Source organism: Hyperolius riggenbachi, chromosome 9 (assembly GCF_040937935.1).
Source record: "Hyperolius riggenbachi isolate aHypRig1 chromosome 9, aHypRig1.pri, whole genome shotgun sequence".
Classification (NCBI taxonomy): Eukaryota; Metazoa; Chordata; class Amphibia; order Anura; family Hyperoliidae; genus Hyperolius; species Hyperolius riggenbachi.
This window is the reverse complement of record NC_090654.1, coordinates 265,759,277-265,881,847: the sequence shown is the minus strand read 5'-3', so window position 1 is coordinate 265,881,847 and position 122,571 is coordinate 265,759,277. Positions and strand designations below refer to the sequence as shown.

At 47.5% G+C, this 122,571-nt stretch overlaps 5 protein-coding genes and 1 pseudogene across 12 annotated transcripts; 2 read left to right on the top strand and 4 right to left on the bottom strand.

Moving 5' to 3' along the window:
• The first annotated feature begins 17,644 nt into the window (after window positions 1-17,644).
• On the top strand, window positions 17,645-31,257 carry EIF2B2 (eukaryotic translation initiation factor 2B subunit beta). Of its 2 annotated transcripts, none has more exons than XM_068254521.1 (8): window positions 17,645-17,885; window positions 24,078-24,198; window positions 26,040-26,188; window positions 26,346-26,509; window positions 26,581-26,676; window positions 27,260-27,324; window positions 29,637-29,774; window positions 29,848-29,914. In XM_068254521.1, exons 1-7 carry the CDS (start codon window positions 17,723-17,725, stop codon window positions 29,737-29,739), a joined length of 861 nt encoding a protein of 286 aa, XP_068110622.1. In that variant the 5' UTR covers window positions 17,645-17,722; the 3' UTR covers window positions 29,740-29,774; window positions 29,848-29,914. The 2 variants fall into 2 exon arrangements, with proteins under 2 accessions (XP_068110622.1, XP_068110621.1); XM_068254520.1 differs by lacking the exon at window positions 27,260-27,324 and adding an exon at window positions 31,036-31,257 and having other exon boundaries at window positions 17,649-17,885.
• MLH3 (mutL homolog 3) lies at window positions 31,228-55,546 on the bottom strand. 5 transcript variants are annotated; one of them, XM_068254512.1, is made up of 13 exons: window positions 55,149-55,546; window positions 47,702-50,884; window positions 46,028-46,120; window positions 45,075-45,139; window positions 43,630-43,734; window positions 43,256-43,349; window positions 40,789-40,860; window positions 40,603-40,708; window positions 40,217-40,376; window positions 36,762-36,785; window positions 33,286-33,364; window positions 31,430-31,581; window positions 31,228-31,361 (listed from the first exon to the last, which is right to left on the bottom strand). In XM_068254512.1, exons 2-13 carry the CDS (start codon window positions 50,814-50,816, stop codon window positions 31,245-31,247), a joined length of 4,182 nt encoding a protein of 1,393 aa, XP_068110613.1. In that variant the 5' UTR covers window positions 50,817-50,884; window positions 55,149-55,546; the 3' UTR covers window positions 31,228-31,244. The 5 variants fall into 5 exon arrangements, with proteins under 5 accessions (XP_068110613.1, XP_068110614.1, XP_068110612.1 ...); XM_068254513.1 differs by lacking the exon at window positions 55,149-55,546 and adding an exon at window positions 55,065-55,112; XM_068254511.1 differs by lacking the exon at window positions 55,149-55,546 and adding an exon at window positions 54,933-55,054.
• Window positions 55,547-56,702: 1,156 nt separating this feature from the next.
• On the bottom strand, window positions 56,703-58,971 carry ACYP1 (acylphosphatase 1). The gene is made up of 3 exons (XM_068254522.1): window positions 58,887-58,971; window positions 57,959-58,046; window positions 56,703-57,879 (listed from the first exon to the last, which is right to left on the bottom strand). The coding sequence occupies exons 2-3, from the start codon at window positions 58,040-58,042 to the stop codon at window positions 57,664-57,666; spliced, it is 300 nt and encodes a 99-aa protein (XP_068110623.1). The 5' UTR covers window positions 58,043-58,046; window positions 58,887-58,971; the 3' UTR covers window positions 56,703-57,663.
• ZC2HC1C (zinc finger C2HC-type containing 1C) lies at window positions 58,938-87,306 on the top strand. 2 transcript variants are annotated; one of them, XM_068254518.1, is made up of 4 exons: window positions 58,938-59,018; window positions 63,228-64,605; window positions 68,511-68,770; window positions 85,041-87,305. In XM_068254518.1, exons 2-3 carry the CDS (start codon window positions 63,238-63,240, stop codon window positions 68,763-68,765), a joined length of 1,623 nt encoding a protein of 540 aa, XP_068110619.1. In that variant the 5' UTR covers window positions 58,938-59,018; window positions 63,228-63,237; the 3' UTR covers window positions 68,766-68,770; window positions 85,041-87,305. The 2 variants fall into 2 exon arrangements, with proteins under 2 accessions (XP_068110619.1, XP_068110620.1); XM_068254519.1 differs by having other exon boundaries at window positions 58,950-59,043; window positions 85,041-87,306.
• LOC137533706 (U1 spliceosomal RNA) lies at window positions 67,117-67,241 on the bottom strand (annotated as a pseudogene).
• On the bottom strand, window positions 84,796-112,768 carry NEK9 (NIMA related kinase 9). 2 transcript variants are annotated; one of them, XM_068254516.1, is made up of 23 exons: window positions 112,530-112,768; window positions 108,022-108,199; window positions 105,846-105,901; window positions 105,692-105,762; window positions 105,072-105,177; window positions 102,665-102,796; window positions 102,470-102,580; window positions 97,484-97,542; window positions 97,353-97,403; window positions 96,359-96,551; window positions 96,125-96,269; window positions 94,895-95,095; window positions 94,766-94,812; window positions 92,803-92,958; window positions 92,615-92,726; window positions 92,366-92,527; window positions 92,124-92,294; window positions 91,881-91,940; window positions 88,210-88,388; window positions 87,995-88,132; window positions 87,751-87,918; window positions 85,950-86,003; window positions 84,796-85,177 (listed from the first exon to the last, which is right to left on the bottom strand). In XM_068254516.1, exons 1-23 carry the CDS (start codon window positions 112,695-112,697, stop codon window positions 85,046-85,048), a joined length of 2,850 nt encoding a protein of 949 aa, XP_068110617.1. In that variant the 5' UTR covers window positions 112,698-112,768; the 3' UTR covers window positions 84,796-85,045. The 2 variants fall into 2 exon arrangements, with proteins under 2 accessions (XP_068110617.1, XP_068110618.1); XM_068254517.1 differs by having other exon boundaries at window positions 92,615-92,723; window positions 112,530-112,767.
• Between the last annotated feature and the right edge of the window lie 9,803 nt (window positions 112,769-122,571).

Here is a 122,571-nt window from a genome sequence, read left to right as displayed (position 1 = left end):
TATGCTACTGTAAGAAATCTGTTGGATTGACTCTAAACTTCTAGTCCCATAAGTTAAATTGATCTATTTCTTATATTTACTGGGTACTTACATATTATACTGTCTGAAGAGTTTGGCAGTTCCTTGTTTAAGTTTTGTTTGCTCCACTACCAAGATTCAACCCTTTTTGAAAAGCTGAAAGTCATGGCTTTCCATTACACAAAGTCCCGTGTCAGTATAATGCTCCATTGCCAAGTTAAAGGGTTTTGAAGGAGGGGTGGGGGGAGGTCGTCTTCTGTCGCAGGGGTCTCATTACAGAAGACAAAGGAGCAGACAAGCTATACACCCTCCTGACCTCTCTCATTGTGTGTTACTGGCCGAGGCTTGAGACTCTATTAAGACGAAGGAGCAGCCCAGCTACACACCTTCTTCACCTCTCAAGATGCAGGGGACACCCCTCCTTCAAACCCCTTTAACTTGGCAATGGAGCATTACACTGACACAGGACCTGGTGTAATGGAAAGCCAGGACCTTTAGCTTTTCAAAAAGGTACCAAATCTTGGTAGTGGAAACAGAACTTATGCAAGGAACTGCCAAACTCTTCAGACGGTATAATACGGAAGTACCATTTACTGTTATAATGATGATAGACAGGACCAGTGTGGTCTGAATGATAAAAGTACATATGTTGCTTCTGAATTCTTTGTAAAGCGAGAAGTGCTGGTCTGTGATTGGTCAGCGTTCTGCTTTGCTGAGCGTAGTGTTTCTATGCTGACAAGAAGGGACGATCAGAAATGCCCATTTCCGATGCTGCGGAAATTCCGATTGCTGTCAATGTCAATTTCCATTTTTTCGATTTCAGAAGTATTTTTTCAGTCGTTTTTTGCATCAGAGAAATCGGGGGGGGAAAAAAGGAAATCAGAAAAAACGAAAATCGGAAAAATGTGAAATCAGTTTTTTGGCAATTGGTCTAAAATTACCAGCGGTGATTCCATTTTTGTAGAAAAATTCTACATTCTCTGATTGGTCCAATGCTTCCGAGTTCTGTCATTGGGCTAAAATTACCGGTAAATCGGATCTCAGCAGAATTCCGATTTCTGGATTTAGAAATGCCAATTGCCGATTGGAAATTTCAATTCCGCAGAATCCGAAGGAGCATTCCTACTGACAGGGGAACACACGTGAGGGCTGTCACACTTGGGCCTGAGACCCACTAACAGTACGTTACTGAGCCATTTCTAAGCACTTGTGATGTGAAAAGCTCTTGCTAAAGTAATGCTATGGGAGTGCTATGGGAGTGATCCCACTTGAGCCATTTGATTTTATAAAAATCCCCCATAGCATTGCATTAGCAAGAGCTTTTCAAATCACTAACGCTTAGAAAACACTGCTAGTGGGTTTGAGCCCTTAAATTCCGTGGTGCTGTAGTGTGGAATAATTGGTGGTGGAAACGTTATGACGGCACGCTACGCGCTTGTTATTGCCTATCCCCTTGCGTAAAAACTGGGCGTAAGGAGAAAAAGGGAGGAATTGAGTTGTCAAGTGGACACCATAAAAACTTAAGCTTTACTGGTCTGTGATCCTGGCAGTCAGATGTGAGCTTTGGTGAGTGCAATCCGTTACTATTGCATGCCAGGCGGAATTCTGGGTTTTGCGACTTTAATGTCGCAGGCCACTGCACCTGCGTGGCCCTGGCTGCATGCATCCTGGCTCCCACTCACATCGCCAGATGTGGGGGACCGATAGAATCCCCAGGTTTTTTTGGGGGGGCTTACAATTCTCTTTTAATGAAAACAATGTTATAAATCAAAGCTTTAAAGGATAGCTTAGCAGTAATTATTTTTCAAAAAGGATGCCTAATATGTGTATGGGGATCTGTGCAGATGCTTACCGCACCTCCTGTGCCCCAGTGTCTGAAGCAGGTTATTTCGGCATGTGGAGCTGAGCGCTGAAGCTGGGCACCATCATAGTAGCAATGCTATGATTGCCCACCCCAGGTAGCGGTAATTTTGGGCTCCAGCGGCTGACCCCGAATTACATCTCCCTCTGAGTTGCGACAATAGGGAGGTAATAGTATTTAACGCCACCCCAGAGTTTAGCGGCAGCAGGGAGAGCTGTCATTCGGCTCGCCCTGCGCCAAACTGCCTAGCACCAAGACGCAATGTGTCTACCTTTGTTCTCCGGTACTGATCTGCAGTCTCTCCTTCCTGGTTGGTGTTGTCAGTGTTCCAATCTGGACATACTATGCTAAGCATGCGCAGTATGTCCGCTCGGGTGCCTTGCGACCCCCCCATAGGCAAACGCAGGGGGGATTACAGCTGCCCAGAATCCCCCCGACCAGAGCCCGTGCAGTGTCTAGGGACAGGCACAAGTTGAGACACCAGAATATCCGCAGGTATCCTGCAGCTCACAGCACTGCCCCCTTTCTTTCCCTGCTACAGCTGACTTTGGATGGAGCAGCAGAGCAGCGAGTGTACAGAGCATGGAGCAGCTCTGGAGAACTTAACAGAGCCAGGTATGAGCACAGCCCTGTGCCCTGCTGTGTAAATGCTTCACTTTCCCCTTCATTACCAATGTTGGCTGTCCTCATTATTATCTGTATCCAATCTGCTCCTGACTGATCCCGTTGTCAGCCGGACGGGAAATTGCATTGTGTGTACCTCACATGATGTCCTACAATATTATTACACTGTATTGTGCGTGGTTGAGGGAGACGTTTCCAGGATTTTGACTGTGGCCATCTTGTGGCCAAAACGTAAACTACAACCACATACATTTTTTAATAAATAAATACACTGTATTATATTTAAAAACTAGCCTTTTACTTCCCACACCAAAAATTACCCAAATAACATTTTTAATAAAAAAAAAACAAAAACATAAGTTACCTAAGGGTCTGAACTTTTGAAATATGCATGTCAAGAGAATATGTTAATATAATTTTTAAAATTATAGGCTTGTAAATAGTGATGGACGGAAATTGAAAAAATGCACCTTTATTGCCAAATAAAATATCGGCGCCATACATTGTAATAGGGACATAATTTAAATGGTGTAATAAGCGGAACAAATGGGCAAATAAAATACATGGGTTTTTAATTACGGTAGCATGTATTAATGTCAAACTATAATGGCCAAAAACTGAGAAATTATTTTTTTCCATTTCTTTCTTAATATTCCTGTTAAAAGTTATTTAGGATAAAATAATTTTTAGCAAAAAGTACAACCGAAAGAAAGCCTAAATGGTGGCAGAAAAAACAAGATAAAGATCATTTTAGTGTGATAAGTAGTGATAAAGTAATTGACAAATGAATGGGAAGTGAAAGTTGCTCAGATGCAAAAAATAACAACCCTGCGGGCTTAAGTGGTTAAAGTGTACCAGAGATGAAAATAAGTAAAGATTTGATACTTACATGGGGCTTCCTCCATCCCCATAAGCTTGTCCCACACCGTCCTCCCGCAGTCTGCCGTTCAGCCGTGATCAGCCCAGGTAACAGCTCAGTCGTGTCCAGTCTGGGTCTTCTGCGCAAACCAAGGTGCAACTGACTCCAATGCAATCATGAGCCAAGCGGTACCACTTGGCAACGCACTGCAGAGTCTTTGTCGCCTCCGCATCATCCCAAGCACTTCCGTTGTGTCGCACCGCGGGTACTACCGCCAGTCTCAGTCTCTTGCCACTGCAGCGAGGAAGAGCGAAGTAATGCTCCAATGTCAAGGGGCCCAAGAGACCCTATTCCTGTGCTTGGTTGTTTATCAGTGACATTTCAGTCAACAAAGGTGCAAGCTGAATTCTACAATGTAAAGAAAGGTTCAGCTATAATGAGCAGAGATCTATTTGCTGCATTAAATCTACAATTGGTGGATGGTCCTATCACAACAGCTTCATGTTCTCATACAGGGAGTGCAGAATTATTAGGCAATGTAACAATTGGTGTCAGCACGCAGAGAGAATCTGATCATTGGTGATCTGCAGTATCACCAAGAATGCAGATATATACCCGATTATTGATGATCTGCAGAATCACCGATAATACAGATCTATTGCTAACCTCTGGACACCTATAGGTATGTGTTTGGTGTAACAGTAGTACTTTGAGTAATGCACCTGCTGAGCAGGTGATCATAGACAGTAAGGGAATACTGCTCTTGAGAGCACAGGAACCTTCCAGCAGCCTGAGACTCTCCAAGGGGCGGAGTCCCAGGCTGAATAGCAAGAAGACCCAGTGGCTAGTGACCCCTGGAAGATGGGCGTCACAAGCAGGTCTGGAGACTAACACAAATGATAATACAGTTCCCTAGTCTTGAGTGCGAGGTCCGTGGTCTCAGCACCCTGGAACTAGTCTGGAGTATAACACAAATAATACAGTTCCCTAGTCTTGGGTGCGAGGTCCGTGGTCTCAGCACCCTGGAACTAGTCTGGAGTATAACACAAATGATAATACAGTTCCCTAGTCTTGGGTGCGAGGTCCGTGGTCTCAGCACCCTGGAACTAGTCTGGAGTATAACACATGATAACACAGTTCCCTAGTCTTGGGTGTGAGGTCCTTGGTCTCTACACCCTGGAACTAGTCTGAATAATAATACAATGATAAACAAAAGTAATCTGGCTCAGTGTGAATTCCCAGGTCCACCTGGTTCAAACACACTGTAGGATCTGACTATGGTCTGAATGCTTCCACGTAAGTGTTTGCAATGGCAGACAACCAGCAACTGGCAAGCAAGCTGTATATATAGTTGCAGGACTCTGCCGCCCCACCCGAGCCACTCAGCCAATCAGGAGTCCAGCAGGAATCAGCTGATCGTCCTGATCAGCTGATCCATCTCCAACTGGCATAAAGGTCCTGACTTCTGGCGGGCGCACGCGTAGCTCTCCATCCAGGTGCACTAACAGAGCCAGCCACACCAGACACACACTGCTGCGTGCAAACCGCCGTGTTCGACGCGGAAACAGCCGCCTTGCTGCCAGTACATGCGGCGGCTTTTCCGCGATCTATCATAGTGTCAGACGCATTTTGCGGCGCACAAACCGCCGCGCTGGACGCGGAGCCAGCCCAGCCGCCTTGCTCTCAGTACACGCGGCGGCTTTTCCGCATTTTCTCACAGGCAAGTTGTATTTTTGAGGAATAATTTTATTATTGAACAACAACCATGTTCTCAATGAACCCAAACAACTCATTAATATCAAAGCTGAATATTTTTGAAAGTAGTTTTTAGTTTGTTTTTAGTTGTAGCTATTTTAGGGGGATATCTGTGTGTGTAGGTGACTATTACTGTGCATAATTATTAGGCAACTTAACAAAAAACAAACATATACCCATTTCAATTATTTATTTTTACCAGTGAAACCAATATAACATCTCAACATTCACAAATATACATTTCTGACATTCAAAAACAAATCAGTGACCAATATAGTCACCTTTCGTTGCAAGGACACTCAAAAGCCTGCCATCCATGGATTCTTTCAGTGTTTTCATCTGTTCACCATCAACATTGCGTGCAGCAGCAACCACAGCCTCCCAGACACTGTTCAGAGAGGTGTACTGTTTTCCCTCCTTGTAAATCTCACATTTTATGATGGACCACAGGTTCTCAATGGGGTTCAGATCTGGTGAACAAGGAGGCCATGTCATTAGTTTTTCTTCTTTTATACCCTTTCTTGCCAGCCACGCTGTGGAGTACTTGGACGCGTGTGATAGAGTACTTTCCTGCATGAAAATCATGTTTTTCTTGAAGGATGCAGACTTCTTCCTGTACCACTGCTTGAAGAAGGTGTCTTCCAGAAACTGGCAGTAGGACTGGGAGTTGAGCTTGACTCCATCCTCAACCCGAAAAGGCCCCACAAGCTCATCTTTGATGATACCAGCCTAAACCAGTACTCCACCTCCACCTTGCTGGCGTCTGAGTCGGACTGGAGCTCTCTGCCCTTTACCAATCCAGCCACGGGCCCATCCATCTGGCCCATCAAGACTCACTCTCATTTAATCAGTCCGTAAAACCTTAGAAAAATCAGTCTTGAGATATTTCTTGGCCTAGTCTTGACGTTTCAGCTTGTGTGTCTTGTTCAGTGGTGGTCGTCTTTCAGCCTTTCTTACCTTGGCCATGTCTCTGAGTATTGCACACCTTGTGCTTTTGGGCACTCCAGTGATGTTGCAGCTCTGAAATATGGCCAAACTGGTGGCAAGTGGCATCTTGGCAGCTGCACGCTTGACTTTTCTCAGTTCATGGGCAGTTATTTTGCGCTTTGGTTTTTCCACACGCTTCTTGCGACCCTGTTGACTATTTTAAATGAAACGCTTGATTGTTCGATGATCACGCTTCAGAAGCTTTGCAATTTTAAGAGTGCTGCATCCCTCTGCAAGATATCTCACTATTTTTGACTTTTCTGAGCCTGTCAAGTCCTTCTTTTGACCCATTTTGCCAAAGGAAAGGAAGTTGCCTAATAATTATGCACACCTGATATAGGGTGTTGATGTCATTAGACCACACCCCTTCTCATTACAGAGATGCACATCACCTAATATGCTTAATTGGTAGTAGGCTTTCGAGCCTATACAGCTTGGAGTAAGACAACATGCATAAAGAGGATGATTTGGTCAAAATACTCATTTGCCTAATAATTCTGCACTCCCTGTATACAACCAGTGTCTCATCACATATGGATAATGCATTGGGCTGTGCAAGGAACTGTACACAACATTAAAGTGCGCCAGATGTCCAACCAGTGTGTCATAAGTTAAAGGATACCTGAGGTGAGAGGTATATGGAGGCTGACATATTTATTTCCTTTTAAACAATACCAGTTGCCTGGCAGTCCTCCTGACCCTGTGTCTCTAATACTTTTAGCCATAGACCCTGAACAGGCATGCAGCAGATCGGGTACTCTGACTCAGCTGACTCTGGTTTTACTGGATTAGCCATATGCTTGTTCCAGGGTTTTGACTCATACGCTACTTATGCCAAAAGGTCAACAGGGCTGCCAGGCAACTGTCATTGTTTACAAGGAAATAAATATGGCAGCCTCCATATCCCTCTCACCTCGGGTTCCTTTGAAGACGGTTACCTTTCCTGATACCTCCACGTCGCCATACTTCCTAGGTTAGCTCCTCCCACTGACCCCGATAGGACCCGTACAAATCTATAAATAAAGGTAATGACCCTGCACACCCCATTCTCTTTTGTCCTCAGACACTATATGATCCGCGGGTAGTGGTAGATAGCTTTAAATTGTCTATTCTCTTAATCTTAAAGCGGAATATAACCCTGCATTTCAACTTTGCTCTAAAACATTATTTACAGCATATTATATGCAAAAAGCATTTTTTTTTAAATAGACCAGCATTGGAAGGGTTAAACACAGAGGTTTAAAGTTCCGTGGAGAGATATGCAGAAGTTCAGATTGTTACATTCTATTTAGTTATATGTATCTATTGAGAAATGTTACACACTCTTTGGCTGTCCTCAAACTCCTTTTCAGTCAGAGAGATGAGTCATTCAACACTTAGATACATTTATGTAAACAAAATGTATCTATTTCAGCTTCAGATGCGTCTGCAGAAATCTCCAGGAATTTTAAAGCACTGTGTAACCCTTCCAATGCTGGTCTAGTAAAAAAAAAAATGCTGGTTGCATATAATATACTGTAAATAATGTTTTAGAGCAAAGTTGAAATGCAGGGTTATATTCCGCTTTGAGCTTTATCCTTGTCTTTATGTTTGGCTCATTGAGCACCTTACCCTATGCCAGGTTTTTTAGTATAATATTTTTCATGAGCGTTTAGAGTGTCCTATGGCTACTAAATGTGCCCATATAGGCCTCTTTTAGATCATGATGGCATTATATCGGGCTAAGTGCCTGAGAGGATTCCTGTGTGCCCATTTCAGGGCGCGCTTTAGCCATATTGATTATAGGTAGGCGTGGCCACTTCTGCGTCAGCATGCGATGGACGCAGGGGATGGGGGGGGGGTGCGCGGCTTATTTAAGCAGACCATGCCGCTCATCATGGGCAGAGGAGTGGACAGCTGCTGCTGCCGATCCTGCTGCCAATACTTTCTGTGGAGGCAAGAGAGTGATATTCTTGCTTTTGAAGTTTGTAATCAGTAAGTATGGTTGGACTGGAGTATTTAATTATGTATATTTATATAATTTGTCATTTTATTAATTTCCTTTTATTTGGTATTCCCCACAGTGAATCCTGCTGATAATAATGATCTTGGTCCATCTGGGTATGGTTCTTTCTTAATGGTGACTTTAAAAAAAATTATTTCTACAAGTTTCATTGAAGCAATTAAGTTATTGCTTATGTCTTGAAGAGTGCATAATGTGGTGCAGGGGAATCGAGGTCTAGTAGACCACGTTCCAGATCGAGATGAAGACCATAAAAGCATAAGTCAAAGAAGCTTCATTGCAGGTCTTCTCGATCAAGATCGCGCTCCGCAAGAAGGAGGCATTCTTCCAAATCAAGCCATCGGCGTCATGAATATAGAAGCAGATCACCTTCTCCTGCCCATAGACATTTACCTGATAAGGATCAAAGTTGGGCATGCCCAAGGCTGGCAATGCCGGAGAAAAACAGTGTGCGAGTCATGCTTCAGTCAGCTTGCAAAAGCGCAAGAAAATAAAGCTGGCCATACACTGGCCCGATTTGCCGCCGTTTCGACAGCAGATTCGATCACTGGGATCGAATCTGCTGCCAATCGTTCGCGCTAAACGCACCAGCCGATCCGATTTCCTCCCGAAATCGGATCGGTCCGTCGATCGCGCCGTGCGGGAAATTACTGTCGATCGCCCGCGGGTAGGGAGCGCGTCGCTAGCGGAGGCCGATCCGATCAGGTATACATTACCTGACACAATTAAATTAGAGATAAGCAGCGTCTCTTCCTTGGAACTAATATCCCACCATGGAGAGGAGGCTAACCAATACAGTAAGCTTATATCAAATAGATTTTTAAATGGTCACACAGCCTCGCAAAGTATACCAAGTTGCCATTTATTATATCAAAAATTTCATAAGAGACACCAGGCCTCACATAGATGTAAATACCACATAGTAATTCATCACAGTAGAAAAAACACACATTTAAAAACAATGATCGGATTGCATATTGACGCAGGCAGCGTTATCAAACTATGACCTACCATAAGGGTTTGATTCAGTTGATGTAAAGGCAGATTTTATCTGGCCAGATAGTAAAAAACTGCCACACTCAACTTCCGTCCGCGCACTCACTCATCACACATACAGATGCCATGTGTTTAATGGTGGGGGGCCCCCTTTAAAAGAATCAATATCTCCAGCAGTTCAGTCCGTGACTCACGTGTGTGAATGAGTGCTGCAGGACACGCAGCTGCGTCAGCTCCGCCCACCGACGCGTTTCACGTCCGCATTGGACGTTTCATCAGGGTGTGGTTTTGCAACATAGACGTCACCTCTTATATGGAACTGAGACTCCGCCTTTAGCATCACATTGCCATGACAGCCATTCAGATTTTAAACACGGCATGGTACATGCAACGCGGACTTTTTTAGTTACATTTCGCATTATGGCAGTGTGAATGTGGGTTAAGGGTGAGCACTACCCGTCCATTAGCGCCCATATCAGCATCATTCAGGACCGTCCATTGTCACATTTGATTCATACTGATTGCAGTCCAACCGTGCTATTCATGATCGCATATATAAGTAGAAGTTCATTTTCATGATGTTACCATTTGATCACCATTATTCCTATCCCATCAGAGCGAGCAGTATTGTTTCGTCATATGTACAGAGCACCAGTCCCATCAGGCTTATTCTTATCATTTTACATATATATCCATGCATATTCATATGCATAGACACGGGGGCATCAACAGCAGGCACATAATGTCTCTGATGGCATCATGATCACTCACTGCGGGTCCATTCAGACGCCATGCTTTACCCATCCATATGGATCACTCAAGATAGAGGAGGAAATATATTTATTATGAAAGGATAAATCCTTCCACAAAAATACGTGCAGCCGTATAGGTGCTACCCTGCATGGAGTGCTGTATCATTGATGAAAGGGGGTCCTTTTAGCTAATACCTCGATTCATCAACTATATTTATTAGCTCTCAGAAAGGGGGAAAGATCCAATTCAGCATTTAGCCCACTGGGCACCACAGTGTTAAGTTTAAAGATCCACATTGCTTCTTTACAATAAAGTATTTCGTCAAAGTCACCCCGTCTGTTAGATATTTTTAGTTTATAGATCCCCTTGACCGTGGTGCCACTTAGACTATTTTGATGGTGCTCCTTATAATGATCATAAATAACCCCAATTGATTTACCTTTGGTTATCTTTGCAAAATGTTCGAGTACCCGCTCCTTCAGGGCCCTTTTGGTCTTACCGATGTATTTGAGCCCGCAGGGACATTGTATCATGTATACCACCTTTGTGGTGTCACAATTGATAAAAGAATTGATAGAGTACTCCTTATCTCCACTGCTAGTCTCAAATACATCAGCTCGATCCACATGTGGGCACAATTTACACTTGGAGCATTTAAACATCCCCGTTGGTTTCCTACTTTCAAGCCATGTTGAGGGACCTTTCATTAGCTCACTATGTACTAGTCTGTCTTTCAGGTTAGGTGCTTGTCTAGCTGTTAATAAAGGTCTGGGTCCAACTATCTTGGCCACCTCTTTGTCTGAGGTAAGTATTGGCCAAAATTTATACAATAATTCACGTAAATTGTTCCAGTGGGCTCCGAAGCCGGTCACAAGGCTCATATGTCCCCCCTCCCCTTCATCCCTAGGCGGCATCCCTCCTGGCATTAGCAACTGTTTTCTGTCCAATTCCCACGCTCGCCGCAGGGCATTTCGAAGCAATGAATGCGTGTAACCGCGTTCGCGGAAGCGTTGGTACATACTGCGGGCCTCCTTTCTGAAGTCCTCATCTCTACAACAATTCCTCCGAAGACGGAGGAACTGTCCATATGGGATTCCTTTCTTCAAGGACGACGGATGGTGGCTGGTTGCATGTAGGACAGTGTTGCCAGCCGTGGGTTTACGAAATGTCGTTGTGACAATTGTCTCGCCCTCAATTTTCAGCAAGAGATCCAAAAAGGAAATCTCTATGCCGGATGAGAAGGTTAAACGAATGTTTTTAGTATTATTGTTCAATTTGTGCATAAATTGTGCCAATTCAGCAGCAGTGCCCGTCCACACCACCATCACGTCGTCAATGAATCTTATCCAGAGGGCGACGTGTGCACCGTACTCAGGGCTGGGATATACCTGTTCCCGTTCCCAGAGTCCTAAATGTAAACAAGCATAGGCCGGTGCACACGACGCCCCCATTGAAGTTCCTCGTAGCTGTTGATAAAACTGCCCTTCAAAAATGAAGCAATTTCGGGTAAGGATTAGCTTCATGGCCTCCACTATAAAAGCATTATGGGCCATAGAGGAGGGATGCCGCTCACGGAGGAAGAAGGACATAGCCCGGAGCCCCTCCTCATGGGGAATCGACGTGTAGAGTGATTCCACGTCGATCCCGACAAGGATGGACCCCGGGGGTACCCTGAAGCCGGCCAGGACACCCAGGACATCACGTGTGTCTTGTATATAGGACGGTAAAGCCTGGACTAGCGGGCAAACTTTTTTGTCCACATACTGTCCCAAACGCTGGGTTGGACTACCAATCGCCGAGACGATTGGTCGTCCTGGCGGATTGACCGTAGACTTGTGTATCTTAGGAATCACATATATTGTTGGTACATTATAAGTAGCCACAGACAAGTACTCAAATTCTTTCTTAGTCAGGACTTTTTCAAATAGACCCTCATCAAGAAGGCAGTTGACCTGTTCCTTAATTACCGGGAATGGGTTCTCACGGAGTTTTTGATATGTACTAGTATCCAGCAATTGTCGCTGGATCTCCTGTACATATTTTTCCTCATCCATAAGTACAACGTTTCCCCCTTTATCACTAGGTTTAATTACCAGGTTAGGGGCTTTTTGCAACTCATCCAGGGCTAGTTGTTCTTGTACTGTTAGATTTTTTTCACTTTTTAATGGGAATAATCTCAAGTTCCACAGTTCCTGTTCAATTGTATTTAGGAACACTTGGACATTTTTGTTTTTGGATAAAGGTGGCATAAATGTAGATTTTAATCTTAGGTTCGTTGCAGGGGGTGGGGTCAGGGGAATGGGTGGTTCAGCTGGTGTAATTTCGGGGGAGACGTTGTCCTGGTCGTTGGGAAAAATGTAAATTGTGCCCACACGTGGATCGAGCTGATGTATTTGAGACTAGCAGTGGAGATAAGGAGTACTCTATCAATTCTTTTATCAATTGTGACACCACAAAGGTGGTATACATGATACAATGTCCCTGCGGGCTCAAATACATCGGTAAGACCAAAAGGGCCCTGAAGGAGCGGGTACTCGAACATTTTGCAAAGATAACCAAAGGTAAATCAATTGGGGTTATTTATGATCATTATAAGGAGCACCATCAAAATAGTCTAAGTGGCACCACGGTCAAGGGAATCTATAAACTAAAAATATCTAACAGACGGGGTGACTTTGACGAAATACTTTATTGTAAAGAAGCAATGTGGATCTTTAAACTTAACACTGTGGTGCCCAGTGGGCTAAATGCTGAATTGGATCTTTCCCCCTTTCTGAGAGCTAATAAATATAGTTGATGAATCGAGGTATTAGCTAAAAGGACCCCCTTTCATCAATGATACAGCACTCCATGCAGGGTAGCACCTATACGGCTGCACGTATTTTTGTGGAAGGATTTATCCTTTCATAATAAATATATTTCCTCCTCTATCTTGAGTGATCCATATGGATGGGTAAAGCATGGCGTCTGAATGGACCCGCAGTGAGTGATCATGATGCCATCAGAGACATTATGTGCCTGCTGTTGATGCCCCCGTGTCTATGCATATGAATATGCATGGATATATATGTAAAATGATAAGAATAAGCCTGATGGGACTGGTGCTCTGTACATATGACGAAACAATACTGCTCGCTCTGATGGGATAGGAATAATGGTGATCAAATGGTAACATCATGAAAATGAACTTCTACTTATATATGCGATCATGAATAGCACGGTTGGACTGCAATCAGTATGAATCATATGTGACAATGGACGGTCCTGAATGATGCTGATATGGGCGCTAATGGACGGGTAGTGCTCACCCTTAACCCACATTCACACTGCCATAATGCGAAATGTAACTAAAAAAGTCCGCGTTGCATGTACCATGCCGTGTTTAAAATCTGAATGGCTGTCATGGCAATGTGATGCTAAAGGCGGAGTCTCAGTTCCATATAAGAGGTGACGTCTATGTTGCAAAACCACACCCTGATGAAACGTCCAATGCGGACGTGAAACGCGTCGGTGGGCGGAGCTGACGCAGCTGCGTGTCCTGCAGCACTCATTCACACACGTGAGTCACGGAACTCCGGCTTGGCGTCCTCCGCGGTGGAGTGAGCGGGCAGTTGGAGCCGGTAGCACAACGTTTTAAGTCCTCCAAGCGGTCTGGACCACATTGCAGGTGGCAGCGGAGTTCCAGTAACTAGACATCTACGTGAGCAAGTTTTGGTGAGAGATAATCCCTCATGCTGTACAACTAACGGCAGACATTGCAAGTCCCTATGTCATTTCTTTGTGGACTGAACTGCTGGAGATATTGATTCTTTTAAAGGGGGCCCCCCACCATTAAACACATGGCATCTGTATGTGTGATGAGTGAGTGCGCGGACGGAAGTTGAGTGTGGCAGTTTTTTACTATCTGGCCAGATAAAATCTGCCTTTACATCAACTGAATCAAACCCTTATGGTAGGTCATAGTTTGATAACGCTGCCTGCGTCAATATGCAATCCGATCATTGTTTTTAAATGTGTGTTTTTTCTACTGTGATGAATTACTATGTGGTATTTACATCTATGTGAGGCCTGGTGTCTCTTATGAAATTTTTGATATAATAAATGGCAACTTGGTATACTTTGCGAGGCTGTGTGACCATTTAAAAATCTATTTGATATATACATTACCTGACGCTGGCTCCCGGGCATCTTTTCCGCACTGCACCGCTCTGTTCCTGCTTCCATCCCAGCGTACATTAACTTCCTGTGTCACTCAAGTGACCAGGAAGTTCAAATAGAGGGCGCTCTATTTGAACTTCCTGGTCACGGAGTGACACAGTGTACGCTGGGATGCAGTGCGGGATGCGGTGCAGCGCGGAGAAGAGGACCCGGAGCCAGCTTCAGGTAATGTTTAGGGGACAGGCGGCAGGAGCAGCTCAACAGATTGTGATCGGTTTCAGGCTGAAATCGATTCACAATCTGTTTGCAGTAAAGGCAGCCATACTATCCCTCTCTGATCAGTTTCGATCTGTCTATCTAATGGCAAATCGACCAGTGTATGGCTACCTTAAGTTGTTGGATATTTCGGACATTATTAGGAAGGTTGTCAGGGAGGAGGTCATGGCACATATAGACATCCCGGCAACCGGTAGGACAAGATCAAGATATTGTTGATACAGATAGGGGTGAAGAAGAAGATTCCCCCTGTTTATTTAATTTTAAACTCACAAGTCCTTTCATCATGGCTGTAAAGGAAGCTTTGGAATGGAAAGACCCTCCAGTTGAGAAAGAGCAGAATAAGGAATATTATTCTCATTTGACAAAAAAAAAATCAAATATGTTTCCAATTATGAGAAATAAAAAAAACATAATTCTGGAAGAATGGAAGAAAGTAGAAGTGGATAATGATCTGAAGAAGTCATATCTTATGGCTGGAGCCTCATGCAAACCGGCCATCGCCCTTACCTCAGTTGCAAAAGCTTTAAAAGTATGGACATCCAATATTGAGCAAGCGATAGTGGCGGACGCGGAAAAATCAGACATTTTGTCAGCTCTGGAAGACTTGAAAATCACGGCTGATTTTATAGGGGAAGCATCTATGGACATTTTAAGATCCTCATCTAGAATTATGTTTAATTCGGTAACTGCTAAACGTGCCATGCGGCTGAAACCATGGAGAGTGGATTTAGGCTCTAAGCAAAATTGGGTTAGGATACCACATAACGGTGTAATTCTCTTTGGAAGTGAAATGGACAAGGCGATTTCAAGAGTTACCGGCGGCAAATCAGGACTAATTCCTCAGGATAGACTACAAAAAAGAAGCTTTTCAGGTCCCAAGAAACAACAAACTAACCATTTTAAAGATGCAAGACCATATAAACCAGGAAAGCCATTCAGGGGTAACTGGAAAAGCTCACAAGCTTCTCTTGCAAGATCGCTTAAAGCAAATATTCAGAGTCCAGGACAAACAAAACCGTATTTTTGAAGATGCACCCACCCTGATGTCCACAGTGGGTTCAAGATTACCCTGGGTGCTATGGGTGCTCCAGGGTGACAGGGTGGGTTGGCGCTATAGATTTGGTATGCAGGGAGAAGTGCGGAAAGCCGCGCAGGAGGGACGACGGAGCGGCTCTAGCTATACTCTGTATAGCTAGAGATAAAAAGCATCTTTACATTTTGGCTCCCCATTGGTCTAATAACAGACCAATGGGTATCAGGGGGAACCCCATTGGTCTGTTAATAGACCAATGGGGCTCCTTGGAGCCAAATTCAAAGATGCTTTTTATCTCTAGCTATACTCAGTATAGCTAAAGCAGTGCGGGGGAGCGGCGGTGTGTGGCGTCCGGTGTGCGTCAGCGGAGATCTTCAACCAAGGTCGCAACATTAGAGGATACTGTCGTGGGATAATTTTCGAGGATATTGGCGTGGGAACATTTTTTTAAAGGTACAGATAAGTATTAACCCTCCTGGCAGTATAAAAAAATACGCCAGGAGGCAGCGCGGCAGTTTTTTTTTAATTTTTTTTTTCTATATCATGTAGCGAGCCCAGGGCTCGCTACATGATAGCCGCTGCTCAGCGGCATCCCCCCGCCCTCTTCGATCGCCTTCGGCGATCTCCGATCAGGAAATCCCGTTCAAAGAACGGGATTTCCTGGAGGGCTTCCCCCGTTGCCATGGCGACGGGGCAGAATGACGTCACCGACGTCACTGACGTCGGGTCGTCATTGGGAGTCCCGGGCCACCCCTCGGCGCTGCCTGGCACTGATTGGCCAGGCAGCGCACGGGGTCTGGGGGGGGGGGGGGGCCGCGCGCCGCACCGTATAGCGGCGATCGGGCGCGCGGCGGCGGCGGCGATCAGGGTGCTGGCGCAGCTAGCAAAGTGCTAGCTGCGTCCAGCAAAAAAAAAAATTAAACAAATCGGCCCAGCAGGGCCTGAGCGGCACCCTCCGGCGGCTTACCCCGAACTACGTTCGGGGTTACCGCCAAGAAGGTTAATAAAGAAAAATTCTTGTGGTTGTGTTTTTATTTCTTTTATCCCTCTGTGGAAATGGGTAAGGGGTACTTTGTACCCCTAATTTCTCCTGGGAGGGGGGTGGGCATCTGGGGGTCCCCTTCCTAAAGGGAGTCCCCTTCTTAAAGGGGACTCCCAGATGCCACCATGAACCCCCCCCCCCAGGGATACGTTGCCCCCCACCTCCACCTGGGGCAAGGGAGGCAGAGAAGAGCCCATTGTCCATGGATTGGACAAGGGCTCCGGGGAGGGGGAAGCTTGGCCGCCCCTCCCCCCCATACCACGGACCATGCAGGCTCAGGGTGCGAAGTCCAACTTGGCCGGGGCTCCGCATTCTGGCTATCCCAGCCTGCATGGGCGACGAGGGGTTAAAGAGGCTGTGGAGTGGGGACCCCGCTTAATTTTTTTTAAAATTCAAACAATAAGCAAAAAAAAAAAGAAAATTACATTTATATACATGTTAATACAGTACATACCCTAATTGTGCGCCTCTCTTGAGGGCTGGAACCCACTAGAGCAATTTTTTGAGCTTTTAGGGAGGTTTTCAAAACGCTAGTGATTTCCCTAAACGCTCAGCTAATGTTAATGGATGGGACAAATTCCACTGGAGCGATTGCAATTACCAAAATCGCAAACGCAGGACATGCAGCATTGCTGAGCATTTCTGCAATGTAAAGTATATAAACACTGGCACGATTTGCTAGCATTTTTAAATTACTGCACACTGTAAAAATGTTTTATTAATTGAAAGATCCAATCAGAATTAAAAATACTAATCGCACATCACTACAAATAGCTGGATGTCCTGTTTGTACAGAGTTTTGATCCCCTCATGTATCTATGTTCCCATGTATTTGTTTTGTTCTATTTACAGCGCTAGACAATGTTGGCGCAGTCTAAATAAAAAATAATAATAAAAACGTTTCTGTGCTTCCCCAGTCACTAGCTCCATGAATGTGATGCAGTACTACGGGCTGATACGTCACATGAAGATTAACATTCTCTGTATAAAGAAAGGAGAAATGCCACAAAATGAACGTAAAAAGCGCTTATTGATGCGATTGCGAACTGACAGAAGGAAAATGCTATCTCGGCAACACGTGACTGAAGAGATGCTGAGCTCTGTCACTACATAATGGGCGGAGACAACGTCGGCAGGGCACTGATCACGTGATTTCCTCCACAGCGTGACTAAACAGGTATCACCATGCACAGTGATTGGCTGCTGCGCGTCACATGGACCTCTCTGCGGCTCTCCGCTGAAAGGCCCCGCGCTGTGATTGGTCAGCATTGCGCTTGTCTATTTTGATTGGCCAGCCCATTGCTCCGCGCTGTGATTGGCTGTCCCGGGCACGTAGGTCTTGCTGCGGGGAGAGAATGCCGGGCGGCGCGGAGAAAGAGTCAGAGCTTTCGGAGCGGGTCGAGGCGTTTATCACCGCGCTGAAGAGAGGAGGAGGCGGGCCGAGCTCGGAGGAGACCGCACGGGATACCGTCTACCTGCTGCGCCGCATCATCGCCCAGGCCAGATGGAGCAACGCGGGTGAGGCCCCGCCCCTTGCACGAGCCCCATATACTGACAGTAGAGGCTCCACCTCCGGGCGTGGTCACTACTAGTCCTATACAAGCCCCGCCTCTTATAAGATGTAATAACTGGAGGACATGTGTGTGTGTATATATCAGTTTTCTGCAAAAAATAAACTGCGTGCAAGCTTCTAGAGGAGTGTTCTGCAAAAATTACTAAATTTCTGCATTTTGTGTTCCGCTTTTGGATTTTCATATTTTATTTTTGAATAAGTTGGCTAGTGATATTGGGCTCTATTCACAATCATTTTCCGCATGCGGAAATGCACTTGCGGTAAATTCCCGACTGAAATGGCTGAGTGGTGGGAAGGGACGCGGGCGGGGACCGGCGCTGTGGAGGAGGCGGGGGAGCGGCAGACTGACACTTCACATGTAAAGAGCCCGCTGGCGACACGCTGCCTGTCGCCAGCACGGCAAATTATTAATGAGGGACAGCAGAGCTCAGAGGGGGGCTGCGGAGAAACAGTATAGCAACAGAGGCTGGTCATTGTATGCAGAACCAGCCTCTGTATGCTAATTGGATTCTTAGAACCCACTTCGGGTTCTCTTTAACCCTCTTGGCAGGTAATTTTTTTTGCCATATAGGCAAAAATCCTTTTTTTTTTTTTTTTTTTTTTTATTATTTTTTTTTTGTTTCATGTAAAGCTACCAGAGTGGTAGCTACATGAAATGATGGCGCTCGGATTCCAGGCACATTCGGAAAATAGGCACCTCTATTGACCTGTCTGTGCTCCAAATAAACTTCAACTATACAAGTATACGTCTTGATCTGTATATTTCCCATAAGGGACACCTAGAAGGTAGGATCACACCATTCTGTTTCCTTAATGTTGTACCTACCATATAGAACCATATAGATCCGAATTATCCCACCGGGCGCCTCCTACCCTATCAAAAATAGCTACATGAAACACCACTAGACGGCGCATGTGTCCCTCTAGTGCGATCGTCGCCGGCATCAATAGCAAACGGGAACGCGTATATAACACGCTCCCCTGTTTGGCTTCTCCTGTCGCCATGGCGACGATCGGAATGACGTCAGCCGACGTCCTGACGTCAGACGCCTCCGATCCAGCCCATAGCGCTGCCCGGAACTCATTGGTCCGGGCAGTGTAGGGCTCTGGCGGAGGGGGGGTCCCTCTTGCGCCGCTGCGTGCAGGCGATCGCCGCAGAGCGGCGGCGATCAAGCTGTGCGCGCGGCTAGCAAAGTGCTAGCTGCGCACACAGCACTTTAAATGGAGCAAATCGCCCCACCAGGGGCTGAGATATCTTCCTGCGCGGCATAGCCCGAGCTCAGCTCGGGCTTACCGCCAGGAAGGTTAAATGTAGTCTGGAGCCTTGAGCGCTGTTTGCTGGACTTCAATATTATTTTTTATGCCACTTTTTTTACGAATGGTTTCCGCATGGTTACTATGTAATTACACGTTTCCCCAATTTTTTACACATTGTGCCCGCATGCGGAAAACATGCAGTAAAATTTTGTGAATGTGGAAAAAATGTGGAAATTATCACTAATCTAGCTGTCAAAAATCTCTAACAAAATAATAATTTGCTACACAAAAACACTCCAAAAAAATGCTAGGCATGGTTAGAAAATCTCTCTAAACATGCCTAGAATCGCTTTGAAAAACAGCTTCAAAAACCGCTAGTATTTGCATATCCGCTAACGATTTTTGGTGTGCATTGGCCCATACACTTTGGTATGAATTACAAATTCTAATTATTCCGCCTAGCTTAATCTCAGTAGGATTCCTAACATAGGAGCTAACTACAGTAATTTATTGGATGCTACAAAATGCATACATTAATATTTATAAATATCTAAGTAGGTAAGCTTGTTAAACATTTAATTGGCTCATAGATATTTGCTGCTGGACAATGGATCAGTGTAACTCAAGGTTATAGCTTGTGGCATACACTGCATTGTCTCTTATCTGCAAGATAGCAACCTGACATCCCATAGCTGCACATTCCTATGTCATAAGACTGTGTGAAACTGCGAACAAGAGAACTTGTTATTTCTAAGGATAAATGTATACTATAAGGCTGGTTTCACAGTGGGACGTTAAAGTCCCACATTACAGCAGCCAGTAACGCAGCCTAACTCACAGCACTGTAAAATCAATGTGCTGGTTCACAGTGCACACGTTGGGTTTCATAGTAACGCAGCACGTTTAAACAAAGTGCTGCATGCTGTACGTTATACTGGGCTAAGCCACGTTAGACTGTTTGCACATGATCAGTAATGTTGGAGGAGGAGGTCTCCCCTCCTCCTCCTCCTCCGCAGCCAGCCACATGGCTAATTAGTATTCACTGCACTGTGGTGACTTGTGGTGGAACTGTAGTGTTGTCCGGATCATTCATTCGATCCGGATCTTTTTTGTGAGTCGAATCATCCGGATCATTACAGTGAAAGATTCGGTTTACAGTGGATGTCTGTCTGGAAGAAACAGGAACATACAGAATGTACAGTGCAGGGAAAGTCATTTCACCCAGTCTGCTTCCCTAGTAAAATGATTCAAATGATTTGGTTCAAAGATCCGGATCTTTTCAATTATCCGATTCAAATGATCCGAATCCTTAAAAAGATCCGGACTTCCTGTCACTAACCTGGAGCGGCTGCTTTGAGAGCTGCATAACGCGGCTCAATCTGACGTCCAACTTCAACACCACCATGCGTTGCGTTAGGGGCACGTTATGTGACCATAACGTCCCTTAAAGAGGAGCTGTTAGGTATAAGGTCTCAGAGAAAATAAACACATATATCAGTAGCTAAAGATTGGCTGTACTTACATTACATATGCATTTCACTGTCCACGTTTGTACTTCACAGAATTTGTATATAGTATATGCAGAGATTGATGCTCCTGACAGCTCATGGCAGGTTCCATGTTTGTCTGTCTCCTATGAAGCCAAATATGTCGTCATGTCCTGCCTGCTTCCTGATCACAGAAAAGCTCCTACTGAATAACACTAGTGTGCAGTGAATATTAATTAGCCATGTGGCTAGGAACAATAGCGGACTCCTGCAGTGTACTCTGCCCGGAGATTTTTCAGTGCTGTGCGCTGGACTGAGTTACAAGCTGCTGAAACTTGATACTGTAACTTCTCATTAGCAGCCGAGGGGAGGGCCCCAGAATGCTTTGCAGTATGGTATGCGGCTTGCGTCCTCTTAAGAGCTTGGGTCTAACAGCTTTGCTGATAAGCACACATCAAATGTAAGAGAGATTTTTTACTACAGTATTGCCTTTTTGGCTTCCTTCTAAACTGTTTAACACAGGAGAATAGGGGTTTAAATTAGCTTCTGCAGCCTGACAGTTACTCTTTAAAACGCAACGTCTTGGTGTGAAAGTAGCCTAAAGGAAGTGTGCATATGGCTTACAGGTGGCCATTTTGTTATAAACTATCAATTTTACTTCCATATGCAAATAAGTGGATGCAGAATTATGGAAACGTTGATGAATATCTATGCAGCTTGAAATGGACCGACCCCATGTTTCCAGGATTGGATTAGCCCATTTACAAGCTCTATAGATTTTCATAATTATCACAATTTTGTATCAAATCTCAATTTTTTGCCTTCATACACAATTCCTACTGACATATGTGGACTATGGAATATGTAGAGCTTGTCAAAACATTCAGTCACCAGTATGCCAAAATAGCTGGCGCAGGGAAGTAGATTTAAAAAAAAATAATAATAAAAATGTAAGGGTTAATTGATGTGTGTTGTTATGTTATTGGTACAGCAAATCAGGGCTGTGGAGTCGGTACAAAATTCCACCGACTCTGACTCCTCAGGTTAGGATTACACCGACTCCTCTAATTTGCATATTACAATTTTGTTAATTGAAAGTATGTAACATGAAATGCATCTCTTAACTGCCAATGCTTCGGAATTTTAAAATACAACTGAAGTGAGAGGGATATGGAGGCTGCCATATTTATTCCCTTTTGAACAATACCAGGCTAGCCGGCTGATCTTTTGCCTCTACTTTTAGTCATAGACTAAAACTAGTCCTAGGTAAGATTACTTGTAGAAGACAGGAACAAAGAACATCTATCAGGCCCTAGGCAATGTAAGTGTGGGTACATGTAAGAGTGATGTGCAGGTACTCTGCAGGAGAATGAGGGGGTTCTTCCTCTATTACACATTCTTCATGTACAATCTGAACCAGGTTTATGGGTGATATACAACACCTCTGTGTTCAATGTGCACAACATTCTCAGTGGATTCCCTGCAGCTTTGTGGGGAGTGCATATGTAGAGTATAGTACTACCGTGTAACAAAGTAAACCTGAAACAGATGAAATTAAAGTTTTATACATACATGGGGCTTCCTCCAGCCCCCTTCAGGCTAATCAGTCCCTCGCTGTCCTCCTCCACCACCTGGATCCTCTGCTATGAGTCCCAGGTACTTGAGCCAGTCTGGCGTAGTGCACACTCCGTCTCCGGGAGCGTACTACACCTGCGCAGCACTATTGCGCAGGTGCAGAATGTTCCTGGCTGTGGGAGTGGCACGTGGCTGGACTGCGCTGACTGGCTGAATTACCAGGACTCATAGCAGAAGATCCAGGTGGCGGAGGAGGACAGCGAGGGACTGATTGGCCTGAAGGGGGCTGGAGGAAGCCCCAGGTATGTATAAAACTTTTCTTTTCATCCGTCTCCGGTACCCTTTAATTCGTAGTCACCAAACCAAATTTTAACATATCAAATTATTTGATTTCATGAGCAACGGGAGTGCATACATTTTATGCATCAACCCAAAATTATTTCCATCTCATTGACCATCTCTATTAGTGACACAGCTACATATCAGGCTTTATTCTTAAGGCTCATACACACATCAGACCATAGTCTTTTGAAAATGAAAGATCACAGACCAATTTTACCCCCTTCCATGTAGTATGAGAGCCACACCTACACAGTCTATTCTATGGAGCTGAGCTCCCCATCAGACAGAAATCTTTGCAAGATGCTGCACACAAAGATGCTGTAGACATTCAAAAGATCAGTATCTGCAGAAGATCTGTTCCTGCAAAAGATCCGTTCCTGCAAAATGCATTCATAGTCTATGAGATCTGCAGATCATAATACACACATTGTTTAACTGACATTCATCTGCAGATCAGATCCACCAGGATGGATTTTCAGATCTGCAGATGATTGTCTGATCTGCAGATGAATGTCAGTTAAACAAGGTGTGTATGAGGATCTGCAGATCTCATAGACTATGAATGCAATTTGCAGGAATGGATCTTTGGCAGGAACAGATCTTTTGCAGATACTGATCTTTTGTGTCTGTACAGCATCTGTGTGTACAGCATCTTGCAAAGATTTTTTTATCTGATTGGGAGTTCAGCTCCATAGAATAGACTGTGAAGGTGTGGCTCTCATACTACATGAAGGGTGGTAAGATTGGTCTGTGATCTTTCATTTTCAAAAGACTATGGTTTGATGTGTGTGTGTGCGCGCGCGCGCGCGCGCGCGCGCGCGCACACACACACACACACACACACACACACACACACACACACACACACACACACACACACACACACACACACACACACACACACACACACACACACACACACACACACACACACACACACACACACACACACACACACACACACACACACACACACACACACCCCAGTCCTATGTACACTGCCCTATACACACTGCCGCGTACATTATCTCTTCTCCCTACTGCTATCCCACACACTGTACACTGCACCACAATATGTGTGTGTGTATATATATATATATATATATATATATATATATATATATTTTATTCATGATGACTATTATCTGAGAAATAGAAGATTTTATCTTATTTTCTATTTTAATTACAGTTTAAATTCATTAGGGGTCGGTGCATTTTCTCCCGACTCCAGCTAGCCAAAAATTGCCGACTCCAACTCCACAGCCCTGCAGCAAGTCTATACTTTGATACAATGTAGTCAGTGTACAGCTTGTATAAAAGTGTCTTCTCTTCAGAGTTGTCCCATGAAAAGGTATAATTAAATATTTACAATGTGAGAAGTTCACTCCCTTTGTGAGATACAGTATATAGAAGAGGTCATAGATCCGCTCCTGTCAGGTGTCACATGACCTGTGTAACGGACCTGTCTTTTTGCAGGAGAACTGATGGAGATTATCCGGAGGGAAGGGCGAAGAATGGAGGCAGCACAACCCTCAGAGACCACCGTGGGCAATCTGGTGCGACGTGTCCTCAAACTCATCCGTGAGGAATACGGCAGGTGAGCCGCCACCAACCTTGGCCCCCTCCCACATGTGTGGTGAATATGTGGGGTCGCTTATCATTGGCTGTGTGGTGAGGGAGGAGGATTACTGCAGTGGGGGGGGGGGGCCTCTGTCTCACTGCTGTTGGGCATAGGCTCTTCAGAAATGGCTCGGTGGAGATGTGTGAGGAGAGAGGTTTATATCAGGGCTGTGAAGTCAGAATTGAGGAGTTGGAGCAATTATTGGGTAACTGGAGTTGGATTTGGTGGTTTCATGAACCGAGAAGCCGGAGTTGGGTGATTTTTGTACTGATCCTGTTTTCCAGGTTCTTCAGTCCAGTTCCCTCTTCCTCCTGTTCTTCTTTTGGTGATGGAGGAGTGTTTTTCGCTTGACTGGCGTTTCCTCCTGTCATAGCCAGGAAACTCAGCAACTTTGTACATCCATACACCTGCTGGGTTTCCCACAGTGACATCATTAGCCATTTATGGTCACACTGATTAATGACGTCACTGAGGGAATGAGCACAGCCTTTAAGAGTCCAGTCGGAGGCTTCAATAAAGCAGTGGAAACTCCCTAAAGTGTACCTGAGATATAACGATATAAAAGTTCTGTGCATACTTGGGGCTTCCTCCAGCCCCCTCCGGATCAATCGCTTCTACGCTGTCTTCCTCCGCCTTCTTGTTTGGCCGGTTGAAGCTCTGTCAGCTGGGCCAGTTCACCCTCGCGCATCCCCGTCTCTCTCCCAGGGCTGGGAGCGTTCTGCGTCTGAGCAGTACACCCCAACTGGCCAAGCTAACAGGGCTTTTACTAGGCTAACGTGGAGGCGGAGGAAGACGGCGTGCGAAAGATCAATCTGGAGGGGACTAGAGGAAGTCCCAAGTATGCATAAAACTTTTATATTGTTATATCTCAGGTTTCCTTTAAAGACAGGGACATGCTAGAAATCGCTAGCACTTTGTGTAAGCATTTTGTGCTGCATTTTCCAGCGATTTAGGCAACTTGTAAACGCTTGCAAAATGCTGCATATATCCTGCGTTTATCTCCAAAATCACAAGCTTTGTAGTGGGCTCAGCCCTAACAGTGCAAGATCAAAAATGGGAGCCGGGGATGAATACTGTTTTTTGTAGCAGAAAGAGCATCTGAATCTTTCCCCCAAGCTGATCTTTTTGGCGGCAGTAGTGTCTGAATCGCACACCTAAAACAAGCATGCAGCTAATCCGGTCAGAAACCTCTGATCTGCATGCTTGTTCAGGGTCTATGGCTAAAAGTTTTAGAGATCGAAGCTCAGCAGGACAGCCAGGCTACTTGCATTGTTTAAAAGGAAATAAATATGTCAGCCTCCATATCATATCCCTCTCACTTTTTTTAGGTGTGCTTTTAAGTAAAAAAAAATCCTCAACATCATCCCAAATTACATAACTTGGAGGTTCTCTGCTGTCTGAATTCGGCTTATCTAATAAGTATTGTAGCTACACAGGAGTTTGATAACTCTCTGGAGAATATATATCTTTCCTGGTATGGGTAAGATAATCCAGCTCCTGAGAAGAAACCTGCACATTCCCTTCATTCCGTATGTGGGGTATTTCATCACATGAACTGGGGCAGATTTATCCATATCTTTCCAAGGAAGCTGGAGCAGTACTGGTCCGACGTCTCCACATCACTGATCTGATTGGTCGCTGTGAGCCATTGTTCCTCTACTGCATTTATTTTTCCCTGGATGTGCATCAATTCTTCTTACACTGGTGTTGATAAATCTGCCCTGCTGTGTAACCATTCCACAGTGATTTGGCTGTAGTGAAATGAGATACAGTTACTATGGGCTACCGGCTATTGATTTTCCTCCCTGGTTGTGCAGGCTGCGAGGCTGCAGTGAGGAAAGTGACCAGCAGGAGTCTCTCCACAAGCTGGTGACGGCAGAGAAATTCAGTGATGACTTCAACACCTCGTTTCCACCACTGAAGGCCAACGTCATTGAAGCCGTGAATGAGCTCCTGATTGAACTAGGTAATCATTCTTTCACAGATCTCGAGTGATTTCCTATTGTCAGTATTGGTATCTATCTGGAGAGCATTCCACCCCCACCACCATTCTCCCATCCTATACTTGTATCTATGTCTCCTCATCCTCTGTACCTGTCTGACTGGAGACTTTCTGCCACCAGAGGGCACCACCGACAACATAGCCACACAGGCCAAGGAGCACATACACTTCAATGAGGTTATCATGACGATTGGACGCTCACGGACTGTGCAGCGCTTTCTGGAGGAAGCGCGGAAAAAGCGGACGTTCCACGTCATAGTGGCAGAGTGCGCCCCCTTCTGTCAGGTAAGTGGTCAGCAATGCATCGGCCGGGGGTCACATGTCTCACGTCTGCAGCTGACTCTTCCTGTTTACAGGGCCACGATATGGCGGTCAGTTTGTCTAAGGCGGGAATCGAGACGACGGTGATCACGGATGCCGCCATCTTTGCCGTGATGTCTCGAGTGAACAAGGCAAGTAACGGGGCTCTCCTGAGAATATCATAATTCACTGCTGTTACTAAACTCATCTGGGTCATATCAGATTATAGTGTGGGTTGCTGAAAGGTTAGTGTATTAAACAGAGACTGAAGCGAACAAAAATTGCTATTTCTACCTGCTAGTTCGCTTCAGTCCTCTCATTATATGTAAACCGCTGCAGCCTCGCCGCAAAACGAGCGCTTTAGACCCCCCCAAATCCCCGGGGGTCAATCCAGCCGATGCTTCCTGAAAGAGGCAGAGCTTTCAGCTGCAGCTCTGCCTCTGATGTGGATCGCCGCCTCTCCCCGCCCCTCACACTCTTCCTTCACAGAGAGGGTCGGGGGAGAGGCGGAGATCCGCATGGCGATTGACAGCAGGAGAGGCAGAGCTATAGCAGAAAACTCTGCCTCTCAGGGCAGCAGAATCCACTACCAAGTTGGTCGTGGATGTTTGCCCCAGGATTTGGGGGGGGGGGGGTCTAAAGCGCTCGTTTTGCGGCGGGCATGCGGCGGTTTACACCTAATGAGACTTCTGAAGCGAACTAGCACGTAAAAATAGCAATTTTTGTTCGTTTCAGAGTCTCTTTAAAGTGGACCCGAACTCTTGCACAGGACAGAAGGAAAACGTAGAGAAGTGCACCCTGTATGTATTGAGTGAGTTTAGCCTGTCTAATTCAGAGCAGTGCTTTTCAGTGCTGCTAGATTTGGGCTCAGCCGGCGCCACCATAGAGCATTATAGGAATCACATCCACAGCGGCGCTCAGTGAGCAACGTCGGCGCCGTCAGAAGACGGAGCCGAAGTTTAAAAAAACGCAATAATTCGGCCCCAGTCACCCAATGACTGACTGTAGCAAGTTTGAGGCCTCTGCCATTAACAGTGTAAGAATGGCAACAGTTTAAATATTCCCCTTGAAAATCAATAGGTGAATTTTGATTAGCTTTTTGTAGGCTCCACCCACATTTCTGAATATTAATCCCAGTCACCCAGTAGCCAACTGTGTCAAGTTTGAGAACCCTGCCAATAACCGTGTAAGAATGACTGCAGTTTACCGTTTCCCATCTAAAATGAATGAATGGATGAAATTTGAATGGCTGTTTTATGCACCGCCCACTTTTTCTGGGTTTGTAGCCTTGGTCACCAAGTGACCAACTGTGCCAAGAGTGGGGACTCTGGCAGCTTATTTTTTTTTTTTTCCATTGACCTGAATGGGTGAAATCTGATTTGCTGTTTGTAGCTCCTCCCAGGTGTGCCGGGGGGACCCCCAGAACATATCATCATCCCAGGTAGTAAGGGATCTGTATACCAAGTTTTGCTCAAAACGGTCAAGGCGTTTTATGCACGCACCCCCCCCCCCCCTCCCACTCCCACTTTGGGTTACTATGGGGGAGAGGAGGGTAAGGCGTCAATTCTAATGGTTTGTGTCTTTTTATTAAAATTAAATTAAATTTGTCTCATTTAAAAAAAATACATAAGTAGTTAGCTTAGGGACTGAACTTTTTCTTTTAATATGTATGTCATGTATTTCTATTATTTTAGCAATTATGGGATTGTAATTACTGATGGATGTAAAACAGAAAAAAAAAACATTATCTCTTTATATAAAACAATACAAGTTCCTCGCGTCTGTCCCTGTGTGGAAATCTATTAAACTAGTGACCTCAGCCTGTTTAAAAACAGGCTAGGTCTGTCACTACTCCGCCGTGCGCACGGCACACACACGCCCGCCCCTTCTGGCCTCGTCCTCCTCCGGCTCTCGGCAGTGTCACTGCATCTTGTCCCTGCACATGCGCAGTGCTAAAAAGCACTGACACACGGACCGACGCACTGACACTTGCCTATTATTATTATAGGATGCCAAGTAAAAAAGTCTGCCAACTAAAAAATGGGTGCTAGGCTGCCCTGCGCCCTGTCCGAACGGCTTTCAGTGCTTGACATGCACAGTAGCGCAAAGCACAGACACAGGGACACTTGTATTTTATATAGAGATGTTGTAATAACCAGGACAAATACGTGGGTTTTATCCACAGTAGAATGTTTTATTTTTAAAACTATAATGGCTGAAAATTGAGAAATAATGAATTTTTTTCCATTTTTTTTTTCTTCTTCTTCCCGTTTAAAATGCCTTTAGAATGAAATAATCCTTAGCAAAACGTACCACCCAAAGAAAGCCTAATTGGTGGCAAAAAAACAAGCTATAGATCATTTCTTTGTGATAAGTAGCTATAAAGTTATTGGCGAATAAATGGGAGGAGTGCTGACAGGTGAAAATTGCTCTGGTACAGAAGGGGAAAAAAACCTTACTAGGGAAGTGGTTAATGAAGCCAGCATCTGCTGCCATATGACATAATTGCACATATAGCAGGTAGCAAGTCACATAGAGACATTGTGCTTGATTCACTAAGACAAATAACATGCCTTATCAGAGTTGACATGCCTTATCAGAGTAGCATAGCGAGCGCTACGAACGTATGCCTGCTAATTGGCAATGACGAGAGCTCCACTCGCCCTGCCCTGAGCTCTTGCGGGTCCAATCAATTTAAAGGACATTATCCCCACACTTTGGCCCAATAGGCTGCCTGTCAAGTGATAGGTAGCCTATTGGGCCAATCAAAGTGCGAGGATAATGTTCTTTAAAGAGTGCAGCTCTCATCATTGCCAATTAGCAGGCATGTTTGTAGTGCTCGCTATACTACTCTGATAAGGCGTGTTAACTCTGATAAGGCATGCTATTTGAAGCAAGCCCATGGAGTCTGCCTGTATACTCTTGCACGTGACAGGCAGCCAGGCCCATCTTTCGTACGCCACCTTGTAGTAGTAACTTTTTGGCAATTTTTCATCATTGTCTAATATGACCCAGGCAGGTAGTAGAAATAAATGCAGGCCAGGTTTGCCAAATCCATTCTGTTCTCAGACCTGCTCCAGATGGGGTCTTCTCACAGCCTATCTCTTATCAGGTCATCATCGGCACAAAGACAATCCTGGCCAATGGTTCCTTGCGTGCCGTCTCTGGAACGCACGCTCTCGCCCTGGCCGCCAAACATCATTCCACTCCGCTGATCGTGTGTGCGCCCATGTTCAAACTGTCTCCACAGGTATGTCACGTGGTTGGGTGGGGGGCATGGTCCGTGGGGGACAAACGTGACTCCTTTTTTCCCTTCTCTACAGTTCCCCAATGAGGAGGACTCCTTTCACAAGTTTGTGTCACCACAAGAAGTACTTCCTTTCTCTGAAGGTAGGAGTAGTTTCTCTGAACCTTCCCCTGTATGCTGCTCCTCCCCTTGCCGCATTGGGGTCGGTTCACACTTGAGCGGATACAGAACGGAAGTGGTAAGCACATCTACGAGGCAAATGGGTCCCGTCCGTTCTGCACCCAAATGCAAAAATCAAACACAATGTGGCCGTCCCCTTCTGCGTAGATCACGTTCGCCTGTACGCAACGCCGCTCACCTGTCCTGCCGCCGTTCGGTCCCCTCTAAACAGCCCGGAGGCCAGCAGAAGCATTGGGCTCTCTATAGGCTGCAGCAAGCCAATGCTCCTTAGCACCAGGGAGTCCAACATGAACCATTGAGAATTCTCCGTTGCTGAGGATTCCCATTGGTCTTTTGCAGCCCAACGAAAATCCTGTGGCCACCGGGCTGTTTAGAAGGGACCGAGCGGCAGTGGGACACGTGAGTATCATGTCACGGTGGCGATTGAAACGGGTGACACGAATGCGGCATCTAGCCTAGTGAATACAGATAGTGTCTGTTCTCATAGGCTTTCATTGGACACATTTTTCTGTCCAGTTTGGGAAAATGTGCCAAGTTGGGACTCTGGGTTCTGTTTTGTAACAAGTGGAAGCAGATTCTATATTTAAGTAAGTGTGAACCGGCCTTTAATCTCTTCTGACTCCTCCCCGTACTCTGTGCGCTGCTCCCTTTTGACTCCTCCCCTGTACTCTATGCGCTGTGCCCTTCTGCCCTCTTCCTTGTGGACTGCTTCCCTCTGACTTCTCCCCTTTACTCTGTGAGCTGCTTCCTTCTGACTCTTCCCCTGTACTCTGCGCTGCAACCTTTTGACTCCTCCCCTGTACTCTGTGCGCTGCTCCCTTTTTACTTCTCCCCTGTACTCTCTGCGCTGCTCCCTTCTGACTCCTCCCCGTACTCTGTGCGCTGGCTCCCTTTTTACTTCTCCCCTGTACTCTCTACGCTGCTCCCTTCTGACTCCTCCCCTGTACTCTGCTTCCCTCTGACTCCTCCCCTGTACTCTGTGTGCTCTTCCTTTGACTCCTCCCCCGTTCGCTCTGCTCTCCTCTGACACCCCCCCCCCCCATATATACTGCACACACATGGCTATTACGTTTGCACTTTGCAGGTGAGATCCTGTCGAAAGTCAGTGCTCATTGTCCGATCTTTGACCATGTTCCGCCGGAGCTGATCACCCTGTTCATCACCAATATTGGAGGGAACGCGCCTTCATACATCTACCGACTGATGAGTGAACTCTACCACCCGGCTGACCACGAGCTGTGACCGTCTTCCTCCACCAATAACCACACAAAGACCATTCTGCCAATAAAAACTCTATTTACAGACAGGCTGTGCTTGTGATTGGGCTGTGATAGGCTGCTGCTGCTCCTCCTGGCGCCAGGCATCGTACCGCGGCCGCAGACGCTGCAGGTTCGGCTTTGGAGTAATCTGCTGATAAAGAAACACGTTACAGTCCTGGTAAATGTCACCCCGTGTGCTGCCCCCAGTCTATTGCTTACCTCTTCCTGGGGCAGCAGGTGGAGAAGGTCCACCAGGGGTAGTATGGAGGGTCTTCCATGCGCACACTGGAATGGCAGAGCGCACCGAGCCAAGGAACGCACTAGGTGGCAGCACTCCTCCACACTCAGAGGATCGCCGAACTTTACTGCCCCTGCAAATTACATGAGAGTCACATACATGATCTGATGCGAGTACTTCCCCCCCAATCACTGCCCCTGCCAATTACATGAGTCATATACATGATCTGATGCGAGTGCACCCCCACCATCACTGCCCCTGCCAATTACATGAGTCACATACAGGATCTGATGCGTGTACTATGACAATCGTTGCCCCTGCCAATTACATGACAGTCACATACATGATCTGTTGTGTGCTTCCCCCCCCATCACTGCCCCTGCCAATTACATGATAGTCACATACATGAATTGCTGCATGTCTCTCCCCCCCCCCCCATATCTCTGCCCCTCCAATTACACAGATGTCCCGTTCTCCCTCCTGATACATCCCCGCCCTCCCTCTTCAATTGTCCCACTCTCCATCCCTCAGGTGTTTTCATACTTCCTCCTAGGATGTTCCCACTCTCCCTTGGACATCCCTGCCCTTTCTACTCAAATGTCTTACTCTCTCTCCCTCCTCAGACACCATGTCTATTCCTCTCTCCTCAGAAGCCCCTGCCTGATACCTCCAGCCACTCCTCCTGCCCTCCCTCCTCAGAGGTCCCACCCATGGGACTCCTCCCGCCTTAAAGAGACACCTGAAGCGAAAAAAAAAATGATATAATTATTTGTATTGTAGTACAGCGCAGAAATAAAACAGGCGCAGAGACATGAGTCTAATATTGTTTCCAATACAGGAAGAGTTAATAAACTCCAGTTATCTATGCAATTAAGCCATTGAGCTCTACGACTTTTGAAACTTATCATCTCAACTGTCAGTCACTCTATGTTCTTTTTCTCTTCCAGAGGACATGTCAAAAGTTTGCTGGGCTGCTCTGTAAAATCATTTAGAATGTTGAGTACTGTATAAACTGCAAATATTAGAGAAAGATGCAAGGTTATAAAACACACTATATAACTGAAAATAAATATGAGAATATTTTCTTTGCTACAAATGTTCTAGTAATTAGCTGTACTACATAACCAATTCATTATATCATAATTTTTTTTTCACCTCAGTGCCTCAATCCTAACAAATGGAGCACCTTCCTCCCCTATAATTACAATATGCAAATGTATGACTGCTGTGCTGCCTCTATTTGGATTATATTTGAATACAGTATTTGGGGAGGTGGAGCTCTAGGAGGATTGTGCACCGGTGTTCAGGTTTAATACGTGTGACTGAGAGTTGGTAGCAGAGTTTTGTGAGCAACTCCCTCCACTGACAATTCCTGGGCTATACTGTTGCCAGAGATTCCTGGCCATGTACATGTAATTAAGGTGCCGGGAAATGTGGGTGCAGGGTGAAATCGAAATACGGGTCACCCTGTTCCTGCACAAGTCCTGGTAGCATTAATTACTATTCACCCTCTCTAGGCTGCTGTAGACGGTGAGGTTATTTTGCTGCCAGCTATTGCTGGTGACCGATTTACGCTATTTTTATCATAATTTGGGCACCGTCTCTCGACAGCACCCAATTTACTACCTGAGCGTAGCTATAGCCGTAATTTCTATTACAGACTATGGTGGCATCTGGTGCGCCCAAATTCCAAGTGCCATTTTGTGCCTGACTAGTCCTGGCCTGGTTCAGGGTAGGCCTAATCTATACTGCACTGAGGGGAGCCGACACACCTGAACTCTCACTTGTCTGCCTTCACTCTTTCCTCAATGCCAGCCATATTGTTCTATGTCATTACCATGGCATGCCTGTGATGCCAGAGCCTTCAGGACTGTTCCTGGAAGAATCCCGTGTGCCACTCCTGAAGACTGCAGCAACTGCGAGAGAGGGGAGAGATCAGCACTGCAATTACCACCAATTCTCTGTATCTTGTTGTGCCCCATACACACTGCCTACACTGTGCCCTACACACACACACACACACACACACACACTGCACCATACACTGTGCCCAGTCCTCTGTACACTGTGCCCTACACACACACTGCCCCATTCCCTGTGCTCAGTCCTCTACACTGCCCTACACACACACACACACACACACACACACACACACACACACACACACACACACACACACACACACACACACACACACACACACACACACACACACACACACACACACACACACACACACACACACACACACTCTGCACCATACACTGTGCTCTAGACACACACACTGCCCCATACACTGTGCCCAGTCCTCTGTACACTGTGCCCAGTCCTCTGTACACTGTGCCCTACACACACACTGCTCTGTACACTGTGCCCTACACACACACACACACACTGTCCAGTCCTCTGTACACTGTGCCCTACACACACACTGCACCATACACTGCTCTGTACACTGTGCCCTACACACACACACTGTCCAGTACTCTGTACACTGTGCCCTACACACACACTGCACCATACACTGTGCTCAGTCCTCTGTAAACTGTGCCTTACACACACACTGCCCCATACACTGCACTCAGTCCTCTGTACACTGTCCCATACACTGCCCTACACACACTCTGCACCATACACTGCTCTGTACACTGTCCTACACACACACACACACACACACACACACACACACACACACACACACACACACACACACACACACACACACACACACACTGCCCCCTACACTGTCCAGTCCTCTGTACACTGTGCCCTACACACACACTGCCCCATACACTGCTCTGTACACTGCCCTACACACACACTGCCCCCTACACTGTCCATTCCTCTGTACACTGTGCCATAACACACACACACACACACACACACACTGCACTATACACTGTGCTCAGTCCTCTGTACACTGCCCTACTCACACACTGCGTTCAGTCCTCTGTACACTGTCCCATACACTGCCCTACACACACACACACTGCACCATACACTGTGCTCAGTCCTCTGTACACTGTGCCCTACACACACACACTACCCCATACACTGCTCTGTACACTGTGCCCTACACACACACACATTGCCCCCTACACTGTCCAGTCCACTGTACACCGTGCCCTACACACACTGCCCCCTACACTGTCCAGTCCACTGTACACTGTGCCCTACACACACATACTGTGCTCAGTCCTCTGTACACTGTGCCCTACACACACACTGCCCCATACACTGTGCCCTACGCACACACTGCCCCATACACTGTGCCCTACACACACACACACACTGCCCCATACACTGCTCTGTACACCGTGCCCTACACACACACTGCCCCATACACTGTGCCCAGTCCTCTGTACACTGTGCCCTACACACACACACTGTGCCCTACACACACACTGCCCCATACACTGTGCCCTACACACACACACTGCCCCATACACTGTGCCCTACACACACACACACACACTGCCCCATACACTGTGCCCTACACACACACACACTGCCCCATACACTGTGCCCTACACACCCACACTGCACCATACATTGTGTTCAGTCCTCTGTACACTATGCCCTACACACACACACACACACTGCACCATACACTGTGTTCAGTCCTCTGTACACTATGCCCTACACACACACACACACACTGCCCTACACACACACACTGCTCCATGCACTGTGCCCAGTCCTCTGTACACTGTGCCCTACACACACACACTGCCCGATTCACTGTGCTCAGTCCTCTGTACACTGTGCCCTACACACACACACACACACACACACACACACACACACACACACACACACACACACACACACACACACACACACACACACACACACACACACACACACACACACACACACACACACACACACACACACACACACACACACACACACACTGCACCATACACTGTGCCCAGTCCTCTGTACACTGCCCTATACACACTGCCGCGTACATTATCTCTTCTCTCTACTGCTATCCCACACACTGTACACTGCACCACAATCGGTTACACAGTTTACTGTACACTATACCATTATCTGCTACACACACTTTATACTGCACCACCATCTGTAATGCTGGGCATACACGGCTCGATTTTGCAGCTCTAATCTCCCGCCTGATCGATTCCCCGCTCGATTCCGCAGGCGAGCGCGGAAACAATGGGGCTGAAGATCGGACATGTCGGAAATTATCTATCGAGCCATCTAAATGGCTCAGAATCGAGCCGTGTATTCCCAGCATTGTATACACAGTACTGTACACTGCACCACTATCTGCTACACACACTGTACTATACACTGCAGCGCTATCTGCTACACACACTGTACTATACACTGCAGCGCTATCTGCTACACACACACTGTACTATACACTGCAGCACTATCTGCTACACACACTGTACTATACACTGCACCACTATCTGCTACACACACTGTACTATACACTGCAGCGCTATCTGCTAGTACACAAACACTGAGCAATAGGGCCAGTATGCCCAATGAATCGAGCCGTGTATTCCCAGCATTGTATACACAGTACTGTACACTGCACCACTATCTGCTACACACACTGTACTATACACTGCAGCACTATCTGCTACACACACTGTACTATACACTGCAGCACTATCTGCTACACACACTGTACTATACACTGCAGCACTATCTGCTACACACACTGTACTATACACTGCAGCACTATCTGCTACACACACTGTACTATACACTGCACCACTATCTGCTACACACACTGTACTATACACTGCACCACTGTCTGCTACACATACTGTACTGTACATTGCACCACTATCTGCTACATACTGTTCTGTACATTGCACCACTTAAAGCTACACGCACTGCACCACTATCTGCTACACACACTGTACAGTACACAATGTTAAACACTAGTACACAAACACTGAGCTATAGGGCCAGTATGCCCAATGTTAATTAGTGTGTGATGATACTCTATTCACAAAAATAACACTTCCTAGTAAAACTACATGGGCTTGAATCACAAAGCCGAGCTAACTCATAGCACGGTTGTGCTTGCGTTTTTCGCTCGTCATAATGCGCGTAACAATTTTCACAAAAGTGCGCAAAATTTTGCGTTTGCGCATTAAATTTTACAATTGCTCGCAAAAATCGTTACGCACATTATAACGCGTAAAAAAGCTGGGGCAACTGTGCTATGAGTTAGCACGGCTTTGTGACTCAAACCCCATGAGTGTTAAACAGTGCAGGGCAATGCACACATGTTTAGAATATACCACCATCTCTTCTCTCACTTACCTGCATCTCTTCCTGCAGAAATTCCTGGAGAGGAGAGAGACAAGTTAGTGGCAGTCACATCAATGCTCCCCCCGCCCCCCCCCCCCCCCCTTCCCAAAGTGTTTATCACCGGGGTAGTACAAAAATGACCCTGATGGTGAACGGATGCTGGCTGGTTGACTGGGGAAAGTATTAGCAATTTGTAAGTTTCTTTATGAGAGAGGCTGATATTAATCCTCGTACACACACCAGTGTCGCGCTTTACAATCATTACTTGATTGGTCGGGTGATATTGGGGCGTAAGCACTGTACTGACACACAGTTACAGGCAAGCAGTGTGTGCTGTTCTATGGAGAGGGAAGGATAGCCACAGCTTTCCCACCTGCAAAATCACACCAGAATGTGCGCAGGAAAAGGACACGCGCAATTCCTGCATGCTGTACTTGGGAACCTTCCTTAAAGTGGAAATTAACTCAGAACTTCCTCTCTGCTCTAAAAGATAAGCAACAGCATAGTAACCTTTAAAGAAAAATATTTATTTGTTACAGCTGATACTAGTCCTGCAATAAATCTGCAGCCGAGGGATCAAATTACAACTTGTGGTTAGTCACAGATGATGGGGATTCGACAGGCTAAACTCTCTAAATACATACAGGGTGCATTTCTCTCGGTTTTCCTTCTGTCCTGTGCAAGAGTTCGGGTCCACTTTAAAGCCGAATACACATGGTAGCTAGCCTGTTGTCGGTGAGGTGTTGGTCTGGGCTGTGGTGTGTGTACAGGTGTCCCCCACCCACATACCGGGTCTCCAGCATAGAATTTGTAAATAATTCACATTGCAGTACGTTTTTGGACTAAAGGTACATTTGTATATGTCAGCAGTTTATCTTCACTTCAGGTGTGCTTTAATGCAAATAATATTATGCAGTTTGGCATTGGGCCAATCACAGTTGTCAGGAAGTGCATTTTATTGGCCCAATTCCAATCTGCATATAATTTGCATGAAAGCCGGAATTATTCGTATCAAATTCTATCTCTATTGAACACCTCTCAAGCACCTACCCGTCTCAATCATGCTCCTCTCCCCACTCCTAGCACCTCCCAGCCTCAATCTCCCCATCCACCCTCCTCGAAAAAAACTCCCAGCATCAAATCCCCCCTTCCCCTCCTAGCACCTCTCCACCTCCACTTCTACACTTTTCCAGTTCCAAGCCCCCCTTCCTCCCTCCAATCCTAGCACATCTAAGCCTGACACCCCCCCCCCCCCCCCCTGAATTCTATTTTCCCCCAGCAACTCCCAACCTCCACCCATTCTCCTTTCTTAGCACCTCTCAGCCTCAACCCCTTTCTCCCTCCACTCATTGTGGTAAAAGCAGATGTCTTTTTAGGCTTTCTATATTTTGCTGATCTATTTTCTGAAAATCATCATAACTTACCATTGCTGTATTGAAAATGAAGAAAAAAAGGTGGGGGGGGGGAGTGCTCTCTAGTGCATTAACTATTTTAATGTAGCTTCATACGCAAAATGAAATAAAACTCACAATGTAAATCATTAAAACATCGCATATCACACCAATAGTGTTTCATCACCGCTTCCTGCAGATTGAAAGTCCAGTCTGGTCGCCTCAATACTGTGGCCAGCAGTGGTTGGAATCCTCTAGCTGACGAAGATCTGACGAAGGCGTTGAACGCTGAAACGCGTAATGACGCAATAGGTGCAGGCAGCTGCTGAGATCTCGCCGTGTTCCTCCTTCCGCTGGCGCTACCGGAACTCCGGATTCCAACCACTGCTGGCCACAGTATTGAGGCGACCAGACTGGACTTTCAATCTGCAGGAAGCGGTGATGAAACACTATTGGTGTGATATGCGATGTTTTAATGATTTACAGTGTGAGTTTTATTTCATTTTGTGTATGAAGCTATGCGTATTAATGCACTAGAGAGCGCTCCTCCCCCCCCCCCCCCCTTTTTTTTCCTGCCTTTACCAGCCATTTGGTCCCAGAGTAACTTAGGAGCAGCACTCAAAAGTGGTTAACTACAGACCTTGTGGAAGTTCAAGTTGGAGCGCAGTGGAATTGTGTTTTGTTTTGTATTGAAAATGACCCCGGCATGGCTTTTCCCAGCAATACAGGAATATGAGGGTTAGTTCACAGTGCTCAGTTGTGTTACAGAATAATTCTGGATGTCACTTACTGCCCATACAATGCTATGGGCCTGTTCACAGTACTGCGTTGTAATGGATTGCATTTGTTTAACTCTTTGCATGCAGGCTTTGAATTAATGTCTATTTCCACTCTCCATTACAGTTCACAGACATTTTAAAGCATGCATTATACAACAGACCAGTGTGAATCCAGCCTAGACTGTACAGCTTAATTTAACAAAGTACCTAAACATCAAGTTCTCCTGAGTGAGGTCATCTTTTTGAGGTCTATCTCCCAGCAGCCACTCTCTCTCACACAGTCTTACTCGGACCCCACATCCCCCAAACATTATTCAACTTCCATTGCCTACCAGTGACCATTTTCCATCCCAACGCCACTGAGTTTCAGTACACATCCACAATTTTCCCAGTCTCCATCTGTTAAGACCCCCAACCTCTGCCCAACAGAGAACTTCCCATTAAAGTCAATGGGAACCCAGTGTTCTCCCCAGAATTTTTTTCAAGCCGGGTGGCATGAATTAGTAGCCGGGTGGGGCGAGATGAGAGAATGTAGGGCCAGTGCTTCTGTATGCAACTCTGCTTACAGAACTGGAGGAGGTGAGCTGATGACAGCTAGGTTGTCACCAAAACTAAAGCACCCGGCTAAAAGAGCCTGGGGAGAACACTGAACCTGGAAAAAAATAACCAGATACTTACCTAAGGAGAAGGGAGGCTCTGGGCCCTACAGAGCCTTCCCGCTCCACTCACGGTCCCCTCATTGCAGCATTGGCTCCCCCGTTTCAAGCCCCCACTGGAAGAGGCTTCGGGAGCTGAGTGGCTCTGTACTGCGCCTGGGTGAGTGCGTGAGAGAGGGCGCTCACACAGGTGCAGTACGGAGCCACCCCTCTTCGGGAGCAGTCAGGCTCCCGAAGATTTCTGAATACTCCTTCGGTGGCAGAGAGCAGTTGAATACTGCTTAGGGAGGTGGAACAAGGGATCCGTGAAAGGAGTAGCAAGGCACTGTAGAACTCGGTGCCATCCCTCTCCGTAGGTAAGTATCTGGTTGATTTTTTTTCCAGGTTCCCAATGACTTTAACACCTCACAAATAAATATCAATTTCCACTGATCCAATATACACTAGTCCTTCCCAACCTCCACCCTCCTAAACTGTTCAACTTTCAAACCCCTCTTTTACAAAGCATGCCCCAATCAACTCAACCCACTCTTAACATCTGCTTCCCAATATTGTCCTTTCACTAATCATCTGTTACCTTCTAACCTTCCATAGAGCGCAACTCCTCCCCACATCTCTGCATCATGTTTTGTCTCACTCACCTCCACCAGTTTCTTGGCAATAGTTGCTCTCCTGTGGTTTGATTCTTTGGGTCTTTTGTCCACAAAACAAATGGGTATCTCACTGACTAGAACCTGAGGGTTGCTGCCTTCAGAGAATGAGACCGACAGTCCATCCTTGTGTAGTGCAGCTACTCGTGTCCTGTACAGAACAAAACAGGGCAAGTCAGAAGAAAGCTGGAAGATGGACGAAAACTGAAGCATTGTAGATATACAGCAGACTTTGGTGTGGTGGCAGAAGCATGGTGAGAAGAGGAGGGCAGAATGGCATGGAGTGAAGAGTCAGGAGCATGGCAAGTGAACACAAGACTTGGGTGAGTTGGCAGAGTATGGGCAGAAGAGGACAGCAGAGATGATTCATAATTCACCTAAGGAGCCGATGCTGCTCCTGCGTAATATCCAGCTCTAGCGGTGGGTTCACAGTGGACACCTTCAGCTTTCTCCTGCCATCTAATGGCGACACCTCGTACGAATCTTAGTGATAAGATTAAGTATGACTTCAGGGCACCGGTTATTTATTACTACCAGCAAAAGAATTGCATAAGCCAGTTTACCTGCAATCAGCTGTTCCAGACGTACCCGCTCATGTGCCGCATGCTGGTCCACCAACACCACAAGATTTCCACCTGAAAAAGTCAGAGCTGTGAGTGTCCCTAAAGTGTGTGACGACTGCTGCCACCCCTCCAACCCACTGCCTAGGTGCAGGTCCCAATTCAATACCTGCCTCCACTCCAGCACACTCTGGACCCAAAGACGTCACCCCAGACACTCTGGACCTGAGTTGGCACCCCAGCACACTCAGGACCCACAGCCATCACCCTAGCACACTCTGAACCCAAGCCAAATCTGGACCCCGAGCCATCGCCCCAGCACACTCAGGACCCAGAGCCATCACCCCAGCACACTCTGGACGCCGAGCTGTCACCCCAGCACACTCAGGACCAAGAGCCATCACCCCGGCACACTCTGGACCCCGAGCTGTCACCCCAACACACTCTGGACCCACAGCCATCACCCCAGCACACTCTGAACCCAAGCCAAATCTGGACCCCGAGCCATCGCCCCAGCACACTCAGGACCCAGAGCCATCACCCCGGCACACTCTGGACCCCGAGCTGTCACCCCAGCACACTCAGGACCCAGAGCCATCACCCCGGCACACTCTGGACCCCGAGCTGTCACCCCAGCACACTCTGGACCCTGAGCCGCCACCCCAGCACACTCTGGACCCCAAGCCGCCACCCCAGCACACTCTGGACCCCGAGCCGCCACCCCAGCACACTCTGAACCCAAGCCAAATCTGGACCCCGAGCCATCGCCCCAGCACACTCAGGACCCAGAGCCATCACCCCAGCACACTCTGGACGCCGAGCTGTCACCCCAGCACACTCAGGACCCAGAGCCATCACCCCGGCACACTCTGGACCCGAGCTGTCACCCCAGCACACTCTGGACCCTGAGCCGCCACCCCAGCACACTCTGGACCCCGAGCCGCAACCCCAGAACACTCTGGACCCCGAGCCGCCACCCCAGCACACTCTGGACCCCGAGCCATCACCCCAGCACACTCTGGACCTGAGCCGCCACCCCAGCACACTCTGGACCTGAGCGATCACCCCAGCACACTCTGGACCTGAGCCGCCAACCCCAGAACACTCTGTACCCGGAGTTGTTACCCCAGCACACTCTGGAACCCGAGCTGTCACCCCAGCACACTCTGGACCTGAGCCACCACCCCAGCACACTCTGGATCTGAGCCGCCACCCCAGCACACTCTGGACCTGAGCCGCCACCCCAGCACACTCTGGACCTGAGCCGCCACCCCAGCACACTCTGGACCTGAGCCGCCACCCCAGCACACTCTGGACCTGAGCCGCCACCCCAGCACACTCTGGACCTGAGCCGCCACCCCAGCACACTCTGGACCTGAGTCGTCACCCCAGCACACTCTGGACCTGAGCCGCTACCCCAGCACACTCTGGACCTGAGCCACCACCCCAGCACACTCTGGACCTGAGCCGTCACCCCAGCACACTCTGGACCTGAGCCGCCACCCCAGCACACTCTGGACCTGAGCCACCACCCCAGCACACTCTGGACCTGAGCCACCACCCCAGCACACTCTGGACCTGAGCCGCCACCCCAGCACACTCTGGACCCGAGCCGCCACCCCAGCACACTCTGGACCCGAGCCGCCACCCCAGCACACTCTGGACCTGAGCCGCCACCCCAGCACACTCTGGACCTGAGCCGCCACCCCAGCACACTCTGGACCTGAGCCGTCTCCCTAGCACACTCTGGACCTGAGCCACCACCTCAGCACACTCTGGGCCCCGAGCCATCACCCCAGCACACTCTGGGCCCCGAGCCATCACCCCAGCACACTCTGGACCTGAGCCACCACCCCAGCACACTCTGGACCTGAGCCATCACCCCAGCACACTCTGGACCTGAGCCATCACCCCAGCACACTCTGGACCTGAGCCATCACCCCAGCACACTCTGGACCTGAGCCATCACCCCAGCACACTCTGGACCTAAGCCACCACCCCAGCACACTCTGGGCCCCGAGCCATCACCCCAGCACACTCTGGACCTGAGCCACCACCCCAGCACACTCTGGACCTGAGCCGTCACCCCAGCACACTCTGGACTTGAGCCATCACCCCAGCACACTCTGGACCTGAGCCGCCACCCCAGCACACTCTGGACCTGAGCCGCCACCCCAGCACACTCTGGACCTGAGCCCTCACCCCAGCACACTCTGGACCTGAGCCACCACCCCAGCACACTCTGGGCCCCGAGCCATCACCCCAGCACACTCTGGACCTGAGCCGCCAACCCCAGAACACTTTGTACCCCGAGCTGTCACCCCAGCACACTATGGACCCTGAGCTGTCACCCCAGCACACTCTGGACCTGAACCGCCACCCCAGCACACTCTGGACCCTGAGCTGTCATCCCTGCACTTTGTAAATTCCAAGCCACCACCCCAGCACACTCTGAACCCAGAGCTATTACCAGAAAACTCTGGGCGGTTATTTGACTCTGTCATCTGACCAGTCTTCGTGTCAATCATGCAGGCGATGAACTTATTGTCAATTTGTTGTAGAACCTGAAGAAGAGACACCTTTCCTGAGCAAATAATTGAAAATGTTATCATAAAAACATTATGAGTGTTCAAATAGCAGCACCACCTCCCCTACATGGTGTAGATCCTCCCCCTCCACTGGTTTGGATCAACTCTCTTCTGCATGGTTTGGGATTATCCCCTCCCCTGGTTTGGATCCCTCCCCTACATGGTTCAGATCCTTCCTCCTCCTCTGGCTTCGCTGCTCCCCGGCATAGTTTGGCTCCTCCCCCTCTCCTGGTTTGGCTTCACCCCTCCCCCTCACCTGCATAGTGTGGACCATCTCCTTGGTGAAGCGATATGGATACAGGACGTTGTGTATCTTCACTATGAGGGGGTCTGAGCATCCTGCACTTATATCCAGCCCCATCTGCCAGAAGAGACACACAACAATGCAATCAAACCACCTTCATGTGACAAGTACATGGATAATGGCCCCTTCATGGGGTCATATGGGGCACAACAGTGCATAAGAATCTACACTAGACATCTGTGCTTTGAGAATACAACAGAATATAATATAATATAATATAGAGGGAAGTAGTACTGTTACCTAATGTGATAGTTTGGTAATTGTTGGAGGCTGGAAGTCCCAGCAGAAGGATCAGGTCTGTGACGAGAAATATGGTGGACGTGGCAAAAGAAGGGTGGTCTGCAGAGTATGTTGGGGGGAGGATCTATAGGTATAGCAGTCTGTCCAGGAGGGGGGGGGGGGGGGTCTGTAAGGTGCAAAAGAGTAGAGAGGGATCTGTACCTGTAGAGTACAGGAGGTTGGAGAGGGGTCTGTAGGGTATGGGAGGGTGGAGAGGAGTCTGTAGGGTATGGAAGGGTGGAGAGGGGTCTGTAGGGTATGGGAGGGTGGAGAAGGGGTCTGTAGGGTATGGGAGGGTGGAGAGGGGTCTGTAGGGTACAGGAGGGTGGATGGGGTTCTGTAGGGTGTGGAGGAGGGCTGTATGGTATGGGAAGATGCAGACGACATGTAGGCTACAGGGGAGGAAAGGTCACTGAGTCTAGTGTGTTTGTGTGTGTGTGTGGGGGGGGGGGGGGGGGGGGCTTATCTGCTTCTATTTCCCCATCACTGACAGCTCAGTGTCCGTGCACTGTGCAGTCCAACACCCTCGTCAGTGAATTGTGAAAGGAATTTGATAACATTAAAGGCAGAGATAAGCAGTAAATCATATACAGCAGTACTTACACAAACTTTTCCCATTCCAGTTTAAAGTGGACCTGAACTCTTGCACAGGACAGAAGGAAAAAATAGAGAAATGCACCCTGCATGCATTTAGAGAGTTTAGCCTATCTAATTCCCCCCTCATTTGTGTCTAATCACAAGTCCTCTATATCACATGACTGCCTCTGGCAGAGATGGCAGATAAGCCCATTTGAAAGCACAGACTGTTAACAATACGTCTGCTTCCATGAATCAGGCAGTAGAAACTGTGCAGATTTATTTTAGGATTTGAATCAGCTGTAACAAACAAATATTTTATTGTTTAAAGGTTATTATGCTGTTGTGTATCTTTTAGCAGAGAGGACGTTCTGAGTTCAGGTCCGCTTTAAAAAAAACATGTTAATGGATAGTGTTCCTTTACAAACACAGGATCTGTGAGACAGTCAGTCTCTGTGCTCCGGCAAGCCTTATGTCTCTCTCACCTTAGCTGGCTTCATAACGCAGCTCAAATAGGAGCAACAGTTCTGCCGAGTACTCACCGAGGGATGCCGGGGAAACACCTCATTCCTCCAGCCCGAGTACAATCTCTCCAGAGAGCCATCACCTGTAAAGATCAACAAACCAGGATCAGCATGACAGCCCCTGGATCAGGATATGAGGGGTGACCAGGATCAGGATGACAGTCCCTATACAGAGGGGGATGAGGAGTGACCAGGATCAGCATGACAGCCCCTAGATCAGGATATGAGGGGTGACCGGGATCAGGATGACAGCCCCTGTATCACAATATGAGGTGTGACTAGGATCAGGATGACAGGATCCCTATACAGAGGGGGATGAGGAGTGACCAGGATCAGCATGACAGCCCCTGAATCAGGATATGAGGCGTGACCGGGATCAGGATTGCAGCCCCTGTATCACAATATGAGGGTGACGGGGATCAGGATGACAGTCTCTATACAGAAGGGGGACAAGGGAATGAGGGGTGACAAGGATCAGGATGAGAGTCTCTATATCAGGATATGAGGAGTCAGGATGATAGCTCCTGTATCACAATATGAGGGGTGACCGGGATCAAGATGACAGCCCCTGGATCAGGATATGAGGAGTGACCGGGATCAGGATGACATTCCCTATACAGAAGGGAGATAAGGGAATGAGGGGTGACAGGGATCAGGGTGGCAGTCCCTATACAGAGGGGGATGGGGCAATGAGGAGTGACAGGGATCAGGATGAGAGCCTCTATATCAGGATATGAAGGGTGACTGGGATCAGGATGACAGTCCCTATACATACAGAGGGGGATGAGCGAATGAGGGGTGACAGGGATCAGGATGACAGCCCCTGTATCACAATATGAGGGGTGACTGGGATCAGGATGATAGTCCCTATACAGAGGGGGATGAGGAGTGACCGGGATCAAGATGACAGCCCCTGAACGGGGGCGGGGGGAAGGGAGATAAGAGATGTTAATGAATGGTACAGTCTCTACCTGTCTGCAGGGTCGGGTTCCTCTCTGCACTGGACTTCGGTAGGAATGACATCAGGAGGTCACTCCGGAAGGGATGGCATTGGTACTGGAAACCTGCAGAAAGGAATGAAGACTACTGACTATAACAGGTTTAAGTACCCCAAGTCCAACTAAGGTATCCCCTAGGTTATGAGTACCATGTGTTGAGAGCCTAGATTGTTGGAGATATATAAGAATTTGATGTTAATGCAAGAACAAAGCTGTTATTTTACAGCTAGACTTTTGCCCCGTTCGGTCTGGTTTTCTTATCTCCCACTGAAACAGTCCTCACTAATGTTACTACCGTAATGACCCCCGGCTGCAAAATCCACGGGCTGCATCTCCAAACCCCTCAACCCTACCTCAGCCTCTGACATCGTCCATCATTTTCTGCATCTGCAGACTCTCGTCACTGGGGATCATCCCTGGATCCACTCTTACCACACCAGCTGCGTGTTGGTGTACCACAAGACTCTGTTCTTGGACCCTACCTCGGCCTCTGACACCGTCCATCATTTTTTTTCTTCTACAGACACTCCTAAGGTGGCTATACATCTAGCAACTTGGTGACCAATCGACCATCCGATTCAATAATTATTATCAAATCAGATGAAAATCGGTGCCGCCACAAGCATGCCTGTTTGGTGATTCAACTGATTTAGGGCCGGAATTGGTTAAATATATCGAACAGATATCTTGGGCCGACCTGGTTGATGAAGTGCACCATAGTAATAGCATGCAATAATCGTGAACAACTAACGTGATGGAAACCCCAGCCACTGTCCCTCCCTAATGTTTTATGTGCTCCCTGATGCCCGTGCATTGATATTTTACCTGTCCCGCCATTCCAGAGGGTCTGCACTGTATTTTCACATTTGGTCCCACGTGACTACCAGCATATAGCACAGGCACCAACATTTTGGGGGACGCGGCCACTTCAAATAACCAAACTGATTTCCCTTTACCCCCAAGCTCCTGGTTATAATTTTCTACAGAGGAATGGAGGCCTTTTAATAGGAAACATCGGCCCCGCTTCCATAACAGAGTTTTCAGACCTTATCAATAAACTGAATAATGGTCTTGAAAAATCGATAGAGATATCCATAACTTTTTTAAAGTGTACTCGAGGTGACATGTGCCATGATGAGATGAACATGTGTATGTACAGGGCAAAACATATTAACAGCCAGGCTGTTTTACTTGTATTTTGCAGCCTGAAAGAGTTATTTTTTTAGGCATGGAAGTGATAGTTTCTGTCTTGTTACCTTGTAGGGAATATAGTAAACCTCACTGATAAGCAGATTACAGCCATAAAAGTTTTCCTGGCACAATACAACTTCTGAGAACAGAATGAGATTTAAAAAAAAAAAAAAGGGTCAATAGTTCAGGTACAGTATTTTAACTCTGGCACACTTAATAGACTACCACTGAGCACAGGCAACAAAACATTCAGTCTACTTCATAAATGTTTAAATATAAAATAAAACCATGGGATATCTAAAAATAAATAAATCATTTTTAGGGGTAGCAGGATTAATACAATTGTTTATCTTATCAGTTTATTTTTACCTCCGGTTCACTTTAAGTGTGATCCAAAAGCAAATATTGTATGCAATGCCAATGCCCAACAAATGAATAGCTGTTGGAAGTACATACCATTACTACAGACCACGTTGACAGACATGGTGGACAGATCCGAGGTACAGGCCGCTGTCAGATCTTCTGCTGGCACAGAGTAAGCACTGAATCCAGTATGGGGATTTATGAATACGTTCCTCCCAAGAGTCTGCTCATAGTGCTTCAGCCAATCAATGCAGGAATTCTGTGTCTCCACATCTCCTGAGTGGCCCTCTTCATGTTTTACCTGTGACTCAAGTGCAGTTATCTCTGGCCCACAGTCTGACAGACTATTGTCCATATCTGTCTCAGAGACCATAGTCTTGTTATTATCTTCCAAAGAACCAGTAGAGGGCTGTGTGATCTGAAGGACTGAAACTGGCTCAGAAACTAAAAATCTTCCTATGGTAGTCTGATTTGCATCCTCCTGAGATCCAGTGGTGGGCTCTGTGATCTGTGGAGCTGTATCTGGTTCAGAAGCTGAGCAACTATTGTCCATAGCCTGGTTTTCATCTTCCTGAAGGCCATTAATTGGCTCCATGATCTGAGGAACTGCAGCTGGCCTAATAGTTGAGCATGAGCAACCATTGTCCATATTCTGTTGTTTGTCCTCCCGTGGTCCAGTTGTGGGCTCTGTGATCTGAGGAACTTCAGCTAGCTCAGAAAATGAGCAATCATTGTCCATAGTTTGGTTTTCATCCCCCCAAGGTACAGCGATGGAACCTGTGATCTGAGGAACTGCAGCTGGCTCAGAGGCTGAGCAACGATTGTCCATATGCTGGTTTTCATTTTCTAGCGTTCCAGTGAAGGGCTCAGTAAACTGAGGCACTGCAGCTGGTTCAGAAGATGAGCAACAATTGTCCATACTCTGATTTTTATCTTTCTGATTGACAGTGGAGGGCGCTGTTGTATTAAGGGCTAACGCTGGCTTAGATGCTGGAAGTGCAGTGTCTGTGTTCTTGCTCTTATCATAATAAGATCCAATGGGGGCCACTGTGATCTGACAGAGTTCAATCATTGAGCGGTCACTAACGACTTTCACCTGCAATTCCCCAGATTGTATCTCCACAGGACATGAGACCAGTTCCTTGTTCCTCCTCAACATACAGAGCTTGCTTGCCAGTGTGCTGTGACATTTCCTGGCTGGAGTTTCATTAGCTGTGCCATGGTCAGATTGTGTCATCCCACATGCCCTGTCCATCACAGTCTGATTGTGCATCCTAGTCTCTGACTGTACAATGAATGAAGTCTCAGATGTCTCCAATTCCGTTGCTTCCGGGGCTCGAACTTGCAGCAGGCCGACATGGTCTAAGGTCTTGTGCCTTCCATAAAGTCTTCTGAATCTATCCAAAGAACCCATTTTATATGGTAAGTGCAGCTTCAAAGGTCTGGTCTTCTCAGAGACCTCCGGCATCATATTGGCAAGATTAGATGTTGATGCTTTGGTAGAATAATGTACTGCACCATCTGGTTTGGTCTCCTGAGTCATTGTTTTTTCTATAGAATCTGTTGTAGTCAGAGAGCTGAAAATATTGGATTGATTGGTGGGACCGCTATAAGATCTGGGAATAATCCAAGCTGAAGTGCCTGCTGTAGCTTCTGATCCAACATTAAAACTTTTGCTTGAAAGACAGTTTAAATTGGCGGAATGGTAATTTTCCAGTGAGGTTGTTACAGGGACAAAGGGGACACCAGCTGGGCTATCATTCTGGAGATTATCTTTGTGGTCTGATATTTCCTTCCAGTTCTGGTGCTGACCTTCAGCTTCCTGGCAGGGTGTGACATTAGAACACACAGAAGGACAGTCTGATCTCTTTGTGCTGTCAGCCTGGGGTGAATATGATGGCATAATATCTCTGGTCACCCCAGAACTGTCTCTCTCTGCTTCTCCACAGGCCGCAGAATTCTGTGCTGATATGATGGTACTCCGAAACACTGACTTTGATCTAAGGCTAACTGGATCCGAATACTCTATTGATGACAAGTCAATATTCCGGGAGGCTACTTGTTCCAGCTTAACCCCGACTAGAAATTCATCGCATGATAAACTTAAATTATGCCTCTGGTTAAATTCATTTACATCTTCTTTAGATGGTTCTAAAAAGAGGTTCTCTTTCTTCAGGAAATTCCTAAGTGCCAGCTCCACACACCGAACCACAGCGTTCCAGTCCTGGAATTCAATCAATGTTTTATCAGGCTGAAGGCAAATGTCATACTCATGGAAAGGGCACTGGATGTCCAGCACAAAAATGCCATGGAGTTCCGAACCAGGTCGGTGTGTGCCTGGGCTGGAACTTGTTCGGCCCGCTTTCTGCCGGCATATCACACTCTCCTTCTTTAACATAAAGTCAATGAGTTTATGTAAGCGTGTTTTCAATACCAGACGACTGTTGACATAGAGGAACTGCATTGTCCTGTTGTAGTATCCTTCACAGCTGATGAAGCCAGTGATCGCAATCTGACCCTCTGCATGCTGAATTTCTCGAAGGCTCTGGGCTTTGCTGAGGCCATAGATCTGACAGAAGCGGGAACACACATCCCTTGTTTTTGGCAGCTGAAGAATCATGGAGTGAACAGTATCATTCTTGAGAGAAATGGAGATATGTGGCTTCATGAGGGAAACAGCTTCTATTTTGTGGCGGACTCTCTCCAGCTCCAGGACTGGGTCCATGCATTTCCTTCGCACAGGCAGGTTGTAGAACAGGTTATATAGAGAGACTGTGGTGCCAGGACTGGGACGGGTGACCTCTGCCTGCTGCGCTGGAAGGGTCTTTCCACCCTGGAAGAGTTTAGTGAAGGTCCTAGAAGCATCTCTGGGCCTGGAGGTGACCTCAACGATGCTGCACACATCAGCAATGCTTGCAATCGCCTCACCACGAAACCCGTAACATTTCAGATTTTCCAAATCCTTCATGGAATGGCATTTACTGGTGAAGTACCTTATCCCCACTCGCTCCATGTCATCTGGGCCCAAGCCGCAGCCATTATCCACCACCTGCACTTTCAAAATCTCCAGATCAATCCGAACGGCAATGCATGTTGCCAGGGCATCAATGCTGTTCAACAGAAGCTCCTCAACACACTGGCCAACTGAGGTGATGGCAATGCCAGATCGCAAGCGGCATCTAACATCTTCTGGCAAGGCCTGGATCATCCTATACGGCAGCACACAGGAAACCGCAAACTCCACCTTCCATCATGTTCTCGGCTTTTCACAGGAACCTGACAAAGAAGAACGAAATTTACTAGATGGTGATATAAAGTTTACATACTAGTTTTTCTTGCTATCAATGATAACCCATCAGATCCTGGACCTTCCCTCAGACTCCACCCATTCCTTCAAGCCCATCCTTATAACAAACCATCCCAAGACATGTCATAAATAGGGCCTGTTTCTCCATCCTTCCTGCTCCAATTACCAGTGTAACGCTCACTTCAATTCTAACCATAACGTTACCGATGTTAAAAACAGCTTCAATGCACAGCCTAGTCCTACCAATGCTGCCCCCCCCCCCCCCCCCCCCCCCTACTCACTGACATGCAATGCACTCAGCTCTTTATGTAGCAAACATTATATGTAAACCTTATTTCAATTTGGCTTTGTTTTTAGGTGTACATAAAGCATAAACATTCCATGGTGTTATTCAGAGAAACTGGCACATAGTGTCCAGGTTTCCTGACACTCAACAGAATAGTGCAGGTGTTAAAGTGAATGGGAACCGCATTTAAAAAAATGAGGCAGATACTTACTCAAGGAGAGGGAAGGCTCTGGGTCCTATAGAGCCTTCCGGCTCCTCTCCTGGTCCGGTCGTTCCAGTGCTGGCTCGCCCGGTAGCAGTATTTGACTAATTTAGTCAAATACTGCTTTACCCGGCCAAAGGAGGCTTCAGAAGATTTCAGGGAGCCCGAGTGCTCCTGAAGAAAGGCCGCCCTGTACTGCACCTGCGCAAGCACGCTCTCTTGCACGCTCACACCTGTGCAGTATGGAGCCGCACGTCTTTAGGAGGACACGGCTCCCGAAGACTTCCAAATACCCTTTCGGTGGGGGATTGAAACGGCGGGGGGGGGGAGCCAGCACAGGATAGAGAGCACCGAGAGTGGAGATGGAAGGCTCTATACGACCCAGAGCCTTCCCTCTCCTTAGGTAAGTATTTGCTTCATTTTTTTTTTTAAATGCGGTTCCATCGTTTACACCTTGTGTGTCACCCATAGACTTCCATTACCCCAAGGCAGTACAACACGATAAGCGCCTGCAGTAACACGCTGTTGCCCCTCTCTATAGACTTTCATTGTTTATTCTGCAAAATAGAGTGATTAAATGGAGAAATTAACGGTTAGTAAAAAGGGGGCCTGAAACAAGCATGCAGCAAATCCAGTCAGACTTCAGTCAGAGCACCTGATCTGCATGCTTGTTCAGGGTCTATGGCTGCAAGTATTAGAGGCAGAGTCTCAGAAGGACTGCCAGGCAACTGGTATTGTTTAAAAGGAAATAAATATGTCAGCCTCCATATCCCTTTTACTTCAAGTTCCCTTTAAATGGAAAGATAAAAAACCTTAGAGAAAGTGTTGTATTACAGTTTTATAAGAAAAGTGGAATTCCTGAGGCCATCCTACTACCTGCTTTGTATATCCCAGTCCCTCCCACCTCATTCCACATATCCCAATCCAGTATATAAAGGAGGGTGGTATATACAGAGGAAGCGGGGTATATGGGGCGCTAGTTAGGGGACCCGGCAGGAAACCTCATAGGGAAATTCAGCTAATGTACAGTGACCAGAATTTTGTAGGCTCAACCTGGGACAGGGTCGGGGGGGAGGGGGCGCCGAAAAATAGGGGGCTGCGGAAAAATGTGGTGACTGCCGCGCCAAAAAATGGGCGTGGTCATAACATGCTATGGGCGGAGCTAACGTAATGATGCAACAGCGAGGCATAAGAAAGTAGTGTTTACGTCGTGATGCGGTCAAACGAGGATTCGCATCATGGGTGTGCAGAAACTGTGTGATGCTATTTAATAGTATGCCATAACTCCAAAGCAGCAAACACAGCCAACTATGACCATTAAATAATAAATGCAGCAACAGTTACCCCAGACACCACAAAATAAACGCAATGGGCAACATGTCAGCACAAAATAAACGCATTGCGGGCAACATTTCAGCACAAAATAAACGCATTGCGGGCAACATTTCAGCACAAAATAAACGCAATGGGGGCAAACATGTCAGTACAAAATAAACACACTGCGGGCAAACATGTCAGTACAAAATAAACGCAATGGAGGCAAACATGTCAGTACAAAATAAACGCAATGGAGGCAAACATGTCAGTACAAAATAAACGCACTGCGGGCAAACATGTCAGTACAAAATAAACGTACTGCGGGCAAACATGTCAGTAAAAAATGAACGCAATTGGGGCAAACATGTCTGTACAAAATAAACGCACTGCGGGCAACATGTCAATACAAAATAAACGCAATGGGGGCAAACATGTCAGCACAAAATGTACGCAATGTGGGCAAACATTTCACCTGGAAAAAAAAAAGCATTTACTTACCTGACATGTCAGTCAGCCATCCGGCCGGCCTCTGGTGTGTGTGTGCAGCTCCCCGGGCTCACAGGCGCAGCAGGGCTACGGCAAGATGGCGTCCGGAGGCGGAGCCCTGTACTGGAGACATAAATAGTCTCAAGTACAGGGCCCCGCCTCCGGACGCCATTTTCCGGAGCCCTGCTCTGCCTGTGCCTGCCGGAGGAGGACAATGCAGGCTGCTGGAGCGGGGCTGCGGGGAATGAACTAGCGCAGCGTCTAGGAGACGCTGCGGCTAGTTCATTGTATGGTGGCCAGAGTCCCGATGCCGGGACGTCCCACTGCTAAAAGCGGGACGTTTCCCGGGACCTCATGCAGCCTGGGACAGCGCCCCCCCCCCGAAGGCGGGACGCGTCTCGGGTAAAGCGGGACGTATGGTCACCGTAGCTAGACAAGACAAGACAAATAACATTTATATTGCGCTTTTCTCCTTGCGGACTCAAAGCGCCAGAGCAGAGCAGCAGCCACTAGGGCGCGCTCTATTGGCAGTAGCAGTGTAAGGGAGACTTGCCAAAGGTCTCCTACTGAATTAGTGCTGGCTTACTGAACAGGCAGAGCCGAGATTCGAACCCTGGTCTCCTGTGTCAGAGGCAGAGCCCTTAACCATTACACCATCAGCCAACTGTGATTGGGTGAACAGCACTCTCTCGAACTGCTAGCTTTCCAATAGCATACTAGTGATGGGTCGATCGCGAATGAGCCGGCTCTGCTGCGAACGACAAGAGCCGGTTCTCAGTTCTGAAAGAGCCAATGCCTCAGCTGCCCCACACAGCTCTGATTTGCTGTGTAATAAAGGGTGCTGAGGCATGCTAGGAGATGTAGTCCTCTTGCAGCTTGTAGGAGTGTATGGGGCGGAGCAGAGCAGTAGCGATTGCCCCAGTCAGAGAAGCAGTCTGGAGTTGTCATGGAGACGGGGCGGGGCTTTTACTCCGATTCTGAGTGGTGCCTAGTGATATTTAATGAAGAGCCGATTCAGAGCCGTAAGAGCTGGCTCTTTAATGGGAGCCGATTCAGAAGAGCCGATTCTCCGAGAAGAGCCGGAATTCCCATCACTATTGGAACTTTATGCCCCTTCACGCACCCTCCGCTTTGCCAACAAGATGAAGCTGGTTATTCCCAGGATACACTTAACATTTGGTGCTCGGGCCTTTTCCTACGCAGCCCCTACTCTATGGAACTCACTTCCACAATCAGTACGAGAGGCTCCTTCTCTGGATAGCTTTAAAAAAAAGGCTAAAAACTCATCTCTTTTCCCGAGCCATTGAGACTGCATAATGCAGGGTCACAGCGCTTTGAGTCCCCAGGGAGAAAAGCGCTATATAAATATTATTGTTATTGTTGTTATAGCATACCTCCCAACTTTTTGAGATGAGAAAGAGGGATGCGTAAGCCACGCCTCTAGTCACGCATACCATAAAGATTTGATGAAAAAAATGTGTTAATTTATAACTCAAACCACACTGGTCCGTTCTATCCTGGTTCATTTTCCTTCATATTCACATTTGAAAATTAGTAATATATCAATTTAAAGGATGAGAATAAAGTTTAGAGTCAAACACATTTTTTAGTAGAGAAAAATATATATTTACATAGAAAGAGGGACAAAGTCCTGAAAGATGGACAAATGAGAAGGAAAGAGGGACAGTTGGGAGCTATGCAATAGGTTGTAGTAAACTACACCCACACTATTCAGCCAATCACAACGCTGTGCTGTAAGTGTAAGAGGATGTTGTGGAAAATGGTTTCATATGAGGTTTCCTGCTGGGTCCTATACAGTAGACTAGCGTGACGTCAGGGGTGATCTATTGGGGTATACATGAGATGCAGGGGCTGTAACCGGGTCAATCATAGATATATGGCCCGTAATCACATCCGGAAACACGGCAGGATGTTACGTTACCTTATATGACTTCTACCTCATACCAGCCAATGAGAGCCACTTCCTGAAGTGTGGCTCCTCCTGGCAGCGCAGGCAGGGGGTGGGACTTCTCCTCACAGCGCAGGCAGGGCGCTCTTCCTCACAGCGCAGCAGGGGGCGGGGCTCCTCCTTACAGTTCAGGCAGGGGGCGGGGCTTCTCCTCACAGCGAGCGCAGGCAGGGGGCGGGGCTGCTCCTCACAGCGCTGACAAGGGGTGGGCTCTTCATCAATCCACGCTGATACACCGGACACGACACAGAAGGCGGGTCTCCCCAAGGCGCACACAGCGGCGAGGCCTCTCCTCACAGCAGGCCTAAGGGGCGGGGCACCTCAATCAATACGGAGGCGGGGCTCCTCTCAGTCATCCTCATGCCTCACAACATGAAGGGGGCGGAGCTACTCTCGTCTCAGTGAGTGGTAGCTCTTTCATCCGGATGTTATCCAGATGCAGGGGCGGGACTTGTAGTCATGCAGCTTGCAGTGGGCTGGCTTTCTTTCCCTGCAGACAGTAGGCGGAGCTATACAGACCAGAGGCGTCCAGTCCAGAGAGCCTCGCCCCACCTATTCTCCTCCACATAGCTCAGCCCCCCCCCCTTCTTACTATCGTATCGTGCACAATCATCAAATACAAGCATACAGATAGATCGATCAATCAATCACAGTATTATAATAATTACAACATTTGTATTGCGTTTTTTTCCTGTCAGACTCAAGTGCTTGTGAGGCAGCCAACAGGGCTTGCTCAGTAGGCAGTAGCACTATACAGCAAATATAATGTGGTTTCAGAAATAAATGGCGTTAAGATGTCTGCCATGTGCCCCCAGGTAACAGAAATAAGTAGCCAGATGCCCTGAGATACCAGAATAAAGTAGCCAGGTGTCCCCAGATAACAGAAGTAGCCAGCGGTTCTGTAGATACCAGAATAAAGTAGCCAAGTGCCCCCAGGTATCCAAACTAAGGAGCCAGGTGCCCTGCAGATACCAGAATAAAGTAGCCATTTGCTCCAGGTAACATATGTAGCCAGGTGCCTTGCAGATACCAGAATAAAGTGATATGCCCCCAGGGAACAGAAGTAGCCAGGTGCCTTGCAGATTCAAGAATAAAGTAGCCATGTGCCCCCAGATACCAGGATAAAATAGCCACGTGCCTCCAGGTAACCAGGTGCCCTGCAGATACCAGCATAAAGTAGCCATGTGCCCCCCGGTAACAGAAGTTGCTAGGTGCCCTGCAGATACTAGATTAAACTAGCCATGTGCCCTCGTACCAAATGTAGCCTGGTGCCCTGCAGTTTCCAGATTAAAGTAGCCATGTGCCCTCGGGAAGCGGAAGTAGCCAGGTGCCCTGCAGATACTACAATAAAGTAGCCATGTGTTCCCAGGTAACTGAACTATGTAGCCAGGTGCCCTGCTGATACCAGAATAGAGTAGCCAATTGCCACCAGATAACTGAAGTAGCCAGGCCAGTGATGACTGACAAGGGGTACAGTGCTGCATACACTGCAGTATATGTTGGAGAAATAGACAGACCAGGCAAGTATTTTAATTGTATATTCCTTTATTTTTGCTCTTTGTTAAAGAATTTTCATATATACAGGTAGTTTGGGGTCTCCACATGTGATGTGGGGTTCTGAGGGTTTACACATGTGTGACGTGGGTTTCTGAGAGTCTGCACAGGTGTGACATGGGGTTCTGTTGGTCTCTACAGGGATGTGGGGTTCTGAGGGTCTTCACAGGTGTGACGTGGGGTTCTGTTGGTCTCTACAGGGATGTGGGGTTCTGAGGGTCTTCACAGGTGTGACGTGGGGTTCTGTTGGTCTCTACAGGTATGATGTGAGGTTCTATTGGTCTCCACGAGTGTGACTTGGGGTTCTGAGGGTCTGCATAGGTATGATGTGAGGTGTTGTTGTTCTCAGTTGTGACGTGGGATTTTGAGGGTTTGCACAGGTGAAATATGTGATTCTGAGGGTCTGCACAGGCGTGATGTGGGGTTCTAAAGGCTTGCACAGGTGTGATGTGGGGTTCTAAAGGTCTCCACAGCTGTGATGTAAGTGTTTGATGGACTCCACAGTTTCGGAAGGGTCTGCACAGGTGTGACATGAGGTTTTGAGGGCTCCACAGCTGTTATATGGGGTTCTAAGTGAATCCACAGGTGTGACATGGGGTTCTGAGGGTCTGCACAGGTGTGATGTGAGATTCTTAAGGGTCTGCACAGGTGTGACAAGGGGTTCTTTTGATCTTCACGGGTGTGATGTGGGGTTCTGAGGGGCTGCTCAGGTATGACATGAGGTTCAACTGGTCACCACAGGTGTGATGTGGGGTTCTGAGGGTCTCCACAAGTGTGATGTGGGGTTCAGTTGATATCCACAGGTATGATGTGGGGTTCATTTGGTCTCCACAGGTGTGACGTGGGGTTCTGAGACTCTGCACAGTTGTGACGTGGGGTATCGAGGGTTTGCAGAGTTGTGACATGGGGTTCTGTTGGTCTCCACAAGTGAGGGTCACTTTCTAATGGAGAATGCACTGTAGTCCAGCACCTGGATTTCTCTCTCATGTTGGAATAGTGACTTTGTGATTTTGCTCTTTGGACTTCCCTTCTTCTTTAGCCATTCCTGCATCTCTCTCACTCTGGTCACAGTCCCCTGGAGTTGGCCACATACAGTTCCAGTGTCAGTGTTCTGCACCCAACCCACCAGGCCTAGACGGGTCCCCTCTGCCTGCAATCAGGAAACAATAATGTCACTGTATGATGACAGATAACATGTCTTCTTACTCTCACTGTGTGTAACATAATACCTGCGTGTATTTCCGGAAAAAGACACCCTGCACCTTCCCAAACACCTCAAAATCCAGAGAGATGAGAGACTCGCCCTCTGCCATGTTCCTGAGGAGAAGAGAACACCGCCAGTAATACATACTATGCTGTTAAAGAGACAATAGACTTGCTCCCCACCATGTTCCTGAGAAGAAGAGAACACCGCCAGTAATACAACCATACTATGATGTTATACAGACAATAGACTTGCTCTCCACCATGTTCCTGAGGAGAGACACCACCAGTCATACCACTATATTATGATGTAATATGGGGGGGATAGGTGATAGAGGACAGGGATGATGGCGAAGGGGGGGGGGGGGGGGGTTGGAATCAGTGATGGGGGACAATGATGATGATGGGGAGGGGGATCAGTGATGATGGAGGGAGGTGGAATCAGTGATGGAGGACAGTGATGATGGGGGGGGGGGGGGGGGGAGGGGGATCAGTGATGGAGAACAAGGAAGGAGGGGGGATCAGTGATGGAGGACAGGGATGATGGGGGAGGGGGGGGGGTCAGTAATGGAGGACAGGGATGATGGGGAGGTGAATTAGGTGATGGAGGACAGTGATGATGGGGGAGGAGCAAACAATGATGGAGGACAGGGATGATGTATGGAGGGGGTTCAGTGATGGAGGACAGGGATGATGGCGGGAAGGGGATCAGTGATGGAGGACAGTGATAATGGGGGGAGGGGGTTCAGTGATGGAGGACAGGGATAATAGAGGAGGGTGATTCAGTGATGAAAGACGGTGATGATGAGGGGAGGAGGCTCAGTGATGGAAGAAAGGGATAATGGAGGAGGGTAATTCGGTGATGAAGGACAGTAATGATGGGGGAAGTGGGATCGGTGATGGAGTACAGGGATGATGGGGGGAAAGTGATAATTTGGGGGGAATTCGACTCACGGTAGCGCGGAAGTTTCTATGACAACAGAAGGAAGCGGAGTCGCCGGCTGATGACGTAGTTAAGTGGAGAGGCGTGTGACGTAGGATGCGTGGTTTCTCTGGCAACAGCTGAACACAGAGAGACGCGGAGCGGTGAGATCTCCTCCTGTCCTCAAATGTATGTGTGCAGAGACCCCAGAATATTCTCCCTCTTCCCTCATATATCCCCCCCCCCCCAGCCTGCCATCTCATGCCCCTTCCCATACAATTCCTCCCTATCTAATATCCCCCCGCTCACATCACATGTTCCCAGGGGCGTAGCAATGGGGCTGCAGAGGTTGCGACCGCATCAGGGCCCTTGGGCCAGAGGTGCCCCGAAGGGCCCTCCCTCAACTACAGTATTAGCTCTCTATTGGTCCTGTGCTCATAATAATCACTTGTATATACCATCTGTTTTGAGAATATGGGTCTGTGTGGGCTGTCCAGTCTGTTGTGAGATCAGGGGTCTGTGTGGGCTATACCATCTTTTTTGAGAATATGGGTCTGTGTGGGCTGTCCAGTCTGTTGTGAGATCAGGGGTCTGTGTGGGCTATACCATCTTTTTTGAGAATATGGATCTGTGTGGGCTGTCCAGTCTGCTGTGAGACTCTGGGTCTGTGTAAGCTGTCCAGTCTGCTGTGGGACTCGGGGTCTATGAGGGCTGCACCATCAGTGGTGAGATCAGGGCTTTGTGTGGGCTGTACCACCTGTATTGAGATCAAGGCTCTACGTTGGAGTACGTATGGTGCCAGCGATGTTGATCTGGGGGTGGGGAGAAGCCAAGAGATGAATCTACCCATGCTAGGCAAAGCAGGATAATCTAACAAATATATACCCCTACTGATTATCCAGCCTGTCCTCTGGTGATCTAATTCGGGATCCCGCTATTGCCGGTGTAGTGAATAATTTTGCTACCCATCATATTTTGCAACTTGCCATAGAGGACAGTGAAGGCGTGGCTCCTCTCTGTTAACACGCCTGTAATTTTTTGCAACCACAGATCCCATTGAGCTAGAAGGGGGATTATTCCCTCCAGGGGGGGTTATTAGTTGAGCAAGAGGGGGGGATTGTTCCCTGGGGGGGGGGGGGGGTTATTAGTTGAGGAAGAGGGGGGCTTGTTCCCTCCAGGGGGGGTTATTAGTTGAGGAAGAGGGGGGATTGTTCCCTCCAGGGGGGGTTATTAGTTGAGCAAGAGGGGGGGATTGTTCTCGGGGGGGGGGGGGGGGGTTATTAGTTGGGCAAGAGGGGGGCTTGTTCCCTCCAGGGGGGGTTATTAGTTGAGCAAGAGGGGGGATTGTTCCCTCCAGGGGGGGTTATTAGTTGAGCAAGAGGGGAGGGTTCTGTGTGAGAATAGGGTTTGGTTGGGTTGCATTTTCTGATACAGATAGGTTAAAGTCAATGGTTAGGTTGCACTTTCTGATGGCTATACCTATAAATAAATGCAACCGGTTGCAAAATCTGATAAAGTTGCAAAAAATTTCACCACACCGGCACTCAAATTACAGTGTTTTCCTCCAAGGCCGCTATAGCCGTAATAACATTACGGTCTATGGTGGCGCCCAGTCTTCTTAGGAGACAAGGGCTTGGTGGGGGCGTTGTACCATCTGTGGTGAGACCAGGGCTCTTTGGGGGTTTTACCATCTGCTGTGATATCAGGTTTCTGTGTTGGCTGTACCATCTGTGGTGAGAAAAGGGCTCTGTAGGGGCCGCACCATCTGCTGTAAAATAAGAGCTCTGTGGTGGCTGTTTAATATGCAGTGAGATTAGAACTCTGTGCGGGGATTCCATCTGTTGTGAGATCAGGGCTCTGTGTGAGCTGTACCATCTGTTGTGAGATCAGGGCTCTGTGTGAGCTGTACCATCTGTTGTGAGATCAGGGCTCTGTGTGAGCTGTACCATCTGTTGTGAGACCAGGGCTCTGTGTGAGCTGTACCATCTGTTGTGAGATCAGGGCTCTGTGTGAGCTGTTCCATCTATTGTGAGATCAGGGCTCTGTGTGAGCTGTACCATCTGTTGTGAGATCAGGGCTCTGTGTGAGCTGTACCATCTGTTGTGAGATCAGGGCTCTGTGTGGGCTGTAACATCTGTCGTGAGATCAGGGCTCTGTGTGAGCTGTACTATCTGTCGTGAGATCAGGGCTCTGTGTGAGCTGTACCATCTGTCGTGAGATCAGGGCTCTGTGTGAGCTGTACCATCTGTCGTGAGATCAGGGCTTTGTGTGAGCTGTACCATCTGTTGTGAGATCAGGGCTCTGTGTGAGCTGTACCATCTGTCGTGAGATCAGGGCTCTGTGTGAGCTGTACCATCTATCGTGAGATCAGGGCTCTGTGTGAGCTGTACCATCTATCGTGAGATCAGGGCTCTGTGTGAGCTGTACCATCTGTCGTGAGATCAGGGCTCTCTGTGGGCTGTACCATCTGTTGTGAGATCAGGGCTCTGCATGGGCTGTACCATCTGTCGTGAGATGAGGGCTCTGTTTGGGGGCGTTGTACCATCTGTGGTGAGACCAGGGCTCTTTGGGGGTTTTACCATCTGCTGTGATATCAGGTTTCTGTGTTGGCTGTACCATCTGTGGTGAGAAAGGGCTCTGTAGGGGCCGTACCATCTGCTTTAAAACAAGAGCTCTGGGGTGGCTGTTTAATATGCAGTGAGATTAGAACTCTGTGCGGGGATTCCATCTGTTGTGAGATCAGAGCTCTGTGTGAGCTGTACCATCTGTTGTGAGATCAGGGCTCTGTGAGAGCTGTACCATCTGTTGTGAGATCAGGGCTCTGTGTGAGCTGTACCATCTGTTGTGAGATGAGGGCTCTGCGTGAGCTGTACCATCTGTTGTGAGATGAGGGCTCTGTGTGAGCTGTTCCATCTGTTGTGAGATCAGGGCTCTGTGTGAGCTGCACCATCTGTTGTGAGATCAGGGCTCTGTGTGAGCTGTACCATCTGTTGTGAGATCAAGGCTCTGTGTGGGCTGTACCATCTGTCGTGAGATCAGGGCTCTGTGTGAGCTTTACCATCTGTCGTGAGATCAGGGCTCTCTGTGGGCTGTACCATCTGTTGTGAGATCAGGGCTCTGCATGGGCTGTACCATCTGTCGTGAGATGAGGGCTCTGTGTGAGCTGTACCATCTGTTGTGAAATCAAGGCTCTGTGTAGGCTGCACCTTCTGTTGCAAGATTAGGGCTTTATGTGGGTCTTTTTAGTGATATCAGGTTTCTGTGTGGGCTGCACCCTCTGTTGTGAGATTCAGGCCCAGTGTGGGCTGCACCCTCTGTTGTGAGATACAGGCCCAGTGTGGGCTGCATCACCTGTTGTGAGGTTAGGGCTCTATGTGGGCTGTGCAATCTGTTGTGAGTTCAAGGCTCTGTAGAGTCTGGGTCATGCTTTGTGTGATCAGGGCTATGTATAGATGTATAATTTGTTGTGAGATCATGGCTCGATAGGGATTGGACCATCTGTTGTGAAATATGGACCCGGGGTGGGCTGCACTATCTTTTGTGAGATCAGGGCTCTGTGGATCTGTACTATCTGTTGTGCTTTGTGTGTGCTGCTCAGTGTGTTGCAAGATCAGGGCTCTGTGGGGTTGTCTGGTCTGCTGAGAGATCAGGGGTCTGTGTGGGCTGTACCAGTTGCTGTGACATCAGGTCTCAGTGTGGGCTGTACCATTTCTTGAGCAATCAGGGCTCTGTGCGGGCTTGGCCATTTATTGTAAGATCAAGGCTATATTATCTGTTGTGAGATCAGGGCTCTGCATGAGTTGTACTACCTGTTGTGAGTTGAAGCTCTGCATGGGCTGTACTATCTGTTGTGAATTCAAGCTCTGCATGGGCGGTACTATCCGTTGTGAGATCAGGGCTCTGTATGGGCGGTACTATCTGTTGTTAGTTCAAGCTCTGCATGGGCTGTACTATCTGTTGTGAGATAGGGGCTCTGCATGGGCAGTACTATCCGTTGTGAGATCAAGCTCTGCACGGGCTGTACTATCTGTTGTGAGTTAGGAGCTCTGCATGGGCTTTACTATCTGTTGTGAGATCAGGGCTCTGCATGGGCTGTACTATTTGTTGTTAGTTCAAGCTCTGCATGGGCTATACAGGCAGTAATCTTCAAGGATTTGTGCATTAAATCAATATTACTTCACTCTGGAAAGCAGTAATAAAACAACAATTAAACAATATGACATTGAGGGTTTGTGCGATATGTTGTATGTTAGGCGTGTGTGTGTGTATAGGGGTGTTATAGCATACATTGTATGATCAGGGCTCTGCAAGGGGCTGTTATCTCCACACACCAGTAGGATAACTATAAATAATGCTTTATTTCTGCTTCCCAGAGGCACTAGGATGGCAAAACTCAAGATGGCTTCATACACATATACTGACAGCTTGTCTGAGTCCAGGCTTCCCTCACTGCAAGCTCCCAAAGTGCTCTCCCGACTGGAAGTTCTGAGGAATGAGTATCAGGAAAGAAATCTCCGTCACAAAGAGGAGAAGATGATGATGATGCTAACAGAGCAACAAGAGCGCATCTCACAAAGGATGGCCAGGCCATCTCTGCACAATGCTCACCCCACTACTAAACACAAAATATTCCAGGAGTTCCACGAGCCCCAGCATGCATACCCACATCAGTGGGGTCCAGAGGAGAGAGCGTGGGCCTCTAATTGGACAGTATCTAAAAGGACAGCTGGCGTGGATCGCGCACACCCACTTAAACCAGTCTATCACTATAGGCCCACAAACCATGCGTCCCAAACTCTGCACCCACCATCAGCTCAACTCTCTCGGCACAGTCACTTCATTCCAGGCCAAGAACTTCTTCGCTCTAAATCAGGCCCATCCCGGACAGAGTCGTGGCAACAGCTGGAGAGAAAAGAATCAAGTTTGGAAACTGAGATTCGAAAGAAAGAGGCTCTACTGAGGGAAAAACTGCGTAAAACTGAGGAAGATCTGCGCCGCATCCAAAGGGAGAAGGAAGATGCAGAAATGGAAGAAAGAAGAGTTAGAGAGAAGCAGAACAAGATGAGGATGATGGCAACCAGACCACAGAACAGGACAATTAATTTCAACCGATATCCAGATTCTAGTGAGGAGGAAGAAGAGCCCAAAACTTTGAGGCAAGGTCTGAGCTCCGAGAGGATGAGGGCAACCAGACGCCAGAACAGGACAACTAACCTCAATCGGTATCCAGAGTCTAGTGAGGAAGAAGAAGATCCAAAAGTCATGAGGCAAGGTCTGAGCTCAGTGAGGATGAGGGCAACCAGATCACAGAACAGGACAATTAATACCAACCAGCATCTATATTCCAGTCAGGAGGAAGAAGAAGAACCCAAAGCCCTGGCACAAGGTCTAAGCTCAGAGAGGATGAGACAAAGTACTTCACCTGGTCAGAACTCCTCTCAATCTCCAGCAGGACATTCTTCTCACAGGATCTCAGTGACGAGTCCAAGCATATCAGCCAGCAGACCATTGTTGTCCACAGCAGAATATGAGGAAGGCAACTCAGACAAAGACCTGGAAGATCGTCTGCTTCCCTGCCACTTGTGCGGGCGTTACTTTAGTCTGCAACGCCTGGAGAAGCACACGGGGGTCTGCCAGAAGATGCACACTTCTAAGAGAAAAGTGTTTGATTCTTCCAAAGCCCGAGCCAAAGGGACCGACCTGGAGCAATATCTGTCTACCAAAGGGAGACCATCAGCCCCACCTCCCCAAGTAAGCTTCTGTCATCAATATATTAAATATTCAAGATACCTAGGTATAAATATCTGAGTCACAACTTGAACAAGTATGCAATCAGTGAGGGGAGAAAGGTGTCACACCTGGAAGAAACATGCAGTCAGTGAGGAGAAAGGGGTCACACCTGGAACAAGTATGCCGTCAGCGGAGTAATGAGTAGAAACCTCTTATGCAGTGGTGGTAATTTTCATATAATATTCTATGTTTTTAATATAAGAATTATCAGCCACTACAAATGGCCTCGAGAGTATCTAGATAGCAAACTATAGATGAGAACACTGACTCAACACTTGCCACAATGGGATGTCCCGATGGCCTAGTCAGATTGTTATGGATTCTCACCTATACAACGTTATCTAGATACTCTCTTGAGGCCTTTTGTGGTGGTTCAGAAGTTATAATAAAACTCAGTATACTATGTTCTTGGATATTATTTGATAACTACCACCACTTCCTGAGGGGTCTCTCCTCATCACAATGGATGTGGAGAATCTCTACACCGCCATCAGGGATGATCTCCGAGCTTAATCATGAGTGATTACTCGTGATTCAAATGAGAATTACAGCATCTGAGCAGCGGGGATTGGAAGGGTTATTTACCCATAAATCCGCGTCCTCCCCGCGCTCCATATAGGTCCATGCGTCTTAATAGCAGCGTTCCAAGCCTCGCTGCCATCACTTCCTCCTTCTGGCTTGAAGGAGGAAGTGACGGCAGTGAGGCTTGTAACGCTACTATTAGGGCGCATGAACCTATATGGAGCGTGGGGAGGACACAGATTTATGGGTAAAAAACCCTTCCAATCCCCGCCGCTCAGATGCTGTAATTAATCCTCATTTGAATTACGAGTAATCACTTGTGATTAAGCTCGGAGATCATCCCTGACTGCCATCTCGCATTATGGAGGAGCAGAGGCAGTGGAGCACCTGCTGGCTACAGCATCTGATATTTCTCTGAAGCATGTACAATTTATCTGTGATTTATTGCAAACTGTATTACGCTGTAACTACTTCCTCTTTGAGGAGCATTCTTTTCTGCAGCTCAAGGGTACAGCCATGGGTTCGAATGTAGCCCGTCCTACACAAATATTTACATGAATTTATTGGTAGAGTATTGTATATGTGAATTCATTGTTTACCAATTAATATTAATTTCCTTTTAAACAATACCAGTTGCCTGGCAACCCTGCTGGTCTATTTTGACTACAGTATGTCTTAATCACACCAGAAACAAGCATGCAGTCAGCGTGCTTGTCAGATCTGACAATAAAGTCAAAAACATCTGATCTGCATATACTTGTTCAGGGTCTATGGCTAAACGTGTCAGAATCAGCAGGATAGCCAAGTAACTGGTGTTGCTTAAAAGAAAATAAACATGGCCGCCTCCATATCACTCTCACTACAGTTGTCCTTTAAGGGACCTGAAGCTTAGGTTCAAAAGAGATATTTACCTTAAAGTGGATCCGAGATAAACTTTTACTCATTGCCTAATTGTGTTCCTTTCATATAGTTTATAGGACATTCCTCAAGCTAAATACTTTTTTTGGCTTTGTTTTAATACTCTAATTCCCTATAAACTAAACAAGCCTTACCCACAGTTTTTCACAGTGCCTTGGCATTTTCAGACAGTAGTAAGGTCTTACAGGAGCTCAATCTGGGCAGGAGGAGGGGGAGGTGTGCGTACGAGAGAGAACGGCGCCGGAGACTTGGGCGCAGGACACAGCCAGTATATGGCTAATCCTGCTGCCGCACAAGTCCGGGCCGTGTTAATTACTATTCCCCCTCCAGGCCGACATGGATAGTGGGGGAATGAAATAATTCGGCTTCCAGCAATAGCTGGAAGCCGAATTATTGTTTTAAAAGCAACTTCAGATCCGTCTTCTGACGGCGCTGAAGTTACTCCATGTGCCTGCGATAGCCGTAGTTCCTATTACGGCCTATGGTGGCGCCGGCTGCGCCCAAGTCTCCTGCGCTGCTGCGCCCAAGTCTCCAGCGCTGGATTTACCGTGTTCGGGAGGTGTTACTAGCTATTGATTTCAGAGGCAGAGGGGAGGAGGGAGGAGGAAAGGGGACTGAATTTACTCACAGGTAAGCTGATAGCATCTCCAGCCCTCAGCCTGTGACAATGTGAAACAGAACATGGCTGCCCTCATTGTATCACAGGAATAAATATTTATACACTGTTGAAGCTGTTTGCAGCTAGATATAATGTGTAAACTAGCTAAACTTTAGATAGCATATATAGACAAGTTACTTGTTATAGTTAATAATAATCTGAACATTTGTATAGCGCTTTTCTCCTGTCGGACTCAAAGCGCTTAAGAGCTGCAGCCACTGGGACGCGCTCAAGAGGCCACCCTGCAATGTTAGGGAGTCTTGCCTTGAACTCCTTACTGAATAGGTACTTGACCTAGCCAGGATTCGAACCCTGGTCTCCCATGTCAAAGGCAGAGCCCTTAACCAGTACTCTATCCAGCCACCACTTCCTTCGAGGCAGTCGAGTTTCCCGCATTTGTGGAAATCGCAGGGGTCAACCCACCCGGAGTGCAATGGATGAGCCTCACCCTGGGAGAACCACCTTCATGATCATGGTGTCTCCCCTGCCAGGTAAGTAACCTGTAGTAGTTAGTTTTTCATCTCGGATCCGCTTTAAGGGAGGGAGGATATTTACCTAAAAAGATTCTATTGAGGATTCCCTCCGTGCTCCATTGTCCCCTCTTATTTAGTGTGTGCCCCTCCTCCATGGAGGCCTGCACTCCTCTCCTGTTAAACAACTCCGCTCCTCTAAACCACGTAGAGAAGCCAGATGTAATCCATGTATGACTACAAAGAATGGAAGTACCCCATGTATGACTACAGAATATAGATGTACCCCATCTGTCTTCTGTAGTCATGTATGGGATTCATCTGGCTTCTGTGGTCATACATGTGCTCTCTCTCAGGCGGTATTAAAGGGAAGGTTCAGGGAAACGTTGAAAAAAATAAAAATCCATATCCACTTACCCGGGGCTTCCTCCAGCCCGTGGCAGGCAGGAGGTGCCCTCGCCGCCGCTCCAGAGGCTTCCGGTCGTCTTCGGTGGCCGACCCGACCTGGCCAGGCCGGCTGCCAGGTCGGGCTCTTCTGCGCTCCACGGACGGGCTCTTCTGCGTCCCACGCGGGCGCGCTGACGTCAACAGACGTCCTCCGGGCTGTACTGAGCAGGCGCAGTTCTGCGCCTGCGCAGTACAGCCCGGAGGACGTCCGATGACGTCAGCGCGCCCGCGTGGGACGCAGAAGAGCCCGTCCGTGGAGCGCAGAAGAGCCCGACCTGGCAGCCGGCCTGGCCAGGTCGGGTCGGCCACCGAAGACGACCGGAAGCCTCTGGAGCGGCGGCGAGGGCACCTCCTGCCTGCCACGGGCTGGAGGAAGCCCCGGGTAAGTGGATATGGATTTTTATTTTTTTCCACGTTACCCTGAACCTTTCCTTTAAATACTATGCCCTCTCCCGAGTTATAGCAATTCGGAGGAAGATGTAATTCAGGGTCTGGTGATCGCCGGATCCCCGAATTACTCTTGAGCTGGCCGTGCATCATAACACTAGTGCTATGACAGCACCCAGCTTCGGCATCGAGCCCCCTGCGCCGAAGTAACCTGCTTTATCTGGTTCAGGATCATAATGGTGCCTTCTCTCTATAGGAAGGCAGACATCTCCATCCCATTCTCCCATGCTTTGTTTTCCCTCGAAGGAAGTCCTACCTCCTGACTTCCTGTCAGGTTGAGCTGCTTCCTGTGACAACAGTTTCCAGAATGAGAGAATCAATCTTTATGGCCAATGAATAAGTGAAGTGAATATATACATTGTATTTAATGTTGAATGCGCCCTATCCTCATCTCTTCTCAACAGGTAAAGAAGAATTCCTGGCAGCAGAAACACGAGGCCTTCATACGAACCATCCGGCAGGCGCGGGAGGTGCAGAATATCATCGCCAGAGGAGGAAAGGCATCGGACCTGCCACCGCCCCCGCCCGAGGAAAATCCGGATTACATCGCCTGCCCTCACTGCACCCGCCGCTTTGCCCCACGTGTTGCTGAGCGACATATTCCCAAATGTGAGACAATTAAAAATAAACCCCGCCCTCCACCGACCCGACGCAGATGATACCGGTACGTCCTGATGGAAAAACGCAGATATGGGGTAACAGAAATCACAATGCTGCAACTCATCACTTCCAGAACATGTGTAAAAAACCAAGACCCACAATGCATTGGTTCATTAGGCAGAGCCAGGCAAGTCATCTCCTCATACACTTGCATCACAGGAACGTGATTTCGCAACATATCAACAGTTTCTGTAGCTAAAACACTGACTCCTCCTGCAAGCTTGTGAAACCGTTGACGTTTCTTCATCAGGCACAATACAGAAGTAGGAATTCAGTGCACAAAATTCTGGTGACCTAAACATAAAATAGATGTGTAGATCTACAGAAGTGTGTGAATGCTCCGCTGTCCTGGCTTATCTACTGCTTATTACAGATTTGTTTCTGGACACAAGGACTTGTCTGTCGCAAGTCTCTCTTGAGTCGTCCATCTGTTGTGTGCATTCTCCAGTCTGTACTAGAATTACCTGCAAACTCCCCCCCCCCCCCCCCCCCCATGTCCTGCTTTCTGGTGTACAGCCCTAGCCAAAGGTTTTGAGAATGGCTCAAATACTGGTTTTCACACAGTTTGCTGCTTTAGTGTTTTCAAATACTGGTTTTCACACAGTTTGCTGCTTTAGCGTTTTTAGATATTTTTGTCGGTTGTTTCTGTAGTGTATTGAAGTATAATTGCAAGGCAACATAAGGGGGTTCCCGGCGCACACACATCTGCCGCCATTCCTGGACAAGCTCTGCACTGGTGGCACCCCAGTCCTCCAGCTGAATCATCTGTGGCACTTGCTGGACTTTCTTGGACGCCCTTGAAGTCTTCACAACTGACCCACTCTCCTTAAAGATCTTGATCTGATAAATGGTTGATTTAGGTGCCATCCTAGTACTGTAGCAGCAAAATCCTGGCCTGTGAAGCCCTTTTTATGCACCGAAATGATGATTGCAGGTGTTTCCCTGCAGGTAACCATGGTTAACAAAGGAAGAACAATGATTTCAAGCATTCCCCTCCTTTTAACGCATTTAGTCTGCGATTATAACTCAGCATTACAGAATTCTCTCCAGCCTCGTGCTCGTTAACACTGTCATCTGTGTTAACAAGATTATTGAAATAATCTCAGCAGGTCCCTATGTGGCAGGGCTGAAAAGCAGTAAAAATGTTTTTGCTTTTTTTTGTGGTGGATTAAAGGACAATTGTAACGAAAGGGATATGGAGGCAGCCATATTTATTTCCTTTTAAGCACTCTGCGTCCGCCTAACACCGATCAGCGTCAAGTCCTGGGGACGGAGATTAGCGGGGATCGCGCATGCATCCATGGTGAGTTATGGAGCTCTGCTATAAAAAAAAAAAAAAACTACCAAAATAACTTGTGCAGCGTTGCAATCTAGTGCAGTGCTGTAAGGGGACAGCTCTGTCACTGAGCTGTCCCCAGGAGAGGCTCACAAAGCGATCCTTCTCATAGGCTGATGCCTATGAGAAGCAATCTTAGTGATTAGGTCTCGGGGGGAAGGATGGAAGAAGGAGGGTTAAAAAAAATGTAGATTAGTTTTTATTAAAATAAAAAATACAATAAAATTAATAAAAACAAAACAAATTGCAGCAGCAAGCAGATGCCACCAACAGAAAGCTCTGTTGGTGGCAAGAAAAGGAGGCAAGATTCATTTGTGTGCTAAGTTGTATGGCCGTGCAGCGAACTGTTAAAGCTGCAGTGTGCTGAATTGTAAAAAAAAAAAAAAATGGCCTGGTCACTAGAGGGGTGTAAGCCTGTGGCCATCAAGCAGTTAAACCAGGGGTCAGGAACCATTTTTTTGGCTGAGAGAGCCATAAACACCACATATTTTAAAATGAATTCCATGAGAGCCATTCAATGTTTCAAACTGGGAAAGTAGGACTCACGTCCCTGTTGCCATGGTGATGTGTACACAGCTGATCCGGCAGGCAGCAGCAGTGTCAGACACATCTTTAGCTTCTCTTAGGTTTCAGCAACATTAGCAATTTCCCCGAGAGCCAGAGAGGAGAAATACCGACTAAGGCCTGGTGCACACCAAAAACCGCTAACAGATCCGCAAAATGCTAGCAGATTTTGAAACGCTTTTTCTTATTTTTCTGCAGCGTTTCAGCTAGCGTTTTGCGGTTTTGTGTAGCGGTTTTGGTATAGTAGATTTCATGTATTGTTACAGTAAAGCTGTTACTGAACAGCTACTGTAACAAAAAACGCCTGGCAAACCGCTCTGAAGTGCCGTTTTTCAGAGCAGTTTGCGGTTTTCCTATACTTAACATTGAGGCAGAAACGCATCCGCAATCCAAAATCTGCAGCAGCCCGGGAGTATGCGTTCCTGCAAAACGCCTCCCGCTCTGGTGTGCACCAGCCCATTGAAATACATTACCCTAGCGGATCCGCACCCGCAAGTGGATCGCAAACCACAGCGGAAACGCTCCGGTGTGCACTAGGCCTAACAGCTTGTACAATTAGCTAGCTGCTTGGGGGTTGATTCACTTTGTCGGATGAGATCCCCGCACTTTGGCCCAATCAAAGTGAGGGGATCTCATCCTACAAAGTCAATGGACCTGACAGGGTGCAAAGTGGGACAATTGGAGCAGATATTGTTCGTTTTGGGGTAGAGCGAGTAAGTTAGTAGTGCACGCTACAGCAGTAGTGTGCCTACTTTGAAATTGTTACTTGCGCTGCCACACTAAGCTGTGCTGCTTGAGCAGTGTAACTTAATGAATCAACACCTACTGATTTGTATGTGAGCCAGATGTAGCCATCAAAAGAGCCACATATGGCTCCCGAGCCATAGGTTCCTACCCCTGAGTTAAACAATACCATTTGCCTGGCAGTCCTGCTGGTCTATTTGGCTGCAGTAGTTTCTGAATCACACCAGAAACAAGCATACAGAAAATCTTGTCCGATCTGACAATGTCAGAAACACTTGATCTGTTGCATGCTTGTTAAGGATCTATGGAGTTGATTCACTATAACAAATAGTGTGCCTTATATCAGAATTAATGTGCCTTATCAGAGTAGCATAGTGAGCGCTACAAACGTATGCCTGCTAATTGGCAATGAGCTCCACTCATCCTGCCCTGAGCCCCTGCGGGTCCAATCACTTTAGAGGACATTATCCCCGTACTTTGATTGGCCCATTAGGCTGCCTGTCAAGTGACAGGCAGCCTATTAGGCCAATCAAAGTGCAGGGATAATGTTCTTTAAAGTGATTGGACCCGCAGGGGCTCAAGGCAGGACAAATAAAGCTCTCGTCATTGCCAATTAGCAGGCATAAGTTCGTAACGCTCGCTATGCTACTCTGATAAGGCACGTAGACGCTGTTTGTGTCCTACCTGATCGTGCACCTCCATTACTGTGCACCCATGCTATGCACTTGAGTGAACCTAACTTGCCTAATCTCCATGCTCCATCCAGTGACTGACGAAGCATTACCTGGTACTCATACTGTGCTGTGTGATCTGGTTTTCTTGTATTCCTGTATTGTCATATTGCTGTATGTCACCCCGAAATATTGTCTGTAACCTACACTAATGTCCAGTGCTGTGTAATATGTTGGCGCTTTATAAATATAATAAATAATAATAATAAATAATAGTGAATCAACCCCTTTGGCTAAAAGTATTAGAGGCAGAGGATCAGCAGGGCTGCCAGGCAACTGGTATTGTATAAAATAAATATGTTAGCCTCCATAGCCCTCTCATTACTGTTGTCCTTTAAGTTCATTTTCATGGCAAAGAAGGATTTTGCGATTCCTTTGATTTGTGCCATTCTCAAAACTTCTGTCCATGACTGCACAGAATAGAGCACGTTGCACGATTCCCTGGCAGTGCCCGTGAATCACCAGCGACAACACTGCCTCACCGACAATGCATTTCATTTATATATTCAGAAACTGGGCTCTGGCACGATGCCTGGCAAACCGTTCTCCTGGCATGCAGCACGCGTGCTCTGCGGCTTCCTACGGGACATAAGTGGCTTTTCCGTGACACATACGAGCGAGTATAGCCATGTTACCTGCTTTCATAACCCAGGGCCAGATTTAAAGAGACTCTGTAATTAAAAAAAAAAAGTCTCCTGGGGGGGGGGGGGGGGGGAACTCCCCTCGGGAGGGGGAAGCCTCAGGGTCCCAATGAGGCTTCCTCCTCCCCTGTAGCTGCAGGCAATCCAGCACTGGCTCCCCCGAAGCATCCTGCAATCCTGGCTCAACAGGGCTTGATATATTTACCTTTCCTGGCTCCAGTGGGTGGCGCTGTTGCGGCTCTCTGCACGAAAATAGGCAGAAATAGCCGATCTCTGTCGGGTCCGCTCTACTACGCAGGCGCAGGAGCGGACCGACAGTGATCGGCTATCTCCAAGCGGATACTGCGCTGGAGCCGGGAAGTTAAATATTTACATCCCCGCTGTTCAGAGGGGCACAGCGAGACCGCCGTGGGACACAGGAGGACAGGGTAAGCCTTGATAGGATCCGGAGGCTTCCCACATCCGAGGCGAGTACCCCCCAGGGGAGCTTTTTTTTAGTTACAGGTTTTCTTTAACATAAGGCACTGTAGGGCACATGCCTACAGGCGCCAAATGATGGAAAGATGACTCGCTTCCCTCCTCTTGTGCCTCCCTCCCTCCTTCCCTATGCAGAGTCCCAAGTGGAGTGTACATAGGAGGTTACTCACCCGGGTCTGGGCATTCCACTGACCAGATCTCCCTTTAGTCAGGGGGCACCTCTTGCTACCTGATACTTGTGGGCTCCTCTGGCTACCTAATACTAAGGGGCACCTGTAGCTACCTATGACGGTAAGGGGGACAGGACAGCCAGCACACGGAGCGCGGTTCAGCAGGGGTCAGTGGGTTCGCGCAGGGTGAAGTCTAGGGTGTCTGAACATCTGTGCCTGACTGGCACAAATACATTTGTATTATTTTCATGTAATTTGTTTGAATAAAAATATCAAAAATATGTTTTTATAATATAATGAAATTAAAAAAAAAATCTGAATAGAAATGCTGATAATAAAACACTACAATCTTTTTTATGAATTAAAACCTTATTTCATGGATTAAATACTGCAGTTTATTTTTTCCTCACAGTGAATGACAGGTGATGTGATAATTTAAATTATCAGAAGGAGCAGTGCCGTATGGAGGAATATGCTCTGTAGAATACGCAGATTATGAGGGGAGCAGTGCTGTATGGAGAAAAATCTTCTGTAGAATACGCAGGAGATTATTAGCGGGAGCAGTGCCGTATGGAGGAATCTCTTCTGTAGAATACGCAGGAGATTATGAGAGGGAGCAGTGCTGTATGGAGGAATATCTTCTGTAGAATACGCAGGAGATTATGAGAAGGAGCAGTGCCGTATGGAGGAATATCTCCTGTAGAATACGCAGGAGATTATGAGAGGGAGCAGTGCCGTATGGAGGAATATCTCCTGTAGAATACGCAAGAGATTATGAGAGGGAGCAGTGCCGTATGGAAGAATATCTTCTGTAGAATACGCACTGAGATTATGAGAGGGAGCAGTGCCGTATGGAGGAATATCTTCTGTAGAATACGCAGGAGATTATGAGAGGGAGCAGTGCCATATGGAGAAATATCTTCTGTAGACTAGGCAGGAGATTAGGAGAGGGAGCAGTGCCGTATGGAGGAATATCTTCTGTAGAATACGCAGGAGATTATGAGAGGGAGCGGTGCCGTATGGAGGAATATCTTCTGTAGAATACGAAGATTATGAGGGGAGCAGTGCCGTATGGAGAAAGATCTTCTGTAGAATACGCTGGAGAGAAAGCAGTGCCGTATGGAGGAATATCTGCTGTAGAATACGCAGGAGATTATGAGAGGGAGCAGTGCCATATGGAGGAATATCTTCTGTAGAATACACAGGAGATTATGAGAAGGAGCATTGCCGTATGGAGGAATATCTTCTGTAGAATACGCAGGAGATTAGGAGAGGGAGCAGTGCCGTATGGAGGAATATCTTCTGTAGAATACGCAGGAGATTATGAGAGGGAGCGGTGCCGTATGGAGGAATATCTTCTGTAGAATACGCAGGAGATTATGAGAGGGAGCAGTGCTGTATGGAGAAATATCTTCTGTAGAATACGCAGGAGATTATGAGAGGGAGCATTGCCGTATGGAGGAATATCTTCTGTAGAATACGCAGGAGATTATGAGAGGGAGCAGTGCCGTATGGAGAAAAATCTTCTGTAGAATACGCAGGAGATTATGAGAGGGAGCAGTGCTGTATGGAGAAATATCTTCTGTAGAATACGCAGGAGATTATGAGAGGGAGCATTGCCGTATGGAGGAATATCTTCTGTAGAATACGCAGGAGATTATGAGAGGGAGCAGTGCCGTATGGAGAAAAATCTTCTGTAGAATACGCTGGAGAGAAAGCAGTGCCGTATGGAGGAATATCTGCTGTAGAATACGCAGGAGATTATGAGAAGGAGCAGTGCCGTATGGAGGAATATCTTCTGTAGAATACGCAGATTATGAGAGGGAGCAGTGCCGTATGGAGAAAAATCTTCTGTAGAATACGCTGGAGAGAAAGCAGTGCCGTATGGAGGAATATCTGCTGTAGAATACGCAGGAGATTATGAGAGGGAGCAGTGCCATATGGAGGAATATCTTCTGTAGAATACACAGGAGATTATGAGAAGGAGCATTGCCGTATGGAGGAATATCTTCTGTAGAATACGCAGGAGATTATGAGAGGGAGCAGTGCCGTATGGAGGAATATATTCTGTAGAATACGCAGGAGATTATCAGAGGGAGCAGTGCTGTATGGAGGAATATCTTCTGTAGAATACGCAGGAGATTATGAGAGGGAGCAGCCGTATGGAGGAATATCTTCTGTAGAATACGCAGGAGATTATGAGAGGGAGCAGTGCCATATGGAGAAATATCTTCTGTAGACTAGGCAGGAGATTAGGAGAGGGAGCAGTGCCGTATGGAGGAATATCTTCTGTAGAATACGCAGGAGATTATGAGAGGGAGCGGTGCCGTATGGAGGAATATCTTCTGTAGAATACGCAGGAGATTATGAGAGGGAGCAGTGCTGTATGGAGAAATATCTTCTGTAGAATACGCAGGAGATTATGAGAGGGAGCAGTGCTGTATGGAGGAATATCTTCTGTAGAATACGCAGGAGATTATGAGAGGGAGCAGCCGTATGGAGGAATATCTTCTGTAGAATACGCAGGAGATTATGAGAGGGAGCAGCCGTATGGAGGAATATCTTCTGTAGAATACGCAGGAGATTATGAGAGGGAGCAGTGCCGTATGGAGGAATATCTTCTGTAGAATACGCAGGAGATTATGAGAGAGAGCAGTGCCGTATGGAGGGATATCTTCTGTAGAAAACGCAGGAGTTTATGAGAGGGAGCAGTGCCATATCGAGGAATATCTTCTGTAGAATACACAGGAGATTATGAGAAGGAGCATTGCCGTATGGAGGAATATCTTCTGTAGAATACGCAGGAGATTATGAGAGGGAGCAGTGCCATATGGAGAAATATCTTCTGTAGACTAGGCAGGAGATTAGGAGAGGGAGCAGTGCCGTATGGAGGAATATCTTCTGTAGAATACGCTGGAGAGAAAGCAGTGCCGTATGGAGGAATATCTGCTGTAGAATACGCAGGAGATTATGAGAAGGAGCAGTGCCGTATGGAGGAATATCTTCTGTAGAATACGCAGATTATGAGGGGAGCAGTGCCGTATGGAGAAAAATCTTCTGTAGAATACGCTGGAGAGAAAGCAGTGCCGTATGGAGGAATATCTGCTGTAGAATACGCAGGAGATTATGAGAGGGAGCAGTGCCATATGGAGGAATATCTTCTGTAGAATACACAGGAGATTATGAGAAGGAGCATTGCCGTATGGAGGAATATCTTCTGTAGAATACGCAGGAGATTATGAGAGGGAGCAGCCGTATGGAGGAATATCTTCTGTAGAATACGCAGGAGATTATGAGAGGGAGCAGCCGTATGGAGGAATATCTTCTGTAGAATACGCAGGAGATTATGAGAGGGAGCAGTGCCGTATGGAGGAATATCTTCTGTAGAATATGCAGGAGATTATGAGAGAGAGCAGTGCCGTATGGAGGGATATCTTCTGTAGAATACGCAGGAGTTTATGAGAGGGAACAGTGCCGTATGGAGGAATATCTTCTGTAGAATACGCAGGAGATTATGAGAGGGAGCAGTGCAGTATGGAGGAATATCTTCTGTAGAATACGCAGGAGATTATTAGAGGGAGCAGTGCCGTATGGAGGAATATCTTCTGTAGAATACACAGGAGATTATGAGAGGGAGCAGTGCCGTATGGAGGAATATCTTCTGTAGAATACGCAGGAGATTATTAGAGGGAGCAGTGCCGTATGGAGGAATATCTTCTGTAGAATACGCAGGAGATTATGAGAGGGAGCAGTGCCGTATGGAGGAATATTTTCTGTAGAATACGCAGGAGATTATGAGAGGGAGCAGTGCCGTATGGAGGAATATTTTCTGTAGAATACGCAGGAGATTATGAGAGGGAGCATTGCCGTATAGAGGAATATCTTCTGTAGAATACGCAGGAGTTTATGAGAGGGAGCAGTGCCGTATGGAGGAATAGCTTCTGTAGAATACGCAGGAGTTTATGAGAGGGAGCAGTGCCGTATGGAGGAATATTTTCTGTAGAATACGCAGGAGATTATTAGCGGGAGCAGTGCCGTATGGAGTAATATCTTCTGTAGAATACGCAGGAGTTTATGAGAGGGAGCAGTGCCATATGGAGGAATAGCTTCTGTAGAATACGCAGGAGTTTATGAGAGGGAGCAGTGCCGTATGGAGGAATATCTTCTGTAGAATACGCAGGAGTTTATGAGAGGGAACAGTGCCGTATGGAGGAATATCTTCTGTAGAATACGCAGGAGATTATGAGAGGGAGCAGTGCCGTATGGAGGAATATTTTCTGTAGAATACGCAGGAGATTATGAGAGGGAGCGGTGCCGTATGGAGGAATATCTTCTGTAGAATACGCAGGAGATTATGAGAGGGAGCAGTGCCATATGGAGAAATATCTTCTGTAGACTAGGCAGGAGATTAGGAGAGGGAGCAGTGCCGTATGGAGGAATATCTTCTGTAGAATACGCAGGAGATTATGAGAGGGAGCGGTGCCGTATGGAGGAATATCTTCTGTAGAATACGCAGGAGATTATGAGAGGGAGCAGTGCCGTATGGAGAAAAATCTTCTGTAGAATACGCTGGAGAGAAAGCAGTGCCGTATGGAGGAATATCTGCTGTAGAATACGCAGGAGATTATGAGAAGGAGCAGTGCCGTATGGAGGAATATCTTCTGTAGAATACGCAGATTATGAGGGGAGCAGTGCCGTATGGAGAAAAATCTTCTGTAGAATACGCTGGAGAGAAAGCAGTGCCGTATGGAGGAATATCTGCTGTAGAATACGCAGGAGATTATGAGAGGGAGCAGCCGTATGGAGGAATATCTTCTGTAGAATACGCAGGAGATTATGAGAGGGAGCAGCCGTATGGAGGAATATCTTCTGTAGAATACGCAGGAGATTATGAGAGGGAGCAGTGCCGTATGGAGGAATATCTTCTGTAGAATATGCAGGAGATTATGAGAGAGAGCAGTGCCGTATGGAGGGATATCTTCTGTAGAATACGCAGGAGTTTATGAGAGGGAACAGTGCCGTATGGAGGAATATCTTCTGTAGAATACGCAGGAGATTATGAGAGGGAGCAGTGCCGTATGGAGGAATATCTTCTGTAGATTATGCAGGAGATTAGGAGACGGTGCAGTGCCGTATGGAGGAATATCTTCTGTAGAATATGCAGGAGATTATGAGAGGGAGCAGTGCCGTATGGAGTAATATCTTCTGTAGAATACGCAGGAGTTTATGAGAGGGAGCAGTGCCGTATGGAGGAATATCTTCTGTAGAATATGCAGGAGATTATGAGAGGGAGCAGTGCCGTATGGAGGAATATCTTCTGTAGAATATGCAGGAGATTATGAGAGGGAGCAGTGCCGTATGGAGTAATATCTTCTGTAGAATACGCAGGAGTTTATGAGAGGGAACAGTGCCGTATGGAAGAATATCTTCTGTAGAATACGCTGGAGATTATGAGAGGGAGCAGTGCCGTATGGAGTAATATCTTCTGTAGAATACGCAGGAGTTTATGAGAGGGAGCAGTGCCGTATGGAGGAATATCTTCTGTAGAATACGTAGGAGATTATGAGAGGGAGCAGCGCTGTATAGTGAAATGTTTTTTGTAGAACAGGGGGAGGGATAACAGGAGGGGAAACCGCTAATATAAATATACATGAAAAAAATCTTTATCAGGAATTATTTTACAAAAAGCACATAGATCATATTAAAGAACTGTGTTCTTTGCCACATCTAGGATGCCACGACTAAAGAAAAAGTAAAAACCCGAATGACCACCACTGATAACCCTATTCTTTTGCCACACCCTGATGTAAGGCACCATTCATGCAGTGGTAGGAACCTTCCGAACACAGTTATTGTGCAGTGTCAGCATACACCAAGCCAGTCTGATCAAAGCTTGCTGAGCTATATCAAATAGCAATGCACAGAATACACCTGCGTTCCCTGATGATGCCGGAAGTGATCTGGCGAAACATGTTGGACCTAGACGCATGCACCATCAGGTTGTGACAAAGGAACAGGGTTATCAGTAGTGGTCATTAAGGTTTTTAGTTTTTGTTTAGCCGTGGCAGCCTACAATTGTTTAATGTAATATATGGACATATGTGATTTTTGTATTTTTATGTTCTCATGTATATTTATAATAACGTTGTTTCGCCTCCTGTTGTCCCTTCCCCTCCAGTCACCCTTTCCCTCCTATACATCAGTTTTCCAGATTGTTAAAGCAGACCTGAAGATACTTAAAAAAATGCACTTACCTGGGGCTTCTGCCAGCCCCCTGCAGCCGTCTTGGAATGATCCTCCAGTCCCTCGCCGTGGCTCACTTTCTCTTTTGTTAATTTAGAAGTCGACCACTGTGCCCTCATGGCTATGGCCGCGAGCGTCCTTGTTCACGCTCCCCTTGCTCGGAGCGTCCTGTGCAGGCTCAGTACGAGAACATCTCTATTGTGCCTGTGCAGGATGCTCCCGGCAATGGGAGCACGAATGAGGACGCACGCGGCCAGGGCCGTGCAGGCGCAGTGGACGCCGACAGGTGAAAGAGAAATTAAACCACAGTGGGGAAACGGAGGTTCCAGGTAAGTGGGATGGCTGCAGGGGGCTGGAAAAAGCTACAGGTAAGCGAAACTTTTTCTTTTTAGCTATGTTTAGGTCCAATTTAATTGGTGGCTCAGGTGGGGATTTCTTATTATGATTAAAGGCCATATCCACTAGACACAATGCAATGCGGAAACCGCTCCGCATCTCAACGCAAGGAAACTGCAACCAATTCACGTCAATGCAGTAGTTTCCATTGACACACATTCACCTACGCGATGCGACGCGGGGGAAATTACAGATAGCATGCTGCAGTTTTCTGCAGCGTGCATCTGAGTCCCCATAGCCGCCGACGGGAAGCAGCATGACGTCACATCCGGTTGTACGGAAGACAACCGGATGTACTTGCGAGGGGTTGCGACGATCGCCTCACATCCTAAACGCCAGTGGAAACGGGCCCTAAGAGGTTTCAATACATTGTGATTGAGCTACTTTGTCCCCATTTCCCTGTATCTTTTGTAGAACACACAGGAAATTAGGAGAGGTAGCAGTACACTAGAGAAAGATCTTCTGTAGAATACACAGGAGAAGAGGAGAGGGTGCAACCAACTAACCACTTCTATTGGCCCGTTTATCTCATTATTGATGTGGTTGGCACAATGGAAAGAGACACCAGTCCTTGAACTGTATCAGTAACAAAACATTTGCTACAAATGGCAATGAGGAGTTAATAGGGAGGGTATTTGGCTATTTTATCATTTGGGGGCATGGCCCTAAAAAAAGGTAGGCGTTGTTCTAGGTTGTGGTTACATAGTGTTAGCCCCATGCTCATTCTCCCCATTATTTTGCCCATATTACCAGTCCCTATTCTAGGTCCCTGCCTTTATGCCTCCATCATAGCAACCCCCGATCAATAGCACCCCCTATAGTGTCCCTCTCATAGTGCACCAAAGTGCTTCCTATTATGGTGCTTCCAAACTATAATGCCTAGTTTGTAGGGAAACCCCCCCTCCCATTTTATATTGCCTCCCAGCAACATAGCTAGAGATTATAGGACCACATAGCAAAACATTCATGGGGCCCTCAAATGTAGGCACTCTTTAGCTATGCCACCTGCTCCTACCCTATGGATACGAGTCAATTGGCAACTTACATTCTTGTGCAATCTGCACTGCACATAGTCCATGGACACTGAAAGGCTGGAGGAACACAAGAAAATTAATAGTGAATACATCAAGTACCGCCTGGGTCCCCTCTGCTCCAGGGCCCCATAGCAGCTGCTATGGCTCTTGCTACTACTGCCTCCTTATAATCCCTCAGATACATTGTCCACCCTTTAGTGCTCACCTCCATGTGAAGATCGGCAGTGGTAGCATGCTGGGATAAATAGTACCTCACCTCTTCCCATGCCAGCAACCATCTCGGTGCTCCTGCACTTGCACTCCCACTGGCCTCTGTCACATGTACCACGTCCCAGGCTGATGACATCATCAGGTTCTGACCCAGAACACACATCAGGTGCACTAGTGGACACAGCTTAGCCATGACCATTGCTGGCATGGAGGAGAGGTGAGATACCAGAATGCTTCCAGGAATCCCAAATTCTGTAGGGAGGGGGACAAACAACAGGAGAGATTTCCTTATTAGTCCTTAATTGATCTCCGGGGTAATGAGTTCAGGCCCATACTGGCATGCACTCTGTGCTCATTCATTCCTGAGAATATGAATCTACATCCCTGAGGCTTCATTCGACGTGGATATATTGTCCTCAAAACAACAAGTGGCTTTTACCAAAAGTTACAGATTGCCCTACAAGCTCATGGCGAACCAGAATTCACAGGAGTGAATAAGGGGCTGAAAGATCAAAAAGCCTCCTTACTAAGAGGCTATGCAAAACTAAGTTCGCCTTCTGAAAACAGAAGGTATTTGCAATTATTCAGGTTGGAGTGAGCTTTGAGGTGTTCCTCAATGCATCACTGCTGAATATTCAAATCATCTGTTGTCCCTGATAGCTAAACACACCTCCAGAACCGCTGGAATGCAAGAATGTGTCAGGTGATTTGCATATTTAGCAGTGATGCACTGTGGGACAATTTAGAGCTCACTCCAACCTGAATAATCACACCTACATTGTTTTAAGAAGGCAATCTACTGTTTTACCAAGAAAGAGATTAACACTCACCAACTTTGCCAATAACAGAAGCTACCAGAAAAAAAAGCGAAAAAAAAAAAAGCACCAAAACGTTAAAGCGGATCAGAGATTAAAAACTAACTATAACAAGTAACTTGTCTATATATTTTATCTAAAGTTTAGATAGTTTACACAGCAAATCTAGCTGCAAACAGCTTCAACAGTTTTAATGATTATTTATTCCTGTGATACAATGAGAGTGGCCATATTCTGTTTGTCACATTACACACAGGCAAGCTGATCTGTATCTCCAGCCCTCAGCCTGTGAAAACTTCTCTCCCCCTCTGCCTCTGAAATCTCTGGCTAGTAACCTCCTCCTCCCCAGACTGAGCTCCCAAAAGCCCTTGCTACTGAGGCTAAGAGTGCCAAGGCACTCTGGAGAAGATGTGAGCGATGCTTGTTTAGTTTATAGGGAATTAGAGTATTAAAACAAAAAAGTATTTGGCTTGAAGAATGCCCTATAAACTATATGAAAGGAACACAGTTATGCGATGAATAAACGTTTATCTTGTATCCACTTTAACAGAATATTCAGGGACGATTTTCCTGTGGAGGCACTGAGTCTACAGGCGCCTGAGGGTGGAGTGGCTCACTGGCTGGGCCTGCTGGTCTTTACCTCATACATCGGTGACCCAGAAAATTACACCAGGAGAGCTAGTATCAGAACAATTCTGTCTCTATTTTTAGGAACTTTTCAGGCAGAGAGTCCAAAGAAAGGGCAATCCTAAGGGAAGACAATACAAGAAACTAAGGCCACATACACACATCAGACCATAGTCTTTTGAAAATGAAAGATCACAGACCAATCTTACCACCCTTCATGTAGTATGAGAGCCATACTCTACACAGTCTTTTCTATGGAGCTGAACTCCACATCAGAAAAAAAAAAATCTTTGCAAGATGCTGCACACACAGATGCTGTACAGACACAAAAGATCAGTATCTGCAAAAGATCTGTTCCTGCCAAAAATCCATTCCTGCAAATTGCAATGATATTCTATGAGATCTGCATATCATCATACACACATGATTTAACTGACATTCATCTGCAGATCAGATCCACCAGGATGGATTTTCAGATCTGCAGATGATTGCTTGATCTGCAGATGAATGTCAGTTAAATCATGTGTGTATGATGATCTGCAGATCTCATAGACTATCATTGCAATTTGCAGGAATGGATTTTTGGCAGGAACAGATCTTTTGCAGATACTGATCTTTTGTGTCTGTACAGCATCTGTGTGTGCAGCATCTTGCAAAGATTTTTTTCTGATGTGGAGTTCAGCTCCATAGAAAAGAATGTGTAGAGTATGGCTCTCATACTACATGAAGGGTGGTAAGATTGGTCTGTGATCTTTCATTTTCCAAAGACTAGTCTGATGTGTGTATGAGCCTTAAGAGAGGTGTGAATATGACATTATCTCAGAAAATCAGCCAGAGAACCAAATTCTCTTCCAAGGACAAAAAATACACCCGCTTCCTGCCCATCTACAAGAAAATAATCACTGCCCAGCCTTGCGGAAATTACAGGCCAGGGATATCCCGTGTAGAGGGGCTGTCCTCTCTCCTGTGCCAAGAGAGTAAGTTTACATGTTGCATACATTTTTCACTAAAGGGCTTATTTGGTTTCGGTTAGGCAGCCTCAGCTTTCAAGGGATATGGTTCCCCCCTCATTCCATACACAGGTTAATTCCCCCCCCCCTCGGCCATGCACAGTACATGTCCCCCCAGAGTGCCATGCACAGGATATAACCACCCCCCTGGCCATTCACAGGAAATGTAACCCCCAGAATGCTGTGCACAGGAATGTCCCAAGCCACCATCCCCCCCCTCCCGACCAGAGGACATACACAGGATATGTACACCCCAGAGTGTCATGCACAGGATATTCCAACCTCCCCCCCCAGCCATGCACAGGATATGTACCCCACATGGTGCCTTACACAGGAAGTTCCCAGCCCCCCCCCCCCCCACCCTTCCGGAAGCCATACACAGGATATGTACCCCCTAGAGTGCTGTGCACAGAATATCCCCCCCCCCCCCCCAAAGACTAGGCACAAGATATGTACCCCCCCAGAGTGCCGTACACATGATATGCCCCCCGGTGGACATGTACTCCCAGAGTGCCGTAAACGGAGTTCCCAGCCCCCAGAGTGCTGTACACAGGGAGTTCCCAGCCCCCAGAGTGCTGTACACAGGGAGTTCCCAGCCCCCAGAGTGCCGTACACAGGGAGTTCCCAGCCCCCAGAGTGCCGTACACAGGGAGTTCCCAGCCCCCAGAGTGCCGTACACAGGGAGTTCCCAGCACCCAGAGTGCCGTACACAGGGAGTTCCCAGCACCCAGAGTGCCGTACACAGGGAGTTCCCAGCACCCAGAGTGCCGTACACAGGAAGTTCCCAGCCCCAGAGTGCCGTACACAGGAAGTTCCCAGCCCCAGAGTGCCGTACACAGGAAGTTCCCAGCCCCAGAGTGCCGTACACAGGAAGTTCCCAGCCCCCGAAGGCCGTACACAGGAAGTTCCCAGCCCCGAAGGCCGTACACAGGACGTTCCCAGCCCCCAGAGTGCCGTACACAGGACGTTCCCAGCCCCCAGAGTGCCGTACACAGGACGTTCCCAGCCCCCAGAGTGCCGTACACAGGAAGTGGCGTTCACACAGTGCTTTATTTCAGGTTGTACTGTGAGAAATGTCCGGGAAGCAGAATACTGAGCTGTGTACAGTGTTGTGCTCTCGCTCGCGGTCCTGGCAGCAATCCACAGTATCAGCACAGCGCCTGCCAGCGAGGCCCGTGCTCAGCTGTCCAGTCCGGCACTACAATGTTCCGCAGGTGAGGCTGGCTTCTGGGCTGTGCTCTTATAAGGCACTAACAAGTCTCTCTGTCCATTGCAGGAAGGTCACATGGGGGTCCCAGGCGCCGAGCGGCAGGGGTCTGCACCCAAGAAGCACCATGACTCCGAATCACAATCCTCCCGGGAAGACTCCACACTGCCAGCAGCTGGGGACAATCCTTTCATGCAGAGCGCCACCTGCAGGGGAACACAGCACAGTGCAACGAAGAGAATGGTGATAATGTGTTGTACACAAACAGCTGATAAATGATGAAATTGTGTCCACACTGTCTTTACCCACTAACCAAAACTGGCCCCACTTAATAACCAACAATGGCTCCACCCACTATCCCTGGCCTCACCCACTAACCAACACCAGCCTCACTCACCAACACCGGCTCCACCCACTAACTAAAACTAGCCCTACTTAGCAACCAACACTGGCTCTACCCACTAACCAACACCGGCCTCACCCACTAACACTGTCTCTGTCCACTTACCAACACTGGCTTCACCCACAAACCAAAACTGGCCCTACTTACTAACAGTGGCTCCACCCACTAACCAACACCGGCCTCACCCACTAACAATGTCTCTGTCCACTTACCAACACTGGCTTCACCCACAAACCAAAACTGGCCCTACTTACTAACAGTGGCTCCACCCACTAACCAACACCGGCCTCACCCACTAGCCAAAACTAGCCCTACTTACACTGGCTCCACCCACTAACCAACAATAGTTCCACCCACTAACCAACACTGGTCTCACCCGCCAACCAACACTGGCCTCACCCACTATCATGTCTCCACCCACTAACATACACTGACTCCATCCACTGTGCAAAATACAACTATGATAGGAGGGCGCCTACAGTGACAAGGATATCAGATACTTAATGTGATAGAGAGGTGTCTGTAGAGATCGGGAGGACATTAGACATGTCATAAACGTCTGTATGGGCACTTACCTGTCTCTGCAGTGTCTGTATGGCTTCTCCTTGTCGACTCACAGTCTGACTTTGCTGAAGAGACATAAAAACAAACAAACGTGACTGAATATGACATGACTTCCTGTCATGTGACCATAGTGAATGCCACCACACAAACATCTTGTCGTAACCAGGGAGAGGGCTACCACACAAACCACCACTGAGGGTAGGGAACTCAGACTTTACCAGCTCCAACACTGTGCGCAGCTTGGGTTTACTGATTGATGGGGAATTAATATCTCAGCTGTGGTGAAATATTCCTTCATTCACCTAAGGAACATTGCAAAAATTGAGCAGCTCATTCCTTCAGAGGATCTGCCAACCCTAGTTCATGCCTTTATCACATCACCATGCTTGACTATTGCAATGCCCTTTATGCAGGCCTTTCAAGTAAAGACCTACTGCAACTGCAGCAAGTACAGAATGCTGCCGCAAGACTGTTAACAAAACCAACCCAGCATTGCCATATAACACCAATCCTTTGCTCACTACACTGACTACCCATAACATGGAGAATCCTTTTCAAAATTAGAATGCTCACATTTAAATCCCTACAAGACCTAAGCCCTAGATACCGGAAGGATTTGTTGCACCTGCATAACACCTCCCACAATCGCAGATCAAAAGGATTCAATAACTTGACCACCCCCAGAGTTTAACTAAAAACCTTTGGAGCCAGAGCTTTCAGTCATGCTGCCTCTACCCTGTGGAATGCCTTGCCAAAAGTAATCAAGACAGCTTCAATCCTGGACACATTTAAATCAAAACTGAAAAGCCACCTGTTTAGTCTGGCATTTATGATCACATAACGTTTCCCCCTGTACACACCGCTATGTACTGATCTAACATGAGCTTATACACTTTGGGTCCTATGGGAGAAAAGAGCTTTACAAATGCTTTGTTATTGTTGATGTGTCCCTGGAGAGCACTAACACCCGTACGTCCTGTCATGTGTCCCTGGAGAGCACTAACACCCATACGTCCTGTCATGTGTCCCTGGAGAGCACTACCGCGCACACTTCCTGTCATGTGTCCCTGGAGAGCACTACCGCGCACACTTCCTGTCATGTGTCCCTGGAGTGCACTAACACCCATACGTCCTGTCATGTGTCCCTGGAGAGCACTAACACCCATACGTCCTGTCATGTGTCCCTGGAGAGCACTACCGCGCACACTTCCTGTCATGTGTCCCTGGAGTGCACTAACACCCATACGTCCTGTCATGTGTCCCTGGAGAGCACTACCGCGCACACTTCCTGTCATGTGTCCCTGGAGTGCACTAACACCCATACGTCCTGTCATGTGTCCCTGGAGAGCACCACCACATACACACACACTTCTTGCTGTGTCCCTAGAGAGCACTACCGCACACACTTCCTGGCATGTGTCCCTGGAGAGCACCACACACACACACACACACACACACACACACACACACACACACACACACACACACACACACACACACACACACACACACACACACACACACACACACACACACACACACACACACACACACACACACACACACACACACACACACACACACACACACACACACACTTCCTGCCGTGTCCCTAGAGAGCACTACCGCACACACTTCCTGTCATGTGTCCCTGGAGAGCACTACCGCACACACTTCCTATCATGTGTCCCCAGAGAACACTTCCGCACACACTTCCTGTCTGTGTCTCTGGAGAGCACTACTACATACACTTCCTGTCATGTGATAACTCCTGAACACTTATTCTGGGAGCTGCAAAATGTGGATACTTGCCTGTGGTAGCGCCTGCACTCTTTCCTCTAGTTCCTGCAGCCTCAGCGTCAGATGCGTGTTCTCCTGCCGCAGCATCTCCTGTTCCTTCCTACACGAGGATACGAGCTCCCGCAGCTGCTGCACTTCCTCCTGCAGAGCTCCACATGTACAGCTACACTCTGGCCGCACCTGAGGGTGGAAATATACCATTATTATCTCTTTTAAGTGGTACGGCATTGATCTGCTATAACCCTCCTAGACTCACCTGTGGAAGCCTTTCTACAGCCTCAGAGGCCTCCTTAAGCAGCACTTCCTGTTTCAGGGGTGATGTCACATCCTGTGAGGATTCCATGGTGATAGACGGGGACTCTGGCATAGGGATAAACTCCGCTTCCTCCAGTTCCTGGGGGCGACCACAAGAATTCACCGCTGTTTCCTTAGTGCACCTCACCCACCACCCCACCTAGTCACACCCATTACCTGCCGTAGCCAGCTGGGACATGCATTGCTCTCCATGTTCTCAGTGGTGTTAAATGGACTGGTCTCTGGATCTGCCTCCATGGTTTCACGTAAGCCATTGCTGGGCTCAGAAGTCAGGGATTGGCGTTCGCTGTCCCCTTCCATTTCTGCAGAGGTCCCCGAAGAGCAACTCTGTGCAACTGGCAGAAGACATGTTCTAAACTTCCATAAAGCTCTGGCACAGCCCCACCCACTACAGCAAGAAGCTGACAGCCCCTACTGCAACCAGACACTGACAGCCCGCCCCCTCTGCACCAAGGCATTGACAGCCCTGCTCCCAGACACGGGCAGCTCTGCCCCCACTGCAGTCAGAAATTGACAGTCCCACTCCTACTACAACCAGACACTGACAGCCCCACCCTCACTGCACCCAGACACTGACAGCCCACCTCAAATGCAATCAGACACTGAAAGCCCCCACTGCAGCCAGACACTGACATCCCTGCCTCCATTGCAATTAAACCAGGGCTCTGGAATTGGTACATAAATCATCTGACTCCGACTCCTCAGATTTGCATATTACAATCTTGTTGATTGTATGTAACGTAAAAGACATCTTATCACTGCCAACACTAAGGAATTTTAAAAACTGAAGCAAGAAGGATATGGAGGCTGCCATATGTATTCCCTTTTTTAAAGAGAACCAGAGACGAAGCACCCTCATGTATTTTATTACATTTATCAGTGGTAACATGACAGTAAACACCTACCCTGCTTTTAGTTTCATTCTTATCTGCATAATTAGTCTATTAGCAGCTGTGATAAGAATCCCCGACTGGCTCAGTCTAGGTTTGACCTGGAATCATTAGAGCTGAGTCACTCCTCTGTGGAGTCTTTTCAAGCCCAAGCCTGCCACCTCCTGGCTCAGATTTCCTGGTTTGCATACTGAGAGCTGTGATGACATGGGAGGGGCTGCTCCTGCTGAGACAGAAGCTCTGAAACAGACAAGTGTGGCTGCAAGCCTGTAATATGATCTGTGTGCTCTGTGTGCTCTCAGCATAGATACTAATGATGATGACTGCAGTTTCATTCCGATGAGAGACACTTCCTACAGGCAGCTGCACAGCATACCAAAATGAAAGCACATAGCCTAAATAGCAGCCTAGTCTCATATAGCCTAGACAGCACATCCAGAACAACTCATAACCTGGAAGCAGAAGGAATATGAGCCGGCGGCCATATTTGATTTTTCCTGTAGCAATAATGGCTAAAAAAAAAAAAACACTAAAAAAGGCACACCAGAGCGGCAAAATTATCAGGTAGAGCATTTATTATTTACAAGCTATCGACTGATATGTTTATTTTGTGTGAAACGTTCATCTCTGGTTCCCTTTAACAATACCAGTTACCAGGCTATCCTGCTAATCCTCTGCCTCTAATACTTTTAGCCATAGACTCTGAACAAGCATATGCAGATACAGGTACAGACAGGAACAAAGAACATCTATCAGGCCCTAGGCAATGTAAGTGTGGGTACATGTAAGAGTGATGTGCAGGTACTCTGCAGGAGAATGAGGCTTCCTCTATTACACATTCTTCATGCACAATCTGAACTAGATTTACAGGTGATAGACAACACCTCTGCAATCAGTGTGCGCAACATTCTCAGTGGATTCACAACATCTCTGCGGGGAGTGCATATGTACTACTGTGTAACTTAATTCGTAGTCACCGAGCCCAATTTTAACATATCAAATTAACTGATTTCATGAGCAAAGGGAGTGCATAAATTTGCATACAAAATTTGCATAAACCTGCAACAACACAGATTTGAATCTCATTGACTATCCCTATTAGTGACACAACTACACATCAAGCTTTAGTCTTACAGCAAGACATGTTATTCATTACATAGAAAAGATTTGTCAGATAAACAGATGTACAGTCATAACCAAATATGTATACGATTTTTAAAATACGGGGACAGCTTTATTGCAGCAGCACAAGTAACTGTTTTTGATTGGTTTCTTTCAGTTTTGTGGACTAGGCACTGCTATTACTGTATATACAAGTTATTTATGACTATTATCTGAGAAATATAATCTTTTATCATATTTTAATTACAGTTTAAATTCATTAGGAGGCGGTGCATTTTTTTCCCCCCGACTTTAGGTACCCATAAAAATTGCTCCGACTCCACAGCCCTGGATTAAATACTGAAAGCCCCACCCCTACAGCAGCTAGACACTGACAGCCCTGACCCCACTGCAGCTAGACACTGACAGCCCTGACCCCACTGCAGCTAGACACTGACAGCCCTGACCCCACTGCAGCTAGACACTGACAGCCCTGATCCCACTGCAGCTAGACACTGACAGCCCTGACCCCACTGCAGCTAGACACTTGAGAACTCCATTCCCACTGTGATCAGATACTGACAGCCCGCCATGGACTGAAGACCAGAAGACACTCATATCCCCAACCCCACTGCAACTAGAGACTAACAGCTCTGCCCCACTGCGATCAGACAATGACAGCCCCAGTCTGACTTAAAGGAATTGTCCAAGCTAGGGAAAAAAAAAAAAAAAATTCCACTTACCTGGGGCTTCCTCCAGCCCGTGGCAACCGTCCTATGCCCTCGCGGCAGCTCCGGTGGCTTCCGGTCTTCTCCGCTGGTGCAGCCGACCTTGCCAGGTCGGGTTCCGGGTTGGCTCCTTCTTCTGCACTCCACCACACGGGTCATGCGGTCTCCCCGACGTCATCAGGACGGTAGCCTGCGCAGTACCATCCTGATGACGTCGGGGAGACCACGTGACCCGCGCGGTGGAGCGCAGAATAAGAAGCCGACCCGGAACCCGACCTGGCGAGGTCGGCTGCACCAGCGGAGAAAACCGGAAGCCACCAGAGCTGCGACGATGGCATAGGACGGCTGCCACGGGCTGGAGGAAGCCCCAGGTAAGTGGATTTTTTTTTTCTAGCTTGGACGATTACTTTAAGCCAGACACTTACAGCCCCAACCCCATTGCAGCCAGACAATAACAGCCCCACCCTGACTAAAGCTAGACACTCACATTCCAAGGCCAGATTTACCATAAGGCACTGTAGGCACGTGCCTACAGGCGCCTGATGATAGAAAGATGGCTCACTCTGCTCCTCGAGTGTCTCCTTCTCTATGCAGAGTCCCGAGCAGAGTGTAAATGAGAGGTTAGTCGCCCAGCTCTCGGCATTCCACTGACGAGATCTCCCTTCAGTCAGGAGCAACTTCATACTAAGGGTATTTCTTGCTACCTAATACTAGGGGCACCTGTAACTACCTATTACGGGCAAGGGAAGTAAGGGAGAAGTGACAGCTGGGCTAGCCAGTACAGTACACTTGCAGTGCAGCTCGGTGGGTGTTTGTAGTTTCATGGAGGGCGAAATCTAGGGTGCCAGGACATCTGTGCCTATAGGCTCTTGTTATGTAAATCTGGGCCTGTCACAGCCCCAACCCCACTGCAGCCAGACACTGACAGCCCTGTCCCACTGTAGCCAGACACTGACAGTACCACCCCCACCTGCAGTCAGGCACTGACAGCCCCACCCACACATGCAGCCAGGCACTTATAGCCCCACCCACACATGCAGCCAGGCACTGATAGCCCCAGCCCCACTGCAGCCAGACACAAAGAGAACTCCGCCCACAAAACACTCACGGGTTCCAATAGATAGACCGCTGCTGTTTGAGCGTATAGTCTTCGAGTTGAGGACTTTCTCTGTTTGAATAGAAGAGAAGGATTAATATTGGACAGGAAGGTCACACACACACAACCCCCCCCCCCCCCCCCCACCACCATTTCAGCTACAGTTAGAAGCAGGAAAATGGTATGGAAAACAGGATTGGGTAATGTAGTTCACTAATTGAAGTTATATGCAGACATGAGCCCCTAGGTCCTCACCCACAATCAGGATGGTGTGCCAACCACGACAAGACAAATCAGGTACATGATGCAGGGAGCCAAATATTGGACGAGGCCACGAGGTACAGATGTCGGTGCCTTGAGGTCGCTCGTTAGGCGTCATTGCTAGTCGTCCATTTCCTCCATTACCCCAGGCAAAGATGTGATTATCTGAGGAGAAAGATCCTCCAGTAAGAGATCCACCCACACACAGCGCCCCCTGTGCCCAGAGATTCACTCACCATCTGTGGTGGCAATAGTGAACTCGTCACCACAGGACACCCTAATCACCTGCTTCCCCCCTAGAGGACCCCCGAGCAGGTTGATTCCTAGATGTTTCCGGTAGTCTCCGACACCCAGTTGGCCGCACTTGTTGGATCCGAATGTCAGGAGCCGTCCTCGTTCTACAAAGAACAGTGGAGAGAGTGTAGACCATTGAGAGTGTGGACAGATGACAAAGGAAAGAAAGACAGTGGTATCCCTTTTCTTACCATCAATGGCAGCAGTGTGAGTTTTCCCTGGAGAGATACTGCGCACTTTATAGAAGGAAAGCTGCTTGGCCAGGGTCAAGGAGGTAGTGTACGGTACCTCGTGATACGCCTGCTGGGAAAACAAGAGTGTGACATCACAAGATGCAAACGAGTCCTCAAATTCTACTCAGTTGGGAATCAGCTCTCACCTCATGGTTTATAATCCCTGCTGTATACTGGTTCAGCCCCAGCTTGTTGTGTTCATTCGAGCCACAAGCAAGAACTTTACCAGACTGTGTTAGCAGGAAACTTCCATCTGAGCCACAGCTGACGCTCACTATGCAGAGTCCCCGCTGCACCTCCACCTGACCAAGATTATAAGAGAAGAGGTGAGGAACAGAAACAGAAGAGAAACCAAACTACTCCTCTACCCTCCAGAGATTCTGAGACAAGATGTGAGAAGTAGAGAGACCCCATTATGGCTCCACCCTCCAGAGATTCCAAGACAAGATGTGAGGAACAGAGAGATTCCCACTACAGCTCCACCCTCCAGAGATTCTAAGACAAGATGTGAGAAGTAGAGAGACCCCACTATGGCTCCACCCTCTAGAGATTCTGAGACAAGATGTGAGAAGTAGAGAGACCCCATTATGGCTCCACCCTCCAGAGAATCCAAGACAAGATGTGAGAAGTAGAGAGACCCCACTATGGCTCCACCATCCAGAGATTCCAAGACAAGATTTGAGGAACAGAGAGACTCCCACTACAGCTCCACCCTCCAGAGATTCTGAGACAAGATGTGAGAAGTAGAGAGACCCCACTATGGCTCCACCCTCTAGAGATTCCAAGACAAGATGTGAGGAACAGAGAGACTCCCACTACAGCTCCACCCTCCAGAGATTCTGAGACAAGATGTGAGAAGTAGAGGGACCCCATTATGGCTCCACCCTCCAGAGATTCCAAGACAAGATGTGAGAAGTAGAGGGACCCCACTACGGCTCCACTCTCCAGAGATTATCAAAGAGAGGATCAGAGACTACATCTCCCCCCCCCCCAGAGATTCCAAGACAAGATGTGAGGAACAGAGCAACTCCCACTACAGCTCCACCCAACAGAGATATGATCAGATATGTGAGAAGCAGCGAGACCCCCACTACAGCTCCACCCACGAGACCCTCACTACAGCTCCACCCAACAGAGATGATCAGATATGTGAGAAGCAGAAAGACCCCCACTACAACTTCACCCAACAGAAATTCTGAGACAAGATGTGAGCAGCAGAAATACCCCCTGACAGCTCCACCCACCAGAGATTATCAGAGATGTGAGAAGGAGAGAGACCTCCACTACAGCTCCCCCCAACACAGATTCTGAGACAAGATGTGAGAAGCAGAGAGACCCCACTACAGCTCCACCCAATAGAGATTCCAAGACAAGATGTAAGAAGCAGAGAGACCCCCCACTACAGCTCCACTCACCAGAGATTATCAGAGATGACGTGAGAAGCAGAGAAACCCCCACTACAACTCCCCTCAAACAGAGATTCTGCAACAAGATGACAAGATGAAAGGAACAGAAAGAACACCCGCAACTCCACCCAACAGAGTTTATCAGAGATGTGAGAAGTAAAGAGACCACCACTACAGCTCCATCCACCAGAGGTCATCAGAAATGTAAGAAGCAGAGAGCCCCTACTACAGCTCCACCCAATAGAGATTCTGAGATGTGAGCAGCAGAAATAACCCTCACAGCTCCACCCACCAGAGATTATCAGAGAAGATGTGGGGAATAGAGATGTCCCCACTACAGCTCCTCTCAGAGATAAGCAGATATGTAAAGGAGCAGAAAGACAGGGAAGAGAACCCACTACTCTTCCACGTGATCAAGAGGATGAGATAACTCATGAGGAGGAGACAATCAGAGGAGAAAGATTACCAGAGAAGATTGGAGGAGTAAAGACACAAAGCAAAGGCTCTACAACACTGTAACCCAACCAAAATTATGAGAGAGAAGGCAAAGGACATAGAGAGATAACAAAGATCCTACGAAACCTCTACCTGACAGAAAAAGATTAAGACAGAAGATGTGAGGAACAGGAAGACAGAGCAAAGAGCTTGCTGTGCCTCCATCTGACAGAAAGTTACAGAGAATTACAGACAGCTAGTTTGTCACCTTCTGAGGAGAGTAGACATCATCTTCAGAGTCCAGTCCTAAGCGGCCTGCATAGAGGAGACACTAATGAATGGTGTCCAGTCCATCACATTGGCAATATCATACTGACTATAATCATGGAGCACTTACCGTACTCTCCACAGCCCCAGGAGTACACACACTTGCTGCGCGTGAGAACCATGAGATGACTATCCCCACAGGACACCTGCTCCACCGGCTCATTCACAAAGAAATCCACTAGAATTGGCTCCAGAACCTCCGATCCAAAAGCTTGACCCACCCCCAGGCAGCCATAATAGTCTGAACCAAAAGAGTAGACTTGCCCCTCGTCTGTAACACAAAGACAGCACTTAAGTCATCCTGGCCTCCTCCCTCAGCACCCCTTTCCCTTCCAACTAACACCTTTCTTTTTCACAGAACCCTTCCCTCCTTCACAGAACCACCCTCCTTTCCCTAAAACCCTCCCCCTCACTCCCTACAACTCTCAGCTAACAACCTTTCACCCCATTTAGATTTTCTGTTTCACTTAAGGCATCTTAATGACATGTATTTATGCTTGAAAAAAAAAATCTATGTTTTCCCTTTTGATGTTGCATGTATAAAGCTGTCTGTACCATCAGCCTGCAAGCAAACAGGATTTAAGCCCGACGAAGGCTGCAAGGCCGAAGGCTTGCTGATTCTACCTTTTCCGACAAGCATATTCTCTAGCTTAGGCCATGCACCCACTAAATAACCTAATTACTCACTGCCTGTACATATACTGTATACTTCTCCCACCTCGTTTCCACCACATTCCTTTAGATTGTAAGCTCGCAAGGGCAGGGCTCTCACCCTTTTGTGCCATGCAATGTTATTAATTTAATTGCTTGCACTGTTAGACATTTATACATTTTAGTCATGTTAAATTTGCAATTGTAATCAGCAGTGCTGTATTTTGTATCAGTGTTCATATTTGATGTAAATCATTGTCTGTATCATTATGTATCCCTTGTTTGTTTTCTTACATTGTACAGCGCCATGGAATATGTTGGTGCGTTATAAATAATAATAATAATAATTATTCTTTTTAGTTAGGCAATAAATTGTATCATCCCGATTTAAAACTTCTTGCTTTTACTGATGGCTAACACGGTACAATAACCTACTGCTAATATATATATATATATATATATATATATATATATATATATATATATATATATATATATATATATATATATATATATATATATATATATATCTCTCTCACATCCCCCTCTCTTATCCTCCCTACTGTCCTCTCTCATCCCCTCACCCGCTCTGCCTCTCTCTTTCCCCTCCTCATTCCCCCCCTTCCCCAAGGTTCTCCCCCTCCCCCACCTGCGATGCACACAGTGAAGTCACTTCCACAGCTGACATGTTTCACAGATTTGCCTTGCAGCTTCTCGACATGTTTGGGCTGGCGGTAGGAGGCGCGGTCACCGTGGCCCAGCTGTCCGTGTAACTTGGATCCCCCCTGCATATTCTTAAAAAAAGGAAAAATATCTCAGTGTAAGAAGAGTCTACATACTGCATATCCCATCCCCCCCTTTCCAAAGAGAGTTCAGTACTGACCACCCAGGTGTAGAGTTCTTTTTCCACTGTCACTACTGCGAAGTGACCATCTCCTGCACAGACCTGCCGTGCTCTGCAACCTCCCTTAAAAACGTCCAGCTTCTGCGGGGTAGTCTTCCCTCCTCCCCACATGTACACCTCACTGCTCCGGGATGTCACCACTGCAATGGGTGCATCTGTGACCGGCCCGGGCCTAGGAAAAAGAGGAAAGAATGAGACATGGAGGTGAAAGAGGCAACAGGAAATGACGTGTGTGTGGGGGGGGGGGGTGGCATAAAGAAATGTGAGATAACAGGAAGTGATGTGATGTGAGGTATCATGGGAGGGCACAAAACAACGAGAGGTAACACAAGGGAATGTGAGGTGACATGAAGTAATGTGAGGAGACACAAAGTGATGTGAGAAGAGGTCACATTTGCGGGAGGGGGGGGGGGGGGGTAACATGAAGTGATGTGAGGTAACATGAGTGGATGTGATGTGACGTGAGGTGACAAGAGGGGAGTTAGCACAGGGTGATGTAACTTGACGTGAGGTGGCAAAGGGTGGTTTGAGGAGACATGAGGAAACAGGAAGTAGAGTGAGGTAACATGAGGCCATACAAAGTGACATAAGGGGAGACATAGTAACGTAAACGTACACAAAGTGACATAAGTAGATATGAAGGGATAGGAATGACATGAGGTAATACGTGGGGACACAAGAAGAAGGAACACAAAGTGATGAACGGTAACATGAGGTGAAAAGAAGTGATGCGAGGTAGCATGAGGTGACAGGAACTGATGTGAGGTAATATAAGGGGGAAAAAAGTGATATGAGGGGACACAAAGTGACATGAGTTAACAGGAAGTGGCGGAACATGAAATGAAGTGACGTAATGCGGGAAAAGGAAGTGACATAACATGATGGGAGGGGACAGGAAGTGACATGAGGGGACACGAGGAAACGTGAGGTAATAGATGGCCAAAGATGGGAAAGGTGCACGGCATGAGCTCACCTGGGTCTCTTACTGGATCTGTTCAGCAGGGACACTTGTTCTTCCATCTCTCTGTGGAGAAATCAGACACAAGTATGACTACCAGAGGTCTCCATCACAACCTGAGAGCAGTTACCCCCGAGAGGACTCACCTCCTGTTTAGCAGTGGCCTATCCAGGATCTCATCAGCTGTCGGCCTCTTCTCGGGTTCCTGCAGCAAAGAAGGGAGGGGACAGATTTATGTTGCTGACACTTGGCACGCCATGCTCCTGGGTTTCAGCACATTCTACACATACAAAATAACAGGACTGAAAGGGCAACTGAAGTGAGAAGACTATGGAGGCTGCCATGTTTATTTCCTGTTAAACAATACCAGTTCCCTGGCAGCCTGTTGGTCTGTTTGGCTGCAGAATTGTCTGAATAACACCAGAAACAAGCATGAAGTTAATCTTTCAGATCTGACGATAATGTCAGAAACACCTGATCTGCTGCATGCTTGTTCAGGGTCAATAGACAAAAGACAAACAAACACAGAACATTTATATCGCGCTTTTCTCCTGGCGGACTCAAAGCGCCAGAGCTGCAGCCACTAGGACGCGCTCTATAGGCAGTAGCAGTGTTAGGGAGACTTGCCCAAGGTCTCCTGCTGAATAGGTGCTGGCTTACTGAACAGGCAGAGCAAAGATTCGAACCCAGGTCTCCCGTGTGAGGGGCAGAGCCCTTAACCATTACACTATCCAGCCACATAGCTGAAAGTATTGGAGGCAGAGGGTCAGCAGGGCTGCCAGGCAACTGATATTGCTTAAAAGGGAATAAACATGGCAGCCTTCATATATCTCTTCAGTTGTCCTTGAAGCACAACCCCTGTCTACCACACAAAGTGCAATTAGCAGGAGCAACCTGAACTAGTAATGTCACATGTGAACAGATCATTGAATGGTGCTCATACTGTGTTAAAATATGGTACATTTATTGACCAACTAAATACCAGAGATCATCATGAAGACCGTGACCCAAATCTCCTATTAAGGGGACAAAGAATCAGGAGAACCCCTGGTCCATGTGAAAACCAAACTGCAATGTATCATACCCACAACATGGCTCGCATACAGCATCTCATCACACCAGCTGGCCAGCACTCACACCAATTTGCCGTCTCCAGCAATGAAAGTTTGCCCCGTCTGGTGTTTGACTATAGCCATGAGTAGCATGAGATTGTACATCACCACTTGTCCATGGCAGGGTGAACACCGCTACATCCCACTGCCCCTCTGACATTGCACGACCTGGTCAGCAAATCCAAGAGGTCACAGGAAAATGACTAAGGACAGATAGTCCGAAACCTGTAAGCTATCTAATGTTGCCTTGGCTGTTTATGGATAAGTCCATTCAATAAAGGTTGCTCTTTCGGACAAGTGCGGACCCCCCTTCTATTTCCTACCACTTGTCCATGGAGAGCATGTTCAGGCCAGCTCATTATCTCCAAGGTGTAAGTTTATCCTCTGTTCCTCACTGGGTAGCAGTCGGTTCCAGAACGTGGTGCACGGATGCAGCAGCGTGCTAGCTCCAACACGAGCTGCACGTGAATCCCTGGGACACCCCTGGTTCAGCTTCCTCCCCACCTATGTTTCGCCCAATCGCTGGGCTTTGTCACTACCCATCTGCACCCCACGCTGGTACCGATCGCTACCTTGCCTAGCAAGGAACGGAGTCATGCTTTGGATACATTGCAGTTAGGTTTTCACGCGGGCCAGGGGTTCCCCGATTCTCGGTTTTAATAGAGGATTTGGGTCATGGTCTCTATGATGATATCTGGTATTTAGTCTGTCAACAAGTTTGAGCACCGTTCAAGGATTTCTTCACCATCGACACATACCCTGGAGAGTATTACGTGAAGCTCAGGGGATAGCAGAACTTGCTGAAGTCAATATAGTAAGCTTTCCAATGGAAAAACAAACATAAATGGTAAGAAAACAGATTACAGAGCAGCGAGACTGTAAGGTGTATACAGGAATGTTGTGCTGGTGTTGTTTGTGTACAGAATATATGAATATATCACAGCGAGTGGAAAGAGTGCATACAATTTGACATGAAGGATGGAGGAGCAACAGAACAGCCGAGTTGTGGGATAAAATAATGTGTAATGCGTGAGAAGACCTTTGAGATGTGCGAGATTGAGACATGTGACATGAGATCACATGTAAGGTGCTTCTACAGGATCTTCTCAAAAAATTTGCATATTGTGATAAAGTTCATTATTTTCTGTAATGTACTGATAAACATTAGACTTTCATATATTTTAGATTCAAATACACACAACTGAAGTAGTTCAAGCTTTTTATTATTTTAAATATTGATGATTTTGGCATACAGCTCATGAAAACCCAAATTTCCTATCTCAAAAAATTAGCATATTTCATCGGACCAATAAAAGAAAAGTGTTTTTAAAACAAAAAAAGTCAACCTTCAAATAATTATGTTCAGTTATGCACTCAATACTTGGTCGGGAATCCTTTTGCAGAAATGATTGCTTCAATGCGGCGTGGCATGGAGGCAATCAGCCTGTGGCACTGCTCAGGTGTTATGGAGGCCCAGGATGCTTCGATAGCGGCCTTAAGCTCATCCAGAGTGTTGGGTCTTGCGTCTCTCAACTTTCTCTTCACAATATCCCACAGATTCTCTATGGGGTTCAGGTCAGGAGAGTTGGCAGGCCAATTGAGCACAGTAATACCATGGTCAGTAAACCATTTACCAGTGGTTTTGGCACTGTGAGCAGGTGCCAGGTCGTGCTGAAAAATGAAATCTTCATCTCCATAAAGCTTTTCAGCAGATGGAAGCATGAAGTGCTCCAAAATCTCCTGATAGCTAGCTGCATTGACCCTGCCCTTGATAAAACACAGTGGACCAACACCAGCAGCTGACATGGCACTCCAGACCATCACTGACTGTGGGTACTTGACACTGGACTTCAGGCATTTTGGCATTTCCCTCTCCCCAGTCTTCCTCCAGACTCTGGCACCTTGATTTCCGAATGACATGTAAAAGTTGCTTTCATCCGAAAAAAAAAGTACTTTGGACCACTGAGCAACAGTCCAGTGCTGCTTCTCTGTAGACCAGGTCAGGCGCTTCTGACGCTGTTTCTGGTTCAAAAGTGGGTTCATGCTTCCATCTGCTGAAAAGCTTTATGAAGAAGAGTTCATTTTTCAGCACGACCTGGCACCTACTCACAGTGCCAAAACCACTGGTAAATGGTTTACTAATACTGACCATGGTATTACTGTGCTCAATTGGCCTGCCAACTCTCCTGACCTGAACCCCATAGATAATCTGTGGGATATTGTGAAGAGACAGTTGAGAGACGCAAGACCCAACACTCTGGATGAGCTTAAGGCCGCTATCGAAGCATCCTGGGCCTCCATAACACCTGAGCAGTGCCACAGGCTGATTGCCTCCATGCCACGCCGCATTGAAGCAGTCATTTCTGCAAAAGGATTCCCGACCAAGTATTGAGTGCATAACTGAACATAATTATTTGAAGGTTGACTTTTTTTGTTTTAAAAACACTTTTCATTTATTGGTCGGATGAAATATGCTAATTTTTTGAGATAGGAAATTTGGGTTTTCATGAGCTGTATGCCAAAATCATCAATATTAAAACAATAAAAGGCTTGAACAACTTCAGTTGTGTGTATTTGAATCTAAAATATATGAAAGTCTAATGTTTATCAGTACATTACAGAAAATAATGAACTTTATCACAATATGCTAATTTTTTGAGAAGATCCTGTACTGAGCTCAGGAATATGCCGGTCCAGCAGCAAGAGAAGACACACCCATGTATGCACGTCACATACACCAGCACAGGATTCCCAAGTCTACCTCCCAGACTGAGGAACACTGACAGTGTCATTACTGTTCAGTCAGCCTTTCTGTACAAACAGGAATAAGTTAATTCAGTTTATCAAAAGCAGAGAGAAATGTGAGAAGCCTTCTGACTGATGGAGGAAAACCGAAGACATATACATTATATGCTTAAATCGTGGGCTCTGCTTTTCCAAAAGGTCTGCACAGGGTGTCAGTATACATTGTACTTCTCTGTAGCACTCTCTGTGGTGTTCATGCACAATAGTAGTGGCTTATCAGTTGAGCGCATTAATGCAGACAGAACATCTTACTTAGCAGTATTTGTCAAACTCACTTAAAAAGTGGACCCAAATTAAAAATACAAGATTTCAGAAATAAAATCTATTTCCTAAATTATAATAATAAATAGCAGTCTTTTTTCAGCTGCATGATGACAAATATAAAATATTTTACATTTAATGGAGGAACCCCTCCCTTCCTTTCATATTGCTGAGACAGAAACCGGCAGACTGGTGGAATAGCAGGTGTCCGGCAATGGAGGAATTGAAAATGGCTGCCACCTGAATAACCCTAGTTATGAAAAGAGAAGGGTGAAAAGCATGCACTGAAATGCTCATAGGCTTGAAGGAGTGTTTACTTATCTTTGTATGTGTTAGAGTGATGCTACTAAATATTTTGAATTTAAAAAAAATGTTGTTTGGGTCCGCTTTAAATGGCTTGCAGACAGGCCATACCAACAATTAGCACTCACCTGCTGCAAACAAACTGCAGTAGCAATGAGCACTCACCTGCCACATACAAGCCACACACTAGCAATAAAAAACACTCACCTGCTGCAGACAGGCCAAACAAGCAATGAGCACCTACCTACTGCAGACAGGCCAAACAAGCAATAAGCACTCACCTGCAGCAGACAGGCCAAACAAGCAATGAGCACCTACCTGCTGCAGACAGGCCAAACAAGCAATGAGCACTCACCTGCAGCAGACAGGCCAAACAAGCAATGAGCACCTACCTGCTGCAGACAGGCCAAACAAGCAATAAGCACTCACCTGCAGCAGACAGGCCAAACAAGCAATGAGCACCTACCTGCTGCAGACAGGCCAAACAAGCAATGAGCACCTACCTGCTGCAGACAGGCCAAACAAGCAATGAGCACCTACCTGCTGCAGACAGGCCAAACAAGCAATGAGCACCCACCGGCTGCAGACAGGCCAAACAAGCAATGAGCACTCACCTGCAGCAGACAGGCCACACTAACAATGAGCACTCACCTGCTGCAGACAGGCCCTCACGATATCGACAAGATCCTGTGAATAGATGCTGTTGTCCAGCTGCATAGCCCAGTTTCCCTGCACAATCTTCACACACAGGTTTAGAGGATTCTGTGGAAAGGGATGAAGATTAGCAGTGACATTCTGTGACAGGAAGTGTGTAGGGGGGGGGGGGGGGGGATCATGTCCGCTTACCGTGGCATCAAAGGTTCTGGTGAGAGTCAGGAGCTCATAGAGGACACAGCCCACTGCCCAGATGTCTGACTTGTAGCTGTACTTTACTCCTTGGCATAGCTCCGGAGACATGTAATACAGAGTGCCCACACACTGCGGACACGTGTACACCATTACCACACATGTATGTGAAATGACATGTAATACAGAGGACACATGTACACCATTAACACACACACACACAAACACACGTAAAGCGACATGTATTACAGAGTACACACACACACACACAGCGGACACATGTACACCATTACCACGCATGCATGTAAAGTGACATGTAATACAGAGTGCATACACACTGCGGACATGTGTACACTATTACCACACATGCATGTAAAGCAACATGTAATACAGAGTGCACACACACACATGTACGTGTACACTATTACCACACATGTATGTAAAGTAATAAGTAATACAGAGTGCCCACACACTGCGGACACGTGTACACCATTACCACACATGTATGTAAAATGACATGTAATACAGAGTGCCCATACACTGCGGACACGTGTACACCATTACCACCCATGTATGTAAAATGACATGTAATACAGAGTGCCCACACACTGCGGACACGTGTACACCATTACCACACATGTATGTAAAGCAACATGTAATACAGAGTGCACACACACACACACACGTACGTGTACACTATTACCACACATGTATGTAAAGTAATAAGTAATACAGAGTGCCCACACACTGCGGACACGTGTACACCATTACCACACATGTATGTAAAATGACATGTAATACAGAGTGCCCATACACTGCGGACACGTGTACACCATTACCACCCATGTATGTAAAATGACATGTAATACAGAGTGCCCACACACTGCGGACACGTGTACACCATTACCACACATGTATGTAAAGCAACATGTAATACAGAGTGCACACACACACACACACGTACGTGTACACTATTACCACACATGTATGTAAAGTAATAAGTAATACAGAGTGCCCACACACTGCGGACACGTGTACACCATTACCACACATGTATGTAAAATGACATGTAATACAGAGTGCCCATACACTGCGGACACGTGTACACCATTACCACCCATGTATGTAAAATGACATGTAATACAGAGTGCCCACACACTGCGGACACATGTACACCGTTACCACACATGTATGTTAAGTGATATGTAATACAGAGGACACGTGTACACCATTACCATACACACACACACACAAACACACACACACACACACACACACACACACTACACACACACACACACACACGTAATACAGAGTGCATACACATTGCAGACACCTGTACACCATTACCACACATGTATGTAAAGCGACATATAATACAGAGTGCCCACACACTGCGGACACCTGTACACCATTACCACACACACACACACACACACACACACACACACACACACACACACACACACACACACACACACACACACACACACACACACACACACACACACACACACACACACACACACACACACACACACACACACACACACACACACACACACACACACACACACACACACACACACACACACACACACACACACACACACACACACACACACACACCTGTAAAGTGCCATGGAATACAGAGTGCACACACACACTGCGGACAAATGTACACCATTACCGCACATATCTGTAAAGTGCCATGTAATACAGAGTGCACACACACTGCTGACACGTGTACACCATTACCACACACACACACACGTAAAGCGACATGTATTACAGAGTACACACACACACTGCGGACAAATGTACACCATTACCACACAGATCTGTAAAGTGCCATGGAATACAGAGTGCACACACACTGCTGACACGTGTACACCATTACCACACATGTATGTAAAGTGACATGTAATGCAGAGTGCATACACACTGCGGACACATGTACACTATTACCACACATGCATGTAAAGCAACATGTAATACAGAGCGCACACACACACACACGTACACCATTACCACACATGTATGTAAAGAGACATGTAATACAGAGTGCATACACACTGCAGACATGTACACCATTACCACACATGCATGTAAAGCAACATGTAATACAGAGCGCACACACACACACACACACGTACACCATTACCACACATGTATGTAAAGAGACATGTAATACAGAGTGCATACACATTGCAGACATGTACACCATTACCACACATGTATGTAAAGCAACATGTAATACAGAGTACACACACTGCCGACACGTGTACACCATTACCACACATACATGTAAAGCGACATGTAATACAGAGTGCACACACACTGCCGACACGTGTACACCATTACCACACATGCATGTAAAGCACACACACACACACACAATGCTCACCGTTTCTGCCATGGAATACTCGGAGCTCAGCTGTTTGGCCAGCCCATAGTCTCCCAGCTTAATGAGGTTTGCTTTTGTTAGGAAAATGTTTAATGTCTTAATGTCTCTGTGAAAAAAAGGGAAACATTACCAGCCACACCCACCATGACCTCCTCCTCCATGGTGTCACCGCTATGGGTAGTGTTGCCAGACCAACCATGGCCTTCTCCCCATGATGTCACCACTAAGGGTGGTGTTACCTGACCAGCCATACCCACCATGATATCACTAGGGGCAGTGTTCCAGACCAGCCACACCCACCATGACTTCCTCCATGGTGTCACCACTATGGCGGTGTTACCAGGAATCTAAAATCACCCTATGCCTCTTTGATGTCACCACTAGTAGCTGTCTACCTGTAAACCCACATGTCCCTCCCATCTATGATGTCACCACTAGTGGCAGTGTACCTTGAAACCACCCATGCCCTGCCCTTCTAGGACTTCACCACTAGGGTGAGTGTATCTGAGAACCCCTATACATCACTCCTCTATAATGTCTACACTAGGGGCAGTGTACCTGGGAACCGCCCATTCCCCACCTCTCTATGATGTCACCACCAGGGGCTTGCATATAATCACCTGTGAAGTATTCCAGCTCGATGGATGCAGCTAACCGCAGATACAATTTGAAAGAGATACCAGATAACCATCTGCAGAAAGAAGATAAACATATTACTCTACTCTATGATGCCCACTGGCCCTTCCCATAATGCCTCTTATCCCTCCCCCTCACCTCCTCCGGAAACAGCTGGTCCTTCTGACGAACAATCTTGTCAAACAGATTTCCACCTATGAAGAGGAACAAGGTGGAGGTCAGAAGAAAAGAGAGTGGAGCAGGGTGGAGGTCAGAGGAGGACAGAGTGCTGAGCAGAGTAGAGGGCAGAGGAGGATGGGGTGCTGAGCAGGGAGGAGGTTAAAGGAGATTGGAGATCAGAGGGCAGAGCAGGGTGGAGTTCAGAGGAGGACAGGGTTCTGAGGAGGATGGAGATAGGAGGTCAGAGTGCTGAACATGAAAGAGGGAGGAGGTCAGTGGTGGAACAGGAAAGAGGCCAGATTGCAGAGCAGGGAGAAGGATGGAGGTCAGAGTGCTGAGCAGATAATGAGGCAAGAGTGCTCAGCATGGATGGAGGTCAGAGTGCTGAGCAGGGAAGGGGAAGGAGGCCGGAGTGCTGAGCAGGGAAGGGGTAAGGAGGCCGGAGTGCTGAGCAGGGAAGGGGTAAGGAGGCCGGAGTGCTGAGCAGGGAAGGGGAAGGAGGCCGGAGTGCTGAGCAGGGAAGGGGTAAGGAGGCCGGAGTGCTGAGCAGGGAAGGGGTAAGGAGGCCGGAGTGCTGAGCAGGGAAGGGGTAAGGAGGCCGGAGTGCTGAGCAGGGAAGGGGTAAGGAGGCCGGAGTGCTGAGAAGGGAAGGGGTAAGGAGGCCGGAGTGCTGAGAAGGGAAGGGGTAAGGAGGCCGGAGTGCTGAACAGGGAAGGGGTAAGGAGGCCGGAGTGCTGAACAGAGGAAGGGGAAGGAGTCCGGAGTGCTGAGCAGAGGAAGGGGAAGGAGTCCGGAGTGCTGAGCAGAGGAAGGGGAAGGAGTCCGGAGTGCTGAGCAGAGGAAGGGGAAGGAGGCCGGAGTGCTGAGCAGAGGAAGGGGAAGGAGGCCGGAGTGCTGAGCAGAGGAAGGGGAAGGAGGCCGGAGTGCTGAGCAGAGGAAGGGGAAGGAGGCCGGAGTGCTGAGCAGAGGAAGGGGAAGGAGGCCGGAGTGCTGAGCAGAGGAAGGGGAAGGAGGCCGGAGTGCTGAGCAGAGGAAGGGGAAGGAGGCCGGAGTGCTGAGCAGAGGAAGGGGAAGGAGGCCGGAGTGCTGAGCAGAGGAAGGGGAAGGAGGCCGGAGTGCTGAGCAGAGGAAGGGGAAGGAGGCCGGAGTGCTGAGCAGAGGAAGGGGAAGGAGGCCGGAGTGCTGAGCAGAGGAAGGGGAAGGAGGCCGGAGTGCTGAGCAGAGGAAGGGGAAGGAGGCCGGAGTGCTGAGCAGAGGAAGGGGAAGGAGGCCGGAGTGCTGAGCAGAGGAAGGGGAAGGAAGTCAGAGAGAAGAGCAGGGAAGATAAAGGAGGTGAGATTGCTGAGAATCGAGGAGAGAGGAGGTCAGAGTACAGAGCAGGGAAGGGGGAAGGAGATCAGAGGCGTATAAGATAACTGGCCGCCGGGAGACTTGGGCGCAGGATACAGGCGGTAGACTGCTTATCCTGCTGCTGCACAAGTTCCCGGTGGCGTTAAATACTATTCCCCCTCCAGGTCCACGTGGATAGTGGGGAATGATGTAATTCAGCTTCCAGCTATTGCTGGCGGACGAATTACAGTGTTTTCAATGCAACTTCAGCTCCGTATTCTGATGCAGCCGAAGTTACACTGTGCGCCGCTATAGCTGTAATTCCTATTACGGTGGATGGTGACGCCGGCTGCGCCCAAATCTTCTGCGCTGGATTACTTGTGTTCGGGTCAGAGTGCTGAGCAATGAAGGAGGAGGACAGAGTGCTTAGCAAGGAGGATGAAGGAGGTCAGAGTGCAGAGCAGGGAAGAGGAAGGAGGTAAGAGTGCAGGGAGGAGGAAAGAAATTAGAGTGCTAAGCAGGGAAGGGGATGGAGATTAGAGTCCGGAGCAGGGTGGAGGAAGGAAATAAGAGTGCAGAACAGGGAAGGATGTCAGAATGCTGAGCAGGGAAGGAGGTCAGAGTGCTGAGCAAGGAAGGGGATAGAGGTCAGAGTGCCAAGCAGGGAAGGGGGAAGTAGGTCAGAGCACAGAGCAGGGAAAAGGTTGGAGCTCATAGCGCAGAGCAGAGAAGGAGATCACAGAGCTGAGCAGGGAAGAGGAAGGAAATTAGACTGCAGAGACACAGGCAGCGGGAGTTCATACACATAGTCCAGAATTTGGCTCACCATTGCAGTACTCCAGCTCGATCAGCAGTGTGTTGCTGTCCAGGAAGTGGTTGTAGTATGCAATGATGTTATCATGCTGCAGGAGGGACAGAATGACAATCTCATTCAGGGCATCTCGCCGCTCCTTTTCAGAAAGTCGTGCTAAGCCAACTTCCTTCCATACCACAAGCGAATCATCCTGGGGGAAAAGAATGAATGAATGTATGGAGAAACTCAGAAAACTTCCTCTAACAGCATCAACCAATCAGCTAGGATCTCTTACAGATGCATGACACAGAAACAGCACTCCCCAAAGAAGCCAATGATCTTCTAATGCTGGGCATACACGGGCCGATGTGCACTTATCAATAGAGCCGCTGATGGCTCGATTGATAATTTCCGACAGGTCCGAATACCCGCCGGATCGATACCACGCTCGATCCCCGCGGGGGTACAATAGCGGGGAATCGAGCGGAAGATAAGGAGCGCCCGCGGGGATGAGCGGGAATCGATCCGGCCGTCCGCGGGGACGCGGCGAGAGTCAAGCCGCCGTGTCGACTCGTGTATGCCCAGCATAACAGCCAAGTCCAAAGGTCACCATTTATACTCATCACTGAGGTCTGTCCTGAGCATTTGGCCACTTCATTTGGAACACCCACCTAGTATCGGGTTGGACCCCATTTTGTCTTCAAAACTGCCTTTAAGTAAACTCGAGGTGAGAGGGATATTGATGCTGCCATATTTATTTCCTTTTAATCAATACCAGTTGCCTGGCTATCCTGCTCATCCTCAGCCTCTAACACTTTTAGCCATAGACCCTGAACAAGCATACAGCAGATCAGGTGTTTGACATTTTTGTCAGATCTTAAAAGATTAGCTGCATGCTTGTTTCTGGTTTGATTCAGACACTACTGTAGCCAAAAAAACCAGCAGGGCTGCCAGGCAACAAGTACTGTTTAAAAGGAAATAAATATGGCAGCCTCAATATCACTCCCACCTCGGGTTCACTTTAATTATCTGTGGCAGAGATTAGGCATGGTGTTGGAAACATTCCTCTGAGATTTCGGCCCATATTTACACTATGGCATCGCACAGTTTCTGCAGATCTGTGGGCTGCACATCCAGGGTGCGAATATCCTGTTTCACCACATCCTAGAGGTGCTCTATTGGATAAAATCTGGTGACTGTGGAGGCCACTGGAGTGGAGAGAGAGAGAGAACACGAACACACACGAACACACACACGCTATTGGACGTCCTATTGGACGTGTTGCAAGCCTCATCACCACACACTTCCTCCTTCTGGCCTGAAGGAGGAAGTGCCCGAAGTGAGGCTTGCAACGCGTCCAATACTCGTGATCGCATCCCTGTATACAGGGGGTGTAGTACCTCAGTGAGCCGAAAGAGGTTGATCTCACACATATACACTGAGTGGACAAAAAAAATAGAGACACTCTCTAACAATTTGGTCCACCTTTAGCTCTGATCACAGTCGATATTCTTCTTGGCATGGTCTCAACAAGATGCTGATACCCTTGCTGAGGAATGTTGGCCCATGCTGACATAATGGCAACTTGGGTCAGATTGGATGGTTGACTTCATCCCACAAATGCTTAAAGGCGTTATCAGGGAAAAATGAATAAAATAAGTGCTACTTACTGGGGGCTTCCTCTAGCCCCAAGCTCCCAGCATGTCCCTCGCCGCAGCTCTCCCAGTTGCCGTTCGCCGCAGCTCGCTCCCCGGTGATGACGTCAGGCCGACCTCCAGGTCAGCCTGTACTGCGCCTGCGCGAGTGGCGCTGTCAATCACCGCCACGTGGGCCCACACCAAGCATCTTATTTTTCTATGATACCAAACGCACTTTTGATGGTCTGGTGCTGCTAAAGCCCATCCTTTGCAAAGTCGGTCTTGTCCCTACAGTGGGATATGCTTTGCGATGCACCTGCATTGAATTCAGCTGTAATATGTCATGTTGTTGCCCTATTGTTGATGTGGACTATGCATGCTACTCCCCTTTCACCTCTCTCGTAGCGTAGCTAGGGTTTTCAACACCTGGGGACAAAGACAATTTGCCTCCACATGAATAAAAGCAGTCGGATGCCTTGAGTCAAAATGAATGAAATAGCAAAGTGCTTCAAGATAAATAGCCATGTTCCCCTCGACATCAGTGTTAGGTAGCCAAGTGGGCCCTAGCTTTAAATAACCATATGAGCGTCCTAGTTAGCAGTATTAGTCCTACGAATCCCCCAGGAAGTATTAGGTAGACAGATGTGCCCCTAAAAAGTAATCTATAGCCTGATATACCCCCCCCCCCCCCCCAAAAAAAAAATACAATATATTAGGCAGACAGCACAATTGTCCCCACCAATATATGAACCTAAATGTTCCACCCATATAGGTAGACATAGATGACCGATATATAAACAGAAAAAAAAAAGCAAAAGCGTGCACTTTCCGTTCAGTGAATAAGGCTTTTATTCTATGTGGGTTAGCATACAAGGGTTACGCAGACGCCTCTAACATCCACCTCAGATAGGCGTACAGTGCTGCCGTGGGAGTGGAGGTGGGTGGCGGGCATGCAACTGCAAATGCTTCGTCACGCTGCGTTCTGAGGCGGATGTTAGAGGCTATCTACGCAACACTTGTATGCTAATCCGCATTCACTGGAAAGTGCACGTTTTTGCCTTTTTCTGTTTACATATTAGTAACTGCTTACTTCAATCCTCAATGGAGCACAGGCCCAGAAAATACCAGACGCTGGCAGTAGTGTTGATAGACTGTTTCAATTACAGGGAGTGCAAAATGCGGCACTATAGTACTTTTTCGCCTGTGGACAGATATAGATGACCTACCCAGTACTGGTAGCCAGACCAGCATAGGGAGTAGAGCTGCCCCAGCATAGGGAGTAGAGCTGCCCCCAGCATAGGGAGTAGAGCTGCCCCCAGCATAGGGAGTAGAGCTGCCACCAGCTCCCCCCCCTCCGTTCCCGCGGCCGCTGCTCGTGTATCCTTCTGAGCTGGCGGCCGCTACCCAGGGCTGGCGCTGCCATAGAGGCAAAGGGGTCAATTGCCCCGGGGCCCCGACCTCTGAAGGGGCCCGCACTGCCAACCCGGACATTCCTCTGCCAGGACTGGATGAAAGGAGAAGCAATCCATGCTTCCTGCAAAGTACCCCTCTCCTGGCTGTGGTGACAGGAATCAACAGTAATTTAAGGTCTGTGCTGGTATTGCTGCGTTTTGGTAAATAAGAAGCTAGTGAATGTACAGCTTTCTTTTTTACTGTAAGTTTAACACTGACATCTTCTCTAGAACTTTAAAGCAAACCTGTAAGATTTGCTATGTGCCCATTTAGATACCTTGTCCTACACTGCCTGGCCAATCCAGAACCAAAACCCCAGAAGCGTTGCTGCACTGCACCTGTGTAGCATGGACCCACTCGGACATCCATGGAAAGAGCTGAGCCTGAGTGGATCCACAACTGTGCATTTGCACAATGTCTTAGTCAAGCGCTTGTAAACAGTTTTTGTGTGGGGAAAGTGCTGGAATGGATCAGTGAGGGGATAACAAGGGAAGCCTTTAGAGGATTCAGAGGTTTCCCCCATCCAAGGTATCTAATTTGAGCACTTTTTAACTATAGGGCAGGGAGGGCCCCACGGTTTAGTTTGCCCCAGGCCCCCTTAAACCGGCCCTGCCGCTACCTTTATGAGTGTTCCCGCCGCCGCTTCCTCTCCTGACTCACAGGCGCTGCCCACCTCCTCTCCCTCTGTGGTGAGATAGCTACAAGAAAATGTCCGCATTTGTGGACATCGTGGCCATTTTCTTGTAGCAGTGTAATTACAGAGTGGGGCGGTGAGCGGCGACACAGGGGGTTGCTTTGACTATTTTTGGGGGTGCTTCAGCACCCCAAAACACCTCTCTGGCACCGCCCATGCCAGGTGCCCTCCCCTCTTCAGTGTAGGTTGCCAGAAGTCCCTCCCCCTACAGTGTATGTAGGAAGAAGCCCCTCCTCTTCATTTATGGGTAGCCAGCAATCCCTCCACCTTCAGTGGCTGGATAGTAATGGTTAAGGGCTCTGCCTCTGACACAAGTAGACCTGGGTTCAAATCTCGTTTCTGCCTGTTCAGTAAGCCAGCACCTATTCAGTAGGAGACCTTGGGCAAGACTCCCTAACGCTGCAGCTCTGGCGCTTTGAGTCAGGAGAAAAGCGCAATATAAATGTTCTGTGTCTGTGTAGGTAGGCAGATGCATTACCTCAGTATGCTGGTAGAGGGAGCTCACTCACATACATCTGTATGCATGCAGAACCACACGGTAGAGGGTGGTCAGTGACCACTGGTCACACTCAAATACAGTATATAGAAATCTATGCACAGGGGTGCAGTACCTCAATGCCCCAGGAGAGAGCGATAGATCTCACACATATACTGTATGTCTATAACCAGGTGTGCAGTACCACAGTTTACCGATAGAGGGAGATCACACACACACATACCGTATATACTTTATTTATGTATACGCAGGGGTGCAGTACCTCAGTGCGCCGGTAGAGGGTGGCCTCGCCGTACGCGCCATGCCCGAGGACCCGGATGGGGATGTAATGAAGCTCCTCCTGTTCGGGGCCGCCGCAGATCGTCCCGGAGTTTCCATAGTCGGAGTTGATGGAGTCGCAGTGCCGGTCATACCGGCCGAGGACGGACATGGCGAGATCAGCCGCCTCAGCCCGCCGCCATATTGGACTCTCCCTGACCCGGAACTGCTGCCCGGCCCGCCTCGGCACGTGACCCCTGCTCCCAAGCCGCCATGTTTGTTCAGGGAACAGTCGGGCAGTCTTCATATCCGCCCAACGTCTGGCAACTTCTGAGCCGTGATGCCTGTCATCATAGTCATACTAGTTGGTTGCCCCCCTGCTTCCCTGAAATCAACCCTATAAACCCCTCCCCGTCATCTCTGCCATTCTCCCATCACCTATACCTCCAACCTTTTTGACATGAGAAAGAGGGACACTTTAGCCACACCCTGATCACGCCCCATCACACCCCTAGTCACGCATACCATAAAGATTTCATAAGAAAAATATGTTGTTTTATAATTCAGACCACACACTGGTCCTTTCTATCCTGGTTCATTTTCCTTCATAATAACATTTTAAAATTAGTAATATATCAATTTCAAGGATTGGAAAAAAGTTTAGAGTCAATCACACTCGTTTTAGTAGATAATTATATATGTTTACATGGAAAGAGGGACAAAGTGCTGAAAGAGGGGTAATGAGGAGGAAAGAGTGACAGAGGGACAGTCCCTCCAAAAGAGGGCCAGTTGGGAGCTATGCCCATACCCCACCCTCCCTCATCTCTCCTAAAATTCCTTCATTACGCCTGCCCCACCCTCCCTCATCACTCCTAACCCCCCCCCCCCCTCATATCACTCCTGTCCAACCCTCTCTCATTACTCCTAAAATCCCCTCCCTCATCACTCCTAAAAGCCCCTCCCTCATTACTCCTGTCCAATCTTCTCTCATCACTCCTAAAAATCCCCTCCCTCATCACTCCTAAAATCCCCTCCCTCATCACCCTGTCCCATCCTCCCTCATCACTCCTAAAATCCCCTCCCTCATTACTCCTGTCCAACCCTCCCTCACCACTCCTAAAATCCCCTCCCTCATTACTCCTGTCCCACTATCCCTCATCACTCCTAAAATCCCCTCCCTCACCACTCCTAAAATCCCCTCCCTCATCACCCTGTCCCATCCTCCCTCATCACTCCTAAAATCCCCTCCCTCATTACTCCTGTCCAACCCTCCCTCACCACTCCTAAAATCCCCTCCCTCATCACCCTGTCCCATCCTCCCTCATCACTCCTAAAATCCCCTCCCTCATTACTCCTGTCCCACTATCCCTCATCACTCCTAAAATCCCCTCCCTCATCACTCCTAAAATCCCCTCCCTCAATACCCCTGTCATACCCTCCCTCATCACTCCTAAAATTCCCTCCCTCATCACCCTGTCCCATCCTCCCTCATCACTCCTAAAATTCCCTCCCTCATCACCCTGTCCCACTCTCCCTCATCACTCCTAAAATCCCCTCCCTGCCATTCCCCCATCACCCCTGTCAGGCAGTGTCCAGGTATTATGGTGGATAAGCTCAGGTGGTGCAGAGCAGCTTGGAATGTCCCTGTGTTGTTACAAGCTGATAACAATAGAAGGCATCCAGACATCCCCTTAGATGTAAAGGTGTTATAGTTACTGTTATTTATACTGCCTCTGCTGCTCTGAATCTGTCGATCAGTCTTTCTTAACATTTTATTTATTTGCCACAACGTAGATGAACTTCCTGGAGACATTACAAATGCCATGCTTGGTGATTTCACCACCAGCATCTTTGCATTATCAAACAGGGCCTGAAAGGGTTACACCACCGAAGGGAATCTGGGGATATCTTTTGTCCCGTTCTCTCTGCTCACTGCCTGGGGGGTCTGAAAGCTTGTGTGGAGAAGCCTGTGTGACCTATCAGCACCTATCAGTGGCACTTGCAGGAGAACAGGGGCTGTTTCTATTGGCTGCCTGCTCCTGCTAATCATGAAAACATTCACACAGAAGGCTTTCGAAGCCTGTAAGGACAGGGGAGAGCTTGAGATAAACACCTAATGTGTTAGCGAATGTGGGAACCTTGATGAATTAACATTTGTTGAGCACATGTCGGTAATTTATCTCATTGCTGTGTCATTTCAGCTTCTCATTCGGTAACAGCTTTGATGAATTAACATTTTCTAAAGTGCTCTGTTAAGTCAGCTGTTTTCAGCATTACCGAATGCGGTAATGCTTGATGAATTGAAGCCATTGTCCTGAATGAGGCAGAGGCAAGAGAGCCTCCAACCTCAGGGCACAATGTTGGAGGGGGCGCACAACTCACTCAGCTATCATTCCCCTATTGTGTTTGAAGCAGAGCGAAATTAAAAAAAAGGTGGGGGGATACATAGCAGTGACTACAAGCCAGATAACTAAAGATTAAGGTGTTGGGTGTCCTGGGGCACTCTAGTCTCTAATAGCAATCAGTGTATGATGGGTGCAATGGAAAGGAACTTTTTTGGTGTCTTGGGTACTGGAGGACCTTGTACTGACTCTGAATATAGTGGACAAGCTGAGCTGAGGTGAGGTCAGGCAGGGTCCAAGTAATATGGTGGTCAAGCTGAGGTCAGGCCAGACAATATCAATGTAATATGGTGGACAAGCTGAGGTCAGGCAGTAGACAGGTAATATTAAGCAATTAGGCCAAATTTGCAAAGCCATATTTATCAGGTTTTAACTTGGTTGATGAACACATTTCTTCTTTGTTGTAATCAGTAGTCAGGTAATATGCTGGGGTGATATGCTGAGGTCAGGCAATGGTGAAACAATATGGTGGGCAAGCTGAAGTCAGGCAATGGTCAAACAACGTGGAGGACAAGCTGAGGTCAGGCAGTGGTCAAACAATATGGTGGACAAGCTGAGGTCAGGCAATGGTGAAACAATATGGTGGACAAGCTGAGGTCAGGCAGTGGTCAAACAGTATGGTGCACAAGCTGAGGTCAGGCAGTGGTCAAACAATATGGTGGACAAGTTAAGGTCAGGTAATGGTGAAACAATATGGTGGACAAGCTGAGGTCAGGCAATGGTGAAACAATATGGTGGACAAGCTGAGGTCAGGCAGTGGTCAAACAGTATGGTGGACAAGCTGAGATCAGGCAGTGGTCAAACAGTATGGTGGACAAGTTAAGGTCAGGCAATAGTTTAAACAATCAATTATGGACAAGCACCATCCAAGATGAATACATAGAACAATTAATTGAGAAGGGAATGTGCTAATTGGGCATATGATAACACCATGAGGAACAAGAAAAAGAACCCAATATAAACAGCACCAGACCACTTAGAATTATATCTCAAAATATAACAAATTTTATTGGGAATAGTTAACACATATAAAAACATCTAAAATCACCAACGGCGACAGCAGCGGGATAAGAATAAATAATTAGTCCAAAAATGGGGATTGATAACAGATCCTCAAAAACACCTCAATGTTATATCATAATATTCATAAATATATCATAGTATCAAAAAATAGATATAAGTCACAAGGCCCATAAATAAAGATATCCATAAGTATATGTAGCAAATGCAGAATTACCGTATATACTCGCAAGCAAGCCGAATTTTTCACTCCCCAAAAGTGGCCCAAAAGTTGGGGGGTCGGCTTGCTTGCGAGTTATGTTCCAAGATGGCTAGGTGGATGGGTAGGTAGTGCCCCTCCCCGCTCCCCCCGCGGCCGCCGCTGCTATTACCTTAGGTGGCGCCGCTTCCTCTATCCCCGTCCTGCTCCGGTAACTAATTCACAGCAGCGCGCCCCTCGGCGGCTGCTGTGTGATGACGGAGGAAACCATAGAGAGCGGTTCCCATAGTAACGGCGATACATATCGCCGCTACAGGAAGCCGCTTTCTATGGTTTCCTCCGTCATCACACAGCAGCCGCTGAGAGGTGCGCTGCTGTGAATTAGTTACCGGAGCTGGACGGGGATAGAGGAAGCGGCGCCACCTAAGGTAATAGCAGCGGCGGCCGCGGGGGGAGCGGGGAGGGGCACTAACTACCTACTCACCCACCTAGCCATACTGGGGCACTATGCTAGATATACCGGGGCACTATACTAGCTATACCGGGGCACTATGCTAGCTATACCGGGGCACTATGCTAGCTATACCGGGGCGGGGCACTATGCTAGCTATACCGGGGCACTATGCTAGCTATACCGGGGCACTATACTAGCTATACCGGGGCACTATACTAGCTATACTGGGGCACTATACTAGCCATACTGGGCACTATACTTGTCATACTGGCACTATACTAGCTATACTGGGCACTTTACTAGCTATACTGGGTGACTACCTACCCATACTGGGCACTATACTAGCTATACTGGGACACACTGGGGGGGATCATGCTGCCAGCATTTCATACCCCCGGCTTATATGGGGGTCAATAATTTTTTCCTGGTTTTTCAGGTAAAAGTTGGGGGGTCGGCTTACATGCGGGTCAGCTTGCTTGCGAGTATATACGGTATATATTGCACAGTGATCCAAAAAGAGATGTATAGTGAAGGTATATATAGCCAAATAACAAAGGTTGTAGTCAAGTGAGGAAAGCAGAGTAAACACTGCAATTACAGAGATAAACTAGGAAGGAGATCCATGCAAGTTAGAGTGAACAAAGTGAGAAGGCAAGGGACTTACATGAGGAACGGCTGAGGACCGTGACCATCACCACTGCGCGCCTTAATGCATCTCACGGCATCCGACCAATCCAGGGGTGTAGCACTGTGCTCCCCTCCCCAGCAGAGATCTGTAGGCCCATCTCCCTTCCTCACCACTTTAGGGATAGGGGAGGACGCGCGCTCCTGTATATAATGAAGGGCAGCAGTGAAGTGTTAACATTAACTCCTTCTGGTGGCGGGTCAGGTTCTCTTCACTTTTCAGTGTACAAGCGCCATACAGCCAATAACTATGCGGCTTCCATCCCTGCATATCAAGTGACAGGGATGGAAGCTGCATAGTGATTGGCTGTATGGTGCTTGTACACTGAAGAGGAGTGAAGAGGACCTGGCAGCCAAATTACGTCTTTCCCCCTGGATCCATGGCGGCCTGGAGGAGGGATAGTAATTAATGCCTCCAGGAGTCGTGCTGGAGCATGGTGAGCAGTGTTTCGGCTTCACCCTGCACCCAAAATTTCCTGGCGGCTTAATCATATATATGCGGATATAAAATATCAGGGATCAGCTACGGTTCACATAGTCAAAAAGAGGCAAATTGCAACTGCGTGTATCCGCTTTTAAAACCCCGCCGACCGTCCATGCCGGAAAAAAGGAAACGCCCTTTGGACGTGACGCGGCCACGTAATAACGCCAGAGACATCGGGTTGCCATAGCAACTCAAATGCTCCTGTGCCGTCCTAAAAAGAAGTGGCCTCCGTTTACAACAATAGAGGGCGCATGCGCAGCAAGGGAGGAGCAGCGTAAAGTACAAGAGAAGGCTTTAAAAGATAGAAAACCATAACCCAAAGGTAATAAGAGAAATTATATAGAGTATTATTACATATACATACACAAGTCAGTATATTAGATCCATACATATGAGTAACAAAAGCACTGGACATGATTCATAAAAGTCAATCGTGGATAGATTACAGAAAATCAATATGAAGAAGAGACATCTAGAGGTAAAAGGCAGTAATACAGGGAATGAGCAAATATCTTCAAAGGACATGGCGAGACGTATAGAATAACAGAGAATATACAATCATATAATTAACAGTTTTTCTGCGAGGTTTTCATCCAGAGAAAGGTGGAACGAGTCCTGTGTGCTGCTGGGAGGATTCTCAATCTCTAGTGTGGCATCTAGGACAAAAATAATAACCAAGAGTGGTGTAAATTATATTTTATTCACATTAGATGCCCAACAATATAAGCTCCAAAGAAAGAGCGAGAGGACCCCCCAAGAAAGATGGGGAAAGTTATGGGTAAGCAGAAAGTCCCACCAAGGATAAAAAAAGAACTGTGATAAGGCTCACGTAAGTGTGATGAAAGTGATCCAAATTGAGGAGATCAACCCATGCAGTGACTACAACTTACAGATAGCCATTAACAGCAAATGGTTGCTACTCACAGACAACCACCTGGAGGATATAGGGACAAGGTGTGGGTCGAAGGAAAACAAGGAGGGTGAATAGATCAATTTAAAAAATTCCAAAAATAAAGTATATGTGTGTAGATAACAGATACACACATATAGCCATACCTACCTGTACCTGAAAAGAGGAGGGGTTAATCCTGCACCAATATAAATAACGTAATACAAATGAGTGTCTGATTATATCCAAAATAAATGCAAAGATAATATAACAAAGTGAACAGCATGAAGCATAAAGGTCAGGCAATAGTCAAACAACATGGTGGACAAGCTGAGGTCAGGCAGTGGTCAGACAATATGGTGGACAAGCTGAGGTCAGGCAGTGGTCAGACAATATGGTGGACAAGCTGAGGTCAGGCAGTGGTCAGACAATATGGTGGACAAGCTGAGGTCAGGCAGTGGTCAGACAATATGGTGGACAAGCTGAGGTCAGGCAGTGGTCAGACAATATGGTGGACAAGCTGAGGTCAGGCAGTGGTCAAACAATATGGTGGACAAGCTGAGGTCAGGCAGTGGTCAGACAATATGGTGGACAAGCTGAGGTCAGGCAGTGGTCAGACAATATGGTGGACAAGCTGAGGTCAGGCAGTGGTCAAACAATATGGTGGACAAGCTGAGGTCAGGCAGTGGTCAGACAATATGGTGGACAAGCTGAGGTCAGGCAGTGGTCAGACAATATGGTGGACAAGCTGAGGTCAGGCAGTGGTCAGACAATATGGTGGACAAGCTGAGGTCAGGCAGTGGTCAGACAATATGGTGGACAAGCTGAGGTCAGGCAGTGGTCAGACAATATGGTGGACAAGCTGAGGTCAGGCAGTGGTCAAACAGTATGGTGGACAAGCTGAGGTCAGGCAGTGGTCAAACAATATGGTGGACAAGCTGAGGTCAGGCAGTGGTCAGACAATATGGTGGACAAGCTGAGGTCAGGCAGTGGTCAGACAATATGGTGGACAAGCTGAGGTCAGGCAGTGGTCAGACAATATGGTGGACAAGCTGAGGTCAGGCAGTGGTCAAACAATATGGTGGACAAGCTGAGGCCAGGCAGTGGTCAAACAATATGGTGGACAAGCTGAGGTCAGGCAGTGGTCAGACAATATGGTGGACAAGCAGAGGTCAGGCAGTGGTCAAACAATATGGTGGACAAGCTGAGGTCAGGCAGTGGTCAGACAATATGGTGGACAAGCTGAGGTCAGGCAGTGGTCAGACAATATGGTGGACAAGCTGAGGTCAGGCAGTGGTCAGACAATATCGTGGACAAGCTGAGGTCAGGCAGTGGTCAGACAATATGGTGGACAAGCTGAGGTCAGGCAGTGGTCAGACAATATGGTGGACAAGCTGAGGTCAGGCAGTGGTCAAACAATATGGTGGACAAGCTGAGGTCAGGCAGTGGTCAAACAATATGGTGGACAAGCTGAGGTCAGGCAGTGGTCAGACAATATGGTGGACAAGCTGAGGTCAGGCAGTGGTCAGCCAATATGGTGGACAAGCTGAGGTCAGGCAGTGGTCAGACAATATGGTGGACAAGCTGAGGTCAGGCAGTGGTCAGACAATATGGTGGACAAGCTGAGGTCAGGCAGTGGTCAGACAATATGGTGGACAAGCTGAGGTCAGGCAGTGGTCAAACAATATGGTGGATAAGTTTAGGTCAGGCAGTGGTCAAACAATATGGTGGATAAGTTTAGGTCAGGCAGTGGTCAAACAATATGGTGGATAAGTTTAGGTCAGGCAGTGGTCAAACAATATGGTGGATAAGTTTAGGTCAGGCAGTGGTCAAACAATATGGTGGACACTAATTGTAAGCAATGTTACAGAGGCGCCAGTAATATAAAATTGGATAAAAAGTTTAAAAATAGGGAGGCAGTTGGTGGACTTACCTCCCCAGCATAGACACAAGATAATGTTTATTTTTCAACACAAAAATATTTATTCACATACTCCAAATGGTTGCAACGCGTTTCGTGGGCTCAACCCACTTCATCAGGCTATAGCCAGGAGTATAACACTATTGGACAGAAGAGACAATGCTTGGAAGAAAGTTGTGTCTTATACACCAGATACTGATCTTTAGCATGATCCTTTATTTCATGTTGTGGAGCCAGAAAACACTGTTTTTTTATATGGTTTTTTTTTTTTTTAATATACTGTATATGTTTATGTTTTTTTTTATTTTGTCTCTTATATTTCTATATACATAACAATAGTCCATATAAGTTCTCCTTATATGTTGTATCAGGGGGAATGGTATAAATATGAGTTAATATCTAAAGCACCTTATCGGTATCATGTTAACAAATGCATTTAATCTCAATACATAACAATTGGGTTACCATAGCAACCCACCGCTATTTAATTATTTAGTTACAAGCCAACTGTGCCTTTTCCTCAATGTCTAACACCTTATTACAGTTGTATTTTATTTTTCAGAAAGGTATTGCAATTATCAACAAGGATCAGCTAGATATGTATCACTCAGCTTGCCATGGCAACCGACGATCCTGTGCCCCAAAATACTATGGTTCTATCACTGATAACAGCAAACAACAAGTCCCATTAATGAATATTAGCCTTCCAACCCTTTCCACCAGTGCAACAGATTACGTTGCGATGCTTAAGTTTAATCCAATTACGCCATATAGCATTATCAAACTATCGGTGCACCGTCCCCATTCTAATATGGCGGCGACAGTACTTCCGGCGGGCGGGCGCATGCGCAAACCGGCAATGGGCGCATCTGCCTGCACTACACTGCCCACATCTAAATTGCTGCCCAAATAGACACCACGCAGGCTTACAATTAGTGTCCACCCCTGGTGGAGGGGATATGGCCCCCTTTTTTCCGATCTACAGAGAGTGACTTCTTAATCCTGAGTGGGGACAGGTCTAATCTCCCCACCTGCCCACACAGTGGTTACCTGGAAGGTAACCTCAATTTGTGAGTATAATTCTTACAATTTACACTCTTACCTCATTTGTCCAGTACATACTGCACCATATTGGGCTCTTGGTGTCTCCCTACCCCCAAAAGGTTAAGGTCTGGTAGTGGTCATACAATTCAGGGGACAGGTTAAGGTCAGGTAATGGTCAAACAATATGGTAGACAAGTTAAGGTCAGGCAGTGGTCAAACAATCTGGTAGACAAGCTGAGGTCAGACAGTGGTCAAACAATATGGTGGACAAGTTAAGGTCAGGCAGTGGTCAAACAATATGGTAGACAAGCTGAGGTCAGGCAGTGGTCAAACAATATGGTGGACAAGTTAAGGTCAGGCAGTGGTCAAACAATATGGTAGACAAGCTGAGGTCAGACATTGGTCAAACAATATGGTGGACAAGTTAAGGTCAGGCAGTGGTCAAACAATATGGTAGACAAGCTGAGGTCAGACAGTGGTCAAACAATATGGTGGACAAGTTAAGGTCAGGCAGTGGTCAAACAATATGGTAGACAAGCTGAGGCCAGGCAGTGGTCAAACAATATGGTGGACAAGCTGAGGTTAGGCAGTGGTCAAACAGTATGGTAGACAAGCTGAGGCCAGGCAGTGGTCAAACAATATGGTGGACAAGCTGAGGTTAGGCAGTGGTCAAACAGTATGGTGGACAAGCTGTGGTCAGACAGTATGGTGGAGAAGCTAAAGTCAGGACGTGGTCAAAAATGTGGACAAGCTGAGGTCAGACATTATGGTGGACTAGCTTAAAGTCAGGTAGTGGCCAGGTAATATGATGGGCAAGTTGAGGTCAGGAAGTCGTCAGGTAATATGGTGGGACAAGCTGAGGTCATGTCACACAGTGTCCATGTAATATGGTGGACAAGCTGAGGACGGGTCAGACAGTGTCCATGTAATATGGTGGACAAGCTGAGGA

What these genes read in the sequence shown, in the direction of transcription:
- EIF2B2 (XM_068254520.1), top strand. Translation starts at nt 17,723, where the DNA reads ATGCCGGGCGGCGCGGAGAAAGAGTCAGAGCTTTCGGAGCGGGTCGAG. An exon ending in AGTGCGCCCCCTTCTGTCAG is followed by an intron (nt 26,510 to 26,580) that starts GTAAGTGGTCAG and finishes TCCTGTTTACAG; the next exon opens with GGCCACGATATGGCGGTCAG. An exon ending in AGTACTTCCTTTCTCTGAAG is followed by an intron (nt 29,915 to 31,035) that starts GTAGGAGTAGTT and finishes TGCACTTTGCAG; the next exon opens with GTGAGATCCTGTCGAAAGTC.
- MLH3 (XM_068254512.1), bottom strand. Translation starts at nt 50,816, where the DNA reads ATGATCCAGGCCTTGCCAGAAGATGTTAGATGCCGCTTGCGATCTGGC. An exon ending in GAACCCGACCCTGCAGACAG is followed by an intron (nt 45,140 to 46,027) that starts GTAGAGACTGTA and finishes TGATCTTTACAG; the next exon opens with GTGATGGCTCTCTGGAGAGA. An exon ending in GAGCAGCATCGGCTCCTTAG is followed by an intron (nt 40,377 to 40,602) that starts GTGAATTATGAA and finishes TGTTCTGTACAG; the next exon opens with GACACGAGTAGCTGCACTAC.
- ACYP1 (XM_068254522.1), bottom strand. Translation starts at nt 58,042, where the DNA reads ATGGCAGAGGGCGAGTCTCTCATCTCTCTGGATTTTGAGGTGTTTGGG. An exon ending in TTTTCCGGAAATACACGCAG is followed by an intron (nt 57,880 to 57,958) that starts GTATTATGTTAC and finishes TCCTGATTGCAG; the next exon opens with GCAGAGGGGACCCGTCTAGG.
- ZC2HC1C (XM_068254519.1), top strand. Translation starts at nt 63,238, where the DNA reads ATGGCAAAACTCAAGATGGCTTCATACACATATACTGACAGCTTGTCT. An exon ending in CATCAGCCCCACCTCCCCAA is followed by an intron (nt 64,606 to 68,510) that starts GTAAGCTTCTGT and finishes TCTTCTCAACAG; the next exon opens with GTAAAGAAGAATTCCTGGCA.
- NEK9 (XM_068254516.1), bottom strand. Translation starts at nt 112,697, where the DNA reads ATGTCCGTCCTCGGCCGGTATGACCGGCACTGCGACTCCATCAACTCC. An exon ending in CCCTCTACCGGCGCACTGAG is followed by an intron (nt 108,200 to 112,529) that starts GTACTGCACCCC and finishes CTTTTCCCCCAG; the next exon opens with GATGATTCGCTTGTGGTATG. An exon ending in CACTATTGCCACCACAGATG is followed by an intron (nt 92,295 to 92,365) that starts GTGAGTGAATCT and finishes CTTTCTCCTCAG; the next exon opens with ATAATCACATCTTTGCCTGG.